The sequence below is a fragment of the Meles meles genome, chromosome 21, assembly GCF_922984935.1.
Source record: "Meles meles chromosome 21, mMelMel3.1 paternal haplotype, whole genome shotgun sequence".
In the NCBI taxonomy this organism is placed as follows: Eukaryota; Metazoa; Chordata; class Mammalia; order Carnivora; family Mustelidae; genus Meles; species Meles meles.
In genome coordinates this window covers 25313325-25456671 of record NC_060086.1, presented here as the reverse complement: position 1 = coordinate 25456671, position 143347 = coordinate 25313325, and the positions used below count along the sequence as shown (strand labels likewise).

At 44.3% G+C, this 143347-nt stretch overlaps 2 protein-coding genes and 1 pseudogene across 5 annotated transcripts in view; 2 read left to right on the top strand and 1 right to left on the bottom strand.

The window, feature by feature from the left end:
- The window catches only part of SCNN1G (sodium channel epithelial 1 subunit gamma), a 26307-nt gene extending 3887 nt beyond the window's left edge, over positions 1 to 22420 (bottom strand). The window contains exons 1-10 of the mRNA XM_045992403.1: positions 22326 to 22420; positions 18396 to 18743; positions 16349 to 16658; positions 14513 to 14703; positions 13219 to 13322; positions 9969 to 10132; positions 2461 to 2559; positions 745 to 862; positions 130 to 208; positions 1 to 41 (exon numbers count right to left, since the gene is read on the bottom strand). The exon at positions 1 to 41 is cut by the window's left edge and continues 17 nt beyond it. Coding sequence (XP_045848359.1) covers positions 1 to 41; positions 130 to 208; positions 745 to 862; positions 2461 to 2559; positions 9969 to 10132; positions 13219 to 13322; positions 14513 to 14703; positions 16349 to 16658; positions 18396 to 18712 — 1423 coding nt within the window. The 5' untranslated portion in view covers positions 18713 to 18743; positions 22326 to 22420. The remainder of the gene's footprint in view (positions 42 to 129; positions 209 to 744; positions 863 to 2460; positions 2560 to 9968; positions 10133 to 13218; positions 13323 to 14512; positions 14704 to 16348; positions 16659 to 18395; positions 18744 to 22325) is intronic.
- Positions 22421 to 47178: 24758 nt separating this feature from the next.
- Positions 47179 to 110302, top strand: USP31 (ubiquitin specific peptidase 31). Of its 4 annotated transcripts, XM_045993508.1 has the most exons (18): positions 47179 to 47956; positions 73613 to 73750; positions 75014 to 75102; positions 75194 to 75286; positions 75931 to 76066; positions 78393 to 78537; positions 84495 to 84672; positions 87028 to 87139; positions 87751 to 87845; positions 89070 to 89147; positions 89850 to 89979; positions 94666 to 94785; positions 97118 to 97343; positions 100677 to 100835; positions 102289 to 102441; positions 104739 to 106037; positions 107547 to 107687; positions 109319 to 110302. In XM_045993508.1, the coding sequence occupies exons 1-17, from the start codon at positions 47321 to 47323 to the stop codon at positions 107666 to 107668; spliced, it is 3909 nt and encodes a 1302-aa protein (XP_045849464.1). In that variant the 5' UTR covers positions 47179 to 47320; the 3' UTR covers positions 107669 to 107687; positions 109319 to 110302. The 4 variants fall into 4 exon arrangements, with proteins under 4 accessions (XP_045849464.1, XP_045849463.1, XP_045849465.1 ...); XM_045993507.1 differs by having other exon boundaries at positions 107547 to 110302; XM_045993509.1 differs by lacking the exons at positions 104739 to 106037; positions 107547 to 107687.
- LOC123934299 lies at positions 76861 to 76988 on the top strand (annotated as a pseudogene).
- Positions 110303 to 143347: the final 33045 nt, after the last annotated feature.

Genomic DNA, 143347 nt, shown 5'->3' with positions numbered 1-143347 from the left:
GCCACTGTGCCAGACTGGTGGTCAGTGTCCACTCCTTAAAGCTAAGGGGGAAGGGGCACAGAGTGAGTGCGGGCGGCCCGGCCCAGCCCAGCCCTGGGTGCTCCGTCCTGCCCTGCCGGGCCCACTCACCTGCAGGCTTCCCGGCACACGGCCTGACAGCCCAGCTCCTCCCGGACAAAGGCTTGGTGCAGCTCGTAATAGCAGTACACTGGGGGACAAGGCAGAGGGCAGTATGGGCTTCGCAGCCACCGCACTTTTCCAGGGGGGGGGGTCACCCATGGGGCCCTCAGAGTCTCCTTGTAGTGATTTCTCCTCCCCTTTGCTACAAACACTGGTTCTCTGGAGACAAACGCTGCTCTGTCATGTTGAGAGACAGAATACTGTGGAGGTTAAGGACGTATGTTGCCGGGTGGGCAGTACTGGCTTTGAGTCTCGCTCTGGTACTCCCTGGCTGTGTGACCTTGGACAAGTTGCTTAATCACCCTGAGCCTCAGTTGTCTGTTCCGTGAAAGGGTTCCATCTGGGGTTCCTGCCTCTTGGAGCTGACAGAGGTGGCCAGCCTCTCAGCACAGGCTGGGGTTCAACCTTTGGTCCTTAATCAGAGAGTGGAATTCAAGCCAGGCTTGAGGACAGGAGTAAAACCCTGCTTCTGATCTCTCTCTCAGTACCTCCCACCTGCAAACGGCCCTACACAGGCTGGTGCTGAGGCTGGGGGGCCCCCCTCCTGCGGCGGGTCTCACTCACTCCAGTTGGGGTGCTGCTGGTAGTTGCAGTAGTTGGCTGCTGGAGGCAGAGGCTGGTTGTACTGGGCGCACCCGCATTTCTCCACCATCTTCGTCTGGAAGCATGAGTGAAGGCAGATCTGAAAGACAAGACCCAGGGGGTTCCCTTCACCTCCTTGCACAGGGACGCCCGAGAGCTCCCTCCCTGCACAACCTGCATCCAGGGGGCCGGCTTCCCGCAGCCTCGGCGGACCGCATAATTGTGCCCCTTGTGGCACAGGGGACCAGGCCAGGGGTGGCCCCAAGGTAGATAAGTGAGCATTCAGATTAACCGAGAGGCAGAGAACAGGCTGAGCCAGGGCGGGGTCTGGGGTGGTCCTTTCTTAGTCACTTGAGTGCTGACACAAGGGAGTGGGGGACATCAGATCAGAGCAGATGCCAAGAAACAGAGAAACAGAGTCCCTAACTTTTCTGTTCTCAACCAGTCCTTCCACGCTGGATTCTTAGGGATCATAAGCTACCAGCGTGTCAACAAAGCTTATAGCATACAAGCTCGCGGGGAGGACTCCGCGGGCAGGCTACTCCTCTCCAAATCCCAGATTTGCCATACCCCAGCTGTGTGACCTCAGGCAAGTTCCTTAACTTCTCCAATGCTCTGGTCTCTTCACTGTTGAAGTAAGTATAGCAGTACCTACTTCGCGAGGTTGTTGTGAGCACGAAATGCATTGCCATATGTGAGGCGTTGGTACGTGGTGGCCTCTCACTAAATATTATCCAGGAGTGTCTTTCCAATGAGCTGACCTTTCCTTTTGGTCTTGAAGTCAGTTTGATTGTATTTCTAGTATAAGCAGACATTCTTTGACTAACAGTCTCTTCACTTAGCATTCCTACCACCTTTCAGCTCAGCTCCAATGTAAGCTAGAGGACTCAGGGCATAGAAATACCCACTCTTTTTTATTCTTCTGGGGTGATTTTCATGAACTGTCAGCAACCCAGGAGGAGGGGGACTGCAGACTCCCAGAATTGTAAGAGAAGGCATAATGGATGGTCGCACTCAGGGGTTGCAAACCCAAATGCTTTCAGGGGCCAGTGACAGGTAATACACTAGGGGCTGGTGGGGACTAGGGGGGATGAGAACACGTGCGCCCTTGAATGGGGCAGCTCCGCCCACTGTTTACACTGCAGGGCTATGGGCCCAATGTTGCCAGATCTTGTTTTGCAAGAGAAGCTGGAAATCTGCGTTTTCTTATGAAATTCCCTGACTTTTAGACACCATCCAGGCCAGAAGAAAACTAAGTGTGCGGCCTGGAAGGGGCCTGGGAGCTGCCAGTTCGCAGCCCCAGATCCAAACCTACCTCCCCTGGGTGATTGCTAACAATGACATCACTTGTCCGAGGACATCAGCGAGTGAGGGGCCCAGAAACCAGGCTCCTGACCTCTCAGCCAACACCTCTCCCAGACTGCTTCTCTCCCGTTCCTCACCTGCCAAGGCCTATTTAGGAAGCAGGCCTGTCTCCGCTGTACATTGTGTTCCACGCAAACCTCAATCAGTTCAGCTCTGGTTACGGACGGATTGAAGAGGACTGGAACCAACTGGTGTTGTTTGTTCTTGAGGTCTTTGGATGAACCCCAGGAATTATCACCAGAGTTCCTGGTCCCGGACACACCCCAGCCTATAGATAACTGTCTCCTGTGTCCAAGCCACAACCCAGGGCTGCGCGCCCCCTCTCACCCATACCTGGAGGGAATATGCCGCGTTGTAGATGTTACTGATGGGCACGTCGCTCCCGTCCTCCGTGCACTGGCTGTAGGGTTCGCTCAGCTTGAAGGACTCCGTCTGGAATCACAGCAGCACACGTTCAGTCTTACCCTGCCCCAGGACCTAGGCGGGGGGGTGGGGGTGGGGGGTGGGGGGGGGGGTGGGGGGGTGGGGGGGAACCCTTGGGAACCCCTGGGAGCTGAGCATTTAGTCATTCATTTAACAAGTATTTCTTGAGCACCTAAGAGGTGCCTGGGGCTATTCTAGGCACTGTGGACTCAACAATGATCATTAGAGACAAGCTCCCTGCTCTCACGGAGCTGACTTTCCAGTGGGGTAGACAGACAGCCAAAAGGCAAATAAATGCATAAGATAATTTTGGATAATTATGGCCAGTGATCGGTGGAACTGGGAAGAGGGACTGGAGGGCTTGGGGGGAGGACAGTCTTCCCCAGAGTGATTGAGGAAGACGCCTTTGAGAAAGGGACATGCTGGCTCAGCAAGGAATGGCAAGAAAGAGCTGGATTTGCTAGGAAGTGGAGGAGGGGGATAAGGCAGAAGCAACAGCAAAGGCTGACGGAGGGTAGGACCAGGGTGGCTGGAAGGCAGCACGAGAAAGATGAAGCCAGAGGGGGAGGCCAAGGCCAAGTCATGGCAGCCTCCTATGTCAGGCTGAGAAATCTGGATTTGGATTTGGATTTCAAAAAAAAGCCATTAGAGAATCCACTGGGAGGGCGCAGGAGAGGGAAAAAAAGACAGCAGTGGCTGTCGGCTTTGTGGTATTCTCCTCCTAGGGAAGGACCCATTTCCTATCCTCTTGTGTTCTGGTCCCAGAAGCTGACTTGGAGAAATTGACTTTCTCAGAGAGAGCCAAGGAACGCCCCATACAGTGGAATGACACCCTGATCAGAGGAGGTGAGAGAATCGTGACTCACAGTTCAAAAACCTTATGAAGGGCGCCTGGGTGGCTCAGTGGGTTAAGACTCTGCCTTTGGCTCAGGTCATGATCTCAGGGCCCTGGGATCGAGTCCCATATCGGGCTCTCTGCTTGGCAGGGAGCCTGCTTCCTCCTCTCTCTCTGCCTGCCTCTCTGCCTACTTGTGATCTCTGTCAAATAAATAAATCTTAAAAAAAAAACCAAAAACCTTATGAAACAATGTTTTAACTGTGGTTTACTAAATTTGGCTCTAGCTTAATATTTGTCACTGCAAATGAACAATCCAGACACACCAATTAAAAAAAAAAAGGAAGAATGTCTCCCAAGGGGCAATGCTAATTGAATATTAATTGTGACCAGTTTATAGTCACGTTCCTTGGTTTTTGTTTGTTTGTTTGTTTTTGTTTTGTTTTCTGAGAATGGGAGAAAAGGGGAAATTGATGGCAGATTTGTTGGAGGGAAGAAAATCTTCTTTTTTCTGCTCAAGAGTGACCAGATAGGCAGAAAGATAATGGGGGGCCGGGGGCGGGGAGGTGGAATCAGGAGTTTGAGCTAGGTGGAAAATGTAGACATCTCAAGTAGCTGTAATCTCCTTCTATTTGTATTGTAATCCATCTAGTGACCGTTAGTCTCCGTCAATTAACTGCAGGGACCTCAAGGGCGATGACCGGTGCCCATTTAAAAACATTTAAACAACAGAAGCAAAGGGGAAAGCAACTGTGTGGTCTCCTGTCTTTCCTAGGAGAGGAGTAGACCTGATCTCAGATACAGAGACAAGTGGACAGCCAGATACGTTCTCGTACATTCCCTTTGCCTTCTCACTAACAATAGAGGGAGTATCTTTCCTTGTCGGTACAAAAAAACAGACTTATTTCATTTCTCCACTAGCTGGATGGCTAACAAATTTAGAGTCGCTAGAACATGCCAGGGGTGTACATGCCTGGGGTACGAAAGTGCTGACTGTGGCTTCCCTGGAGGGCACTTCAACTCAGTGCCACCCTGAGCTTCCCCCGAGCTTCAGGCTCGCTGGGCAGATGTTCCTTCAAGCCCCCGAGTCTTGCCGAGCTGTCCCAGAGCCCAGTGTTCGGCGGTGACTACAGGCTCTACCTGCCTGGGGTGGGCATGGGGCAGGGAGTGCAAGACCCTGGCATCTAGGTGACAGGGTCTGTCTACTTGGAGAGGCCGCAGCCGGCAACGGTGGCCAGAGCTCTGTCTACTTTGAGGACCAGCCCATGGGCCGCTTGCAGAAAACTGATTGTGAGAAATCATCTTTTGACTTTTATGCTTTTGAGTCCACTGTAAGGAGCTTATTGAACTCAGAGCCCCTGGGGTATTCAGGTTGCTTCCTAAAGCACGAAGGGGGAGGGCGGGGTGGGGAAGGGAGGCGGGTGGGGCGGGCACTCCAGCCCTCCCTCTCTGGCTCATTCTCTGTCTCTCCCTCCCGCCCTCCTTCCCCTTCTCTCTCCCCTCCACCATCAGTTTTTCAGAATTGCTGATCTGTCCCTGACCCCTGGGGACACAGAAATGAGAATGGGTATATATGTATGTGAACGGATGCAAGTTTTGTGTACATATGTGTGAGCACACCTGTGTGTCGGTGCATACCTGTGTACGTGCGAGACGTGTGTGCGTGCGTGCACGCGTGGGTGTATGTAGGCATGATTAAGTCTGTGTGAGTATATGTGTGGGCAACAGGGCCCGTTTTTATCAAACCAGATCTTATCTGCTTCCTTCTTAGAATCCTGGGGGAGGCCAGCATTTGCACAGGAATCCTCAGCTTCTTAGATTTCATTAATTTATTTGAGAGAGAGAAAGAAAGAGAGCATGGGGGGGCGGGTGGCAGAGGGACAAGCAGACTCCCCGCTCAGCGAGTTCAATTCCGGGACCCTGAGATCATGACCTGAGCCAAAGTCAGACGCTTAACTGTCTGGGCCACCCAGGTGCCTCTCTGCTCACCTCTTTAAAGGTATGAACTGTGCCACGGAAAAGACCAGATGGCAGCATGGTGTCCTAGATGGAATTATGGGTGGTTTAACTCTCTTTTTGCTTCTGTTCTGTTTTTATATTGTAATAAATTTTAAGATTTATTTGTGCATGGCAGAGTTTATACTTTTTAATCAGTGGAGAAAAGAAAAATAATGACTCAATAGATGAAGTTAGGACTACTGTTGACTCTTTGGAGGAAGTAGTGAATTCTATCTCTGCTTCACATCCCGCAGAAAAAACAATCCAGTGGGTTAAAGTAGTAACTGAAATAATAAAATAACTAGAAGGTAACTCAGTTCAGTATCTGATCTCAAGGAAGAAAAAGCCGCAATAAGCATAAAGACTAAAGAAGAAGACAAAGATTTTTGACTATGTAAACATTTGAAATGTTTGCATGGGAAACAGGAGCATAAAGAAAAGCGAAAGGAAAACCCAAACTGGGAAAGATATTTGCAACACATACAGCAAACAGCTAGCACTTTTTCTGCATGTATGGAAGAAAGCAACGTCTCATAAAGGAGAAAAGTGTCACCAAGGATAAGAAAAACTTTCCTAACCACGCTTTTCGCTTCCAACTTATTTTTCCTTTCTGTCACATTTCTTTTCTTAAAAATAAAAAAAGTACAGTAACAGCCAGTATTTTTGGAACCCTTACTACATACGAAGCATTGTTCCAAGCGCTTCATGTGAACCAACTCATTGAATTTTCATGACCCTATAAAGTCACATTACTATTATCACCCCCATTTCACAGATGAGGTAACTAAGACATCGAGATGACACAACCATTGTACAAAGCTGGGCACTGAAGCCCTGTTATGCATGTGCTTGCGAAAAGAGGTGTGTGCGCGTTTAGAGATAAACACGAACAGTAGGGTTTGCAGTGGTAGGGAGGTCTGCGCTCTCTCCAAGACCTGGCCGCACACCACCCTGGGTGAGTTGTCTGCCCTTGGCCACTTCCTCATCTCCCATTCATGATCTGGCTCATTGTACTTTGGTTTCTGTTCCACTTCTGCTGCTGAAAACTGCTCTGGCAAAAACCGCCGGTGATCTCTTGGTTGCCAAACCCAGAAAGCACCTTTTGCCCTTTCTCTCGACTGACCTCTCAGCTGCATTTGGCACGTTGGTTCACACTTTCCTTGAAACTCTCTTCTTTGATTTATCTGGCACCCATTCTTTCTGGCTGCTGCTTCTCATTCTCTGCTTCTGTTTCTCCATTTTCTTTCTGCTCAGCCCTTACGCATTTGCATTCTGTCTTGGGTCTTGGGTGACAGCATTTATTTCCAAGTCTAGAGTTATGCTAGATGCCCGTCTCAACCCCCACCTCCATTTTTCTCCTGAGCTCCAGGTTCATAGCATTTCTGGACATTTTCACCCCGATTCCCCAAAGACACAACAACTTGGGTATGTCCCAAACGGAAGTGGTCATCTTCCCCCACAAACTTATCCCTTCTCTTGCATTCCATAATTCTGAGCCCGGCACCTCCGTCCCCTCCCACTGCCCAAGCCAAAACCTAAACAACATCAATCTAACTTCCGTCTTAGTGAGGCCTTTCCTCGCTGACCTTGGTTGTCAAGCCCTCTTGCCTCCATGCCTCCATTCATTTATGCTTGTCCCTATGGCCTTTGCCTCAGCTAAGGGCCTCACCACTTCTTTCTGGAATTATGTAAAGACGCTGCCTCCAGTACTTCGATTACTTTATCTCGACTACACTTCAACCGAAGAGATTTCTCGGAAATTCACTATTCAGCTTAAAATACTTCCTGTGACCCCTTTGCCACCGCTTTGCCCTTTGCTTTCATTAGCCCTTCCTGAAACTACTTGCCTGTCACTTGTCCTTCAAGAATCTATCAGCTAGGAAGCCGTCAGCTTCAGCGGCTCCCCACCCTCTGTACAACTATCCATCCATCCATCTACCCATCCAACAGTAGTTACTGAGCATCTACTATGTTCTAAGAACTGAGCTTGGAAACGAGACAGAATGTCTCTGTTCCCACGGAGCTGGTCACACTGTATTGCAAAGCCCTGTGGTCTTAAAGATAAGATCTCTAAAGGCAGGTATTCTTTTGTATTCATCTCTGAATTCCCAGTGCTTTGGACACACAGTCCCTCCCTAAGTGAAGGAAAATTTTTAACCAACTGATTGCGTCTACCAGCTTAACATGCCAATCGAGAAAAATAAGTAAACAGAAAATAAATAAGGAAGGAAGGAAGTCTCATTTGTTTGGACTTATTCTTAGTAACCCCGTGTTGACCTCTTAATAATCCCTAAGATTACTTTTTGTTGTTCCAAATGCTCGTAAATCAAAAGGAGAGCTGACTGACCCTGCTCTGTCACTTTGGTTTTCTACATCTCAAATTAGGTATAGCAGAAAACCCACCCTGTCTTTGTTTACCCACCGTTGTTTAAGAAAATGTTTGCTTAACAAAGTGGTGGGTGTTTCTAAGCTCGGAGAAGGAAATCAGAGAGCAGAATTCCTCAGTTCTTATACTTCTCCAGGCTCTTGATCCTCTCCCCAAGCCTGCAGACACTGTAAGGGGTGGAAAGGAAGGAGAGGGCAAAAGGATAGGTAGTAAAAATTTCTTAAAGGATAGGATGTACTGCAAATCCCAAGTCCTTGTTCAGGGTGCAGGTTAAACTGCCTGGGCAATGTTGGCTGAAAATGTTCACTATTCTGATTTGGGAGTTTTGCAATCTTGGTGAAGAGAACAATCAATGACCCAGATCCTTAAGTGGTACCCCAAAGTCTTTCCAAACCACAGTTTCATAGCTTGGGGCTCAGGATTATTTGTGGGGGGAGGAGCAATCTGTAGTCCCACAATCCAGGTTGGTACACAACACTTCCCGTGTTGAAACAAACTTCCCACATTGGGATGTGCCTCCCGAGAGCCCCCAGGTTCCAGGTAACCATCTTGATTGTTTCTCTTGTCCAGGATTGTCCCACTTGTTGGGGACACAGAAGCCACAGATTTCCTCTGGACTGTCACCATGTACTCAGTTCATCATCTCAGCTGTCTCAACTTAAATATTGCTTCCTTCGGAAAGCACTCCTTGAACTTGCCATTTCTCCCCACTGGAAGCCCTAGGTCAGCCAGCCCCACAATAGAGCCTGCATTTCTCCGTGGTAGCACAGATGATGACTATAATTCATCACTTGTGCAATTTTTTGTTTGTGATCGAACCTCTTTGCCAGACTCTAAGCTCCAACAAGGCGGCGACAGTGTCTTATGCTCTGATATGGTCCCAGCGTCCAGCACATAAAGACGCTCAGAGGGGTGCCTGGGTGGCTCCGTGGGTTAAGCCTCTGCCTTCAGCTTGGGTCATGGTCTCAGGGTCCTGGGATGGAGCCCCTCATCGGGCTCTCTGCTTGGCGGGGAGCCTGCTTCCTCCTCTCTCTGTCTGCCTGCCTCTCTGCCTACTTGTGATCTCTGCCAAATAAATAAATAAAATGTTTAAAAAAATAAAAATAAAAATAAAGACGCTCAGAAAATGCTTGTTGAGTGGATAAATGATGGATATATAAGCCCCGGTGCTCACTATATCACTTTATAACCCAGTACGAAGCCGTCATTTATGGCTGTGCTAAAGCTTTTCTCATTCTAGCTTTACCTTCCCTTAGGAAGACACACTTTGCTTCTCCTCTCATGTTGAACTACTCAGCTTTCTAAAGCTGAGGCTCCTGGGTTTTCTGCGTCTTGAATAGTCACTTGAACAATTGAAAATTGAACAATCAATTTTTAGGTAAAAACACAGAACCTGGGCTCGTCTCTCAGAGATTCTGATTCAGTGGATCTGAGTCCGACGATCGGTCATGTTTGGAAACCATGGCTCTGGAGAACAGATTTGCAAGGGATGAAGACAAAAGGTGGAGAGTTACTGGAGTAAAAAGACCTCAGTCCTTCAGACAGGAAGACTGCATTAGTGGAGTGTCCGGGGCACGCCCCTCGCCTTGCCCTTCTGTTCCTATTGGGTATTGTTGACTCAGGGATTCGAGTCTACAGCCCCGATGTGCTTCTGTTGACAGGTTATGAGTGTTCTTAGCACCTACTGAGGTCAGAGAAGGTCAAAGAGTTGAGGGAGAAAGAGGTTCTTGAGGAAAGAGGTGAACTTGATGGAAGTCTGATGGGCTAAACAGAGCTCCGATGGCCCAGTGACTTCCCATTAGCTGTTAAGGAGTGGTTTCCGTGCCTCATACACATTTAGGTGGCCCAGAAAGAAAGGTGTTCATCTGCTCTATTTATATTAGTGACAAATAGAGTGTCTGATGCTTTGCGCCCAGCAGTTTCCATAACTGCTAGTGTCTGTCTTTGCAACAAGCAAGGTTCCTTCAGTTCTTTCCCAGAATGGCATCCTGTGGCCTCATTAAGCATGCAGAAGATACAAAAACAGCCTTCAGGAGAACCGCTGGAATGATGACTGTGGGACCTATTAGCAAATCCAGGACTCTGCTTCCTCTTGAAACCAACATACTTTTCCGTAAGCTGTACCTGATTGGTTATCCTTGAAAAAAGAGATCTGTTCTCCTTGCCACCCCCACAGAAGTCAGAACATCATCCTCTTACCAGGTGCATCCCTATGGAAGTGGCCATGGCAGGCTCGATCTCTGTCCCCACGTCCTCGACAAAGGGGTACTCATCCTGTCGGTGGACAATCACCTTAGCCCCACTGGAGGACACCAGGAAGGGGTTGTACTCCTCTTCGTTTATGTACAAGATGACCTGAAGCCCTGGGAAGACAAAAGGCCACCGTGGTCAAAGGCTTGGTAAACATTCCCCAGCAGGAGCCTACCTCTCCAGCTGCTTCGGGAGGCTCCAAATCAAGACGCAGGCATTTTCGACGCACAGGAGGTACACAGCGCTAGACCGGAAGCTTCGTGGGGAAGACGGGGTGGAGGGCTGGTGCCCAACTTGCTCACTGCTGTGTCCCCCAAAACAGTGTCATTCCCACAGTTCTGCTGAGCAGTAAAGGAGCCGCGACCCTGCCCGATATGTGCAGCTCCTCGTGGTCCTTTGAGATGGGGCATTCTGCACAGTATCCAAAGGGACGTGCAGGGCTGTGGCTGCAGAAACCCTTATAGAAAAGCACTAATGGGCTATCTGATCACTGGTCTAACGTCTCTCCCTACTCTAACTCCTACCCTTGCACCTAGCAGCCAGAGGGATCTTGGGAAATTGGATGGCACAGTCAGTTGGGCATCTGACTCTTGGTTTCGGCTCAGGTCATGATCTCAGGGTCAGGAGATCGAGCCCAGCGTTGGGCTCTGAGCGCAGCATGGAGTCTGCTTGAGACTTTCCCTCTGCCCCTCTGCTTCTCTCTCTCTCAGACAGATAAATAAATCTTTTCAAAAATTTGAAAAAGTAAAATTGGAAATCAGATCAGGTCACTCCCTTGCCTGAAACCCTTCAGTGGCGTCTCATTGGATACATGGGAATCCACAGAATAAAATCCGTAAACCCGACTGTGGCTGTCACGCCTACAGTGATGCAGCCCTGCCTCTGTTTCCCTCCTTGTCCCCCTCGCTGCTCTCTCAAGAGGCTCCCGGCACACTGGACTTCTGCTCCTGGCGCACATCAAATTCATTTCCTTCTCAGGGTTTGCGTACTTGTTAGTGCCCCAAATGCTCTTCTATGGATCTTCTCACCCCTGACTAACTCTTGTCACACATGCCTCCTTATTTGAAATAAAACCCCCATCCTGACCCCAGCACCCCCTTCCCTTTCATTCCTTGATTTTCCTTATTGCCCTCATTAGGATTTATAAGCAGAAAATGTCTCTGTGTTTGTTCATTCATTTGTTCTTTGTCTCTCCCCACTGTAATTTAAGCTCCCTGGAAGCAGAGACACTGCAGTGTCTCTGACGCCTGGAAGAGGACTTAGCATACAGCAGGTACTCAATACATGTTTGTTGAATGACTGAGCAAATGAGCAGGGCCTATATGGATCGAAAATAGGAAACTTTGAGAGTTCAGGGGGTGCCTGGGTGGCTCAGTCGGTTAAGCGCCTGCCTTCAGCTCAGGTCATGATCTCAGGGTCCTGGAATCGAGCCCCACTTCGGGCTCCCTGCTCAGCGGGGAGCCTGCTTCTCCCTCTCCCTCTGCTGCTCCCCCTGCTTGTGCTCTCTCTCTCCCTCAAATGAATAAACAGAATCTTTTTAGATAAGCAAAATCTTAAAAAAAAAAAATAACGAAAGAAAAGAAAGGAAAAAGAAAATTTTGAGAGTTCATTCTGACTTCTTCCATTTGCAAATAAAGGAACTGAAGCCCAGAGCAGTCAAGTGATTTGCTCAAGGTCACACAGCACATAGGTAGCAGAGCCGGGACTCTGCAACTCCTAGCTCCCAGTTCCCAGACTCCTTCTTCCCACCAGAGTATGTGTCCTGAGTTACGGTTTCTTGCAGTCTTGGTAAGAATACAGACCACAGGGGCGCCTGGGTGGCTCAGTGGATTAAGCCGCTGCCTTCAGCTCAGGTCATGATCTCAGGGTCCTGGGATCGAGTCCCACATCGGGCTCCCTGCTCAGCAGAGAGCCTGCTTCCCTTCCTCTCTCTCTGCCTGCCTCTCTTGTGATTTCTCTCTGCCAAATAAATAAATAAAATCTTTAAAAAAAAAAAAAAAGAATACAGACCACACAGACTTTAAGGCCAGACGTCCACACACTGTTTTCCTCCATGACAAAGCCTTGCCTTTCCTTGTGGGAGTGCGTCTGTGTATCACATCATGTTTGATTTGCTTAGGACTTTGCAAAAATTCCTCTTGCGGGTAAGCCAGGCCCATTTGTTCCTGTCTGCCCTACAGCAGTCACAGTAGCTGAGCAGGGTTGGTGGCAGGGCTAGAGGTCATCATGGTATTACTGGGGCTGGTGGTAATAGTCATAACACTATCAACAGTAGGAATGACGATCACAGCCAGCATTTACTGTGTGTTTCATGTGTGTTCCCCTCCCTCTAAATCCATATGTTGAAATCCTATCCCGTAATGAGACAGAATGAGGGGTAGGGCCTTTAGGGAGGTAATTAAGTTTAAATGGAGTCATAAGGCGAGCCAGGATCCCATAGGACTAGTGTCCTTATGGGAATAGGAGGAGACACCAGCGCTACCCCTCTCTCTGCCACAGAGGAAAGGCCAGGTGAGGACACAGCAGGAAAGCAGCCATCTGCAAGCCAGGAAGAGAGCTCTCACCAGAAACCAGATTCACCAGCACCTTGACCCCGGGCCCCTCGCCTCCAGAACTGAGAGAACATGAATGTGTGCTTTTCAGGCCTCTCGGCCTGTGATATTTTGTTACGCAGCCTGGGCAGACTCATCCAGTGTGTGCCGGGACTTACTGGGAGCGCTACACACAGGAAGTCCTCCCAATAGCCTCAGAGCAGGTATGTTATTACGATGCCCACTTTGCAGACGACGTGTAGTCACTTGCATGGGGCCACACGGTGAGGCGCAGAACTGCGTTATCTCAACCAAGGTAAAGGTGTGTTTGCCTCCCTCATCTCCTGCTCCGCATATCTGGGTTCAGGTCCATCTGAAAGCTGCCTGCGCTGCATTACTCATTCCAGCTCCAAGCTCAAACCAGAGCGGTTTTACCGCAGTGATGTCACTGCTGCTCTCTCTCTCTCTCTCTCTCAAGTAAAGAGGAGACGTCAGAAAGGAAAATAGACACCGAGAAAGAAGAAGCCAGCACAGTCGTGGATGGAAACGCTGCAGCAAGGGGGGAAGTGCTGTCCCTGGTTTCTGGCCAGACGGAGCCTTTCTGGAAGACTCAGGCACCCCAGCTGTCCCGCTGCCGGTGTGCTCACCATTGGTGCAGATTTCCTTACCATATTCGCTGCCCCCCATGGACGTGCTGAGGATAGTCTCGTTCTCTCTGTTGTTGAACGTGTAGCAATTCCCATACATTGGATGGTGGAAAAGCGTGAAGTTCCTATGAGGAAAAATATGGGTCAGAAGGAGCTGTGGAGGGCCTCCCCTCGAGTGTCTGAGCTGAAGGCTGAATGGGCCGTGCTTATGGGGCCAGCTCTTTTCTATGGGCAATGAAAAATGTCTTACTTTCTGCACCTTTCGGTCTGATAAGCCACAGACAAAGCCCGTCACCCAGCCTGAGGCACACCTAAGTGGGACTATGCTCTGTTCTCCCTCTCAATCCTCTCATCTCTGTCTCCACCTCGAGGTGGCACTCCTTGCACCATTTGTCTGCTCTCGGATTCCTCGGCTTGTGAATTTCTCAGCCAACACTTGACAGTTTTTTTCCATTCCAGTACCCAGAAATGATCTCCGGAGAAGGAAACACATCACCCGTTGGCTTTAGAACCCAACCCTTAGGCGAACATGATTCCAATCACTCAGCTTCAAAAGGACCAATACATCTACTTACATATAGAAAGGCTTAGTGTTTACAAAGAATGAAGTAAGCCTTCTGGAAAGGCAGAAACACTCTAGAATGTCCCCGTCCCTACTCAGTCACCACCAGGGGTCTGAGTGTTAACTTCAAGGCAGAAAGCTGGGAGAGCTCACCCATCTGGACGTAGACCCTTCTTCCTCTCTCTTTGCCACCTTCCCTTCCTTCCTTTGTTTCTTCCTCTGTGCTAGTTCAGTGGTTCTCCATCACTGGTGTGTATGATGGGAGCATCCAAGGTTATACATAGACCATCAACCACTCTATTTTTATGAGTAATTTAAGGGTGCCTGGGTGGCTCAGTGGGTTAAGCCTCTGCCTTTGGCTCAGGTCATGATCCCAGGGTCCTGGGATCGAGCCCCGCATTGAGCCCCACGTCGGGCTCTCTGCTCAGCAGGGAGCCTGCTTCCCTTCCTCTCTCTCTGCCTGCTTCTCTGCCTACTTGTTATCTCTCTCTCTCTCTCTCTCTGTCAAATAAATAAATAAAAATTGTATAAAAAAATAAAAAATGTTTATGAGTAATTTAATGAGTTCAAGGATATTTTGACTTTGTGCCATCTCTATCTTCCTCACTGACTCTAGAGCCTGGCTCCCACATCAGCTGTTTCCCAAAGGGCAGGAACAGTGAGAAGAGCATCTTCCACTCCCAGGCCTTTCCCCGTGGAGCTGCAGGTGCAGGCCCGGGGCTCAAAGCCGAGGGAGCAGACCCCTCTCCTGACCTGGCGTCGCAAGACACCCCGTCAAAGAGGCAGGTGACCAGCAGCTCCTCGGCAGAGTAGCTCATGTTGATCTTCTTCTCCAGAGGGACCTGCGCCATGATGTTCATGTAGTGGAGCTTGTACCACTCCTGGATGGCATTGACGCCTGAGCTGAAGGTGTAGAGGGCACAGTGGGACGTGTCATTTGAGCACTGTGAAGAAGAGACGAGAGTAGACTGAAGCCATCGGCACTAGCACGGGCCTGCTGGAGGACGGTGAGGATGAGGAAGTGGGACTCCAGACCAGACCCTCGGGGCAAGTGGGCAGGGCACTTGAAGCAAGGATGGGCTTCCTCTTACTTCCAGGGGCTGAGAGAGATCGGCCTCAAGGACCAAGAAGGGGCTGAGAGGAGGACAGAGTCTCACGGTCACGACTTCCTGCGACTGCTTACCAGATAAGAAGAAAAACCAGTTTCTTTAGCATCTCCAGATAGCGAGGCCACGGCTGGTTATTGCTACTGACCTCCCACACACCTCTAGCCATTTCCTATTAGGTCAGCAGTCTAGAAATCTGGATGTTTGCCCGGACTCCAGCATGATTTCTCTGCAGGATCTTGGGCAAGGCGTTACGGCTCCATTATTGCACCTGCCAGAAGTTGGCTAAAACATCATCCTTGCCAACCTCAGAGAGTAGTTGGGAGGACCAACATTTGAAATATAAGATAATGAGAGCCTTAGAGGGAGACGGTAGTATGTTTCAGATGTTCTCGTCACACAGAGCTTGGAAACTCTCACATGCCTGATCTGGCTCTCAGGGATGACGGGGTGGGTATCTCAGGAAAATACCCAGGAAGACTTTGAAAAGGCTCAGTGATTAAGAGAAAGGGCCAGGGGTGTCTGGGTGGCTCAGCTGTTAAAGCGGCTGCCTTCAGCTCAGGTCATGATCCTCAGGGTCCTGGGATCAAGCCCCACATCAGGCTTCCTGTTCAGTGGGGGTTCTGCTTCTCCCTCTCCCACTCCCCCTGCTTGTGTTCCCTCTCTCGCTTTCTCTCTCTGTGTCAAATAAATAAAAATTTTAAAATCCTTAAAAAAAGAGAGAGAGAAAGGGCCATTTTTTCAGGATTGTAAGGTGCCCCTGGGTCTCACAATCGGCAAGCCTCTTCTCTAAGTTATGGAGGAGGTGTCTCATCCCACAGAGGAGTCTGGGGCATGGAGAGATAGGGTGATGGGTTGACTTTGCCCGGGACACTAATGGAATTTGATTTTGGTGAATGGCTGCTTCCTCAGGGCCCCTCACAAAGGCAAGTACTGCAGGGATCCTCGGCCATTTCTGCTCCTTGTTATCTATTTTGTTCCTTCAGGGGTCTGCACCCTAATTTTGTTTTGGTGGAATGTCCTTTCCCCTAATGGGTACAGTCTGATGAGACTGTCCACCATGATGCCTCACCCTCTGTTAGCCATTAGGCGACCCAAACTTGGCCAATCACGTAGTCCCAAGATGGGACTTGAATCGTCTTTATGGATGGGTTAGCAAAAAGCCTGAAAATAACAGAAGTTTATTTAACCCAGAGCCATATGTGAAATGACTCCAGCATTTCTTGCCACCTAGATCCCTGGATCTTTACTGCTTCCTGTCCTTTGAGAGGCTTCCATGAGCTACTGGTCCCTTTCTAAGACATTTTCTTTTTTTCCTGCTAGTATTGCCTGAGTCAGTTTCAGCTGCTTGCAGAAAATTCACCCTGAGCTGGTTGTATTTCTTTGGACAGGACCACAGAGACAGTGGCAAAGGAGAAAGCTTCCTGGACCCACCATCTCCGGCCACTCCCATGCCCCCCAGCTGTGAGGACGCGCATCTCACCAGTTGGAATCCCACCACCTCCTTAGACCCGTGGACATGCATGGCATCCGATGCCTTGTGAATGATGCGCCCGCTGAATTTCCGCTTCCGCCCCGTGACGAAGTCCCTGACCTCGCCGGTCTCATCCTGACTGAAAGCCATCAGTGGGACCAGTCTGAGGAATTTGGGCCGGGTGCCCTCCCAATCCGAATTCCAGGACTCTGCCTCTCGGCGTCTTCGAGACGTATTCTCCGGAAAGCCATACAGGGTCTTCAAGGCCACTCTGGTCTCCTGTTCCAGGTCAGCTAGAAGGTCCCGCACCACACTGTACCTGCCATGGTGGGGAGGAGGCTTCAGGGAAAGGGCAAGCTCCCCCGACAGAGTGCTGGCCCTTCTCCCCTCTGCTTCCCGTCAATGTGTGGCAGCCCTGGGCCCACTCCCTCCTGCCTCCTTGGCCAAGGAGACCAAGGCTTTTTCGATTTGCCCCATCCAAAGTGACTGTTGGCTTAAGTAAACGGTGACAGGCTCCCGGGTGACCCTTGCATGACTTCTTAGGGCTGCATTTCTGCCACTACCATCTGCTTGCTCTCAGGGTGTGTTGATGAGTTTGCCCCAACCAGCATTTCTGGAGTGGTGACTATCAGGTGCCTCCCATAAACCAGCCACGGGGAGGACAATTACAGTGCAGACAATACCTGCTAACCAGAAGTCTGTCCAGGGCACAGGCTCTGTCTCCACTGAGCTCACTTGGCCCTGCCCACGGATTCCCCTTGAATCAGTGCTGGCAGGGGGAAGAGGTAGAATCGTCACCTTGACAACCCCCAAGAACACAGAAGAATGACACAGGACATGACCGTGTGAAGCACAGCACCATCTTTAAATTTTCATAACACAGATAGTCCTGGTCTCCCTCCTAACTGCCCACATCTCTCCTCTCTCTACCCCTTGCTCTCTGACTTGGAGACACAGCATGGTGACCGAGTGTATGAACTCCAGAGCGAAACTACATGTGGTCCAGTTCCTCATCCTGGTCCTGGATCTGTGACCTTAGACCAGTTATTTTAGCCTCTTTGTGTCTCAGTTTTCTCATCTGTGAAATGGGAGTGTTGCCAAGATTCTGAGTTTATCCCGTGTGTGTGTGTGTATATGTGTGCGCACGCAAACATTCACTATTAAGTTTATTAGTGGAATTGTATTTGTTAATATTTCACTTCTCCACTACAACTCAGCTCCATTAGGACAAAGACTGTTGGGTTATTCAGGTCCATGGCCCCGACTCTAGCACACTGCATGGCCATTTGTCTGATTATGGAATAAGCGACAGATGGAAGAGAGGGAGGGACCAAAAGACTGTGAGGTGGAGAATGAGTCTTAGACCTGATTTCGATTTTGCCCAGTTGGTTTCCTTTGATACTCTTCCTCCTCTGCTCCTCCCTTCTCTCCACACCCACACCTGCTCGGACAAATTCTGCCAGATTCAGACCTGCCTCACAGATCAGTTTTCAATAATCCTGAGCAGGATTCCAGTGACCCATTTAAGAGCAGGCCCCGTGGCAGACAATAGGGCAGGACCAAGGGTTGATCCTGCGCAGAGCCTGGCGATCTCAATTAGTGGAGCTGGGTTCCCGCAGATGAGGGTTTGGGGCAGCTGAGATGCTTCCGGAAGTCATCTGGGTGTCACTTCTGAGTCAACCTCTTGCTCACATTTTGGGGGGATTGAGGTGTAAGCTTACAGGGCTCCTGGGAAATGGCTAAACGGGGCTGTGTGTGCTCCTGTGTGCCCATGCACTCAGGTGCTGAGGCTGGGGGACAGGCTAGCCCATTCCAGGCCCAACCTCCAACTGAAACTGACCCCTGCCGCCTCCCCCTGCTGTGCATCCGAGCTAGTCCCTCCTCAGGAGCAGCTGATAGAAAACTTGGTACAGATTTAGAACCCGGGAGAGGGAGTTCACCAAGGTTGACAACGAATTCAGATCTCTAAAAAGCGTGTCTGCGGCCTGGCTGGCGCCTGGTACCTTGGAGAGGGGCTGTCGCCCCCACCCCGAGGGCCCTGCTTCCTGCCTCTTACTTGTAAGGGTTGATGTTGCAGATGGTGACAGCGGGAAAATCCAGCTTCTGGAAGTGGACTTTGATGGAGACAGAGACGGTGTAAAAGGAGGCCACGAGGAGAGCACACTGCCAGAAGATAAGGGCCACGGCGGTGAGCGTGAACAGAATCCAAAGCAGGCGCCGCAGGCGGCCGCGGGACACCACGATGCGGCGACAGCCGTGGGTGTTGGTGTTCAGACAGTACCACCGCATCAGCTCTTTGATCGTAGGCGCCTGGGGCCCCCTCACCGGCAGATTCTTCTTGATTTTGGCTTTGATCTTCTCTCCAGGAGCCATGGCGAGAATGGGATGTGGAGGGGCAGGCACGCTGGAGGGGCGGAGAAGAAAAGCAGGTGAGCTCCCAGCTTCCGGCGCGATACCCTACCCCCCCCCCCCCCGCCTCCCCCTATGGGCGGGGCGGTGCCTGGAGGCCCAACTCTGGGTGACATGTGCCCTCCGAGGCCGCCCTTCTTTTTCCCTCCAGGGGCTGGACAAATCTGCATTCTGAGGTCCCAGGCTCCTTTTCCTGGGTATTTGTTTTTTTGGCCACTACCAAAGGGCTGCCTCCTCCTCTTGCAACCCCCTGTGGGGTCTGGGTGGGGTTTAACCCGAGAATCACCGGGCAGGTTTGAAGAACCTTTCCCCTGCGTGCCTGGAGCAGGAGCCCTCTGCACTGCACATGGGCCTCTGTACCACTCTCAGCAGCGCCGCTGTATTTAGAGCACGCCCCCCTCCCGCCCCCACCTTATCGCTTCCCTCAACCTGCCCCCTTGAGGGCAGCATTCCTGCCCCCGGTGCCTCCCTCAGCGTCTAGCAGAGCAAGCGCAGTGCACTCTCTTTGACAGATACTACCTGCCAAGAGAATGGCTCGGCAGCCAACTCAGATCCTGTTCCGTCGGCTCCCAGCTGTGTTTTCCAGGCTTTTCCCCGCTGCTTCCCCTGCGAGTGGAGTTTCTGTTTCATTTCTGTTTGACTTCTTCTCTTTACAGTCAAGCTTTTGGTGTTTCTAGAACACCTTCTAAACAATAGCCCACAGCTCTTGGCCACTTAATATTTGCCAGGCATCGTGCCATATTTCCTTGATTCTAAGATATCACTAATGAGGGGAACACGCTTTGATTCAATAACAGCTTTGTTTGGGGGAAAGTGATGGAAAGCAAATGACCACATTCATCAACGTCCACAACACACTGCAATTATAGAAACTTCACAACATGCAACCACATTCTTTCTAGAAATGAACTAATACACGTGTATTGTAGGATATATATATATATATATACATATATATATATATATATATACACACACACACACACACATATTGTCTATATATAGGGAGAGTCCTCTCATGGTTATCATATATAAACTCTCACTAGTCTCATAGCTATATACAGTCTCTCTCTATAAATAGACATAATCTACGCAGATTTCATTTTGTATTTCACAAGCTCAGAGAGGTGTAGTTCATACAAGGCCACACTGCTGGTAAGGGGAGGAACTGGATTAGAACCTTGCAGCCTTCTCCCCCACCATATATGCTTCTGAGGGGCCTGGCGTTGTGCCGGGCGCTGCCCCCTCCCCAAGGAAGAGGAAAAAAGAGGGGATCCTGGGCTATTTAATTTCCAAACTATGGACAGTCAGTGTAACTGCCTCCAGACAGCTGTGAGCACTGGTAAAGGGGGAGAGGGGGTTATACGGAAACTCTGCCTCCTGTGCCCGCCATTGTGACAGAGGCAAAGTAGAGTAGAGCTTAATTTGGAGTAGGATATGGAGGGTGGGCCCCATGCCCCCAGAGGGCCCGTGTCTGGGACAAGGACTCTTGCTCCATCAAGTTCTTCAGGCAGGGTTCTGGCCGGCACCAGTTACTTTTTCTCCACCCTGACCCCATGGGATAGTATCCAGATTTGGGAACTGGGGGCAAAGCTGGGAGGCTTCCAAGTTTATGATGTTAGTGGGTTTCAGGTTTATGGTGTAAAGGAAGTAAGAGTGCTGGGGGAGGGGGAGGCCAGGGAGAGATGTCCAGAGGCAGCTACCTCCCTCCAGCAGCGCCCCCTCCCAGATGCATAGGACCTTACTGGGATGGAGAAAACCTTCTCAACCCTCAAAATTATGCTGTTAGCCTCTTGGCAAGAGGAATGTGACTTATTTTATCATTGAAAATATTTCTCATCCCCACCTCTTTTCTCTCTACAATCCAAAAGCAAATAAGTTAACAAGTTTGTTTGTTTGTTTGTTTGTTTTAAAAACCTGGGTCCAGGGGTGCTTGGGTGGCTCAATTGGTTAAGCATCTGCCTTTGGCTAAGGTCATTACCTCGGGGTCCTGGGATTGAGCCGTGCCTTTGGCTCCATGCTCATCAGGGAGCTTGTCCTCCCTGCCTCCCCTCATTTGTACTCTCTCACACACAAAGAAATAAATAAAATCTTTTTAAAAATTAAAAATTAAAACCTGGATCCAGGTTTAATTTCCTGTTAAATAAGACTGCAACCCAGGGAAGGTTTTCTTCTGTGGGAATGTTTAGAATCACAGATTCTGGGTGCTCATGTCTCTAACTCTCCTCGCTGAAGACAATCCCTGGGGTCCCTCTGCCCCATCAGCTCCTTCTCCAGGACTGACCTTGACCCCAGTGGATCAGCGACCCATGTCAGTGAAACCACTGGCAAAAGAAGGGAACCCATCTGGCTCATCACAGAACAGATAAATGTTCACACAAACAGTGTTCCAACTTCAAAGCAAAGCAAGGTTGTGGTTACTATTATGTTGTGCTGCTTGATTAAACATAATGCCTTTGGGAAGAACCCATAGCTGACACCAAGCCTTCACTCTCTAAAGTACTTTACTTTAATTTTCAGTACTTTACTTTTCAGTTCATTTCCACAATAGATTTCTGAGGTAGGCATCCTCATTCTCCCCATTATACAAATGAAATGGAGACCCCGAGAAGTTTAGTTTGTCCAAGGTCACACTAGAAAGTGGCTGAGCTGGGATTTGAACTCAGGAGTCCACACTCAACTATTAGCTGTGCTGCTCCTCAAATAGTAACAATAATGACAACAACAGCAAGAATAGCGGCTGTTGTAGACGGAGCCTTTCCTTCTCCCAGCCATCCCACGCAGCTCTTTTAACACATTACCTATTTAATGCTCATAATTATATGAAGTAAAGTACTGTCCCCATTTCGCAGAGAGGGGAAACTGAGGTGCAGAGTGATTAGATACCTTGCCCAAAGACACACAGATAGCAAGATTCAAAGGATTTTTCTTTTTTCTTTTTTTTCCAAATTCCAGGGCCACTCTTGACGGCCATTCTCTACCTGCCCCACTGGCTCACCCCCGACCTCGCCTATCTCCCATGCCCCAGGAAGGGACTCCAAGCCTCAGATTCTAGGCGCGGGACCCGAGCTCCTCCCCCGCGACTCCACAGCCCCTGCCTACCCTGCACAGAGCGACCGCACACGGTGCTGTGGCAGACGTGAGTCTGCTGAAGCCGCTGGAGAGAACCTAACCTGATTCAAGTGTTGAAAACATTCCAGAAGGTAAAGGGAACAATCGCGGTCTAGTATCACCAAGGCCAGGAAAGGGGGCTGAACAGGAGCTGCGCGGAGAGACAAGGCAAGGCGCAGCCCGGGACTCCGGGAGTCCCCCGGATCTTGTTCCTGAGTAGCTCAGAAATGCTTATCGCCCCAGCTCCGTGTCCCAGGCCACGGCGTAGACGACGCCAGAGAGCTGGCTGGACCTGGATTGACCTGGGAAGGTGTCCCAGCATCCCGGCCACCGGGAGGCAACCCCGGGCTGATGCCAGCTCCGGCGCCAACTGCGGGGACCGTGTCCGAGAAGCCACCAGGCCCCGCGGCCGCTCCGGTGCCTGGGAGCCCCAAACTCGTGCGATCCGACCTGGCTCTAGGCTCACCTCGCTCAGTTCCGAAGAGTCTGGGGCTCGCGTGCGCGCGATCCGTGTGCGCTCTGTTCTGCTCCGTGTAGAGCGAGAGCATCCCGCCGCGGTCGCAACCTCGAGCTCTTGTGGGCCGGACCTGGGCCCCGCCCCTCCAGCCCCGCCCCCTCGGGGCCGCCCCCACCTGCCCAGGTGTATTCCCCAGGAGGCCCACGATCTGCCAGCCGCGACTCTGCAGCGCCTCCTGTCACTCTGAGGTCGCTCTGCGCCCGGGTGCGTCCAGCACTGTGTCTTTCGGTAGCGCGGCGCAGAGCCTGCTGCCTCCCTGAGGCCACCCAGCACCCTGCATTTTCTCTGGGTCTGGGCCCCACCCACCAGCACTTCACAGCGCCTCCTGCTGCCCTGTTGCTGCCCGACACCTTCCACTCCCGTCCAGCTGGGCTCACTTCCACCCTAGCACCAGGAGAAATCCCAGGCAGCCTACTGACTGACCTGGATCACGAAACTGCTTCAGGGCCAGCTGCCCCTGGCTGTGGGCAGCAGGGGCTTTGCAGGAAGGTCGCTCATCATTTGTTCTCTTCCACTGCCTTTTCAATAATGACTCACACACATAGTTGTAAGAAAGGAGCTTAGAAAATTGCAACTGGGGGCCGCCTGGGTGGCTCAGTCAGTTGGGTGTCTGCCTTTGGCCCCGTCATGATCTCAGGGTCTTGGGATTAAGCTCCGCATCAGGCTCCCTGCTCCCTAGGGAGTCTGCTTCTCTCTCTCTCTATCTCTCTTTCTCTTTCTCTCTTCTCCCCCACTCAAATATAGAAATAAAATCTTAAAAAAAGAAAGAAAGAGAAGAAAATTGCAAGTACAAGGGACCATAGGGACACCTCGGTCACAGCCCCTTAGAGTAGGGAAGAAACAGGCCCGGAGAAAGAAGGGTTCTGTTCGCATGCGGAACTTCTCAGACTTTAACGTGCATACAAGCACTGTGGATCGTGTTAAAATGCAGATTCTACCTCTATAGGCGTGGAGTGGGGCCTGAGAATCTGCATTTCTAACTTTCCAGGTGACACCTCTGTTGCTGGTCTGTCAACATGTCCCACCTGGATCATTGCCATATTCCCCTGCAAGCCCCTCTACAGCCTATGGTCAATATACCAGCCAAAGGGTTGCCATTAAATTAGAGTCAGATCATGTCACTCTGTTTAAACCTATTCAGTGGCTTTTTTCCTTCATCCTTAGCAAAAGCCCAAGCTCTGTGGTCACCTACAAGGTCCTCTGTGTCTGACCCCTGTTATCACCCTTTCTCATCTCCCACCACTCTGACGCATTCTGCTTCTTTCTCTTTGGCCTCTGTGTTGTTCCTTGGATATGATGACACACTCCTGCCTCAGGGTTTGTTACCACTGTTCAGTCTGCCAGCACCACTCTTCACACACACACACACACACACACACACACACACACACACACAGGTGCACCCAGATAATCACTTGAATCATCCCCTTGTCTCTTTCCAGTCTTTGCTTTATTGTTACTCTATCGGTTAGAACTCCCCTGGCTACCCTATCTAAAAGCTCAATGTTTCCTACCTTTCCAATACTTCTTATCCCCACGATCCCTTCTAGGTTATTTTCCTGTATAGCAAGACCAGTCAAGATAAGCAGAATTGCCTAGCCTCAGTGCTACTGGAATCCTGCAACCGGAATTAGTCTTGGTGAAGTCATTTGGTTTCAAGGAACAGAAACCAACTCAAATTAATGTAAGCAAAATCAAAACTTCTCTCAGCCTCAGTGGATCCCCAGGAAGAATTTCATTGACCATCAGATTGGTAATAATTAGCTTCTGTGGGTCAGGTGTCCTCATGCCTCATCCATTCAGGATGGAAACACATAAACAAATATGGCCGTAGAGGCCCACGCCTATAGGTGGATGGGCATTTCTCTAAGAATGTGGTGAGAGTGAGGGAGAAAGGAACCTTAAAAGGAGCCAACACATCCTTTTGTTGTCAACACTATCACTTCTAGGCAACTTAGGAAAAATCAGTATGAAATGAGTCTTGTGCTATCCCCTAAGTGTATAGACTTTTTGCCAAAAGCAATGTTGTTGCGGTCATGTTTTCTTTTCTTCTACCAACATCTGTTCCCTCTTTTTCTGGAGACATCTCTGAGTTTCCTTCGGAGAACAATTTGTCCACCTTTCTCAGTTCATGTGGTTTGAGTTGGGGTACTCCCACTTCTGGCTCTAGGTCCAGCCAATTAGTTTATCTCGTCACTCAGATCTCAGTGTTTTGTTCAGGAAAAAGTATGAGCCCCAGTGAAATCGAATGAAACTCAGGCCTACCCAGGATGTGTTCTGGGAGATTGTGAGGAGAATTCTCTTTTGGCAGGGGGGCTGCTAGCAGGAAGGACTGTGTGATCCGAGAGCTGTGGGGAACATCACATGGGGCTTGGGAGGGAAGCCAACACAGAGGAAAACAGAGCTGAGAGATGGAAAGGATTCCAGCCCTAATGATGAAATGTCTCTGGACCCAGCACTACCTTAAGCTGGGTGTACATCCCCACATTTTTAGTTATTTGGGCTAATAAATTTGTTATTGTGCTTATGACATTTTGAGTTCGATTTCTTTCACTAGAAGCCAAAAGACTCCCAAATAATATAGAGAATAAAAGTCCTATCTTCCCACTTGAATGGAGTGATGCCATTTTTGTTTCTTTTCTTTTTAAAGATGTATTTATTTATTTTAGATAGAGAGTCAGAGTGTGAGTGGGGCAGAGGGAGAGGGAGAAAAGCAGACGCCCCTCTGAGTGCAGAGCCTGACACAGGGTTTGATCCCACGACCCTAAGATCATGACCTGAGCCAAAATCAAGAGCTAGATGCTCAACCAACTGAGCCACCCAGGTGCTCTGCCATTTTTTTGTTTGTTTGTTTCTTTTTTTTTTTTTAAAGATTTTATTTATTTGACAGAGAAAGACACAGTGAGAGAGAGAGCACAAGCTAGGGGAACGGGAAAGGGAAAAGCAGGCCTCCCACTAAACAGGGAGCCCAGTGCGGGGCTCAATCCCAGGACCCTGGGATCATGACCTGAGTTGAATGTGGACACCCAGTGACTGAGCCACCTAGGCGCCCCAACCATTTTTGTTTCTTAAAGTGAGTGTATCCCGTATCCAGTCCCAGATGAAGGATCTACAAGTCTTCTGGGGAACATTTTCTGTGCTAAACAACACCAGTGAGAACCCTGTGCTACTAAAAGGGAAAGGGGGAAATTAAATTCTGACAAGAAAATACACTGTCCTTGATCCCAGACCTGTTAGCTACCGCAATAAGGCCCAAAGTTCATCAAATTACCTCCACAGAACCAACAGCATGATATGAATTAGACATAGAGTCAGTGGTACTCAAACTCCCAGGCTCATATGTATACTATGTAATAGGATGGTAGGATTCCAGGACTTCTCTGACTTGCTGGGCTAATGAAGAGGGGTAGCATAGTGCGAGATCATTCTTACTTATTGATCAGACCTTAGTTTCCAATGACCAAGGTAATATTTCTGTGTGTAGTCTTAGCCAGGAGCAATAACATCAATTGTTGCAATATTAGAGAAATGCAAATTTTGTTACCCCTATTTTCTAGGACAATTTCTTTCTCCAAAGGAACTCCACACTTTCTTTCCTGCTTTTGACAAAAGTTAGCATCATTTTCCTAGTGTAAAAAAAATTTTTTTTTCTTTCACGAGAATCAGATTCCTTAAAGTTCAAGAGACATAAACAGATAACCTATAATGATGGGGGAAGGGTGTTGGAAACACACAGATGACTATCACAGGGGAATAGTTGGTGAAATCTGTTTCTCTTGCCTACGTGGAATCTAGTCCACTTCCTACTGACAACAGAGCCTACATTTTCCTTTGGGGAAACATCAATTCCTACCTTAGCCTCTGTGATACCCATAGGAACTCTAACCTCAATACCAATCATAACATTTCTCTCTCGGTTCAGGGAAGGGCATGCTTTCCCAAGCCAGCCAATGAAAACCTTCCCCTGGAGAGAGTTTAGCCAACATTTTGGCTAACAAATGGAAAGTCCCGCGGGAAGCTGCCTTTGTATAATCAGCACCGCGGACAGCAGCACTTGTGTGTTCTCCCTTTATGCAGGAGGTCTCCACTGGGATGCTGCCCTCTCAAATCGGCTTGCAGCTTTGAGAGGGCTATAATAAGAAGAATGAAATAGTGAAAGTGACCTCCTTTAATCAGCTTATTCAGTTCGTATGGGTGAAAGATGTCACAGTCAGATTGCCTTTAAAACTAGAAATGTTCAATTTTTGATGCTTGTCCTTGCAATAGTTATGTTCTGTATAATTGCCACAAACACTGAATTAGCAGATATTGAAATATCACTCCTAAGCCAAATATAGAGTTAGCCAGCAAGTTTCTGCAAGTTTCTGATCATAATATACTCATCAACTGATCAATACATAACTTTTTAAAATGTGTGTTTCTGTTTAAAGATACCTTATTTAGGGCCTTCTGGGTGGCTCAGCTGGTTGAACATCTGACTCTTGATTTCAGCTCAGGTCATGATCTCAGGGTCATGGGATAGAGCCCTGTGATGGGCTCCTCGCTGAGCATATGCCTGCCTAAGATTCTCTCTCTCCCTCTCCTGCTGCCCCTCCCCCACTCACATGTGCTTGCATGCTCTCTCTCTAAGAAAAAAATTAAAAATTAAAAAAGATACTTTATTTAATATACATGATTGAATAATCAACATTGAACACCTAACGAATGGCACTATAACTCATGCATAAGTGAAACTTATCTAACATATATATTTTCTCTGAAAGGCATATCACAGCTTTTTTGTGCTTATGAAAACTGGACAGCTTGTCAACACTATGCTCAGATGCTGTTTTTGTGCTTTTTAGATTAACATATAATGTATTATTTGTTTCAGGGGTACAGGTCTGTGATTCATTAGTCTTACACAATTCACAACGTTCACCATAGCATACACCATCCCCCATGTCCATAACCCAGCCACGCCATCCCTCCCACCCCCTTCACTCCATCAACCCTCAGTTTATTTCCTGAGATTATGGGTCTTTTATGGTTTGTCTCCCTCTCTGCTTTCTTCTCGTTTCATTTTTTTCTCTCTTCCCCTATGATCCTCTGCCCTGTTTCTCAAATTCCTCATATCAGTGAGATCATATGATAAGTGTCTCTGACTGACTTATTTCGCTTAGCATAATACCCTCTAGTTTCACCCATGTTGTTGCATATGGTAAGATTTTATTTTTGATGGCTGTATAATATTCCATTGCAGATATACACCACATCTTCTTTATTCATTTATCTGTCGATGGACATCTTGGCTCTTTCCATAGTTTGGCTATTGTGGACATTGCTGCTGTAAACATTGGGGTGCATGTTCCCCTTTGGATCACTACATTTGTATGTTTGGTGTAAATACCCAGTAGTGCAATTGCTGGGTCATAGGGTTGCTCTGTTTTCAACTTTTTGAGGAACCTCCATGCTGTTCTCTAGAGTGGCTGCACCAGCTTTCATTCCCACCAACAGTGTAGGAGGGTTCCCCTTTCTCCACATCCTCGCCAGCATCTGTCATGTCCTGACTTGTTAATTTTAGCCATTCTGACTGGTGTGAGGTGGTATCTCATCGTGGTTTTGATTTGTATTTCCCTGATGCTGAGTGATGTTGATCACTTTTTCATGTGTCTGTTGGCCATGTGGATGTCTTTGCAGAAGTGTCTGTTCATGTCTCCTGCCCACATCTTGATTGGATTATTTGTTCCTTGAGTGTTGAGTTTGATAAGTTCTTTATAGATTTTTGGATACTAGCCCTTTATCTGATATGTCATTTGCGAATATCTTCTCCCATTCTGTCAGTTGTCTTTTGGTTTTGTTGACTGTTTCCTTTGCTGTACAAAGGCTTTTGATCTTGATGAAGTCCCAATAGTTCATTTTTGCCTTTGTTTCCCTTGCCTTTGGTGATGTGTCCAGGGAGAAGCTGCTATGGCCAAGGTTGAAGAGGTTGCTGCCTGTGTTCTCCTCAAGGATTTTGATGGATCCCTGTCTCACATTTAAGTCTTTCATCCATTTTGAGTCTATTTTTGTGTGTGGTGTAAGGAAATGGTCCAGTTTCACTCTTCTGCATGTGGCTGTCCAATATTCTCAACACCATTTGTTGAAGAGACTGTCTTTTTTCCATTGGACATTCTTTCCTGATTTGTGAAAGATTAGTTGACCATAGAGTTGAGAGTCTATTTCTGAGATCTCTATTCTGTTCCATTGACCTATGTGTCTGTTTTTGTGCCAGTACCATACTATCTTGATGATGACAGCTTTGTAATAGAGCTTGAAGTCCAGGATTGTGATGCCACCAGCTGTGGTTTTCTTTTTTTAACATTCCTCTGGCTCTTCAGGGTCTTTTCTGGTTCCATACAAATTTTAGGATTATTTGTTCCATTTATGTGAAAAAAGTTGATGGTATTTTGATAGGGATTGCTTTGAAATGTAGATTGCTTTAGGTAGCATAGACATGTTAATATTTGTTCTTCCAATCCATGAGCATGGAATGTTTTTCCATTTCTTTGTGTCTTCCTCAATTTCTTTCATGAGTACTTTATAGTTTTCTGAGTACAGATTCTTTGCCTCTTTGGTTAGACTTATTCCTAGGTATCTTATGGTTTAGGGTGCAGGTGTAAATGGGATTGACTCTTTAATTTCTCTTTCTTCTGTCTCGTTGTTGGTGTATAGAAATGCAACTGATTTCTGTGCATTGGTTTTTGTATCCTGTCACTTTACTGAATCCCTGTATGAGTTCTAGCAGTTTGGGGGTAGAGTCTTTTGGGTATTCCAAATAAAGTATCATATCATCAGCTGCTGTTTTAAATAGCAACATCACCAACGAAAAGCAAGAAAATGTGAAAAACAGGACACTAAATAGGCTGCAAAAAGAACACTTGTTTGCAGGGTTGGGAGCTCAAACAAGCAGGCAGAGAAAATGGACATCCCAGCTCAGGAAGAAGAAAGAAAATGTGCCCTTTCTCTGTCTTTTTCTTCTATTCTGGGTCTCAGTAGATTAGATGATGCCTACCCACACTAGTGAGGATGATCTTTACTCACTCCACCAATTCAAATGCTAATCTCTTCCAGAAATACCTTCACAGAAGTACTCAGAAATAATGTTTTCCCAGCTGTATGGGCATCCTTTACCCCAGTTAAGCTGACCCATAAAATTAACCATCATTCCAAGTCTCAGGATACAAGATACTCAGAGGTTATAGAAGCCAAATCCCATGTGGCCCTACACAATTCAGTTTGCTCTTCTTTTTCTTCTGTCTCAGGGTGGATGATTAGGTTATTGACTTAAGTCTTTTCTTCTTTCTTTATTCTTTTAATTAAGAAAAAAAAAACTCTTTTTAATACGCTCTGCACCCAGGCTGGAGCCTGACATAGGTCTTTAACTCATGACCCTGACATTGAGACCTGAGCTGAAATCAAGAGTCAGATGCTTAACTGACTAAGCCACCCAGGTGCCCCTCTTCTTTCTTAATATGGATATTTTCAGTTATAAATTTCCCTCTAGAAACTACTTGAGCTACATCCCACAAATTTTGATATGTTGTATCTTCACCTTCACTGATCTCAAAGTATTTTCTTTGCTTTTTTTTTTTCATCTCAAAATATTTTCTTATTTCCCTTGAGGTTTCTTCTTTAACCATTGGTTAGTTTGAGTATCTTCTTGAATGTTCACGTATTGGTGAATTTGCCACATTTCTTTCTGTTACTGATTTCTGATTTCCCTCAGCTGTGGTCAGAGAATGTATAGTGTATCATTTCAACCTTTTAAACATATTGGGAGTTGTTTTATGCCCTACCATGTGGTCTGTCCTAGAGCCCTATAGGACTGAGTGCCCCAGAACCAACTGCCACTCTAACCCTCATATCCTATACTTGTCCTTCACTTACTTGGCCCATGCTGGCCTCCTTGCTCTTTTTCAAACACTCCCAGGCATGTTCCCATCTCAAGGTCTTTGCATTGTGATTCCCTCTGCCTGGAACACTTTTTTCCCTAATTTTTGCCTAGTTCATTATTTTACCTCCTTCAGATCTTTACTCAAAAGTCGCCTTTCCAGCAAGACTTTGGTAATCATGCTATTTAATTTGCAGCCTCCAATGTTCTGTTCCTCTTTCCTGCTTTATTTTTCTCCATAGCACCAATTTTCATTGGTTACACTGTGTATGTTACTTGTTTATATCTTTCTCCATTAGGATGTAAGCCCGTAAAAGCAGGTATTTTTGCTTCATTTGTTTACTGGTTCATCTCTAGCACACAGAACAGTGGCTGGCACGTAGCAGAAGCTCAGTTTGTATTTTAGGAATAAATGAGTGAGTAAAATAATACAATATGTTCTAATATGGGGTTATGGTTGCCTCCCCTGCCTCTAGAAGGTTATGCCTGGGGGAAACCGGGTTGTTCCAGGCAGGGGAAATGCCCAGCTAACTGCAGGCCAGGTGGTTGAATGGGCCAGTAAGAGACAGTTAGGTCTGTTTACACTGGCCAAAATAGAAGAATGAGTGTTTAATGTTACTACTTTTTCAGCTTTTCTCTATGTTTGAAAATTTTCACAATAAAAGGTTTAGAAAATAAGAAGTAGTTAGTGATGTGCTCCTTGATATACTATGGACATGTTTTTTCATCTACCAATGAAATGGAGATCTTAGGGCACCTGGGTTGCTCAGTGGGTTGGGCGTTTTTGGCTCTTGGTCTCAGCTCAGGTCTTGATCTCAGGGTCATGGGTTCCGGCCTTTTGGATTAAGGGCCCACTGTAAATGACTTCATTTAAACTGAGTCACCTCTGGGGTGCCTGGGTGGCTTAGTGGGTTAAGTGTCTGCCTTTGGCTCAGGTCGTGATCCCAGAGTCCTGGGATTGAGCCCCACATCAGGCTCCCTGCTCAGCAGGGATCCTGCTTCTCCCTCTCTCTCTGCTGCTCCCCCTGTTTGTACTCTCTCAAATAAAATATTTTTAAAAATAGGGGTGCCTGGGTGGCTCAGTGGGTTAAGCCTCTGCTTTTGGCTCAGGTCATGATCCCGGGGTCCTAGCATCAAGCGCCACATCAGGCTCTCTGCTCAGCGGGGAACTGGCTTCGCCCTCTCTCTCTGCCTCTCTGCCTGCCTCTGCCTACCTGTGATTTCTCCCTCTGTCAAATTTTTTATTTCTTTAATAAAAAAAACTTATTTATTATTTATTTATTTTATTATTTATTATTATTTATTTATCATTATTATTTGTTTATATTATTATATTTTATTATATTTATTATATTATTATTTATTTAATATTTTATTTATTTATTATATTTTATATTATTTATTTATTTATTTTTAAGATTTTATTTATTTATTTGACACACAGAGAGAGATCACAAGTAGGCAGAGAGGCAGGCAGAGAGAGAGAGAGGAGGAAGCAGGCTTCCTGCTGAGCAGAGAGCCCGATGTGGGGCTCCATCCCAGGACCCTGAGATCACGACCTGAGCCGAAGGCAGCGGCTTAACCCACTGAGCCACCCAGGCGCCCCTATTTATTTATTTTTTTAAAATTTATTTATTTGAGAGAGTGAGTGGGGGAGGGGTAGAGGGAGAGAGAGAATCCTGTAGCAGACTTCCTGCTGAGCAGGGAGCACGACAACGTGCTGGGCTGGATCCTAGGACTATGAGATATTGACCTGAGCGGAAATCAAGAGTCGGAGGCACTGGAGCCACCCAGGCACTCCCTGTATCACCTCTTTAAACACCACCTCCAAACACAGTCACATTCTCAAGTCCCAGAGGGTTAGGATTTTACCATATGAATTTGGTGGGAGGGACAAAACCCAGCCCATAACACTGACGTCTTTGAGAAGCTACAAACTGGTTTGCTTGTTGTTTTCTTCCTCTCTGCAAATATTCGATATTGTATTTCTGAGTTCTGTTACTATCTTTACCCGATTTCCAGCTTTTGAAATTTCTTGACGTCTCTCTGCTGGATTAGCTGCTACTAACTTGACAGCATCACCTCCCTCTTCTGTAGTTCCCAGAGCATCACAGGGAGGAAGCCTAGCATTACACTTCTAAGAATCTCTTTCTTTGCATTTGCTAATGCCAGGAACACATAAAGAACCTGGGAGATAAAAGAGACTTTTTTTTTTTTTTTTTTTCTGCTTTCAGTTGTGGGCAGACAGAGGAGCAAACAGCGGGACCTGAAGTTCTCATTAGCTCCCAAGCATGCTACTACAAGTCACTTCTTTTAATGCTGTGGGTGGATAAGAAGACAGTGGGTCCTCCCAGAGCTCTTGAGCAGGGCTGGGATTTAGAGTGAGGTAAGTGAGTCAGGGTCTAAGGGCAAGGTCAGTGTCTTTTTTTATTTAAAAATTTGACATTTTGTTCAGCATAGATTTTTTTTTCCCATAAGTTCCCATAACTTTTTCTAGATGGTGCATTTAAGTATTTTTGATTCGGATAAGTGAATTGGGATGGTTTATTCATGTGTCAACTCGCCTGGGCTCTGGGATGCTCAGATAGCTGGGAAAACACTATTTCTGGATATGTCTGTGAGGGTGTTTCGGGAAGAGATTTGAACTGGCGGACTAAGTAAAGATCACCCTCACAAGTGCAGGCAGGCATCCTCCAATCCACTGAGAGCCTGAGTAGAATGACCTCACAGAGGAAGGGTGAATTTGATTTTTTTTTTTTTTAAACTTGAGCTGGGACATTCTTCTTTTTCTGGCCCTGGTCATTGGCGCCCTTGGTTCTTAGTCTTTCAGACTCAGACTGGGAGTGACACCATTGGCCCTGTGACTCTGAGGCCTTTGCACTGATTTATACCACCAGCTTTCCTGATTGTCTAGCTTGCAAACAGCAGATTGTGGGACTTCTCAGCCTCCATAACCATATAAGCCAATACCTAGAGTAAATCTCCTTTCATATCTATGTATCTCTATTCCATTGGTTTGTTTCTCTGGAGAACCCTAATACATAGTGGGCTGGTGCTCTCTTAAAGTTTATGTCCAAGGCGGCTGCCTCACTCGCCTTGCCCTATCCCTACCTGGTCTTGCCCCGGCCCTATCCCTGGTCTTGCCCTTGGGGAGTCTCAAGGCTTCCAGGTAGCTTCTGGAATTCACTCACTTTGGTGATGCAGGCTGAGATGGGCGATAGCGGCTTGCTTGCTCTGCATTTCCTAGCCTTCCAATGATGAAGTAAGCCTCAACGTCCCCCTTCCCACCCAAAATGCACAGAGTGGCTTCTGTTCTTCTGATGGAACCTTGATTCATACAACCTTTCCTCAACTGTATTCACTTTTTTTCTGATCCCATTTGTGGATTTACATCTGTTTTATTCTTTTACTCTCATCTGAGTAATGTTTTGGTATGGAGCAGAGGAAAATTTATATGTTAAATCTGCACATTTTTCTAAAAATCCCTCTATCCTCAAATTGCCAGAGTTCTGAATCATTTGAACAATTACTCATCATCCGTTGCATCATGTCAAATTATAACTGATCACGTCTTCTCCATTTTTGTGCAAAATTTAAATCTTCAGTACTCCTCATGCGTTATCTGACCTCATCCCCACCTCCTCAACCTTATCTTTGGCCAGTTTCTGCTTTGTTCAATTTGCTGCAGCCACCCTGACCTCCTGCTCTTCTTCAAACATGCCAACCTCATCCTCAATTCAAGAGTTTTTGCACTCCTCCTTCCCTCCAGAACAGTCTTCCCCAGATTTGTCCCCTTGCTTCATTCACTTCTCTGTTAAAATGTCCTTCCTCAGAGTGGCTTTCAATGCTCTATGTGACGGAGTCTCTCCCTTTACTCCCCATATCGTTCCTAGGTTTTAGTTTCCTTCAAAGCAATGACCAGTAGCTGAGATTATGTAAGATATTTGTTTATTTGCTCATTTTCCCTCTGGAATGGAAAACATTTTGTATTTTCACTGCTGCATCCCCAGAATCTTGAACAGGTGCCTACCTGCATGGTGAGCACTCCAATATATTTTTTAAAGGTTTTATTTATTGGGGTGTCTGGGTGGCTCAATCATTAGGCATCTGCCTTTGGCCCAGGTCATGGTCCCAGGGTCCTGGAATGGAGCCCCGTGTTGGGCTCCGTGCTCAATGGGGAGCCTGCTTCTCCCTCTCCCACTCCCTCTGCTTGTGTTCCCTCTCTCACTGTGTATCTCTCTGTCAAATAAATAAATAAGTCTTTTTTTAAAAGATTTTTTTTATTTATTTGAGAGAGAGAGAGCATGTGCACGAGTGGAGGGAGGGGCAGAGGAGAGCAAGAATCCCAACCAGACCTTGTGCTGAACGCAGAGCCCATTTGGGGCTCGATCCCACGACCCTGAAGTCATGACTCTAGCTGATACCAAGAGTCGGATGCTTAACTGACTGAGCCGCCCAGACACCCCACTCCAATATTTTTTGAGTGTTTACACTGGAATGGATCTCACAATCCTCTGATTTTGGAAAATAAGTTAAAGGTTTTATTTTTATTTATTTTTTCTTTTCCATGAGGTTCTGGTGTCACTCAGTCATCTGTAACTCTTCCAGGGTCTCCATTCCCTGTCCCTGACTCCTGTCTGAGATGGTCTTACAATTCCTGGGAGGATCTCTGGCCTCTGGCCTCTCTGCCACGTGAGTAAGGGTCACACTCACCCTCTGTTTGGACATGCCTGATCTCAGACACCTGGAAGCTGACAGCCCCTGTGGGAGCCCCTCTTACCAAGCAAGTTTATCAGTTGCCTCTTAAGATGCCCAGATGCAAACTCTCCCACAAAAGGATTCTGATTTCCTCTACCATTCTCAAGTCTTCCTTCCAAAAAATATTATTTTTAAAATCTACCCTCATTTTTAAACTTAAATGCATTTTAATACTTTTTTTTTATGTTGGAATAATTTAGATGTACAGAGAGTTGCAAAGAGAGTACAGAGTTCCTATATAAAATTACCCAGTGCCCTCCCCCCCAAGTTTGACAGCTCATGCAACCCTGGTACAATTGTTAAAACTAAGAAATTAGCATTGGTACAGATCAATGTCCAGGTTTTACCTGGATTTCGTCAGCCTTTCTGTGAAAACCCTTGTTATATGCCAGGATCCAATCCCAGATACCTTGCTACGTTTAGGCATCATATGTTGTTAGTCTTCTTTGGTTCCATCTTTAGTATATGTGCTGCCAAAGCGAGCACAGCCTTCTTTGGTCTTTGACAGTTTCTCAGTCTTTGATTTTCCTGACCATGGCATTTTCAGAGTACTGGTCAGTGATTTTGTAGAATGCCCCTAAAATTGGGTTTATATGAAGTGTTTCTTTATGATTCGGCCAGAGTTATGGGTTTGGTAAAGAATACCATAGGGGTGGGGCACCTGGGTGGCTCAGTGGGTTAAGCCGCTGCCTTTGGCTCAGGTCATGATCTCAGGGTCCTGGGATCGAGTCCCGCATCGGGCTCTCTGCTCAGCAGGGAGCCTTCTTCCCTCTCTCTCTCTCTCTGCCTGCCTCTCTGTCTACTTGTGATCTCTCTCTGTCAAATAAATAAATAAAATCTTAAAAAAAAAAAAAGAATACCATAGGGGTGAAGTGCCTTCTTCCTCACATTGTATCCTGGGGTTTGATGTTTAATTTTATATGTCAACTTGACTGGGTCATGGGGCATCCAAATATTTGATCAAACATTATTCTGGGTGTTTTTAATGAAAGTTACATTTAAATTGTTAGTCTGAGTAAAGCATATTGCTCTCCCCACTTTGGGTGGGCCTCGCCCAATCAGTTGAAGGCCTGCAGAGACCAAAAAGGTTGACCCTCCCTCAATCAAGAGGGAATTCCTCCTGCCTGACTGAATGAGCTGGGACATGGATTTTGTGTGTGTGTGTTTTGTTTTCCTGCATTTGGACCTGAACTGAAGCACTGGCTTTTCCAGCTGGCCTTTGGATGAGAAGTGGACCATTGGTTCTCTTAGGTTTCCAGCTTGATGACTTCAAATCTGGGGACTTGTCAACCTCCATAATGATGTGAGCCAATTGCTTATATTTCTCTTTCTGTCTTCCCCCCACAATCTCTGCCCCACCCCATCTCTTGTTCTCTCTCTCTCTCTCCATGTATGTATGTATACACACACACACACACACACGCGTGCGCACACACACACACACACACATCTTATTAGTTCTGTTTCTCTCGAGAACCCTGGTTATGAAAAAGGATTACTTAATATCAACCTGACTTATTCCTGGGTGATGTTAACTTGATCACTTGGTTAAGTTAGTAGCTGCTAGGTCTCTCCACTGTAAAGTTACTCCTTTTCCCTTTCCACACTTTGTTCTTTGGAACTGAGTCACTAAGTCCACATTCAATGAACAAATGTATTTTGAAACTTCATACCACTGTATCAAGGGAAAAATCAGTGTTGCTATAAATAGAGGGCAAATGTATAAATGAATAGAGGAAAACAAAACAATGTAATTAAAATCTATCTAGATACTTATTTGGTTATCCCATTATAAGTAACAAATTACCCCCACAGTAACAGGTTAAAACAATACAGTAAGTTATTTTGCCCATGAGTCTGCAACCTGGGCAGGGCTTGGCAGGGAAGGCTTGTCCCTACTGTAGCAACACCCACTGAGTGGATCGACCCACTTCCAGGATTGCCCCTTCACACAGCTGGCAAGTTGGTGCTGGTTGTCAGCCAGAGCTCAGCCAGGGCCCGGGGCTAAGGGCTTTGGGTTGCTTGGTTCTATGTGGGCCTCTTAGTGTGGCCTGGTCTCTCTCAGAGCATGGGTTCCAGGGCTGAATGTTCTAAGAGAGAGCAAGAGAAACAAATGAAAAGTACATCGTGTTTTATGATCTGGCCTTGGAAGTCACATAGTGTCACTTCTGTTGAATTCTGCTAGTCAAGATAGCTGTGAAAGCCCACCAAGCTTCCACAGGGAGGGAGCATAGACTCTAACTCTCACTGGGGAGTGGCAAGGTTCCCAAAGAGCATGTGGGGTATAAGCTCCAAACTATCACAATAGTGTTGCCTGCTGAAGGCTCTGACCTCAAGGCTGCTCCACTGGTATTTAAGAAGAGAGAGAGAAAGAAAGATACTAGCAAGTTTCAGAGCAATCTCCCGAATTGGCCAGCCCCATGCTGAGACTGTCGCTTTCAAAGGAAAATGAATGGAAAGGACATATTTTTCTTACCATGTACTTCTGAGTCTGTAGAGGTGCTTTGAACTTGAGCCTCCTTGACTTCCAAATCTTTTCATGCCCCTGCATCTTTACACAACTGAGTCTCTCTTCTTCAGTTTCCCTCACTCCCTTCTCTGCCTAGGAAACTCACTTTCACTCTTCCAAACCCAGCTCCTTCTCTGAGGCAAGAGCAACAACATCCTATTTATTCTAGCCCTTATTTATCCCTTGCGTTATAATTTCTCTGAGACCCATTTGGCTTCCCACATTCACTCACTACATTTTGAATTCCCAAGGCATAGGAACTACATGTTATTTGTAGTTAGAAATTTTTACCCACTTTACCTATTCTTGCCACACTGCACCCCCACATTCTACTTCCTACCTGGACAACTCCTATTCATCCTTAAAAACCCAAATTGAATAATACTTTCTAAATGAAAATATTCAATTGAACTATTAACTTCATCTTCTGTAATCTCTCAGGATCTCATCTGTATCCTTAGGACAATGTCTGGGTGTTCTGATGCATTTCTATAGATAGTGTACCAGTCTTTCAGGGCTGGGAATGAGTTACATTATCCTTGTCCTTGACCAGTTCCCCAGCACCAGACCCTGAGATGAGAATTCACGTGAAGCGATTTATCCAGGGAGAGCTCTTAGAAGAAACTCTGAAGGAGTAAGGAATGAGGGGAAAAGGTCATAGAAAAGGAAGAAGCCAAGCAAGGATGGGATGAGGGGCAAGAGTATCTTTAGCCTAATCCCGCAGGGATCTCTGGAATGATACACCTCACAATTTGTCATGACGGGAGGCAGGGAAGCTGGTTTCCATGCTCCGGCGCCCGACTATCATTGGCTAAGGGTTACTCCAGAAGACATAAACCCTAGGTATTTCCAGCTTTCTGTGTGAGCAGACAATACAGTGGAAATAGCCCAAAAGCAGCACCAGAAGCTATCACAAGTGCCACCATTTGTAGCAAAGCACACGGCTGGGGACAGGCACACAGAAAGGGCAAAAGGATCCCACAGGATCTGGGTAGGTTCCCAACAGTGTCAGCTACAATCCTGGATCTTAGTGAAATTCCTTGGAAAGAAGAAATGACTAGGAAACAGGGGAGGCCATGAGCACAGCGATGACATCAGAGTCACAAACTGAGGGATAGATTTAACTTGCATGCACGGCCCTGAGCTACAAATGAAAATAAAGCCCTAGGATAATTCTTTGTAAGATTTCGCTAGCAAACTGGAAAACATGGGTGACTTTCTGACGAGATAAAAATGGCTGAAATTAATTCAAGAGAAGAAAGAAAATTTAGACAGACCAGTATTCATGGGTAAAATTAATGGATGAAAAGTATTTCAAAGAACTGCCTGCTTTATCAGATCGAGAGAGTAAATTGGGTGAATTTCATAACCTTTGAAAACACGTCATTTCAATTGTTGCAGAGCTAAAGAAAATAGGGACACTTCACAGTTGTTTTTAAAAAGCTGATAAAACTGAAACCTGACAAGAATACTGAGCGCACATACAGCCTGCAAGCTGGCTTTCTTATAAAAATAGATGTGAAATTCTCTATGAAACATTAGCAAGTCGACCAAGCGATACATTTGACGCTATCGATATGGCGTACCACGTGGATAGGTTCCAGTAGTCATTTGTCATTTTGGGCTGCCTGGCATTCCGTGGTCCTTTCAGAGGGAATCGCATGAGAGATGGGAGGCAGCTCCGTCCCCCGTGAGGGAAGCTATAGGGAGATAAGGTCCTGTCCCTACATCCTAGCCGCTTGGGACCAGAGCTAGGATCTAGCCCAACCAATGGATGTTTCTACTTTGGGCTTAGGATTTTGAAGATGGACAGCAGAAGCTCAGGGATAATCAAGAAATTATTCAAGATTATTCAGAGTGGCTATGGCAGAACCAAGAGTCCAACAGTGTGGCTGACACTGTCAAATGGTGGTGTGGGTCTTGGTGGGAGTGGCATGTCTGGCTCCCAATGGTGCCATCTTAAGTAGCATTTTCCGGAGCAGGTCCCTGGCTGTGTACTTTCTTCTTTGATTTCCCAAGTCCGATTCTGAAGCTTTTCTGACAGTTCTGTGAGCTCCTCTCTATCCACTCTTCCAATAAGCTCCTTTTCTGCTTAAGTTAGCTAGAAGTAGTTTATGGTGTTTATTACCCAAAGCTCATATTGCGTATAGAGGTCAAAAGTAAAAATAATAATAATAATAATAATTTTAAAAAGCATATGCTCATCACTGTTGATGGCCAGAGGCATTTGATAAAATTCAAGATCCATTTCTGATAATAACCCTTTCTGAAGGAGGAATAAATGGATACCACTTTAATGCAATAAATAATATATGTCTCAAACCGAAAGCAAGCATCATGCTTAACAGCGAGCACTGGAAGCATTGCCGTGAATGTCAGGAACGATGCAAGCTTTCCTTCTCTCACTAATATTACTTAACGGAATTCTGGATGGGCAATTAGACAAGAAAAAAAATAATGGTGAAGTACCAGTATTATAAAGGAAGAGGCCAAGTTCTTATCTCATGCATCGATATGAGTTCCTGAAAAACCCAACAGCATCAACAGAAAATTATGAGAAAGAACTCAAGTATATCAAGGTGGCTGGTTACAAAAATAATTTTGTCCTAGAGACAAACAACAGAAAATACAATGGTATAAAAATATCCCATTTAGGGGTGCCTGGGTGGCTCAGTGGGTTAAATCCTCTGCCTTCGGCTCGGGTCATGATCCCGGGGTCCTGGGATCGAGCCCCACTTTGGGCTCTCTGCACAGCAGGGAATCTGCTTCCCTTCCTCTCTCTCTGCCTGCCTCTCTGCCTACTTGTGATCTCTGTCTGTCAAGTGAATAAATAAAATCTTTTAAAAAATCCTATTTATAATAGCAACAGAGAGGAACAAACATATTAATGTTACACAGAGCTATGGAAGGGAACTGTAGTAATTTTGAGAAGCATTAAAAATGCTTGTATAAGCGCCTGGGTGGCTCAGTCGGTTAAGTATCTGCCTTCCACTCAGGTCATGATTCCAGGGTCCTGGGATTGAGTCCCAGGTCTGGGCTCCCTGCTTATGTGGGGAGTCTGCTTCTCTCTCCTCCCTCTGCCCCTCCCCCTCCTTGTACTCTCTCTCTCTCAAATAAATAAGTAAAATCTTTTTAAAAACCTTCTTTTTTAAAAACTTTTAAAAGAAATACCTTATTCTCAGATAAGAGGGTAAATACTGTCATGATGTCAATTTTCCCTAAATTAACCTATATAAATTAATCCCCTTTAAGGATTAAACTCACCTGAGAGAAAAAGGAAGCAGCCAATCAAATACTAAGAGGTATTATCCTACCAAACACTGCAATATGTTCTAAACCTATATTGTCAGGGAATATAGAGACACATCCTTGAGACTGAACACAATGTTTAAGAACTTTAAATGTATGTGGCTTTTAATCTGTGATAAAATGTGACATTATAAAGCAGTGGGGAAAAGTTAGACAGTTTTTTTTGTAAATGGCACTGAGACAGCTGGCTAGCCATGTAAGGTGGTTAAAGGGAACATCCCTACCTCATCTCTCACAGAAAATAAATTCCAGATGGAGCCATCATTAAAAGTAAGACAAAAGGGGCTAACTGGGTGGCTTAGTTGTTAAGCATCTGCCTTCAGCTCAGGTCAGGGTCCCGGGATCAAGGCCCGCATCAGGCTCCCTGTTTTGAGGGAGGCCTGCTTTTCCCTCTCCCACTCCCCCTGTTTGTGTTCCTTCTCTCACTGTCTATCTCTCTGTTAAATAAAGAAATAAAATATTTTTTTAAAAAGGTAAGACAAAAGAAAAAAATTAGGAACCATAATAGCACTAAATGAAAACAAAGTAAGTATTCTTATGATTTTGGAAAGGGGAAAGCCCGTTTTCTTAATCATGTTTATAAAAAAAAATCAGAAACCTTTATGAAAAAAGACTGATCAACCTGACCATATAAAACAAGTATAATTTTCTATTTAATATCAATATTCTATTAATATCAAATATCTATTTAATTTTCTATTTAATATTATATTTAATATCAAATATGGTGAAAAATAATCAAATGGTATAGACCAAGGAATAATGTAATTCACATACAAAGTGCTTTTATTAGCAGACATTTATAAAAGGAACACATCAAAGAAAAACTGGGCAAATGATGTGGGCAGGTAAATCACACCAGTAAAAATACAAATTGCAAAAAAAAAAAAAGCATTACTAGTCATTTTCTTGCTTGCAAACAACAGAAACTGCACAGGTTAATTTCAGCAGTAAAGGAATTTATAGGAAGCCTATCAGGCTAGCTCACACAATAAACAGAGCCAGAGAAACAGGCTTGGGCAGAAACCCAGAAAGGCAGACACCAGTAAGAACTTGCCACTCGAGCAGCCAGCTGGACCCTCTCTGCCACCATCACTGGCTCTGCCCCCACTTCATCTCTGCTGAATACAGAGCCGCTAGAGTCACTAATTTGCTGTGTTTTCTCCAACTAGCCTTGCATCAAAACCTAGAGCCAAGGCCCAGGTGGGAGGATCTGATTGCCTTTACTGAGGTCACCTTCCTGGGCTCTGCTGTCCTGGGGTTGTAAAGGGAAGACCTGCTCCCCAGCTCCTGCCCATTTTTCACAGTGGAAGCTTGAACTGTCCTATCTAATTTGGGATCCTTTCCAAATAGAAAGTCTGTTTAGATGCCGGATAGCTGAAGACATAGCACACGATGTTCAATTTCATTTCTACAAATACGAGCACATAACATGACATCTTCTGTTCGTTGAATCTGCCAGCATAAAAAGAGTGAAAAGCTCAACACTGTCTTGGGATTGGAAAATATGTGTCCCCTCATTCACTGTTGGCAGGATCAAACCTTTCTGGAAGGCAGCTATGCTCACCACTATACCACCAACGCCGCACTGGATAAAGCCTTTCTGGAGGTCAGCTTGACGATAGGTGTCATGCACAAATATGACATGTGCATACACTTTCATCCGAGGTGTCCGTTTAAGGTAAGGAGATAGTTACTTGCAGGGATGGACCAAGTTTGGATCATGACGATTACTCACTGCATTGCTCTTTCTAATTTGTGTTTCTCTGGTGCAGTGGGGGTCAGGGATGGGTACAGAGAGGGACGGTGGAAGATTTACTGTAGAATGTTGTTTGGGGTAGGTCTTAAAAAAAGACCATCTGGGGGTGCCTGGGTGGCTCAGTGGGTTAAAGCCTCTGCCTTCGGCTCAGGTCATGATCCCAGGGTCCTGGGATCGAGCCCTGCATCCCTGCTCAGCGGGGAGCCTGCTTCCCTTTCTCTCTCTCTGCCTGCCTCTCTGCCTACTTGTGATCTCTGTCTGTCAAATAAATAAATAAAATCTTAAAAAAAAAAAAAAAAGACCATCTGGGTGCTCCAATTAGGAAATCTTTTCCAACCCTGCTCTGGCCAAACTGGGGTAGGTTGACTTTGGGGCCCATGGGGACCAATAAACATGGAATGGTGGGAGAGGCCAGATTGGGAGGGAGGTCATATGTCCCACTAAGGAGGTCCCATGTTGTTTAGATATATTGTTGCCAAATAATCAATATGCTATAATGATGGCTACCTTACTAGGTATCCAATAACAACAACAAAAAAAAAATGAGCCCCTGTTGGATTGAAGCCTACTCTTCAGGGCTGGGGACAGGTTGTGAGTTGACTTCCACTATGCTAACATTAGCATCACCTGACTGAGAGGTGCCAAGAGAGCCTGCAGAAGGGATGAAGAGGGGTTAGCTAAGTGAAGAGGCTTGAGGAAATGTGTTTGGGACAGAGGGAAGAGGTTGAGCAAAGGCCCAATTGTCTAGATTGCCCGAGGGTGTGGAGGGAAGACCAAACTTTCCATAGTGCTGGGGGCTGGAGGGCAACTCTACTGCGGAGCAGATTAGAGAGAATCATAGTTTAGCGGGCTCAGTGGAAACTACCTTTGGGATTACAGTTTAACTACACTGATTACGTTTTGAATTTCAGCTCCATGCTAGTGGGAAAAGAAGTGGCAACCGGGCGAGGGGAAGGGGCTATGTTCAATGGTGAGAAGCCTGAGCCTCTGTCTAGTGGTGCTAAGCCAAGGAAGTCAGATCTGCTGATGGGCTCAGCCCTAATTTCTCTGAAGCACATGATGAACTAGGATTCCATGTGGCTTGCTTAAACTAGAGAGGAGGGCTTAGGTATTGGGGTCATATTCAGGCTAACTCTCTAGTATAAAGAAGCAGCATGGTAAACTTCCACTGGTCTTTGACTTTCAGTTTAATAAATTTAAAAAAAGTGAGGTTTGTTAGCATCTGTTGTGTGCCAGCCACGTAGGACAGTAAAAGTAAAGAATGATATTCCGGAAAGCAGTCAGCAGGACAGTCACATGGACAAGTGCTGTTGGTAGATAAGATCAAAGATTATTTACAGCAGCTCGGAGAAAACCTGATCTTCATCAAATCAAATCCGGATCTGTCTTTGGTTAAATACCTGGTCCTAATTTAAGTGGCTCGGTATCTTAGTTTGGGTCGTCCTTAGACAGAGCCTACAACAAAGACCTGGGTGCAGGTAGTACATTTGGGAGGTGATCCGGAAAGCAGGAGTGAGGGAGTAGAGTAGGAAGAGGGAGACAGAGCAGTAGAGAAATCCAGAAAAAGGTACATTATTGAACTGGTTATGGAGGGCAAATGGGGCTGCATTCCTCTGGGGACTCTCTGAAGAGCCCCATTAGGTACACCTTAGAGTTGTCTGTCCAAAGGATGAGAGGCCTGGGAGCTATCCAGGGGCTGGTATCTCCCACTGGTTGAAGGTTGCCTCTGTTGGGGGAGAAGGCATTGTTAATTCAAACTTCCCTCTGACGAGAGAAAACCCTCAGGCAGAAAAGCACAAGGGGTAAGAGCAGGCATTTGAAGTGGGGGCTGGTCACAACAAACCCGCTTCCGCAGTTTATAGTGGTGGCAGGAATTGGAGATGGGCGCCAGGCATAAAACGTGTGGGGTGAAAAGATTTTCCTATGCTCAGTTTCCTTCTAAAGCCGTTTATTCATTCAACCAAACATTTATTTATTTATTTATTTTTTTAAAAGATTTTATTTATTTATTTGACAGACAGAGATTACAAGTAGGCAGAGAGGCGGGTAGAGAGAAAGGAGGAAGCAGGCTCTCCATGGAGCAGAGAGCCCGACGCGGGGCTCGATCCCAGGACCCTGGGATCATGACCTGAGCTGAAGGCAGACGCTTTAACCCACTGAGCCACCCAGGCGCCCCTCAACCAAACATTTATTAGAAACATGGTCAATGCTGGGCATCTAGGGTCAGCAAAACAGACCTAGTCTCTGCCTTAAGAACTGATGGTCTTTTACGGATTTGGAGCAAGTAGGATGGTGCTATGAACATCTACGTCCAAAATGGAGGAGTGCTAAAAATAAATAAGTAAATAAACAAATAAATAAATAAAAAGCAGCATGGGAAAACTAATGGAGGGCTAACTTCTTCTTCTTCTTTCTTTTTTTTAAAGATTTTACTTATTTATTTGACACACAGAGAAACATCGCAAGTAAGCAGAGAGATAGGCAGAGAGAGAGGGGGAAACAGGCTCCCTGCTGAGCAGAGAGCCCGATGTGGGACTCAATCCCAGGACCCTGAGACCATGACCCAAGCTGAAGACAGAGGCTTAACCCACTCAGCCACCCAGGCACCCTAATGGAGGGCTACCTTCTAAGTCCATTTGATATTTAGGGAGACCACAGCCCCAAGACCCTTCCTACCACCTAAAAACAAGCAAGCAAGCAAACTTGTTACATAATGGCTGGATAGTATGAGAAAAGTGTTGTCAAAGTTCCACTAAAAGCTATGCCTTTCTTTTGTCCCTCCCTCACCCATGATTTTCATATTTGAAAAAAACTCAGCTATGTCTGCAAAGATTGAGGGACATCGCATTCACACTAAAGTATGAATGATCAGATTGCTTTCTTCCTAGTGTCTAGATGAGTTCAAGACGAAGTGAAGAATGGGTATTTTTGACTAGGAGGTGGGAATGTAGGTGATTTGGAGGCCAGTGCAGAGCACCCTGCGTGGGGGTTGGAGGTGGTCACCACCAACTTGAGGTTGGAGGCTCTGGCAGAAACATTTACTCTGAAATGTGATATAAGGTGGGGTTTATGTTTTAAAAAGGTGAAGGGCTTTCCCCTCCCTGATTTCTCCCTTATGCAGTAACCAGGACTCAGGCTAAAGGTCAGCAAAGGGCAGTTGATTTCACAAACCAGTTGATTTTGAGATGAAGGCAGCCCAAAGATGTACCTTTTTTTTTTTTTTCTGTACTATTTCTTTTTTAATTGAACCAACATTTAAAAACAGGATTCCCAAGTTCTCTTTAATAAGTTAGAGGAGGGGCGCCTGGGTGGCTCAGTCGTTAAGCATCTGCCTTCGGCTCAGTTTATGATCCCGGGGTCCTGGGATCCAACCCCACATCAGGCTCCCTGCTCCATGGGAAGCCTGCTTCTCCCGCTCTCACTCTCCCCGCTTGTGTTCCCTCTCTCACTGTGTCTCTCTCTGTCAAATAAATAAAATTTAAAAAAAAAGATGATCTGGGCCCTCATTTTTGCATGGAAACAACTGGATCAGCTGAGTAGCAGCCACCTCCTTTACAAAGATGTTGATTTGCCGCTTGCCCCACCATTTCTTATAATCTCCCCAACAGAGTCAAGTCATTTGAAGTATTACTTGGTCAACACCATGACTGAAACACCATGATTCTTTACTTACTGATATGACCTGTCTTGGTCCCTCTGATATTTGTGGGTCTGTGACCTTTTGTTTAGAGGTCAAGTCTTGGGGCTTTGAAACAAACTTGGATTTGAAATGGATACATCTTAAAGGCACTGAATTGAAAATTAAAGGAAATATTGCATGCTTAGAGCAATACTTGAAACATAGCAGCTATTATCAGCATCTGCGTGTGGAAAATGCAAGAGGGCAGGCAAAACCCGTGTTAATTTCATTCTTTCCCAGCGCCTAGCAGTGCCTAGCATACAGGAGTAACTATTTGTTGAATGAATGAATGATGGTAGAGTTCAGCGGGGATTTAAAGGTAGGTCTGCAAAGGAAGGTAATTCTGAGTACACCGTTTCATTGCAAGTCCAAGGTGCCACCTGGAAGACAAGCCTGCCGGGATGTGCCAGACTGTGATGGCGTTCCGGTATGCACGCAAGTCGTCCGGGTCCCTCGGGAGCCTGGCAGGGTTGGGCTGCTCAGGACGGGTCAGGGTCATGTCCATCACTTTTTACAGGGTCTGGTAAGGGGCGGCAACCTGATCTCCGCACCTTCCCAAGGCCTTCGCCTTCAGATCAGAAGACGAAGACCCACCCACGGGGTCCATCCCCGGGCACGAGCCCAGCGCTGCCCGCCGCGCCAGGACCGTGCCCACACTAGACATGGCCTCTCTCGGACTTCACAAAGCCGGACCGCCCCGGAGCCGCCAGTCGTCTGGTCTGGCTGGAGGGGAACCTTTATTCCCACAGTCAACATGGCAGCCACCACGGCTTCAGCGCGGCTGGGCGGTGCCGAGAGGCGGGTCACGTGAGCGGCCCAGCTGGGCGGATCGCGCGCGCGCGCCCGCCCGCCCCGCCGGCAGCAGCTTGCTCGCTGGCTCTTTCGGCAGTGCTCTGTGGTGTGTGGGGCGTCGAGCCCCCGGCCCCCTGAGGCGCGGCGCGGCGGGATGCGGCGGCGGCCGTGGCGGGGCTGCGGGCCGGGCGGGCGGGCTCGGTGATGAGCGTCGGCGGCCGCCGCCATGTCCAAGGTAACGGCGCCCGGGCCCGGGCCGCCGCCACCGGCGGCGGCGGGCGGGAAGGAGAAGCGCTCCTTCAGCAAGCGGCTGTTCCGGAGCGGCCGCGCGGGCGGCGGCGGCGGCGGCGCGGGGGGCCCTGCCGGGCCCGGGCCGGCTGCGCCCGCCTCGCCCTCCTCGGCGCGCTCGGTGGGCAGCTTCATGAGCCGCGTCCTCAAGACGCTGTCCACGCTCTCGCACCTTAGCTCCGAGGGCGCCGCCCCGGACCGCGGCGGCCTCCGCAGCTGCTTCCCGCCCGGGCCGGCCGCCGCGCCCACGCCGCCGCCGTGCCCGCCGCCGCCCGCCTCGCCCGCGCCGCCCGCCTCCGCCGCCGAGCCGGTGCCCGGGGTGGCGGGGCTCCGGAACCACGGCAACACGTGCTTCATGAACGCCACGCTGCAGTGTCTCAGCAACACCGAGCTCTTCGCCGAGTACCTGGCGCTCGGCCAGTACCGGGCGGGGCGGCCCGAGCCCTCGCCTGACCCCGAGCAGCCTGTGGGCCGCGGCACGCAGGGCCAGGGCGAGGTCACCGAGCAGCTGGCGCACCTGGTGCGGGCCCTCTGGACTCTGGAGTACACCCCGCAGCACAGCCGCGACTTCAAGGTGAGCCCTGCCGCGTCCCCGCCCCCAGGAGGGGGCCCTACACCCCGCGTCCCTGGGGCACTGGCTCCCGAACGTCCCGCGTCCCTGGGGCACTGGCACTTGCATTCCTCCTTTCCTGGAGGTGCGGCGGGCTGACCAGCGCCCGGGTCTAAAAGGGTGTGGACCCGGAGTCTGGGACCTATGCCGCTGATTGTAAGGGAGACGCACCTGTTCATTCATCGTGTATTTATTAAGGGGTTACTATGCGCTTGGCCGTGAACAAGACCGGCTGTCTTCATGGAGCTTACATTCTTGGGGATGCGAGTGTTGAGCCTGGCTTTTGACCGTTTTTGACTTTCAGGTTGGCACTTTTAAAGGTTCAACCTGGTATGTCAATCACTTCCGTTGTACAAAGTACCATGTGTATTTGCCGCGTTTATTCTTATTATTGAAGATTTCAGAAAGGTAAGAAGGTGATATCAGATAGTGGTTCCAAGAAAGTAAAATCTAGTGATGTGATTGATGTGTGGGCAAGCTACTTTAAATGGGGAGGGGGCAGGGTTAGGGTGACCTCTTGGAAGCGGTGACATTTGAACTGAGGCTTGAGTAACCAGGGAGAACCAGCCTTGAGGAATCAGGGGGAATTGCTTCCCAGGTGTAAGGAAAGTGTGAAAGCACAAGAACCTGGTGCGCTTTAACAGTGTAGCTCTGGGATCTGCAAACTTTCTGTAAAGGGCATATAGTAAATGGTCAAGATGCAAAATCAAGGCTGTTATGTAGGTACCTATATAACAAGAGAAAACAAATTTCCACAAATTTCTCATTGACTAAAATAAAAATATGACTACAGTACTTTGTAATACAGGTCTAATGATAGAAATGGGATTCTTTTTTGGGAAGGAATAACATTTAGCTTAATTGGAGTTCAAAATTAGTTTTCCCTGTCATCAAATTGATTACAAATATTTGGAGCGCCTGGGTGGCTCAGTCATTAACATCTGCCTTCGGCTCTGGTTGTGATCCCAGGGTCCTGGGATCGAGCCCCGCATTGGGCTCCCCGCTTGGCAGGAAGCCTGCTTCTCCCTCTCACGCTTCCCCTGCTTGTTTTCCCTCTCTCCCTGTCTCTAGCAAATAAATAAAATCTTTAAAAAGAAAAACAAAAACAAAAATTTAGCTCTACAAACCGTTCTTAGCTCACAGGCCATACAGAAACAGGCAGTGGACTAGGTAACGGCCCTTGGGTCAGTGTTTGCTGTCTGCTGGTGCCCTTAGAGCTTAGACGAGAGCTTCTTGGCGGGCTGAGCCAATTTGTGTAGGACCATTTAGGCTGCGCTAGGGAAATGGGCTCTTATTCTGGGGAAAAAAGAAAAGATGATTTGAAATTGTATGAGGGATACTTTTAGATAGGACACGAATATGGTGTTAAATAGAATGAAATCACATGGTGAGGAAGTTAATTCCTTTTCCATTCTGTTCGTCCTGATTATGCCCACGAAAAGGTCTTAGCTTGGTGGTAGCCTGACTTTAACACCTCATGCTCACTCCCTACCTTTCTGTTTTCTTTTTTTTAACCAAACAATCTAAGTTTAGAGGCCTTGGCAGGTACCAGTAGCTAGGATTTAATAAGGTTGTGTTTTCATCGTGTTTGTTTTTACACTTGTCTTCTATTTGTGGCAAATGGTACTGGTTTTCCATAGAGCCTGTGAAGTATGTTTTTAAAATTTATTTAAGTTAAATGATTTTAGTAAAACACAAAATGATAATCTGAGGATTCAGCACTTGGTTGAGAACCCACCTTGTTGAGGAATAGTACTGCCCGAGGTACCTGCCCCCCCCCCTTTTTTAGAGTTCATTTATTTATTTGACAGACAGAGATCACAAGCAGGCAGAGAGAAAGGGGGAGGCAGGCTTCCCAGTGAGCAGAGAGCCCGATGCGGGGCTCGATCCCAGGACCCCGAGATCATGACCTGAGCCGAAGGCAGAGGCTTAACCCACTGAGCCACATAGGCACCCCTACCTGTCCCCTTTTAAGACATTTTACTTATATTAATGTTCTCTTTTTCTCAAAAAGAAAAAATGATTGCTGTTTGGTCTTGGAAATTTGAGTGAAAGTACTGAACTGGGATAGGGACTGGAAAAAAAAAAATGAGTTCTATGTCAGAGATCTCAAAATAAGAAAGTAGGAGAGAATGGCAACCAACCAGCTACTGTAAGTCTTTTTCCTTCTCTTATTTTTTTTCCTGCTTACAGTTGCCTGCCCATCAGTAGCCACAGCAGTTGCAAACTTTTCAAGGTCAGAGACCAGTGTTTTCAGTTTGTTTTTCTACACTTTCCAAAATGTAAAAATCAATTTCTACAGCATTTTTGTATGTGAACATTTCCATTGCATTTTAAGAGTTTTTTTTTTTTTAAATCCATTAAAAAGCTGTGAACAGAAATGGGTCAATAATTCTAGAAGTGCAGAGGCTGATTTATAAGCATGCTTTGGCAAAGTTCGACAGATTCTTCGAGTTCCTATTTTTAAAACATATAATCTTCTGAACCTGTAGTAGCTTTCACATTGCATTCATTCACTCACTTCCCATTTATTGACGGTTTACTCCATCAGTTAGGAATGCATGCAGCAAGAAAGAGGAAGCCCTAATGAAGATGTCTTAAGCAATAAAGATGTTGAATTGGCTTACACAGTATGTCTGGAGGTTCATGTTCTAATCTGGTACAATGGCTTAAAGGGCCTAACAGGGACTCAGACCATTTCTGTGTTTCCGCTCTGTTGTCCTTTGCTGTTTTGTCCCTATTACATCTTCGGCTCTTTAGCCTTAATATTTGTCAAGGCAGGAAGTCACTGGGAAAATAAAAGTTCTTCCGGAAGTGCCCCCTCAGCAGGCTTCTGCTGACATCTCAGTGACTTACCACCATGTCCGTTGGCCACCTCTGGCTGCCATGGAGGCTGGAAGGTGGATGTTTGTGTTTCCCTTCCTAAAGGAGAGATTTGCCTCAGAGGCGGCCTGCCAAAGTGTGAGGCACTTCGATTTTGGGGGGACACTGTACCTGCCTGTGAAGATCCAAGTCCAGTGAGACCTGGTATGTTCCCCAGGACATCGCTTCTTACAGTTTCATGTGCCCATATTCACGTGGGCGTCTTGTTACCAAGCTGTTTTGGAGTTGGTGGAGCTGGGGTCGAGTCTGAGATTCTGCATTTCTATCAGCTCCCAGGTGGTGCCGATGCTGCCCGTCTAGGGAACACTGTTGGTCTAGGGGACAAGTAAAGGGTCACAGTGCAGTGATGAATAGAAATTCGCCAGGCAGAGGAGGGGTGGCCTGTGATTTGGGGGGAACAGTGAGACATTTGGTGACTGGTTATGCCATGGAGAACAATGGGGGTGCAGAAAGTTTGGAAGAAGAGTGTTGTAAGTGGAGTGTGAATGGCTTTGTAGGCTGTGTTGGTTTGGACATTATCCTGCAGAAGCTGAGAATCCAGGGCTGATTCTTAAGCAGGAGAGTGATAGATCCGACTTCTTCATTTTTATCCTTTTTGCCCCTGAATTAGGTAAGTCTGGTGACACTGTGGAGGATTTACTTTTCCCCCCCAAAATATTTTATTACAGCGAAATTTGATGGGCATTATTTTGAGCATAAAGAAAGTTGAGTTCAACACCTATAAGGTGGATGTGAGGCATACCTGTTACCACGGCCCCTTGCCTGTTTGTGGTAGATACTCTTTTCCTGAGCTCACATTCAGCCTTAGAATCCTGCTCAGTTCTGGGCTTCAGTGAGCCGCTACCAGTTCATTGGAGTTGGCAGAGAAGATAAAACCAATTTGCCCTCTTGAAAGTTTGCCTTGAGGTTTGGAAAAGCACTTAGTATGTCTTTGAGTGTGCTTTTACTGTCTTAAAGTTACTAATGATTTTCTTTGTAAGTTTTTCTATTGGAATTCTTCCTTGATTTCTAACCACATTGATTTTTGTGAGATTTAGGAGCTTGCCAGGTAAACGGATTTTTGGTTTTGGACGAGCAAGATGGTTGTTAAGGTAGGACTTTAATTTCCCAGAATGAAATGGATTGACTGGCCCAACTTTGCTTTAAGAAATTTAAGAAATTTCTCTAGCTGTCACTTCTCTCTCTCTTTTTTTTTTTTAATATTTTATTTATTTATTTGACAGAGAGAGAGGTCACAAGTAGGCAGAGAGGCAGGCAGAAAGAGAGGGAGAAACAGGCTCCCCACTGAGCAGAGAGCCTGATGCGGGGCTCAATCCCAGGACCCTGAGATCATGACCTGAGCCGAAGGCAGAGACTTAAACCACTGAGCCACCCAGGCGCCCCAGCTGTCACTTCTCTTTTTAGGCAGGTATTTTTCTCCTCTTTGAGCAGGGTTTTCAATCAGGGCTGTTTTGCCTGGTTCCCCAACCCCTTTATTCCTGGGTACATTTGGCCTGTCTGGAGACATACTTGGTTGACACAACTGGGTTGGGGGTGCTATGGGCTCTACTCCCCTCAGTGAGGGGTTATCTAGCCCAAAATGTCAGTAAGGCTAAGATTGAGAAACTCTCTGTTGGAGGAATGTTTTGAGACTCCTTAGGGTGTTTTTCTTACTAACCCAGACTTTAGAAGGTTACCTTGTTACTTTTTCTCCTCTTTGTGTTTCACGTTTGCAGCAGCACTAAGATAAAACTTGGACTTCACTGGCAGGTCCTTGGATCACTGTCTTAGTAAAAACAATGAGAGAAATCATTCTGAAATCCAAATACGCAATAGGCTGTTTTTAGAGGAAATGAGCTTATATTCTTCACTAGTAGGATACTAGCGTGCACGCTTCCAGGTTCGTGTAGATGCTGATTTCTAGTGCTCAGTGCCCTTTTGCAGTCAGTAAAAAGATGGATGGTCATCTCAAGTAACAAAGAACGTTTTAGAGCAGCAGTTTTCAAACTGTGCTCCCAAAGAACAACTAGAACAAAGTGATCTACAGATAAAAGAACTATGGGGAATCCTTCCAAATTTGCAGTAAAACAAAAAATAATTGGTGAATAGAAATTTCTCCTCCATATTTTCCCCCTTGAACTGTGGTGCTCAGTGGTGCTTCTTTATTAGTGAGAGTTCTCAGGTTCCAAAGGGAAGGGAGGTATAAATGAGTAGTGGCGGACAAGCTAACAGTCAGGGTTATACTGGCTCCGTTTTCACACCTAAATTTTTCATAAACTCATGTTGTAGGCTCTGATTTTATGCTGCAGACTTGTGGTCTGGGTTTTCTTGGTTGGTGAGAAGATGTTTAGGATATTGGTATGTTCCAGTGGTTCCCAGGGAGTACTCAGACTTCAGGGGACCCCCTGAATTCATTTGAAAAGTAGAAAAAAAAATTGTGTAGGTCGCAATTAGCTTTGTGCCCGGGTATAGAATAGAAATTATGTCTCTTCCTGGTTGGTCAGTTCCCTTGTCCATCAAATGGTGTCACTTTTGTTTCAGTGAAGCTCTAAATCTTTGAAAGAGAAAGGAGGTAACAGAGTCATCAAATTTTAGACTTAGAAGGAGATGTGGGGAAGATGTGAGTGGCCTCACCTTTTTCTGGATGAAGAAACTAAGGTTCACCTGCTGGCTGGAGACTGAGGGAACAGAACCAGAGTTCTTTTTTTAATTACTGTTATTTCTTATTTTTCAGAGCGAGCGAGCACACATGAGCACGAGCTGGGGTGGGAGCAGAGAGAGAGGCAGGGAGCTTGATTGGTACTTGATTGATCCCAGGACCCTGGGACCATGACCCCAGTCGAAGGCAGATACCTAACCAGCTGAGCCACCCAGGCGCCCAGAACCAGAGTTCTGACTTCACTCTTTGTCACCCCTGCATTGCTGAGGCATGGTTGCCTTATCTTTGCAACCTCTGAAATGACAGTTCTCAACATAAAACATAAAGAAGTGGGGGGTGTGTTGAAATGTGTCGTGTTTTTTTCCTCTAAGATTGTGGTGCTGAATCTCTGAAAAGAAGGTTGGCTGTAGCTAGCTTTATGTATATGCCATTGCTTCTCAGACTTAGGCACTTTTGGAAGTCTGTCTTAAAAATAATCCTTTCAGACCACTTAAATGCACATATAAACATGTGTATACATCTTTTACATCAAAGGGCACATGCTCCGCCTGTAGTTCTGTAACTTGTTTTCCCCATCCCCGTTCCCCATGGGTAGCATGACTTGCTTTGGTTTTTTGTTTATACATCTAAGCCCACCTCATTCTTTTTAACAGTTGTATAGAAGTCCAATGAAGGGTGTTTAGGTTGTATAAAGTTTTTAATGATGATAGCCAATCCTTCAACATGTATCAAGTCTCCTTTTCTAAAGATTGAGTCTTAGAAGTGGCACTTCTGAGTCAAAGGGAAGGTGCATTTAAAATGTGGCTACACGTTGCCGGATTGCCCAGCCAAGAGCCATAGAGGGCAAGATTCTCCGTCCCATCCGTGGTGCATGCTAGTGCCTGCCCCGGACATGTGCTTCCTCCTACAAGACTGCCTTTGTTCATCATTTTTTAAACTTAAAATTGTTTCCTTTCATAGGGTCAGTTTTGTTTGTTTTGTTGGGGATTGTCCTGACATGTCATCACGTTTAGGGTCGTCCCTGCCCTCTACCCACTGGATGTTGACAGTACCCCTCTCCCTACCCTTTTTTTTTTTAGTTGTATTTGTTAAATGTTGTCATATATCAGGTACTGTGCAAAGTGAATCGTTTGGATTTTTGGTGACCCATGTAGAAAGCAGCTGCTCTCATAATTCTCTCTTAAGTCCCGATACAGATGTAATAATACAGGTGCTTGGCCTGACTTACAGATGCTTATCCTGAATTAGTTCTTTTTTTTGGTCTCCCTTTGTGTGGCCTAAAGTTTTTAGTTTGACTCTGCCTCTTTTGTTTTGTTATTAGAGTGTGGTTGATGGATTTTTCCTCTCCCCTTCTATACACTTGTCACAGTGAGGGGCTACTAAATAGGGCAGTGTTCACTGTTTGTGTAGTTCTCCACAGCTGTTTCCTATAGTAAAGACTCTGCAAAACAATGACCTCATGGTTTCCACAAAAAAACCTTTTATATATAATAGTGGAAAAGAAATAATTGAAAGCTGAGTGATTTAAAGTTCTGTCCTCTGCAGCTTTTTCCCTCAAAAATATTCTTGTTTGCTCTGCTAATTAATCATTTGTTGGCTGTTCCTCAAATGACCTTTTATGTTTAACAAACAACGTTTTTGCAGTTGAGCACATCGAGATATCTTGTCTTTCATCTGACTGTGATCTTTCTCCATTTGGAAATCATTGTTTGATGCCATGGACTGCGGCAGTTCCTAGAGGAATTGGCCAGTCACTGAACATCTGTTGCTTCTTCCCTCCGGTTGTTGAGCTTGGATGGTAGCAAACAGTGTGTCCACAAACAAACAGTTCACCCGTTAGAAGATTTCATGGGACTGGTCAGGAAATGCCTTTGTTGCTTCTACTGTAAGGAACCTTTGTAATCGCATCACCAGCTCAGTAAATTCTTTTAATTCTTTGTATTCTTACCTTTCTTCCCTCCTTCCTTCCTCTCTTTCTTCCTTCTTTCCTTCCTTCCTAAGTCTGTTTGTTTGTTTATTAGTAACTTTATACCCAACATGGGGCTCAAACTCAACAACCATGAGATCAAGAGTCACGTGCTTTTCTAACTGAGCCAGCCAAGTGCCCTTGGTATTCTAATCTTTATTTATTTACTGTTTGAAAAAGATTTTATTTTTCAGAGAGCACAAGCACAGCGAGTGGCAGGCAGAGGGAGAAGCAAGTTCTCGCTGAGCAAGGAGCCTGATGCGGGGTGTGATCCCAGGACTCTGGGCTTGTGACCTGAATCAGAGGTAGATGCTTAACTAGCTGAGCCACCCAGGCATCCCAGTATTCTAATCTTTTTTTTTTTTTTTAATGATTTTATTTATTTATTTGACAGAGAGAAATCACAAGAGAGGCAGGCAGAGAGAGAGGAAGGGAAGCAGGCTCTCCGCTGAGCAGAGAGCCCGATGTGGGACTCAATCCCAGGACCCTGAGATCATGACCTGAGCTGAAGGCAGCGGCTTAACCCACTGAGCCACCCAGGCGCCCCCAGTATTCTAATCTTTAAAAGCAAGGCAGGGCTGTCTGATTCTCAGGAGATTTAAGAAACAATAATCATAATAAAATGCCATTTATTTGTGCAGAACCAGTTCATTTACAAAGTCCCTTTGATTCTTGAACAACACTTGTTTGAACTGTGCATGTCCACTTATATGTGAAATTTAAAAAATATATATATATGAATTTTTTTTGGAGGTTTGTGGCAGTTAAGAGAAACTTGCGAATGAACTGTGTGCCTAGAAATATAAAAAAACTTAAGTGGAAGTTAGGTATGTCATGAATGTATGAAATATATGTAGATACTAGTCTGTTAATATCTACTACCATAAAATATATACAAACCTATTATAAAAAATTAAAATTTATCAAACTTAAGCTCACACAGACTGTACATGGCATGATTTATAGTCAAATGTAAACAAGCATGGAGATGCAGTATTAAATCATAACTGTATAAAATTCACTGTAGTTTATACTGTGCTACTGTGGTATTTTCATGGCCACCTTGTGTTGCTCGTGCGGCAAGCTCGAGTGATGTCAACATCCACTTATAATGCCAAGTGATGCAAATCATGTTTGGGTGAGCAGTTCATCTGTCCAATAAATTGTATTTTGCAATAAGCGATCACTTGTGGCTGTCACTATTAGTTGTTAAGTTTTGGGGAGTCCAAAGTTACACACAGATTTTCGACTGCATGGAGGTCAGTGCCCCTAACTGACGCATTGTTCAAGGGTCAACTGTACATTCATTTAATTTTTTTCATTAAATTTTCACTGCAGTGCCTCTGAAAGAGGCATTATTATTCCATTTTTGAAATTAGGATATTGAGTTCAGTGCTAGTAAGTAGGAGAGCCTTACGTGATTTTTAGGAGGATTAAGTAAAAAGATATAATTAAAGGTTTACTATAGAAACTTAGTAACTATTCAGTAAATAACAGGTGGTGAAAATGAAGACAGTCATTTTAAGTCTGTGGCCTTCAAGTACCCTTCCCCATTTCTAAACTCTGTCTCTTCCAATGAGCAGTTTTTATTGCTGCCATGTCAGTCTTAAAGTTTACCAGTGATTACATTATTTCTCTTCTTAAAAATTGCTTTTACTGTTTCTTTTATATACAATATACAGTATAAATTTCTTAGTTTGGCATTTAATAAGCTTTTCCAGAAAAATGAAGTAAAAAGCATACATAAAACCAGCCCCGTTAAAATTTAGACTCAGTAGACATAAAACTATTGTTAATTTGCTCTAAATGTTTCTAAATGCCTGCTCTCAATTTCTGTATTTACCTGGTCATGGGCTGGAGACAAAAACTTCACAGACGGGCACCGGTCCGTGGATCACATTTTGAAGAGCATTGCTATAGTGCTTTCCAGAGTCTGATTTTGCCTGTTGTATTCCTGTAGTTTCAATTTAAAAAAAGTTATGTTCCCAGGGTGCCTGGGTGGCTCAGTCAGTTAAGCTGCTGCCTTTGGCTCAGGTCATGATCCCAGCATGTCAGGCTCCCTGCTCAGCAGGAAGCCGGCTTCTCCCTCTCCCTCTGCCTGCCGCTCTGCCTATTTGGGCTCTCTCTTGATCCCTGTCAAATAAGTACATAAAGTTTAAAAAAAATGTTCTGTTCCCATATTTCCTGTAAAATGATAGATTTGAAGGCTTAGTGAGTTTTAGGGTTGAGGTGTTTTGTTTTTTATTTCCCATTCTATTTTTGGTAGTGTTGTAAACTTTAATCAGGAAGCCTATTAATGTCTGGTTGTGTGTCTTACTATGTTAGTAGACATTGATGATTATTCCATGATCCATTAGTTCATTAAGGATCGAAAATGGTGTTATAACTTTAACGTCTCATTAGTTGGAATACTTCTGTAGAGGCTCTTGCCCTCATGAGTTATTTGGTTACCCTAAAGTAAATTTGGAGAAGAAAGGTAACATAAATGCTTGAGGGTTTTTTCCCCTTAATTTTTGGTTTTCAGAATAATTTTTTAAAAAGATTTTATTTATTTACTTGACAGAGGGAGAGACAGCGAGAGAGGGAACACAAGCAGGGGGAGTGGGAGAGGGAGAAGCAGGCTTCCTGTTGAGTAGGGAGCCCGATGTGGGGCTTGATTCCAGGACCCTGAGATCATGACCTGAGCTGAAGGCAGGTGCTTAATGACTGAGCCATTTGAGGCGACCAGAGTGACTGCTTTTTAAAATTTAATTTTGTTTCATAATTATGTAAAAAATAAAATACATGGTGGAAGTCAGATGTACAATGTAAGATCTATTCAAGGAAGTTTAGTTTGTCTTTGATCCTGACACCTACTTTCTCTCTAGATTTTATGATTTATTCTTTCGTTGTTTTAATACAAGCAAATTAGTTTTCTCTTGCTTTATATGTGTGTGTGTATTGTGTATGTATTCATATTTTCTCTTATTTAGATAAATAGTAGTACATTGTATGGAATTTTCTCCATCTTGCTTTTTCCCATAGCTGACATATGAGTGCTTACCACATGGCCTACATAGTGGATTATTTTATTTATTTCTTATAACAGTGTAAAGTAAATACATGAATTATTTCTGTCTTACAGATGAAGAAACCAAGACATTTCTGCAGACTTTTAATTCTGTGAATCTCTAAATTTCCCATAATAACTGGTCCTGTTCTTTGTATGCATGTTTATGAGTGAATGAATGGACAGGGACCTAACTTCTCTATCTGCTTTGCTTTGAGCAATGAGGGAGGTGAGAAAGGCTTGTATTTAAACTCTAAGGAAGGAGATTCATCCTTTTATTTGAGGTCCAGAGCTCTCTATAGCTGGAGAATAATAAAGAACTTTTCCTGACCAGAGGTGCTCCCAGTAATTATAAAGATACATTAACTTAGAACATTCTTTAATCTTATCCTAAAATAAGAGTTCCTTTTTAATAGTTTAGTGACAACTTGGTAAATCTCCCTCATTTTAGAACCTTTATTCCATGAGAGTTAGAATAAACTAGAAATGCTAAAGGGAAGTCAAACGCCTTTAAAAGCAGTAGCTCATGGGAAATAGGTACTAGTGACAGGAATGAAGGAAAGTAGCTTCATTTCCCTGCAGATAGGTGGAGAGAGGAGCATTGGTAGCTTGTTATCATCTGTCCAGCAGGAGGAAGGGTAGGTTAGGTTGGAGACCTGTTGGTCATTACCCTTTGAGGCTCTGTGGTGATGCCAGGCAGCTGAGTAGGCTGTTGTAACTGCCCACACCCGCTTCCTGGTGATACCCGCTTCTGTCTCAGGCTGTCAGCATCAGAGGATCCTGCCGGGGGAGGGGGAGGGTACCTGGGGTGCAGGTCTGCTTCTTCCCTTTTGAAAATCTGAACCCATGAGTTTTTAATTTAGTGAGCTGGTCACTGAGCCTCAGTTTCTTTATTTTCCTTTTCATTGCCACTTGAGACCAGCTTCACAGATCAGTGTTTGACAGCCATTGGTTCCCTTAGTGATGGGAACATCTTAGCTGGAAAACCAACCAGCTGTCTCACACATCCACCAGCCCAGCTTGTAAGAGTAAGCCTGGGACACAGGAAAGGGACCTTGGTAGGAAGAAGACATGGAGGGTCCTGCAGAAGGCCACGGTAGTCAAGTGCTGAAGAGAAACGTGTTCTGCTGCAGAATTTTCTCCAGAGTCTGGCCTTGCAACTCTAATTGTTCTGTAGCTCACCTTTGATGCATGTGTGCTCCAGGTTTTGACCCTTGGATTGTAGACCCTTTTTGAAGGGGTGGTATTTAAATTTCCTGTGTTGGAGAGCTAGGTGGCTCAGCTGAGGCCTCTGTCTCCCGGAGAGTATTTTTCAGGATGATTCACTCTGTGCTCTTGTTTTGTCAGTTTATGATCTTTTTGAGTAACACAGTATTAACCATTCATCTGCCCTTTTGAAGGAATAAGTCTTTCATGTAAGTTATTTCCCAGATAATTATTTGTTCTTCATGGTCCTTATTTTTCTCTTGCTTTATCCAGTTTTGCTTTTTTTCTGGAGAGCCTGTACCTCCTGATACCTCATTCCTGTCTTTTGCCGTTTTTAATCTGCTTCTAGTTAAGTAACCAGATAAATACAGTCAGCTCTAAATAAGACTAAATAAACTGAGTTATGGCCTCAGAGTCTGGCTAAATTAAGAAACATCTGTGTTCGTCCTTTTTGAAGTCAGCTAATTTTTAAAACTTTTTAAAAATGATTTTATTTATGGGGCTTTTGGGTGGCTCAGTCTGTTAGGCATCTGCCTTTGGCTCGTCAGGATCTCAGGGTCCTGGGATTGAGTCCTATATTGGGCTCCCTGATCAGTGGGGAGCCTCCTTCTCCCTTTGTGCCCCTACCCCCTGCTCATGCTTCTCTCTCTCTCTCAAATAAATCTTTTTAAAAATAAATACAATATTTTCATTAATTTAAGAGACGGAGAGAGAATGAGTGGGGGCAAAGGGACAAGCAGACTCTCCACTGAGCAGGGTGCCCAGTGCAGGACTTGATCCCAGGACCCTGAGATCATGACCTAAGCTGAAGTCAGATGCTCAACTGACTGAGCTATCCAGGCCCCACTAATTTTTTCAAACTTTTTAGTGAAATACAGCGTACATACAGAAAAATGCATACAGCGTTAGTGTACGGCTTGGCTAATTATCCTAAAGTGATAATGTGTCAACTAGATCACAAAGTAGAACGTCACTGGCACTCCAGAAGCTCCTTTGATGGCCGCCCTCTCCCAAATTCTACCCTCCCCCTCCTCCCCAAGGGAACCATTCTTTTGACTTCTAACACCTTTAACAGACTTTGCCTGTTGATGAGTTTTATTGTGGGTAAAATAGTAAAAACACCTTTATTGGGATGCCTGACTGGCTCAGTCAATAGAGCATTCAACTCTTGATCTCAGCATCATGAGTTCGAACCCCATATTAGTTATGGAGCCTACTTTAAAAAAAAAAAAAAAGCTTTACTGAGATATAACTTCCATATCATATAATTCACCCAAAGTGTACGATTCACTAGTTTTTAATATAGGCACAGAATTGTGCAAATATAGCCACAATCAATTTTAGAACATTTTTATTACCCCCCAAAGAAACCCCATTCCCTAATGGCAGTCACTCTTCTATTTCCCCCCAGCCTCCCAGCAGTGGGTGTCTTTCTGTTTTTCTAGATTTGCCTTTTGTTTAAATGGAATCCTGCAAAATGTGGTTTTTTGCACCTGGCTTCTTTCACTTAGCATCTGTTTTCAAGGTTCATCATTATACTTCATTCCCTTTTATGGTTGAAAAGTACTCCATTGCATGAATATACCGTGTTTTGTTTATCCATTCACACATTAATGAATATTTGGGTTGTTTCTACTTTTTGACTGTTAAAAATAATGCTTCTGTGAACTTTCATGAACACATTTTTGTGTGGACTTATGTTTTCATTTCTTTTGGGTACATGCCTAGGAGTGGAATTGCTGGGTCACATTGTGACTCCATGTTTAACTTTTAAGCAGTTGCCCAGCTGTTTTGCCCAGTGGCTGCACCATTATGTATTCCCGTCAGCAATGCATGAAGTTTCCAGTTTCTCTGCATTCTTGTCAGCACTTGTTATTGTCTCTTTTATTAAAGCCATCCTAGCGGGTATGAAGTGGTAACTCATTGTGGTTTGTTTTTTTAAGTGGCATCTTTTAAGTAAACTCTACCCCGGACATGGGCTTGAAATGACAGCCCCTGAGATGAGTCATATGCTCTGCTTACGGAGCCAGCCAGGCACCCCTCATTGTGGTTTTGATTTGCATTAAGTATACATTCTTCTGTGTCTGGATTCTTTTGCTAAAGTTCATTATGAGGTAAAATCTATTTTGATAAGAATATTATCTAAGTTATTGTGGAAAACTTAGAAAGTATGTAAAAGTTGAAAGAGAAAAATAAAAAATGTAGAAGTTGTTTGGTATATTACTTTCCTGGTATCAAACTGTATATATACAGTTTTATATGATGTGATTTTCATTTCATATTGTATTATTAATTTTTGCCACAAAAACTCTTCTGATCATTGTATGAAGGGATATGATGATCTATTTGGGGGTGGTTTCTGGTTGTGATGAATTTTTTTATATATATGTTTCACCTTTTTTTAGGAGCAGAAAATGGTTATTCATTACATGTATGAATTCCTAAAATTTGTAAGAAAACTAGTTACTTTTGATTATTTCTTTAGGATACATAGAAATGAAATTCCTGGTTCAGTGGCTCTCTATTTTGAAGATCCTTGAGTCACCTTGTTACCCTTATTTTATAGGATTGTGCCATTAGCAATGTGCAAGAATGTCTCTTGTACCCTACTGTTGCAAAATAGAAATCTTTATGCCCCTAAGTGGGAAGTAGCATTTTACTGTTCTAATTTGCATTCTTTGATAGTGAGGTAGGACAGCTTCATCTGTTCTTTACAGTGGAAATATACCCATATGATGGTAACATTTTGATAGCTGAGGGAATTACCCTTTTTGATTTCACAGACTTGCCTTTGTTTTCTGTGTATGCGCACACTCTTCCGTTTAGCCTTCACCTTCTACAGGCAGATGACCAAGGCCTGAACCAACTAGAATTGGTTGGGTCAGACCAGGCTGAGGCTGGGAAAGTTTTAAATTGTAGTTTGCTAGGAAAAGCCTGGAGCCAGGACTAGGGCCTTGTGCTGGTTTTTATCTGATCTGATTTTCAAGGTGAGGGCGGAAAGATCTGGTTGAGGCCTGACTGATTTGGAGACCATACCCATGTGCAGCTCAGGAGTCAGCCGTCTTGACTGTCCGGCACACGGTGTTGGGTGTGGAGAAGCGATATGGCAGGCCCATGACTTGAAAGCATCTTTAGCCAGCTAAGATTTATTGGGTTTATGGCACTCCAGGTTTTTGGCAATAGGAACACATCATTTGTAGTAAAACTTGCTGGATCTGCTTATGAATGCTACCTCTTGGTTACTACTAGTTGATGTTTCAGTTATCAAAATGCAGTAGCAATAATGCTTCAAAGCAAGATTGTTTCCAGAATATTTTGGATCCCTTTATAAATTTGTCTGTTTGGTCAAAAACGTTTTAGATCTGTTGATTGTCAAATACCAACATATTCAGAATCAGGAGGATGCGTACTTTGTCTCTTTGTGTCACACACACACACACACATGCACACACACACACACACAGATTATAGAAGAAATATTTGCATGTTTGGCTTTGGGATAGTTCAAGGTTTGACCTTATGCATCCCCCACTGCTTGTCTTTCTCAACCTGTTCTACCTCCAAGGGTGTATAGGTCACTTCACTTCCACCCCAAAGAGCAGTACCACTCAACCAAGTACTTTGGCTGCTGTGCCAACGAGTAATGCCATGTGCTGACTTCCAAGGCTGTGTTTCTCCTGTGGTATGGTTCCCTTGATCAGGAAGCTGACCCTGGGTTTTTTACTCTTCCTAGGCCTGAGCTTTTACCTCCTACATGGCAAGACAGGGTGGCTTAAAAAGGCCCCTGGTAGGTGTCTGTAAACATAAATTCTTTTTTTCTGTCTCTCCCCCATTTTTCTTTGATGCTAGCTGCAGTCCCTTTTTTCCTCCAGTGATAAGATTCAAAGATTGGTGTAAGTTTGGGTTTAGGATTACTATAGGCAGAAAACTTTGATCTGAGTTCCTTAGGTCTGTCTAGCAGAGGAAAAAGAAATTCTCAGCATTGTGCAGTCCGACTCTCTAGGATTTGGGGCCAGAAATAAGGTACATTTGTTTTGCCAGCCCCATCTTCTGTGCAGAAGGTTTTGGTTCCCTGGCCAGGATAGTAGGTGGTGTGCTCTCGTAAGATCTCCTTAAGTACCACCTGGTCATTGTTACAACAAATTCATTTTAGAAAATGTGGGAAATACGGAAATGTATAAAGAAGAAAGGGATAACTCACCTAAAACTTGCCACTCTGAGGCAATGACTGTTAGTGTTTCAGTGTATATTTAGAAGGATAAAAGACAAAAAAGTCTCTTAAAAAAAGTATGAAATTGTGTCCATATGTAGTTTTGCATCTTCTTTTCACTTAATTGTATTGTGTATTTCTCCATGTTTTCTAAAACTTAAACATTTGTTCCATGGTAGGAATATATAATAATTTTTTAGATATATCTATATCAATCAGTTTATTTATTTTTTAAAGATTTTATTTGTCAGAGAAAGAGAGGATGAGCACAAGCAGGAGGAGAGGCAGGCAGAGGGAGAAACAGGCTCCCTGCTGAGCAAGGAACCTGACTTGTATCTCGATCCCGGGACCCCAGGATCATGACCCCAGGATCATGATCAAAGGCAGACACTTAACCAGCTGAGCCACCCAGACATCCCTAATTTTGTAGATATTTAGATGGTTTTTCTAGTTTTTCTGTTTTGACTTTAAGCAAAAAATGAAAGCTCCTTATTAAATAATAATTCATGAATCAAGCAGCATCCCATCTAGCAAATAGAGGGGACTCCAAGATCTCTGTTTTGACTTTTGACTGTTGAAGATTATTACACTCCCAATGAGGCTTTTCAGCTAAATCAGAACCGGACGTTTGCTTTTTTGGACCGTGTTGGTCAGATTTTTCTCCTTTAAAAAAAATTTTTTTTAAAACTAATTTTGTTATAGTTGGGAAGAATCTTAGATGTGTTGGATAATGACAGACTGAAAAAAGAAGATACTCTTGAGTTACTTAAGTCACTTGATTAGATACGTAAACACATTTTAGTGCCCTGAGCTGACTTTAACCTCAGAGTCAGCGAGGCTTGGCCATGTAGGGTGTGCTGGGAGGGATGGACAGGCTGGGAATTCAGTGCCACCAGCGGAGCAGCCCGAGCACTGTAAGGTGAAGAGCACCCCCTTTACATTTGCTGATGAGGGACAGATGTAGTTCTCCAGAGCCAGATTGTTGTCTCTCTTGTTTGCTTTCTGCAGCATCCTGGGACTCTCAGGCGGGACATAGTTCTCCTTCACATAACGGCAACTTGATCTTCTGGTATTGTCCAAGTTCCTCCTTACTCCTCAAATAATAACATCTCAATTAGATAGACTCCATTTTTTTTTTGTTTCTGGGCCATATTTCAGTCATAGGAAAAAATGCAAATTACAACAAAGCACTCATTAACAAGGATTTCTTTAAAAGGAAATAAGCTCCCAGAAGCCTCAGGCGTCTCTAACACGTGTTCTACGTCCACATCAAGAAGTGACATTCCAAATGATCAAGCCCTATATGATCCTGAGTCATGTAAGGGAAAAAAAAAAATCATTTATTGAAGGATTTTGGACAAAAAGTTTTTAAGGCTGTTTTAGTCAGACGAGGTTGAAGAATAGTGGTAACTTCGGACAAGTTATTTGACTTTTCTAAGCCCAAGTTTTTTTGTCTGTAAATAATAATGATAATACTTAACAACATAGGGAACTTCTGAGGGTTAATTTTATAGGAAATAACACCTGTAAAAAATTAGTATAATGTCTGGTATATTATGAACATTCAATTATTAGTTGTCATTATTGTTACTGTTTGTCTCACGTATTGTTTTTGCTAAGTGTTGGGGAAATAATATTGAATGAGACATTCCAAATCACTAATGGCGGAGGCAGATATGAGGTTATGTGTTCTGGTGATATGAGTAAGATAGAGTGTAAGAAACAACACAGTACAGTTATGATAAAAGACCCACCCTTGAGTTTTAGTGCTTTTGGAAGTGAAACCTCAGAGCTTTTCCAGCGTGGCCATTTTCTTTCTGTCTTGGCTTCACATTACAAAGAGAATTTTTTTTTTTTTTTAATTACACTTGAGAAAGGTTAAAATGATCAGGTCCCACTCTAGATAATTAAATCATCATCTCTGGGCTGCTCCCAGTTTGTGGTTTTTGTTTCTGTTTCTGTTTTTTTAATTTCCCTAGATGATTCTTTTTTTTTTTTTTTTTTTAAAGATTTTATTTATTTATTTGATAGACAGAAATCACAAGCAGGCAGAGAGGCAGGCAGTGAGAGATGGGGGGGAAGCAGGCTCCCCGCGGAGCAGAGAGCCCGATGCGGGGCTCGATCCCAGGACCCTGAGATCATGACCCGAGCCGAAGGCAGAGGCTTTAACCCACTGAGCCACCCAGGCGCCCCCCCTAGATGATTCTAATGTGCAACCAAGAGACAATGCTTTAGATATTTTTGCTTTCTCTGTGACATTTTCCAGAATTATATAGGATAATTCCTTTCTTTTTTCTTGACTTTTGAAACCTAAATAATACAAGCTGTGTAGAATTTTAGAATTTTTAAAATGCTTTTATAAAAAATTTTTTTATGAAAATGCTTTTATAGAGTTTGTAAACTAAATCTGATTAAAGCTTCATAAAGCTCCACAGTAGTTCTTTTAGAAAAGTGTTCTCATCCCCATTTTATAGAAAAGATAGTGATGCTCAGAGCAAACACACATGAAGAAAAAGGGGGTAGAAAGAGGATTTGAATCCAGTTATTCAGAATCCAGTCTTTCTGTTTCTGTTGCCTTTCTAGTAGAAACTTCCAACCACTGTTTATGTATTTGATGGTCTTCTCTTGCTGCTGTATTTTCTACCTATGTAGCTTTATGATCTGTTGTAAACTCGTTGCTCATTGTTCATCTGGCTGAACCACTTGGGGTATGTTCCTTTTTATATTTCTCTCTTTCATCCTGGCTCTAATGCTTTTGACCCTACTTCCACCTTAGTTGTAGTTTTTTGGAATGCAGTCACTATTTCTCAACACTCTTACTAAAGCTTTCTCTTTTAGATAAGATATATACCCTTTCCTAGTCTCTCTTTCAGCAATGAGTCCCTGCCACCAAGTCTTTTGGGTATATGCAAGTTTGTTTAATATCCAAATCTATCTGCTCTTTGAATGCAAATATCCCTTGCTAGCCAAATCTGTTTAGTTCCTGAGTTTGGATCATGAGAACCTGGATTCAAGGGACACCTCTACTTAAATTACTCATGTTAGGTCCTTCTGTTATAAATCTCTTTCCCCTGTGGCCAAATGGGAACACATGAATAGGCTCTCTTTGGCAGTCTTTACTTATTCTCATTGAGTTGTCTTTCCATCTTGGATGGAAGCTCCTTTCCTGTTGTCTCCTTTCTCTTCTCTCTCCTCTCCCACCCAGCTTCCAGCTCCATTCTAACAAGGAAGGGGAGTAAGAGCATGCATTTGAGGGTTGGGAATGGAGGGCATTCCAGTCCTGGGGCAAGTATATGTGAAAGTCTGGAAGCATTACAGTCTCTTTCAAGGGCCCGTTGCTGCCACAGCTGGCAAATAACAAGGGTGCCTCAGCCTAACTTGTGTTATGTGAAGACTTCCTCACCAGAAGTGAAGCTGAGGAGGCAAGAGTGGATAAAGGACTCAGAGAGTCCTGTTAGAGCATGGCTGCTTTCTGTACCCTGGTATGGAACACTGTTGAGTGGACTCTTCCGGGTCTATCACTATTTTGTCCTTTATGTTTTAGTTAAGTATTCTTCATCAACTTAGTAGCTGTCCATAAAGTCAGATTCAAAAGATGAAACTTTTCTCAAGACAAGTGTTACTATTCTGTTCTTTCCAATGCAGTCCAGAAACCAAATTTCACTTTTAGATGCCATCTGTGAACTCAGCTGTTCACAATGCATCTTTCTCTCAAAATGTAAGTGCTCTTGTCCTCCCAAGTTCTCCTTCTTACCCAGAATCACTGGAACTAAATTCTGCATTTCTTCTGGCACAGAATCAAGGAAAGTGGGTAATAATTTGGTGAGTTTTGGCAAGCTACTTTTTCCCAAAAGAATAACCCAGCTCCTAATCAAATCAGTACCACCATGTCCATTCCCTGTAGGAGGAGATCCTTAATAGCCATTGCTTTGTCGTCTTCTTCCTGGGATTGGGTCAAGAGTGTCTAGAGCCAGTTTCTGTCTTTTCCCTTGAGCCCAGGATTCTGCTGCTGCTGTACTAGGGTGCTATGGAAAGAAAACCTCATGTCTAATATTACCGTGCCAATTGGATAGACTTCATTCTTTTTCTTTTCCGGGCCATGCTTCCAACCTCCCCCCTTTTTTTTCCTTTTTCCTTCATAAGGGGAAAAAAGTTCGTTTTCTTTTCTTTTTTTTTTTTTAAGATTTTACTTATTTATTTGACAGAGAGAGATCACAAGCAGATAGAGAGGCAGGCAGAGAGAGAGAGAGGGAAGCAGGCTCCCTGCTGAGCAGAGAGCCCGATGTGGGACTCGATCCCAGGACCCTGAGATCATGACCCGAGCCGAAGGCAGTGGCTTAACCCACTGAGCCACCCAGGCGCCCCGGGAAAAAAGTTTTCTGTAGAGCTAGGCCTTAAGATTTTATTTGAAGGGTAAAGAGAAGTTTTATTATAAAATTCAAAAGCTTTATAGATTTGTTTGACTTTCACTTTATTGTTAAGTAACCGGATGTTAAGGATCATCGGAAAATTGGAATGGTAGTCAAATGCATTTATAGTAGGATGTGTAGGATTTAAACCAATAGGTTAGTTAATTTTCCAAATACCACACCCGCATTCTAGAAAATGGATATTTTAAGAAGGCTCATATTCTATTTTTCATAGAAGTGACAGATTTTTTTTTATAATATCTTTTTTTAAAAGATTTTATTTATTTATTTGAGAGAGAGAGAAAGAGAGCATGAGAGGGGAGAGGTCAGCGGGAGAAGCAGACAACCTGCAGAGCAGGGAGCTTGATGTGGGACTTGATCCTGGGACTCCAGGATCATGACCTGGGCCGAAGGCAGTTGCTTAACCAAATGAGCCACCCAGGTGCCCAGAAGTGACAGATATAAATAATTTCTCAGATTGTAGCAATGCTCCTATTTATAGATGACATATTCCAGTGATAATTAACTTTTTTAAAACTGCAAAAATACAGAGGGATTGATTTTAAGACATAAATAAAAATAAACTAAGGTTTAATTATGCAAAAAGTTATAAAAGGCAAACCAAAGCAATATCAGATGAGGCCCAAAGCGGGGTGCCTGGGTGGCTCAGTGGTTTAAGCCTCTGCCTTTGGCTCAGGTCACGATCTCAGGGTCCTGGGATCGAGCCCAGCATAGGGCTTTCTGCTTATCAGGGAGCCTCCTTCCCCCCCCCCTCTGCCTGCCTCTCTGCCTACTTGTGATCTCTGTCTATCAAGTAAATAAATAAAATCTTAAAAAAAATGAGGCCCAAAGCAAAAGTCAAATCACTTGTTGGGACTCTAGGGGAAGAGGTTAGGGGAAGATTTGGGATGCTAGGAGTGTCACTGATGTCCAACTCAACTGCTTTGCTTTATAAACCAGAAAGCACAGGTTCCATGAGTTACCTGAGATGACCTGTTTATGGTTTGTGGCAGAGCCAAAGATTGGGCCCGGTTTCTTGATTCCCACTGTTTTTTCCTTCTTGACTCCCACTGTTTTTCTTTCTTCTGTAACATGTGCTACAAGGTAATTACTAGATTATTCTATGTTTTGTCTTGTTTTTGTAAGAAGTAAAACAGATAGTCCCTTGGGTCTCTGCAGTGGGAAAAAGTCACCATTGTAAAGGAGGAAGAAGGGTCAGAAAAAGGAGCCTTTGTGTTTGTGTGTGTACAGGGAGGTTTCCTGTAAAACGTCCTTCGGTTTGTGATGTAGTGATTTAGGGTGGGGTTGACCCGGAGCAGTTTCTGCCCTAGTTACGGGGGTTGTGGAAGTCCTCTTGCCTGTTGAGTCGTGCCCAACAAAAATCTGGTTGAGCAGCCTCTGCACAGCACTTTGTACACAGCGACTGGGGAATAAGTGCTTAGCTGAGTTGAAGCAATAGTGGCAGGAATCATAAATCAGATTTGATGCAGTCCTGATAAAGAAGTGTGTATTGTCTCCACTGTGACATTTGACGGATACTGTGCTTGAACTGTCTGCTGTGACATGTAACGAGGAGCTTGATTTCAGCTAACTCGGTTCTCAGGAATGTGTGTGTGGAGGGCTCCCCCCCGCCCCGGGAGTAAATCCGAGAGAGGGTTCCTAGACCAGACACTTGCCGTGCTTCAGGCAGTTGGTGTGCCCTGTCTGTAGTCCAGGAGATTTGTCATTAGCCTTGCTAGCCCTGAGACTGCCTCTTGGCAGCTGTCGTGTGGTTCTTCCCCAAAAGGAACAACCCAAAACAACTAACAAAAATGTAGGTTCCCTGCCTGCCTGTCTATAACTTCTGTATCCGTAACTATCTTTACGTCCTTCTCTCCTGTCTCTCCCACCTCCTGTTTAAGGCACTCTCTACCTCTTTTCTGAATCCCCCCCCCCTTGCCCCTCACTGAAGAATGCTCCTTCTGCAAGTGTCTCCCTTCCGTGAGCTCCTTCCCCTCAGTGTGCAAGTCCCTCTTCACTGTAAGCTTCCCACCAGGCAGAGCATCTCTCCTTCCTTCCTTCTATGGCTGAGTCTCTTGGGTACGAAGGGTGGTATGCTTGAGGTCATTCAATTTCCTTACTTTTCCTCTCTCTCACCCTCTCTGGTCAGTATTATGCTTCACTGAGACGGCACTGTCAGTTATTAACTTGCTGTTCCAGAGGACCGCCTCTGTGCCTGTCTTACCTGACTTTTCTGCCGTCATTTACCTCTCTGCTTCCTGAACTCTCTGGCTCTTCGGGCTTCTTCTCTTATCTTCTTTGGCTTCTTCATTGTGACTTATCCCTTCTGTGCCATTCTTACTCAAGAATCTAGCTGCCTCCTTTTCTCACTATGTGTTTCCAAGGTTTTTTCCTCTGTGTTTGTTCCTCTACGGTAAGAGAGTGCTGCTCTGATTTAACTTTCCAGCTCAGATTTCTTTCCTGAACCCCAGACTTCACCTCACTGGGGATCCTACAGGTCCCTCAGATTCAGCATATTGAAATCTCTACTGTCCCTCAGTCACTTCCTCTGTTTCCGATTTCATTATCCATCTAAATCAGATACTGGAAACCTTGGTGTCATCCCTCATTTCTTCTTTGTATCCCTTAATATAGTATCACCGTCACTTGTCACTTGCTTCTTTTCCATCCTGAGTTGGCCACAGTCAGTGGTGCTGCTAGTGCTGATGGCTTTTATTGGTCTTTTTTTCTTTATGGGAAAAACTTTTCTTTCTTCTGTAGCTCACATTTTCCCACTGTCTACACCAAATGTCTCTGTTTTTGATTCTCCTAAATGAGTACATAAGGCTGTCAAGTCAGACTATTTCTAGATGAAGTACGGTGTCAGGTATAAACTGCTGTAGGGAGATTAAGGAAGGTGAAACCCAAGGAAGAAAATCCTGGATTTGATGATTGGGGTGGTGTCTGGCCCTGGGGGAAGTTTTGTAGCGTAGTGAAGACTCCCCACACCATTTCTCCTTTGGTGTACCTTTGTCTGAGATAGCATTCAAGTGGCGTCCTTCTAGTCACTGAAACTTTGTTGTCAGGGTCCTTCTACTCCTCCGCTCACTTTATCCAGTTAGTAGATTTTGCCAGTTGAGACCTCAGTGTTCTCTTATTTGTGTCCCTTTGATTTTTTTCCTCTTTGAATTTGAATCTTCGTCAGTCATCTTTTTGTTATCATTCACATTTAATTGATCATCAGGTTATGATGGTTCATAATCAAGTTGTAAATCTGTCCCTTCTTTTCTTTTTTTAAAGATCTTTTTTAAAGATCTGTTTATTTTAGAGAGCATGAGGGAGTGAGTGGGTAGAGGAGCAGAGGAAGAAAATCTTCAAGCAGACTCTCTGCTGAGCGTGGAGTCTGATGCGGGGCTCGATCCCACTGCGTATGAGATTATGGGCTGAGCCAAAACCAGGACTTGGAACTTAACCAACTAAGCCACCCAGATGCCCCTTAATATTTTATTTTTATGTGATCTTTAGATCTAATGTGAGACTCAGACCCACAACCCTGAGATCAAAAGTTACACACTTCACCGATTGAGCCAGCCAGGCACTCCCCTATTATCATCTTAAATGGAAAATTCAGTAGACAATTTTTAGTTCTTTGTCCTATTTTATCATTCTTAACACCATTGATCATTGTCTCCTTCATAACCCTCTTCTCTTGACTCTTGAGACTCTGTTCTGCTTTTCTTTCTTTTTTTTTTTTTTTAATTTTGTTTATTTATTTGACAGATCACAAATAGGCAGAGAGGCAGGTGGGCGGTGGGGGGGGGAGCGAGCAGAGAGCCCCCATGCGGGACTCGATCCCAGGACCCTGAGATCATGACCTGAGCCAAAGGCAGACTCTTAACCCACTGAGCCACCAAGCACCCCGTTCTCCTGCTTTTCATACCATATCTTTGGTGGTCTTTTCTTGTTCTCCTTTGAGGGCCCCCAAATATATTTGTCCTCTGGCTTGATCTCTCCTGGCCATGTCTGGGCAATCTCATTTATACTCATGATTTCGGCTACCACTCATCTGTTGACTCCCAAATCTTTTTCCTCAGGGCACGCTCTTCCACTGAACCCCAGATCTGTATTCCTCATTTGTTTACCAGATACTTCCACTTGGAGGTTCCACAGAACTTTAAATGCAGTGGGTTTGAAAAGGGAACTCATTGTCATCTTCCCCAGACTTCTTCCTTTTTCATTTTGCCTTGATGAAGGGTACCATCAGTTGCCCATCACCCAGATATGACACCTTGGGGACATTAATGCCTCCCTTCTCACTGTCCCTATTCATTTGGTCACAAATCCTATTGAGTCTACTGCCTAAATTCCTAAATCTCTCAGGTCTGCTTTCATGTTTCTGTCCTCACTGCCTTAACTTGGATCCTCAGTATTTTCTTGCCTCATCAACGCCTTTGTCTCCTCACTGCCCACAAGTGCAGTTGTGTCTCCTTCTCCCTCTTACTTCCAAATCCCACACTCAGCTGAAATTTGAGTTCTTCTTATATCTTACTTACATGTGAAATGTTGTGCATGCATTCTTACTTAACCACCACATTAAATCACCATTCTTTTACTTCGGAAGAGAGTAGGCCCTGGTCTCACAAATACAAGTGGTAGGAGAGAAATTTGAACCCAGGCTGTATGCTCCAGAGCCATGAATTTCATTAACCAGTTGATTGAGCACCTTTCACTGGCCACCCCTCTTTCCATATTGTAATCTTTGGAAGCATGTCATTGGTCAAGGTAGTTAAGGTCCAACTCCTGAGAGGAACTATTGATGTTAATTATTTGGAATTCTATGAGGAAGATTTATTTCTTCCCCTTATTCATTTACTTAATCATTTATGTGTTGTAGATGTATTTATTTTATACTTGGGTTTATAATTCAATACTATGTTACTTATTTAACCAGCTCTCATTTTTAAGATGTTCACGTTATTACCAACTTTTTGCTATTATAAAGCCTGACAAACAAATATTTTCTTAGAAGTCTTGGCTTGCTGTTTTGTTGGTTTCTTTAGAGATACTCCTCAAAGTAGGATTGTTCGGTAGGTGCATTTAAGCCTTCTGTACATGTTTCTCGGGGTGGGTTTTTACCTTAAGCATCTGTTTTTATGTTGCTGTCTTTCTAGGAAGTGCTCTTAACACCCTTGAGATTTTGCGTCCCTCTTTGGGATTATGAATAGTTCATCTTTAAAACCCGGAACTCAACTATTCATGCTGATTTATTTACCTGTGTAGAGTATCGTGTCAAAGAACGCACTGCAATATCGGGGAAATTCCCAGCATGACGCCCAAGAGTTTCTGCTGTGGCTTCTGGACCGAGTTCATGAAGACCTCAATCACGCTGTGAAGCAGAGCGGCCAGCCTCCTCTGAAGGTGAGGGTGCGTGCCCTGCTGGGGCAGCCAGGGAGCTGGAAGCAGGGGGCTCCGGGGTGGTTTAGTGAGTGGAGTGAATGTAGATTCTTCTCTCAAACCTCCACTGAGGAGTTGTTGCGGTTTGCATTTAGTTAATATAGTGAAATAAACTAAGCTCTGGGTGAGTATAAAATTCAGGGGTACTTAGAGGATTTTCCTTGCTGGCAGCACAAGAGAGATGCTGTGTCTAAGGAACTCAGAGTCTAGGGAGAGAGGACATATTTGCATGTGTGGCTAGCTTTAGACTACAGTCAAGTGATTCCAGGTCACTAAGCTGTTTTTAAAGCAGAAATTGCTTTCTTTTCCAGTGAGACACATAGACTTACAGATTACTGAAATGAATACACACTGAAAAAGGAAATGAATGGATGTCTTTGCTATTACAATTGGATTTGAGTGTAGGAACTGAACCCCTAGAATATTCTCTAAAATATAGTGATTCTTCCTCAGTTTTTATGCATGCAGCCTTAATATGATTGGTGAAATGTTTTATATAATGGAAATAATTAAGACCAGAGAGTTGCTATTCTCTTGCCATTTTTAAAGATTTTGATAATTCTGCACTGTATCTCAAAATTTCAGTCTGTGATTTTGGTAAGGTGTTAAGTAATTCTGGTTCAAGGTCCCTCTGTGCCCATACACTCTGTACTGTCATAGGACCATGTGATTGTGGCTAGCTCTCCCACCAGACTGAGGTGTACTCAAGGTCAGGCACTGTGTCTTGCTTATCTTCGTGTCCTTGTACCCTTTGTGGGGCTCTCTGTACATGCTAGCAGGTGTTCAGTGACTAACTGTCAGGTGGATGGACGTGAAAAGGCCAATTAAACATGCAGTAGAGTGGCTGGGCACCAATTGAGCAGCACAGCTGGCAGGGGCTCGAGCGGGTGGGCACCGTGGTGGGGGTTATTTCCTGGAAGAGCCCAGAGGGAGACCTTCAGAGCTGGAGGGAAATGAGAGCACCCTATGGAAGGACTGCCGGGCTGCCTGGGTGGGGCGGAGAGACCAGCACAGGCACAGTCTCTGGAACAGCCTGTGACATGCATCCTCGTGACCCCCATCCTGGCCACTGCTTTCTGATGCCTTCAGCACATTCTTTTCACTGGAACATCTGGACGTGATGCACAGCTTGTAGAGGAAGTCAGGACATTTGTGACTGTTTCAGGTTTATCTTCCATCAAAAATTGGTACTTCTAATGTGTGAAATTGTACTTGCCCTTTTTTTAGCCACCATCAGAGACTGATATGATGCCTGAGGGACCATCTTTTCCTGTCTGTAGCACTTTTGTACAAGAACTTTTTCAAGCCCAGTACAGGTATGAGCATATCAAATTGTCTCTTCTGTGGTCTGCTTGACATAGCTCTAGATGATCTTACTGTGTGTGTCTCTCATTTTTGTCTCTGAAGATCTTCTTTGACATGTCCTCACTGTCAGAAGCAGAGCAACACCTTTGACCCCTTCCTCTGCATTTCTTTGCCAATTCCTCTACCCCACACAAGGTAAGAAGAGCAGGTTTCATAAAATTAAGACTGTACATTCCTGTGTATTCCTTTTCTCTCTAGGCTCCTGTTCGGTCTCCTTACTTACTTAGACAGGTAACGAGATTAGTGATAAATTGAATACAGGCATTGTAAAAACCTCTCAGAAGTCTGTAACTCCCAGTCTGAATTTGCAAGGTGAGCAGGCACATGGGGCAAGCAAGTCTTTTTACAGTCCCCGTGGTTGTCGACTGTTCAGTTGCTTGTCCACTGATAGTGTGGGGCAGGGGGAGGGTTGTGGAGGGTCTTCTAGATTTTCTAGAGACTATATGTTGCACTTTTTTTTTTATATGTTGCACTTTAAATTAGTTACTTTATTTGAATTGTTTTTTCAAAATTTCTGAGAGGCTGTTGTAAAGAACATACAAAGCACAGAATCAAGTGTTGATATGTTATATTTTGTTCGACTGCCTTTTCCAAAGGTGTCTTGATTATGGTTTTCTGGTTCCACTTAGATCCAGATGAATTCCCTCCCTCACTTTGGCTTCCAAATAAAGGTGTGGGTTAGCTTCAGTTTTGTGTTAATTTCAGATCAGGTTTGTTTTGCTTCTGTATTTTAGTTGAAAAAAATGCCTAATGAGAAGATTTGACTTTGATCTGCACAGGCCTCTCTATGTTACCGTAGTGTATCAGGGGAAATGTTCTCACTGCATGAGGATTGGTGTGGCCGTGCCTCTGTCTGGGACTGTCGCCAGGCTTCGGGAAGCAGTGTCTATGGAAACAAAGATCCCCACTGATCAGGTAATAAGCCTGCTCAGGCTGATTACACATGAGCCATAAAAGTGTTGCTTTCTGTTTTCCTGGAATTTTCTAACAGTCCTCTACCAAGTATGGTTAGATAGAAATGCAAAACCAGTTGTGTCTGTGTTAAGGAAAGAAAAATCAAAACCCAAAGAAGGAAAATGTACATCAAAACTTTTCATGCTTCATTTAATTATACATATATTTTAAAAAGGAAAGCTGTGACTTGACACCAAGACCTTCTTTTAGCTTTGTTTATAAAGCATAATTACTCAGCCTTTCTTAAACTATCCTTATGGATGCTTATGTGGGCAATTGAAAGAGCATCCCTATGCTATTTGAAGGTCAGGGAGGCTTGGAAAACTCCACTAGTGGCTCTTGAAAATCCCTTTCCATTATGGTGATAAGGATGGATATCTTCTTGCTAGTGTAGTACACACAGATGCTCCATATGGTTCGCTTCCTGCTTAAAGCTGGGTCAGAGACTCACTTCATTTAGATACGAGAAAGGAACGTTGTGCCCCTTCTGCCGCCTTTTTTGGGGGGTGTGTGTGTGTATGTGTGTAAATTTTTGATAAGTCGTTATATTTAAATTGACCCAAAATACTTTTGGTTTGTTTGTGACTTGACATTTTTGCATACAGTTTTTACTCAATTCACTATTACTATTTTAGTTAGAAAAACATTTCCGATTTTAGATTTACTAAGAAAGATGATCCTGTGGTAGAATAACTTTTCCTTAGATAGCTTCTGGAAGCTGCTGTGTAATCATGTGATTAATAAAGGTGTTTTGTAGCTTTGCGCAGTGGCAGTATCATAGCCAATGAGGTTTATCCGAGGCGCGATTATTGCTAATAAAGGTGTTTGAAGCCTCATGTTGCTTTATTTGGGAAGTTACAGTAAAACAAATACAACCAATGGTGTTGCCTTAATATAGCAACTATCTCATATTTTCATAGGCCAAGTACTGGCGTGTTGATAAGATGTTCATATTCTTCCTTACTTTCAAGTGCTTTTTGATTCTTTTTTCCCTTCAGGGTGAGGGGAAAGACTGGAAGAGGGAGGCAGGCTGAGGTGTGTGTTTCTGGGCAGATCTGGTTGTATCTTTAAAGCTTCAGTGCTCTCTGGCTCTTTTTGCATGTGGTTTAAATGGCTGATAGAATTACAAGTTTGTTTTTGACCTTAGCTTGCTGGAGAAAGTAAATTATCTTGCATGTTCACCTGCAGAAAAACAGTGTGGTTATTAAACTCATCAGAAGAAAAATATGCTAGGGATATTTTTCTTGGACTATATGTGGAATGTGCCACCAGCCTCTTAAACCTCACAAACTCGTAGTATGTTTGTGTTAGCTGAGGGGATTTTAGGGGTCCCTTCCAAGCTCCTCATTTGAAGGAGGCCCAGAGAAACCCTGTGACTTGTTCAAGAGCATAGGGTTGGTTGGTGGCAGGATGGGACTGGAACCTCTTCATGCCCAGTCCAGTGCTTTTTCTCTAGACAGTGCTGCTGAGCGTGTAGTGAGCATTTAAATGTTTCCATTGTGTTCCCCCCCTTTGTTTTATTGTGAAATACTCAACCATTTTAGAAACAAGACTTAGAAAGTTAGAAGTATCTTGTTCTAAGTATCTTAGAAGTCAGAGTTACTGACTCTAATACTGTGTTGTATATTCACCCCTATTTTTTCCGGTGCATGTACTACATTTGTTATTTTATAAAGAATGGAATCATTTACACAAATTATTCTTTATGTCACTTCTTATTTAACTAGATCTTCCCATGTTAGTGCACGTATGTGTGGCTCATTCTTTGTAATTACAGTAGGACTATGTAATATACTTAACTAGTTCCTTTTGTTGGACATTTGGGTTGATTTCTTTTTTTTTGTTTGTTTTACAAAATCTGTGGTTGTATGACATTTTTAACCTGAAACAAAGAAAAGTTATTGAGGTAGGAGAAAGTCTCGGAGTTAGATGTGATCTCTGCTTGTCTTGTTGACAAGTCTCCCACCTCTCTTCAGTTTCTCCCCCTTGTAAGACAAGGGGCTTATACTTTATCATTTTCTGGGGACTCTTCTTCACAAAAACTTAGAGGAACTCTGGATTCAGTGACACAGCATTCTGAAATGAGGGTATGTTACACGTTTACAGAGCATATCGTGCTTCTATGATTCTCTCACTGAAGGCAAACACTGTGGGCCCTGTGACATGTTTCAGTCCCTCTCACATCCCCACAAGCCCTGACAGACTGGAGAAGCTCATGGTAGAATCGGGAGATCAATTCGTATTGACTTTCCAGTTACCCAACTGTTTACATTTTTCCCATTTTTAGATTGTGTTAACGGAAATGTACTATGATGGGTTCCATCGTTCCTTTTGTGACACAGACGACCTGGAAACAGTCCATGAAAGCGACTGCATTTTTGCCTTTGAGACTCCAGAAATATTTAGGCCTGAAGGAATTCTCAGTCAAAGAGGTAAATGAGCATCTGTTTCCATAAGGGTTTTCAGGTTTCACAACTATCTGCCCTTTGAGATGTCTATTCTATAATGGCATACTTTTTTTTTAACTATGGTAAAATACCCATAACTTATTTTTATGATGGTATAAATTTTATGGTAACATTTCTCTGGAACAAGGCAGTTCTCACTCTTTTAGGCGAAGATATTTCCTTAGTTTCTAATCTTTCCTGCCTGCAGTTGGAGCAGCCCCTATCTGAGGCTCAGAACTGACTGAATCCTCCCTCCTTTTTGGTTAAGTGGCTTCTTAAGCATCTTATGACAGCATTTGGGAAGATGTATGATGCCATAGCTGCCTTTTTTTTTTTTTTTTTTTTTTTTTTTGCCTTTTGTTACCTGCTTTGATGCTTAATTTCTAAGTTCTAACTCTGTTATAAAATGTTTGCTTAATACCTTGCTTTTAAGAAATTTGCATTAATAAGCAGCAAAAGGAAGTCTAGCTCTGGACAGTGCTGTTGCTTTTCCTGTGGTTTGGAACTTAGCCTGTCTCTCTACTGTAGTTGGAGGATTTGGGGGCTATTTCTGATTTTGAATGTTGCTAGGCAACTCAAACTTTGTTCCTGGCATTAGTGTTCTTCATGATTCTGGGGCTTCTGTTCTTTTTCTTTACTTTACTCCAGTGATTATTAAAGTATGAAAGGCACCTGGGAACTGGTTAGAAATGCAGATTCCCGGAACCTACTGCAGACATACTGAACAAGAAGCTCTGGGGCTGGGGCCCAGCCTGCGGTTTTTCACAGGTGATTCCAGTGCACACCAAAGTGGGAGAAGGGCTGAACTGAGAACCTAGTCGGAGCAGGGTCTTTCTCCTGACATATTTTTTAGAACTGAACCTCCCCGTTATCCTCTTTTCTTCTGCTTCCATACCCTGACTTCTAACTCTCCCTCAGAATCTCTGCTTAGAAGTCCTTCATCGTCTTAACACTCAGCATTTCTTGGACTGGATCCTCCTGCATTTCTTCTCTGGAATCATGGTACCACCATCCTTCTTTTCACCCAGGGTGGATCCAAGCACTTCTCCCTCAGAATTCACGTAGAAATGATTAAACACTATGCCGTTTTCTTCCTCATCCTCTTGCCACTGGTACGGCTCAGACCAATCTCAGCTGGGCTCTTCTAGTAACTTCTCTCCTAACTGTCTTTACCCCTCGACTTTCTTCTCTTAAGTATTTTTTCATGGTGCCACCAGACTTTTTTGGATATACATTTCTGATCATATTATATGCTTATTGACTTGCCAGTGTTTCCCCTTTGAGATTAAATCTGAACACCTTGGAAGAATCCATGGTTGGTCCTTGCCTTTCTTTCTAGCCTCTTTACCATATTCCATCTCCTTCATGTACCCTATCTAGGTTACTCTGTATTTCTGGAATATGTCATGTTCTTTTATACTTTTCGTCTGTTGAGAATTCATTTCTCTAGCTCTTTTATCAACTCCTACATTATCTCCCCTACACGTGCCTCCCTGCAGTCCACTCATCTCACCCAGCCCTAAGCAACCACTGTTCTACTCTCATCTCTGTAGATTTCCCTAGTTTAGACGTTCATGTGAACAGAAACATATAACGTGTGGCCTTTTGTGACTTGCTTCTTTCACTTAGCATAGTGTTTTAGGGTTCATCCATGTTGTAGCATGTCCTTCTTATCGCTGAAGAGTATTCCATTGTATGTATATGCCACATTTTGTTTATTCATTTATCTGTTGATGGACATTTGGGTTGTTTCCACATTATGAAATAGTGCTGTTATGACCATTCATGTACAAGTATTTGTTTGAATATCTGTTTTCAGTTTTTTGGGGGATACACACACCTATACACGCACCCCTAGGAGTGGAAACACTGGATCATGGTCATTCTGTGTTTAACCTTCTGAGGTATTGTCAGACTGTTTATTTCAACAGGTGAATCATTTTTCATCCCACCAATGTATGAGGGTCATAATTTATCCACATTCTTGCCAACATTTATTATTGTCCATCTTTTTGATTATAACCATCCTAGTGGGTGTGGTGTGTTAATGTGTTTGTATTTGCATGATAAATGATGCCGATCATGTTTTCATGTGCTTTGGACATTGGTTTACCTTCTTTAGAAAAATGTCTATTCAGATTTTTAAATGGGGTTGTTTGTTTATTTTTGTTATTGAGTTGTAGGAGTTCTTTATATATGCTATATATAAATATACCTATGCTGGATGCTAGACCCTTATCAGATATATGACTTCCAAATATTTTCTCCCATTCTATAGACTGCCTTTTCACTTTCCTGATAGTGTCTTTTCATGCACAAAAGTTCTTAGTTTTGATGAAGCCTAATGTTTTCTTTTTTTGTGGCTTATGCTTTTTGTTGCTTTATCTTAAGATTCCATTCTTAAATCCAGGACCATGAAGTTTACCCCCGTGTTTACTTCTAGGAGTTTTAGCTCTTACACTTAGATCTTTGCACCCTTTTGAGTTTTAGCTCTTACATTTTAGCTCTTACATTTAGATCTTTGTACCCTTTTGAGTTATTTTTTGTATATGGTTTGTGGCGGGTATTCAGCTGCATTCTTCTGTTCCACATAAAGAGTAATCCTAGCACCATTTGTCAGAGATACTATTCTTTCCACATTGAATGATCTTGGTGCCCTTGTTGAATGTCCTTATTTTAGTTCCTCCTTTCCTTCACCACCTATTTCCAGAGGTGCCTCGAGTTTCTGAACCTTTTGGTAATTCTGTACATTGGGTTGGTCAACTTTCTCTGCTGCCAGTCTAGGATTCCATTATCTCTGGTATACCCATATTTACATATTATTATTTTCTAGGTAGTCTTTTGTTTCAGTTTTTAATTTTTCTTTGACCTGATAGCTTCTTTTTCTTTTCAAATGGCATTTTCATGTGTGTGCTTTGCTCAAGTTGTTTTCTACTTTTAATTATATTACAGTAAAAGAATACTCAAGTTATCACCTTTTCCAGAAAGCTTTTCCTCACCACTTACCCTACCCCCCTCCGAACCCCTCCTCCCAAGCTGGATGACTTCCTCCTCTTCCTTGCTCCAGTCACATCTTCTGCTAATCTCTGACACCAGCATGTTGTATGCAGATGATCTTTTTTCTCCTCTGTCCTTCCACGGCACTATGAAATTCTCTGCAGTTGGGGCTGTGTTTTGTTTTCTCTTTCTGTATCCAGCAGTTGAGTATAGTTCCTCATGCACAACAAGAGCCCAATTAAGGTTTGTTAACTGAAAATTTGCTAAAATCCCCTTTCACACCTTCATTGCTAAGGGTTAACACTAAGTTTCTGTTTTTAAGTGAATTTGGTGAGGTCCAGGGTTATCATCTACTAACCAGAGAGTGCCTCTGTTGGAAGACCAGACCACTTACTGAGTATGTGTTAGCCTCTATTAAAGCCTTGTAAATAACTTATTTGAGATGTATGAATCTGTTCCCTTCCTGCTTTGCAAATAAGAGAGTGAAGTCTTGGGGAGGTTGAGTAACCATCCCAGTCATGCATCTGCTAGCAAGTGGGGGTGCTTCTTGACCACAGAGCTTGATTTCTGTGCAGTTGAGTGGTGCCCCCTCGTCTTATTAGGGACCCTCATCACTTTGGCACAGGTCTTCCCAGCCTTCTGCAAAGAGCTGGGAAATGAGATCATTCATTGTCTCAAATTCAAACTTATTTTTATTTTCTCATACCAAAGTTTAAAATAACTATAAAGTGAAATCTGTTCTTCCTTTTGTGATTTCTTTTTGGTGTTTAAGCTTAAAAAGTCTTCCTCTCTCTAATAACTTGATGAAGATTCTATTTTTTCTTCTAATTTCTATATACTTTTTTTTTTTAAACTCTAATTCACCTGGAATTTATTTTGATTAACCACACACTGGTCCTTTTAAATTGCTGTAATCCTGATGTCCCTTAATAGGTTTGGCAAGTCTCATATTGCTGGATATTTAGGTTGTTGCTAAAATGCTGCTATGAATACTTTTGTATAACCACTTTTTGTTTTAGTCTCCTTTTGGTGGCGGGCTTGTTTGTGTGTTTGTGCATGTGGTGGTTGTGGTGGTGGTGGTAGAGGGCTTTCCTTCCCCTCTCCTTTTTTAAAAAAGATTTTTATTTAAGAGAGAGTGAGAGAGACCATGGGGAATGGGGAGAGGCAGAGGGAGTGGGAGAAGCAGACTCTCTCCTGATCAGGGAGCCTGACGTGAGGCTTGATCCCAGGACCCTGAGATCATGACCTGACTTAAGACAGATACTGAACCAACTGAGCCACCAAGGCAACCCAGAGTGCTTTCTTTTCTTTACAGGTTTCCTTAGGCTGTACTTCCAGAGGATTAAAGAAAGGAACAACTAATTTTATTTTTTTATTGAGGTATAATTGACATGTAACATGTTAGTTTCAGAGGGTACAATATAATGATTCAGTGTTTGTATATACTGCAAAATGATCATTACAGGAAGTCTAGTTAACACCCATCTCCATATAGTTAACAATAATTTTTTATTATGATGAGAACTTTTCAGATCTACTCTCTTAGCAACTTTCAAATATGTATAGTACAGTATTAACTGTAGTCACCATGCTGTACAGTACATCCCATTACTTATTTATTTTATAGCTGGAAGTTTGTACCTTTTGATCCCCTTTCACTGATTTTGCCTGACACCACCTCACCCTCTGCAACCACTAATCTCTTCTCTGTATGTGTGAGCTTGGTTTTGTTGATCCTGTCTTATATTCCACATATAATGAGATCATATGATATTTCTCTTTCTCTGACTTCTTTCATTTAGCATAATGCCCTTAACGTCCATCCATGTTGTTGTAAATGGCAAGAGTTCTTCTTTTTTATGGCTGAATAGTATTCCATGGACATGAGCCATTGTTTAATCAAGCACTTGAGTTTCTGCTAAATACAGGGCATTGTACTAGGTGCTGAGTTGCTGAGTGGCTCTGATAACTCTGTTTTCACCTGATTTTCAGCAACCTGTATCATGCCCATCAAACATATATTTTTGTTCACTTAAATGTAGGTCCGTCTAGTGTGGTTGATTATATTAAAGTTGCCATGTCTTATAATGGCTGTGGATCTGGTAAGTGAGGTTTATCTTCTGTTTCTCATAACTCTGGCTCTTTAATTAGGGAGAAGAAACTGCAATTAGAATATTCAAGTTCATTCCACATTTACTAGTCTTAATTTTTTTTTCCAATTTATTTGGTTGCTGGTTGCGTAGTCTTACCTTAAATTTGTCTTGGTGGATCATCTCTGCGAACTTGCTCTTCTAAAACTATATCCAGTATTTGCTCAAGTGAAGAGGACTTTTTGTTGTTGTTGTTGTTTAAGATTTATTTATTTGAGAGAGAGAGAGTGCATGAGCAGGGGGAGGAGCAGAGGAAGAGAGAGAGACCTCTCAAGTAGATTCCCCACCAAGTATGGAGCCTGGTATGGGGCTCGATCTGAGGACCCCGAGATCATTACCTGAGCTGAAATCAAGAGTCAGATGCTCAGCTGACTGAACCACCCAGGTGACCTCAAGTGAAGAGTTTTAAATTTCAGTTTTCAAGATACATAAAGCTAGTTTAAAGAAAATGATGGATACTTACATTATTTTAATGGTGGGGCGCCTGGGTTGCTCAGTTGGTTAAGCCTCTGACTCTGGATTTCAGCTCAGATTCTTGATCTCAGGGTTGTGAGTTCAAGCCCCACTTGGGCTCCACGCTGGATATGGAGCCTACTTAAAAAAAAGAAAGAGAAAAAGAAAAAATTATTTTAATGGCTAGAGAAGTTATCTCAAAGTAGATCATTGTTTTTTTAAATTGTAGTTTAAATTACGTAATGCAGTTTCTTAATTTCTCTTTTGCATGAATTTCTTTGTAATGAATAAAAGGAATTTTGAATTGATAAGGTTCTTTTTTATTTTTTATTTTTTTTCCAGGAATCCACTTAAACAACAATCTAAACCACTTGAAATTTGGCTTGGATCACCGACTATCTTCTCCTACACAGGCAGCAGCAAAGCAAGGGAAAACAGACTTGCCCCCAACAAGAGCAGGAAACGACAAGATTGTTCTATTAGTGTGTAACCGAGCGTGCACTGGGCAGCAAGGGAAAAGGTAAAAACCAGCTCACTAATAAGTGCTGAAACTTTAAAAGTTCAGTATTTTCAAACATTTTAAAAAGTAAGGATGAAAAACCCTTACTTTCATTAATTTTTGATTCGGATATTTAGAAAGAATATGTGTATTAGTCGACCTGATTTGAGGGCTTAGGAGGGGGAGAATATAAAATCCGGATGATAGAATCAGAATTAGCAAGGCTCTGCAAGCTCATCTAGCTGTTAAAGGCTTGGTTCATGTGTTTCTTTTTAGTTCAGGTTCCTCAAGGGGCCTGTAGGCCTACATCCAGCTACTTTCTTAACAGCTTTTTTTTCCCTTTTAAAAAAATTCTTAACATATCTACTTGAATGGTACATGCATCTCAGTCTTATGTTCCAAACTGAACTGATTCTCTCTATAAATCTGGCCCTCCAGTATTTTCTGTCTCAGCAAATGGCAGCACTATTCATTGAGCAGCTTAAGTCAGAAAATCGGGAGTTGCAAATCTCTCTCAAATCTGTTTCCTGCTAAGAATTTATAGGAGTTTTAGACTATCTTTTAAGGCAGCTCTATCATAGTAGTACTGTAACCTGAGTAATAACAAAATATGAATATGTTTCATGGGCAAAGGACTCTCTTTCTGCTGTTTGTCAGAATAGCATTTTATTAGTCTTTTAAAATGTTGCTTCAAAATAACTTCCTTATTTAATAATGGTTAATGTAAGTACGAAATGTGTTGATTTGTGTATTTATGATATTCGTTAACAAATACTTCAGTGTTTACAGTGTGTTGGGCACTGTTCCAGCACTGGGGATGGGGCAATGAACGAGACAGACTGTGTTCTTGTGGAGCTTAGATCCCAGTGACGACAGACCCACTGTAAACAAGTAAACACAGGTCACTTCAGACAGTCTTCACCACTTAGAAGATATTAAAGAGGGCTGGGGTGGTAGAGTTAGCTGGTCGGGGGGGCGGCCAGACCCCTCTAGAGAGGGGGACAGGGAGGTCCACCTGGTGAAGGAACATGGAGCTGAGGAGACCGTGTAAGTGATGTGAGCCTCCAGAGAGAAGGCTCCATGGGGAGAGAACATGAGTACAAAAACCCTGAGCCTAAGGGGAACTTGGCATGTTTAAGGGGCAGAAAGAAAGGAAGCTCAGTGTGTTGATATAAAATAAAATACCTGTGGAGTCCCTTTTGTGATGCTCTTCTCTTACAAGTGAGGACAACGACCATGTGAAAAATAGGAGTGGCTGATTTACATGTGCCTGTAAGTTCTTTCACGCCACAGTGCTGTTTGTGGATACTGCTCTGTGTAGACTGAGGCTGTTAGGAATGGCTTTCTTGATCTGAGTGCATCTTCTTCAGCCTGAGTCAGGGTTTATCTCTTGGCTCCTTCGTTCATTCATTAAGCTCGTTTGGATTTCTGGGCGTTGGCTGTTTGGGTCACTGTGATAAATAAATCACAGTTCCTGCTGTCAGATAACTGTCTACTGGTGGAGGCAGGAAGATAGACAGTATTTGTAGCATGGTGGAGTTAGGGCTGTGGCCCAGACAGCACAGGGAACAAATCAACAGGGTGCTTCCTAGAGAGGAATCCCTCTACTGGGTCTTGATGTGAGTGAGTAGGAGGTGGCCTAGAGGAAGGATGGAGGGGTGTTCGAGGGAGGGAGTTGACTGCACAGAGAATGAGTAAGACACATGTAGGGCACAAATAGGTCTGAGTGGCCAGGCTTGGGTGAGAGAGCCCCTGGGGCAGGGATCCTCAGCTCTGGTTGCATATCAGAACTACCTGGGCGTTCCTCAGTAAACCTCTGTGCTTGGCCCCTGTACCAGAGTGATTACAGCAGAATCTTGGGGGTGTAATTAAAAAAAAAAAAATCCCCGGGGACTGCAGCATGGGCAGGGGCACATGGTTTCTACCATAGGCTAGAAGCTGACTTTCAGGGTCACTGGCTTGCCAGCAACTTCCTTGTCAGACAACCAGGCTATGACCACCTGCCTGCTAGACCTTCTAGTCCTATCTGTCCCTGCAGCACACAGCCCCTTATATGTGGACCCATGCTGTTTGCCAGACCATGTCCTCAACCGTCCCCTTTCCTCACCATATCCGTTGATCCTGTCCGCTTGCTATCTAGTACCCCTGAGAAGCCATTTTGGCACATGAACTGTTAAATTTCATCTAGAAACCTAAGCTTCTCTGCTGACTTTTTCATCCACTTATGGGAGTAACTATTAAATTTCCGGTTTTATTTTGAGAACTGTCCTAAACCCAATAATGTAGTCATTCCATTTTAAGAGACCATGAATGAAGAATTACGCATTAAAGGGATTGCCATACTTTTAAGGTGCTTGCAATATTTATGTGTGTTAGATTTGGACTGCCTTTTGTGCTGCACTTAGAGAAGACAATAGCGTGGGACCTTTTGCAGAAGGAAATCTTGGAGAAGATGAAGTATTTCCTGAGGCCCACAGTTTGCGTCCAGGTGAGTAAGCATTTTGACACTCCAGCACAGCATGCGTGTGTACCCAAGTGAAGAAACAGTCACTGTGGTGAAACTTGAATTTCAGACCTCTGCCCTTAGGGAAGACCAGGTGCTGAGCTGGGATGTTGAGGAGCCCTGGTGGAAAGCTGTTCGGTAAAGTCAGCTGTGTTCACGTTTTCAAGACTGAGAATTTACCCCTCAGTTCCTGGCCACTGCAAGAATTTCTTTGAATTGCTAGGTATTTCTTTATAATATATATTTATCTAACAAAGGTTAGTACATGGCCAGCTTGGAGAGATTTTGTAGAACAGCTATCTGTCTATTTTCAAAACTAGGATTACTGTATGAAGGTATCCCTGAAGGACTTACATTCAGTTAAGGTTCAGCCTAAAGCAACATATTACTTGTCTTGCATAACATACTTGCTATGTAAATTGCATTTAGGTACATCATCTTTAAAGTGTGTAAGAGTGGCTGAACAGCCTAACAACATCAGAGAAGCATTTTGCAAAACCGTTTGTTGTCCGTCTCATCTGTTTTGGAAATGCCACTGTGACGCACATGCCCTTGAAGAGCAGTTCAGCCACATTTTCCTTTATTGTTTGACGCAGGTGTGTCCCTTCAGTTTGCGTGTTGTCAGTGTTGTGGGCATAACATACTTGTTGCCCCAGGAGGAGCAGCCGCTGTGCCACCCAACAGTAGAAAGGTAAAAATCAATCAGTCACCTTGTAGAATTTTATTAACGCTCCTGTATAATTTCTAGTGATGTCTGGTATAATTTCTACCTCAGTGTGGTAGGCTCTTTAGGCTTGTTTAGAAATTAAGTCTATTTATTTTACTTTTCATTCATACTTGATCTTTTCATTCATGCTCTGATCTTTTTTGAAATCAGAGAAGTTTGGAGTAGTCCTGTCAGGAAATCAAATTATTGTATGTCCCAGGACTACAGCTAAATTATACTTTAATATTCAGTCAGGATGGAACTTATCCAAAGTAGAATTCTCATCATGCCACTCTCCTCCTGGAAATCTTAAATGGAAACCTATAGCCTAAAAGATAAAGTCCGACTTCCGCGGTGTATGAAGCTTTACACAGTTTGAACCCTGCTACTTCCCACTTGTCAGGCCCCGCTCTTCTCCTCCGCCCATCTTAGACTTTCAGTAGTATCAGAGCACGAGGATGGCTGGAACGCGTGGCACAGCTTCGTGTGTGCCTTTGCATGTGTGATGCCTTCTGTTGATCATTCCATTCCTTTGAGCCTTCCTTCTGTCCCTCCTCTCCCTCAGTAGACTTGGTCATTTCATTCTGCTACCTCTGTGCTTGGTTTATGGGGGAGGAGGAGAGATGCAGGAGCAGACTTTGTTTCCAGAGGAAATATTATCTGGTCTCTATCTGGGTTGGCGAGAAATGAGACAAAAAATTAGGAAGGTCATAAAGAATATAAAGTGATTGTGGACAGCCTTATAACAGGAGACTAATTTCTTCCGATCTCTTTATTTCTATACTGGACTTTTTTTTTTTAAGATTTTTAAAAATTTATTTATTTGACAGAGAGATCACAAGTAAGAAGAGAGCAGGCAGAGAGAGAGGGGGTAAGCAGGCTCCCTGCTGAGCAGAGAGTCCGATGTGGGGCTCAATCCCACGACCCTGAGATCACGACCTGAGCCGAAGGCAGAGGCTTAACCCACCAAGCCACCCAGGCGCCCCTTTACTGGACATTTTAATTTAAGGATTTTTCAGTCCAATTGTAACCTAGTTATTCTAGATACGAGGTCATAATGGTCTCACTAGAAACTTTTTCTGATAAGGAACGATGACGAAGATTTTCAGTAATCGCAATTTATGATATCGAATTTCAAATAGGACATAATCACATAAGTAAAATCATTTCTTTAGAACACAATATGTGACTTCCATCTCCGTGCTCTAGGGCATTAAAATCTTGTGGACCAGGTGGCACCGCTCATGTGAAGTTAGTGGTAGAATGGGACAAGGAAACAAAAGATTTGTGAGTATTTTTTTTTTTACCTAGTGCTTATAGACTCATTGTTTTAATGATCATTTTAATAGCATCCCTTTGATCTTTCAGATTAGCTAAAACAAATCCCTCTTTAAGTATCCAAGTGGGCTGCTAATCCTTTATTTAACCAGCTGTCTGGATCTCAAAAACCTCAGAGTATTTGTTGGATGCTGATCAGACAGAACTATTTATTCATTACTCTACAGGGCCAATTACTTTTTTAAAAACTTTTAGAGAGAGCACGCTCAAGGAGGGGTAGGGGAGGGGAGGAGAGGAAGAGAGAAAGAGAGAATCTTAATCCATGCTGGGCAAGGAGCCTAACTCAGGACTTAATCCCACAACCCAGAGATCATGACCTGAGCTGAAATCAAGAGTGGGATGCTTAACTAACTACGCCACCCAGCTGCCCCTTTTATTTTTACTATAGGCCCATTAACTCTTGTAAATCATGACCTGAGCCGAAGGCAGCGGCTTAAACCACTGAGCCACCCAGGCGCCCCTAGATACAGAACTTTTCAAGCGTATTTTGAAACATAGAGAAGTTGGATGACCAGTTGGGTAACCTGTTTGCTTTCATTATACATTGGTTCTTTTTGGTTATAAATTTACAGTCACATTGTGAAGCTGCAGTTTTGAGGTCAGTTCTGCAAGACATTCTCTAATAAACACCCACCCCCTCCCTCATTGCAGCCTGTTTGTAAATACTGAAGATGAATATATTCCTGATGCAGAAAGTGTCCGTCTGCAGAGGGAGCGTCATCATCAGCCTCAGACTTGCACTTTATCCCAGTGTTTCCAGCTCTACACCAAAGAGGAGCGGGTAAGCGCCTGGCAGTGCTTCTTGGGTGGGGGGGAGTGGGGGTGATGGGGCAGGATGACACGAGAGAAGCAGATGATGCCCCAGAAAAGTCCCCAGACATTCTGTACTCATGTAAGTTCTGCACACTTGATGGGCATCTAAGTGCTGTCTCTTTTAGGACTTTAACAAAAAGTAGTTTAGATTACTAGAAAATTTTGACTGATTGAAATGCTCTAGAAGTGAACCTTCATAGTTAATATTTTTCCCTTTTTAACAATAATACATTTTTTGGTTTCGATTTAGAGATTTTGTCTATTTATTTTTAAGACTTTATTGAGAGCGAGAGAGAGCATACTCATGAGAGAGTGAGCACAAGTGGGTGGGGGGCACAGGGAGAGGGAGAGGCAGACTATCCACTGAGCAGGGAGCCCGACGCAGGACTCAATCCCAGGACCATGGGATCATGACCTGAGGCGAAGGCAGACATTTAACCAACTGAGCCACCCAGGTTCCCCTCGATTTAGAGATTTTTAAATCATTTGCCCTAGTAACCAGAATAGTGATTCTTAATTTTTTGGTGCTGAGAACATAGGTGCTAGAACCTATTTAAATTTAAACTAAATTAATGAAAACGAAGTAAAGTTAAAAATTCAGTTCCTTAGCTGCAGCAGGTATACACGGAAAGTTCTATCAAACAGCATGCTTTGGACCGCTCAACACAGTGCTTGGCAGATAGAGGGGACTCAGTAAATATTTGAATGGGAGAGTGGACAGATCATGGATAAATAAGTCTCTGTGGATGGGGCCAAGGCCTGTGTGGTTTAAACTCTTTAGGTTGGGGCGCCTGAGTGGCTCAGTGGGTTAAAGCCTCTGCCTTCAGCTCAGGTCATGATCCCAGGGTCTTGGGATCAAGCCCCGCATCAGGCTCTCTGCTCAGCGGGGAGCCTGCTTCCTCCTCCCTCCCTCTCTCTCTGCCTGCCTCTCTGCCTACTTATGATCTCTATCTGTCAAATAAATAAATAAAATCTTTAAAAAAAAAAACTCTTTAGGTTTATGCACCTTGATGAGAGTACTTGGCGTTCATCTAATCTTGAGTTGATGTTTAGGATCATAATTTTGACTAATTGTTACTGCTCACTCTTGTATGTAGTGAACCCTGAAATTTCAGGGTCAGAGGGGACTTTAAAACTCCTTTACTCTAAAGGTTGAGTTCTTCTACCTAATTGCGAATAGATGATTGTCCAGCCACTGTTTGCATACCTTAGTTATGAGGCATTAGTCTCTACTCAAAAGACATACCATTTCCTCTCTAGATGTCTCTGATGGTCACGGAGGCTGCCCTGAAATGGGCCCCAGGTGACTGCAGCCAACAGGTGTTCTCTCTCCTGAGTTTGTTAAGGCTATTTGAGGACAAGTCTTACTTTTCTTCCACTTGTCTATCCTTTAAATATTTGAGAATACTTCTAATATTCTCGCAGAGTCTTTTTCCCCCAAGCTGTTCATAGCTAGTTCCTTTAATAATGTTTTTTTTTTTTTATAAGACCCATTTTTTTCTTTTTCAGTATGGGGCCTAATTATAAAATAGTTGGCTTTATTTTTTTATTTTTTAAAGCATTTTTTAGATTTTACATATTTATTTGAGAGAGAGAACACAGCAGGGAGGAGAGGAGTGGGAGAAGCAGGCCCCCTTCTGAGCAGGGAGCCTGAGGTGGGGTTTGATCCCAGCACCCAGAGATCATGACCTGAGTTGAAGGCAGATGCTTAACTGACTGAGCCACCCAGGCACCCCAGTTAGTTGGCTTTAAAATGGGTTGATGGTAGACTCTGGAACTTTGTCCTATTTGGGTTTTTTTTTTTCCCCTTCTTTTTCTTTTTAATTTTGGAGATGTTTGAGATTGGCACAGAGCTTAAAACTGATCAGATCTTCTAGATGACAACATTGGTATTCCACAAAACATCTCACTGATCTAGAAGGATGAGTTCAAGCTAGCAAGATACATTTTAGTAGAGATTCATTCATTCAATAAATGTTTACTGAGTACATACTACGTCTTAGGTACTACGCATGGTACTGGGGATATAATAGGGACCAGGCCAGGTGGTGTTTCTGCCTTTGGGCTGTTTATAGTCTAGTGGGGATAAATAAGTAAATCAAGGAAGCAACTGGATGTGGTTGAGAAACAAGAATGAGGCCAGTGTGGCTGGAACACAGGCCTGAGGAAGAGAGTTGTGGGAATCTGTCCTAGCATAACCTCGCTAGCATCTGTATATCCGTAGCATCTATAAGCAGTGTCTGGCACAGAGAAAGCATTTGATAAGTACATAAGAATGAACGAATAAATGAGTATAACTGGGACAGTTCCGTTATTGGGTCCAAAAATAACAGTACAGGTACAGAGGAGGAGATAAGGAGACTTAGCAGCAGGCCATGAGGCGGTAACTTTGTGTGTAGTTTTCTGGAAGCTCAGTATTGATTCTCACTGTCATGTGTCAGCCACAGTCAGCTGCCTTAAGGATACTTTATTTTTTTAAAGATTTTATTTATTTATTTGACAGAGAGAGACACAGTGAGAGAGGGAACACAAGCAAGGAGAGTGGGAGTGGGAGAAGCAGGCCTCCCGCCAAGCAGGGAGCCAGATGTGGGGCCCGATCCCAGCACCCTGGGATCATGACCTGAGCTGAAGGCAGATGCCGAACGACTGAGCCACCCAGGCGCCCCATGAATACTTTCAAACCTGTGCCCAGAACTCAGATGGTGATAGCACTGCTCTTTTCATTACCTTAAAATGTTCATGGTTAAAAGAATGATGAACTGGGGCTTGAGAGAGTGGGTAGGAGATGGTGCATCTGGAAACCATGATGCGCTGAATATCTTTTGACAGAGGCAGACTTAAGTGGGGACCTGATAGTTATTTTTAGGCACTTCAAGGACTGTCTGTGGATGAGGGATTGGACTGAATTCTATCTAAAAAGCAGAACTTAAAGATTGGAAACACAAGGGAGAATGCATTTGTCTTAATATGAGAAAGAACTCTCTGACCATCTGAAAACGAAACAGCTGCCTGCTGAGATGGCTGGCCTTCGTTTGCTGGGCAGAGTTAGCTAGCCCAGTGGTGCTCCAAATATGATCTGCAGGGCCAGGAGCTCTTTGTAGCAGTTTGCAAGAAGAAAAGTGCAGAAATCAGAGACATTTTAGAAAATGTCATAGCTGTTAGACATTGTCAGGACATTCCTACTGTATCTTATGTAAGTATCTATATTAGAAGTTAACAAAACAAATAAACAACAACTTGTCCCTTTACCACAAGGCCTGGGCTGGATGCCCATATTTGGAGACTATTACTATGTCACAGAGAGGTGCAGACTTACTGGATGACAGTGTAGATCCCTGCAAGTCTAAGTGTCTGAGCCACTTCCATCCACCCAGACTTCTATTTCTCCCCATGTTTCCTACAAACATGATTGGGTCATGAAAAAAAAACATCCCCTCAATTCTGTTTCCCTTTCCAGTGACCGGGCCCGCCTTTCTCCTCCTCCTTTCTCCTCCTTTCTGCTTCATTACCCTTTAGTGTTTTCAGCTTTCCCTCCCTGTATCTGACTTGCGCTTCTGACACTGTCCTCTCAAACTCTCGGTGGCCCCTGGTTTGCCCAGTTCTGTGGCCTTTGTTCCATCTCCATCTGATCTCTCCAGGATCTTGCCATTCTCTCTCCTTGGCGTGCACAAAAAAGAACGCTTCTGGTTTGCCTATTTTCCTGACTGTACATCCTCAGGCTCTGGTGGTTTCTCAGCTTTAGTATTTCGTTTAAACAGAGGCATTTCCCCAAGATTCTGTTCTTGACTTCTGTCTGTTCCATCTCGGCGGGCACTCTCATCCATACCGTGGTTTCTTTACCTCATCACTCTCATGGCCCTCAATCCCATGCATCTTCTGAACTTGGGAGGGGATTGAAATCTCTCACCAGACATGCGGCATGGGCACCTCTAACTGAATGTGTCCGCATCCCGCAAGCCTCGCCTGGAGAGATGACACACGTGGACTTGGAGCCTCAGAAAGACCTTGTTGCTAGCAGGAAGTGGGGGCATTCTTCAGAGCTTTTCAGTGTTTGGGGGGAGAGAGCGCTTAGGAGACTTGCAGAGGTCCAGGTAAGAGCAGGGGTGAGGATTTGGAATTAAGGCCATCTCCGTGGGAATGGAGTAGAGGAGGCAGGTGTGAGCTATGGCGGGTGAGCTGTGGCGGGGACAATTACTTTGGGTAGATGTGGAACCAGAGGAAGAGCGAAGGGTTTGAAGGCTTGCGATCCCCACCCCCACCCCTGCGCGTGGGTGCTAACTTTGGTGGGTGGTAGTGGTGGTTGCTGAGGTAGGACATAGAGGGGGAGGAAGTGTGTTGATGGAAAGGCAACAGGTTCATTTTGGGAGTTTGTGGAATTTGAGGTTCTTCTGTGACATTGAACGTCCTCGGTGGAATATTTACCTGTTCAGTCATCCCTTTTTGAGAGATAATGTATTCAGCAAATCTTCGGGGGCCACCTCTGGCCAGGTGCCTCTTGCGATTGTGCTTTTCCATTGACTCCCCATCATACGTGGTTTCCAGTGAGATTCTGAATCACACCTGCCCTGACCAGGAAGGAGTGCCGCGGTCTCCTCTAGAAAGTCTCGCCTTAAGTGGTGCTTAACGGAAGTCGTTTTGTGCTGCTTGTTTTCAGCTCGCCCCAGATGATGCCTGGCGTTGCCCGCACTGTAAGCAGCTGCAGCAGGGGAGCATTACGTTAAGCCTCTGGACTCTGCCTGATGTGCTTATTGTACATCTCAAGAGATTTCGACAGGTAGGTAAATCCTCTGTCCTAGTGAGAAAAGCTGTGATGGCGTTTCTTATGGTGGGCTGCGTGGGGATTCTTCAGGTGTCCCTGTTTGATGTAGTGTGTCTGTCCGTGGTGTTACAGACACATCTGCCCCCTGTTTCTTTTTACCAAAGTTGCTTCTTACCCAAAGCAAAATTGGAGCATCCTGTAACCCTTTAATTTCTAAACATTTTAGTTCATACTACAGATATTTTACTATGTTTTTGAGGACTTGCTTTAGATTTATTTGTCAATGTTGTGTTTTAAATCTGGTAAGTGTACTTTGGGATTGAAAAAAAAATAGAGCTCCTTTCTGGGGTGGGTAGAATTCTCTTTGTACCTAAAGTAATAATGGGTGTCATTCTGCTCCCAGGGAGCTGTCATATAGTTGGGAAGATGAGTCATAAATATATACAAAGAAAAGCTGCTTTGAACTGAATTACTCTGAGTCAGTTTTTCAAAAAAAGGTTGTCTATTCACGGAGGCCCTGTTGTAGGAGAGGTAAAGAGGAAGTAAATGTTTACAGAGTGCCTGAGGCCTAGCTTTAAGGTTAGTATCTTAAAGATTAGGAGGAGGCATCTCCCAGGTGAGGTGGCAGCAGGGTTGCGGGGCGCACCGGGGCAGAGGGAGCCGTGTGCGCTGAGCCCTAGGCACCGATAGCACGTGCCAGAGACTGAAAGCAGGCCAGTTTGGCTGGAGCGCCAGAGGGTGGGGGAAGCTGTGAGTTGAGGTCAAAGGGGTGGGCAGGAACTGGCCAAGCAGACCCTTGCAGGCAGAGTGGGATTCTGATAAAGGGTTATAACCAGAGAAGCAACATGACCAAATTTGTGATTTGAAGAGACCATTCTGGCTGCTATGCGGAGAATGTGAGGCTGTACCCGTGAAGCTAGGGCGATCTGAAAGGAGCCATGGCAGCTGCCCAGGGGAGGATGCTGCTGGCTTGTATGGAGGAGTGGCAATGGAGATAAGACCGGAATAGAATTAGAAGATGTTGAGGACTTGCTGATGCAGTGGAGGTGTCTGGGGTGACATGCACAGTATCCCTAGGGCTGAGCTTTCACTCAAAGGTTTGGGGTTTGGCTCCTATAATAGTAAGGAGTGTTCCAACTGCATGCTTCCATTGGGATCCACAGGTAGAAAGCTGGTGATGTTCAGAGCCCAGACTTCTCTGGCCCCTCACACACACACAGACACAGACACACAGACACACACACACACACACACACACACACACACACTAACTTCCTTCACTTTCTCTTTCTTTAGAAGGCATGTCCTCACACTGCCCACACCTCATTTCAAAACTGCAGTGTTGCTTTTGACTTCTTTCTTGGCCCTCCCCTATAGCCAGTCACCTCTTGAGCTTGGCTGAGCCTCCGCATGGTCTCCTGAGTGTGTCCCCTTCTCCCCATTCGTGCTGTCAGCCTGCCCTGCAGACCTGTGAGACTGCCCAGCTGGTTGCAGTCACATTGTCTTCTACTTGATTTCCTAACCTAAGCTGCTCCTTCATGTCACGTCCTGTGCACTGCTCACACAGCTCTGATGATGTCCCCTCCTCCCTCAAGCCTCAGTGCTTGACTGCAGAACAAGGTCCAGATTCTTTAGTCTGACCTTCCTGACCATCTGGGGTGCATCCTGCCTTTCTCTTATGAACACTTTCCTTCTCTTAATAGATCCTTGGTTCCTTGGGGTGAGTGTTAGCTGTGCCTGGTTAATTTCTTAAAGCTCCCATAGATAGGAAACATTTAGAAAACAGCCATTGAGCTAATGGTTGGAATTCAGAGGATTCCCCAGTGGCCTCAATAGAAAGTACAGATTACCCAAGATTATCACCTAAATGAATATATTAAGTCAGTGTTAGGCAGTAACGTGCTTGTTGGAGGAGGTGGGGAGGAAGAGGGCACACTGCTTATCCAGCGCTCTTCTGTGCCAGCATTGTGCGCCATCTCTCACGTACATGATCACTCTGTCGCTTGTTCATGCCTCCGTGACAGAGGTATCAGGATGAACCGCCTGATAATGTCATTCTGTAAGTCAAAATCCTAAAAACCCTGTATCAGATAAGGAAATGGAGACTCAGAGGTTCATGACCCCTTATATATAGGTCATTGCTTTTTCTACTTTTAGTGGTATTACAACCTGTTCCTCCAGGTAGTTCAGACTGTTAGTGAGTTTCCCTATTTTGTATGTGCCTTGGGAAACATCAGATAGGTAACTCAAACCACTCTAGCTGATAGGGTCCACATTCCACACAAAACTGATCTCCCATCTACTTGCATGAAAATATCATCAGAACTTGTTTTTCTTCTTGCAACAGGAAGGAGACAGGCGTGTGAAACTTCAGAACATGGTCAAGTTCCCCTTGACTGGCCTGGATATGACACCTCATGTGGTTAAGAGAAGTCAGAGCAGCTGGAGTTTGCCATCCCATTGGTCTCCATGGAGACGGCCCTATGGACTCGGGAGGGACCCTGAGGACTACGTCTATGACCTGTATGCTGTGTGCAATCATCATGGCACCATGCAAGGGGGGCACTACACAGGTCTGCAGTGCGAGAGGCCGGGTGTCTATGCTGACCCTTCCTTCAGACAGCTTTTGCTTTTGACAGGGTTACTTTTGCTTTAGAACTTCCCTTTCTCTTCCAGTAGGCAGTGTGCAACTTTGAGGGCAGTTTCATCCTCTGGATCGCTATCCAAGAGCAAATAAATGAAAATTCTTCCTTTTCCTGAGTTGGATCCCCCAGTAATTGTCTGACCTGACTGGGGAGCGGTGCGTGCAGACAGCACTGTCTGGGCCACCGAGAGCTCACTGTGGTTACCTCCCCTGCGCTCCACATTTAAGGTTTCACTCCGCCTCCTTGAAATTCTAGCTTCTTGCTTATTTGAAGTGATTATATGAACCAGCTTCATAGAGTCTTTAAAGTGACTTGGAAGAGTTTTTTTTTTGTTTCAAGGCTAAATTTATTCTGCATTTTTTAGAAGTGACTTTGTTCATTATCTGAAATTTATAGACGAGAGAGAGGGAGAGAAAGAACACTATCATCATCCATGGGCTCATCACTCAAAAATAACCGTTGGTAACATTTTTAAAAGTAGCGATAAATGTACATATCAAAATTGACCATTCGAACCACGTTTGAAGTGTGCAGCGTATTGGCATTAAGTACATTTACGTTGTTGTGCGGCCCTCACCACCACCCGTCTCCAGACGTTTTCTTCTTTCCGAACGGAAACATTAAACAGCAACTCTCCTCTGCCTTCTTCCCCCCATCTCCTGGCTACCACCAGTCTTCCTGTCTCTCTGAATCTGATTACTCCTGGAACCTTCTGTAAGTGGAACCATATAGTAGTTGTCCTTTTGTGTCCAGCTTAGTTCATGCAGCATAATGTCTGTAAGATTCACCCATGTTCTAAATGTGTCAGAATCTCCTTCCTTTTAAGGCTGAATGATAGTATCCCTTGTATGTAGGTAATATTTCTTCCAGTGTTTTTCTGTAAGTTTTGGCCATTATTTTACACTGTCGTGATTGTACTGGTAGGTTCTATTTACGTAAACATTCATGGACCACATCCTACATAGCTTGCCATGGGCTCACAGCAGAGACGCATCAGAAATGAGCAGGCCTTAATTCTGTCTTCCAGGAGTGTAATCAGGTAGGGGGATATAGGGCCGGATGATACATAAGATCAGTAATGTGTCGTAGGTTCCGTGGTGGAAATGTGCATAGCGGGTGCGGCAGGGGGGCATGAGAATGTGGTCAGAGTGCTGGAGGCACAGGAGAAACTGGGGATAGTAACCTGCTGTCGGTAGAGAATGTGTCTTCCATTGATAATATTGTTTCTCAGGAAAATGCACTTTCTAGCAAGAAATTGTTGAGAAAAAGTAAGACAGAACTGGATTTTATCCTGTTTTGTTCCTCTTTATATAGAGTGGGCTTTGGAAAAATACCTGAAAACACGCAGGTACTTTGGAGGTTCTATAGTTTAGAGACAGGAACATGGTCTAGAAGCTAGACACCTCTTCCACGTTCTGTGACCTATGGCATGTGACCTCACATGACTTGGTGACTATGCCAGTTAGCTAGAAGGGTACAGGCCTGCCTCTCGGGACCTGTTGTTACCTAGGAAGAGCTTAGGCACTTTCTGCATTTTTTCCCCTTTGTGATCCTAGGTCATACCACTGCTTTTCTGATTGATATATAAAAGTTTACAGTTTTAGTTTAGAGAACATTTTAAATGCCTTAGTGTTGAATCCAAGATAACATGTTTTTAAGTTTTTATTTGGAATTTTATTTGGCACTAGTTCTAGCTATAATCACATAGTATGTGTATGGCTAACTCGTGTATGAATTCTAGATCAGACTTCCTTGATGAAGAACCTGACTTTTTTCTTTTTTAAAATTTCCAATTTTTCATGAAACAGCCTTTGTAAAAATATAGTAAGAATATCACAACAGCGTCAGATTGTTATTTAATGCTAATCTGTTTGGGTGCTTATCTTGTTGTGGACCGAGACTAGTCTATGAACCACAATTTGAGTAGCACTTGTCTAGAGAACAATTGAGAAGCTAGTGCCAGGAAAAAAAGCAAGCAGAATTATTTGTAAATACACTGAAACCATTAGTGATTTGCCTTGCTGCCTTAGTTGCCTTACTGTGACTGAGAACAGACCACCCTGAAGAGAAACGCTGCGGCATAAGTGCTGGGCTGCTCTGTAACCGTGTCTTGGGTGTGTGTCCCACTCTAGATGAACAGCCGCCTCGCCAGCCGGGTCATTTCTATATCAAGTCTGACCTGACACCACTGGCCAGTTGCTGTTTTACCAGCTCCTGTGCTGCCTCTCTCCACTTCTCTCCCCTCCTGGTTCTAGGAGTTCATAGCTATCCATGACTTCCCTCCCCACGATCAAAGATTCTTATTCTGCTCTTCTTTTCAGGGATGTGTCCAGTGTAGCCCCTCCTCACCTGGGTCCCTTTCATTTCTTAAGGTTCCGTACTGACGAACAAGGCTGTTGCCTACAAGGGAGTCACTCTTTGGCGCCCTGGAGAGAAACATGCATGCCTTTATGAGCTCAAATGTTCTTAGTTTGGCAGGGGACTTCTGGATCTTTGTTTGTGCTACCCCTGAGAGAGGCAGGGTGGGGTGGTTTAAGTGTAAGCTCAGGTTCTAGATTCATCTGTTGTGAGCTGGGCGCTGCCCTTCACCAGCTGCTTGACCTTGGGCAAACCAGTTAATCTTTTTGAGCTTCTGTAAAATGGGAATAATAATAGAACAAATGTCATAGGATTAGCTGAGAAGTTTGGCACATAATAAGTGCTAAACAAATATTAGCTGCTGGTAGTAGTAGTATCCTTATTTCTAGTTCTGTTTTCTATCTCTAATAAACATTAAAATGTGATAACATGCTTATATCAGGGTTTCCCAGCCTTAGCACTCTTGATAGTTTGGTGGATAATTCTTGCGGTGGTGACTGTCCTGGACATTTGTAGAATGTTGAGCAGGATCCCCAGTCACCCACTCAATGCCAGTAGCACCCTACCCTCTAGTGTGACAGTTAAAAATGTCTCCATTCATTGCCAGATGTCCCTAGGGGAGCAGAATTGTCTCAGGTTGAGACCCACTGGTTTAAATAAATGAGTATATTGTGTTTTCTAAGATTAAAGAGAGTTTTGTCCATCTGGAATAGTTTAGAATTCCCTGAAACGTTTTTACCTGAGTGCGATAGACAATTTGAATTTTTTTTTTTTAACCATATTACATGCAGCCTTAAAAAGCTCTTGAATTAATGATGCGAGCCAAAACACAAGTGTCTTTGGGCAGAGTGGAGTGGCTAGCGCCCTCCTCCCCGGTACTGATGACAGGCTCTTTTTTGGCAGCGTACTGTAAGAACTCTGTGGACGGCCTGTGGTACTGCTTTGATGACAGCGATGTGCAGCAGCTGTCGGAAGATGAGGTCTGCACACAGACTGCGTACATCCTTTTCTACCAGAGGCGGACGGCTATTCCGTCATGGTCGGCCAACAGCTCAGTGGCAGGTAAGGCCACCTTATTCTGTGGCAGGTTTTTCTAGAACAGAAGATTGTAGTGAATGGTCCAGAGAACTCCACAAGGTCTCATGACTCCGTGGGATTGATCAGATAAATCGTCACCTTTACATTTAATCCAGAAACCAAAATGATTGCAGTCAAGAAAACAGGGATGCAACGTGTGAACCAGCAGAGTTCACGTGGAAGCGGGTAGAGCCTGTCTCAAAGTGAGCTCACCATGTTTGCTTGTGGTATGAGCGAATGAATAAATGAATGAATGGATGAATGGAAAAGCAGTATGGCATGCTATTCTAAAAGAGAGAATGAGTCTTGGCTTTGCCGTGTTTTGGTTGAATCATCATCTTGGAGCATATCCCATCTAAGCCACATATTTAATCACCTATAATCTGGGAATACTAATAATACCTGCCTTACGGGGTCATTGTGTGCATCACATTAGGTAAATGAACGTTAGAGCCTTTTAGAAAAGTTAAAGCGCCATTAGAAATAGTTATTTTTCCCTGTGAGGTTGGCCTGTTCTGTTAGAAGGGTTGAAGGCTATAGTCATATTAGATGGGCTGAATTTAGCTGGATGGGATCTAGTCTGGATACAGCCACACAGTCCAAACAAGATGAAGCATGCTTCTTCATGCAGAGTTTAAGAGACTATGGCTGAGGACTGGGACATGGTAACCTGGGATCACGTTAGGGAGTATTAGCCCCGGACTGAAGCTTGCAAGAGGTAAGTTCGAAGCCTCTGGAAGGAGGCACAGCTGAAGCAGCGTGAGCCCCTGCTAGAGTCAAGCCCCACTCAGTATACCCGCCTCTCTGTAGGCACTCACTCCATTAAGAGAGTGGGAACTCCAGTACTCTAGTCCTTTCCCCCAGTGCTTTCCACAGCCTGAGGTATGCTTGGAAACTACATCCTCTTGAAGTCTATTAAAGACATGTTCTTAATTTCAAGAGCAGTATCTGTTGCTCTGGAGTATATTTTAGGGCATCCCTGGGAATGGACAGTAAGAGACTGACACGCAGCCTGGGTATGTGCGTATGTGTGTGTGTTTGTATATTAACATCGTGAAAATAACTATTCCACAAAGCAGTGAGGCTAAGTAGATAACGGAGCATGCCACTTTTATTTGCTGTGTGGGAATTTTTTCCGTGTGCTTAGAACAGTGCCCGGCAGTAGGTGCTTAATAAAATATTTGTAGAATGAGTATGAATGATTCCATTGCCAGCACTTAAGACCTGCACTTTGCATTATGAAGTGTCCATGCCTACACTTGCATTTCACTACTATGAACATGTGCGAGCCTGCCCTCCTTCTCATCTTAATGGAATAGGCAAGCAGCATGGGCTCCGCCAGCTTCCAACTCCGGCAGCCGCACTTCTGTGCAGGTGTGCACCGAGCCGCCAGCCCGGGATTCTGACCTAACCTCAGTGCCCGCTTCCTTTACTGCAGGCTCCACAAGTTCTTCCTTGTGTGAACACTGGGTGAGCCGACTCCCAGGGAGCAAGCAAGCCAGCGTGACCTCTGCAGCTTCCTCCAGACGTACCTCCCTGGCCTCGTTGTCCGAGTCGGTGGAGATGGCTGGGGAGAGGAGTGAAGATGATGGTGGGTATGGGTTTTGTGACACATTGCATGATGGTGTCTCATAGACATGCACAGCGTACCTCATGCTTAGGAACTAAGGCCCAAGAAGACTGGGAGAAGGTAAAAGGGCTGTGTAGCTGTAGGTTACAGTCTTAAGTGCCATTTTCTATAAACTTGGTCATTCGCTTTTCCTCTGTAACCTTTAGGATGACTTTCTTCTCCCACTTCATTATTTTCCACTTCTAAGGTCTAGCGTGGAGGCTGGAGCTTTAACTCTGTACCATAATATATACATTTCTTTCAAAGTGCTCTTCAGAGTCCTTAAAATAAGCTGTAAGGGGACTCTGCAAAGTGGTGATTTGCCCCGGGCCTCTTGGCAAGGAGGAGTCACGGTGCTGGCTCCAGTGAGGGCTACCCGACCCTTGACTTCTCCCCTTTCTACCTCCGTTTTCCTTTAGAGGAATTTGTGGCATGTTCTTTTAAGTATAGAAGCATCTAGAGCAAAAACTCTTGCCTTTGCATAAAGGTAGTTTTTAAGAATTCTGAAGATGGTCACAATACAAAATCTTGGGAAGTATAATACAAATGGACCTCCCCCTTTTTTTTAACCTTCACTGACTGCTTGAGTAATGGCAGCAGAACCCTCAGTTCTGACAGGAACCCCGGGTGGTGCGGGAAGGATCAGGCAGCCCAGGCACTGAGGCTGGGAGGAGGTGAGAGTGAGCTCAGCTTCTCTAATGAGGACGGTGACTCATCTCCCAGCAAGTCTCCTTCTGCGGCCAGCCGGTGGCCGCCAGCTGGTGGCTGTAATCTGCGTCTTGCTATGGGTAATTGTGAGAACTGAGAAGTGGAGGGAAGCAGCAGGAGGCTGGCAGGGGAGGTCTGCATCATTGCGACTCCAGCCCCGCTCCCTCTTCTGGCTTGTTACCTCTTTATTTGTAAAGTAATAGTACTTAACTGGAATCGCTAAACTCCTGACATTTTATGGAAAACAAGCCAGTGGACCTTAGCTTGTTTCGGTAGGTTTTTCTCAATGCAGCCTTTAAATTTAGAATTCACTGTTGTTTTAACAGTAAGCTAGTTTGCCCTCGGTCAGTTTTTTTTTTTTTTTTTTAAAGATTTTTTTTATTTATTTATTTGACAGAGAGAGAGATCACAAGTAGGCAGAGAGGCAGGCAGAGAGAGAGGAGGAAGCAGGCTCCCCGCGGAGCAGAGAACCCGATGCGGGGCTCGATCCCAGGACCCCGAGACCACGACCCGAGCCGAAGGCAGCGGCCCAATCCACTGAGCCACCCAGGCGCCCCCCTCGGTCAGTTTTTAAACAGTGTAGTTGGTGAAATCAGTATCCTCTTAAGCATCATCATCAGGCCGGGTGGTGCCCACAGAGCAGAGCCTATCTCTGGGGATCTTATCTGGAAGGTTTTATAAACACCACAGCTACAGTACCCAATATGCACAGAGTCTGATTTAGAATATTTTCTTTGGAAGGAAGTTTTAAGGCACTCAAAATAGAAGTGTGTAGTTCTAATTATGATACTTTTTCTTCAGAAGTTTGAGATCACTCAGGAGTATATTGTTCTGATTATGGATATTGCCTTCAGAAGTTTGAAGTCACTCAGGCTAGGAGTGTATTGTCTCTTTTTTTCCACGGATCTGCTGTTACAGTCAATAATCACAAGTCAGACTGCATGTGGCGTTGAGTCAGGGGCAAGGGTTTGTGGTTCTGGTGTTTGCTCTGCCTCTGACTCTGTAATCTTGAGCAGTGACTTGACTTCTGTGGGTCCTGGTTGTCCTTAGATGAAGAAGCTGCATCAGTAGCTCATGTTTACTGAGCGTCTGCGAAGTGCCAGGTGGGCATAAGACTTTCAGGATTTTATTTAGTTCTTATAGTAATCCTGTGAGTTAGAGCAGACCGCCTATGGGCGAAATATGGCCCCTGTCTTTATTTGTAAATAAAGCTGCACCCATTGGTTTATGTGTCTTCTGTGGTGGTTTTGACAGAACTGAGTGGTTGGCCCACAAACCGTAGAGCATGAACTGTCTGCGCCTTTAAGTCTCTTGACCCCCGACATACAACAAGAAGTAAAGAGACCCTTCACTGATTTTTGAGTTAGAATGTCCCTATTTTGTACATAGGGGAATTGAGCTTACAAAAGTTGGAAGTCACATGGCTGCCTTTGTGACCCCAGACATGCTGGCTGTGACAGTCACACTCCTGTCATTCCACCAGGCTTGCCTGCCTTCCATCTTCAGTATCTTAAGGTGTTGCTGGGACGTGTTTTCGGTTTAGGTAATGCTGTTCTCTCTGCTGCATTCAGGGGGTTTCTCAACTCGACCATTCGTGAGAAGTGTCCAGCGTCAGAGCTTGTCATCCAGATCTTCTGTCACCAGCCCCTTGGCCGTTAACGACAATTGCATTAGACCTTCTTGGTCCCTGTCCGCCAAGCTGCAGATGCGCTCCAGTTCTCCCTCCCGGTTCTCAGGGGACTCTCCGATCCACACCTCTGCCTCCACCTTGGAGAAGATCGGGGAGGCAGCGGATGACAAGGTCTCTATCTCTTGCTTTGGCAGCTTGAGGAACCTTGCCAGCAGTTACCAGGAATCAAATGATACTCACAGCCGACGTGAGCACAAGGCTGTGGGTCGGGCCCCTCTGGCTGTCATGGAAGGTGTGTTCAGAGACGAATCAGACACCCGCAAATTGAACTCCAGTGTTTTAGACACACAGAGCAAAAACTCAGCACAAGGGGATCATGTGCCCCCCGTCTCTGATCCATTTGATAACAATAACCAGATCGCTTATGTGGATCAGAGCGATTCTGTAGACAGCTCTCCAGTCAAAGAAGTGAAACCCACAAGCCACCCGGGCTCCCTCACAAAGAAACCAGACGGCACAGCCAAGAGATCCCCCAGCTCCAAAGGCACTTCTGAGCCAGAGAGAAGCTTGCGGAAGGGGAGACCAGTCTTGGCAAGCCAGGAATCCTCTCTTTCAAGTACATCCCCTTCTTCTCCTGTTCCTGTAAAAGTTTCTATAAAGCCCTCCCGCTCCCGAAGCAAAGCAGATTCTTCTTCCAGGGCCAGTGGACGGCATTCCTCCCCTGCCCCTGGCCAATCCAGAAAGGAGTCCTCCTCCAAACCCCAGGACTTCACGTCATCTCCTTCACCCCAGAGGCAGAAATCATCTTCCTCCCTCACTTACACTGCTTCCTCCACATCTGCCAAAAAATCCTCGGGCCCTGCTGCAAGGGGCCCCTTCCCTCCTGGGAAGAGCAGGACTTCAGACCGGAGCTTGAGTAGAGAGGGCTCCAGGCAAAGCCTGGCTTCGGACAGAGCCAGCGTCACCTCCAGCTCTAAACCCAACTCCCCTCGGGTGAGCCAGGCCAGGGCGGGGGAGGGCCGAGGGGACGGAAAGCATGTCAGGAGCTCCTCCATGGCCAGTCTGCGTTCCCCCAACGCAAACATGAAGTCTGGGCTGAAGAGGGACAGCAAGTCAGAGGACAAGGGGCTGTCCTTCTTCAAGTCAGCCTTGAGACAGAAGGAAACCCGGCGGTCGACTGACCTTGGCAAAACAACCTTGCTCTCCAAGAAGGCTGGTGGGAGCTCTGTCAAGTCGGCTGGTAAGAATGCCGTGGATGACAAGACGGAGAAAGGCTACCAGCCTCCAGGTTCCCAGCAGCCAAATGCAAGTGCAGCTGGAAAAGAGCAGCTTGTCTCCAAGGACCCTGCTTCTGCTAAACATTCCCTGCTGTCTGCTCGCAAATCCAAGTCTTCCCAGCTAGATTCTGGAGTGCCGGCATCTCCTGGTGGCAGGCAGTCTGCTGAGAAATCCTCAAAAAAGTTATCTTCTAGCATGCAAACCTCTGCACGGCCTTCTCCAAAACCTCAGTGATATTTCTGCAATCTAAGTGTTTTATCTGTAAAGATGTTTATTTATTTAGGACCCTTCCCTCCCACCAAAGCCCTCTATGCTTTTGTATGTTTTGGGTCACATGCCTGGTGTGCGTGCTTGTGTGTGTGTGTGTGCGTGCGCGCGTGTGAATGTGTGTATACGCGTGTGTAGAATTCAACTGCAAATTGTTAAAAGCGTCGCCTTATTCTGCCATTGAACCAAATAACAGCCGTAGGCAAAGCGTTGATACCAAGCTAACTGGAAGAATTGTAGATGAGACCCTGGGTGGTCCCTTTAGCAATTGTACATATTTCTTTCTAGAGAACTCTCATGACTTCCGTTGGACACTAGGGTTTGGAAACCTCTGAACCAGTTAAGCTGTCATTAGCGTGTGCTGTAGAAGGATTGGTTGTTTGACTTGGGTTTCATCTGAGCAGGATTTGTCCTCACAGCTGATTGTTGTATGGCACCAGGAGCTCTAAAAACTGTGACGCTAACAATGAACAAACTGAGAGAAGACTTGCTTTCTGCACTTTGGCCCCATCTACCAGTCTCTGTAAAGGGCAATATTTTCACACTAATGTTTCTCAGGTATATACTCAGCCAGTTTAGGGTGGATGCACATCAGTAAAAGGGTTGACGAAGAAGGTGGCCTGTGAGTGACTGTCGCTTCTCCAGCTGCCGCAGATAGAAATTTCTAGAGGCAGAACTGAAGTCTTTCAGACCTTCATGTCTACAAAGATGTGTGTACTATAAGCTGTCTTGATTCCTAAGATATGTCCTAAGAGGTGACACATAGGACAGTCAGAGAGCCAGTCACTAATTAATTTTGTTTTCCTTCTAAATTTGCTAGCTATGGCCATTGGCATTTTGAAATGTAGTAGAGCAGTTAACACCTTTGAAAAGTGTTTCAAACACACTTTGAAAGAGTCCTGGAAAAATATGGATTCTGACCTGGATGCATGAATCTGTACCATTTTCCTTCTCTGCTGTTGCTTTTTTCTGTGTTGGAAGCTGAAAGCTCGATGCTACCCTGTGTGCGTGTGCCCATGTTTCTTATAACTTGGAGAGGAAAGAAGATGCCTAAAGCCAAAAGTCAGTCGATGGTGTGTTGAAGCAGTGTGTGATGAAGTATTATGTGTGCGCTTCTGATGCTGCCTGTCAGTGTCAGTTGTAGACTGCTTTTCAGTAGGTCGTTTATTTCTTCTCTGTGCTTAAGACTTCATCTCTTACCCAGAACTCAGAAGCAGGATTGGAGCATGTTCCATCTGGTGTTGTCTGTGCGAATTGCGAATTGCATTTCTTGTTCAGAAAACAAGGGAACCTCACCAAAATCTCACCGATAAGCAAGATACATAGTTCTTCAAGATTTCTGGAGGTATCCTGGCAATTTTTAGCTTTTCTTTTTTTTTTTTTCCATTTTTCTATTTTTTTTTAAATGTCAAAAGAGTCATGACCCTGATTCTCTTTGCATAGCATTTGTCGCTTTACTATGAAGTACAGCATTCTAAGTTTTTATGGTTTAAAATACTAACTTGTAAAAAAAATTGTAAACCCTTCCAGTTCTTTCTGAACTCTTGGTGCACAAATCCATTTATAACCTCCCTTTTCAGTATTGCTGTGTGTGAAGTGATTAGAATACATACACATGCATAGCTATGAATTCTGCACTGCCTTTTTTTTTTTCCCTCCCCATCCTGCCCTCCCCCATGAATACCTCTTGGGATATATTTCCAGTAGGTTTCTAACTTTATTTTGCTGCTACTTTGAGCATTAGCAGGTAACTTGCAAGTCTGGAGGCCACTGATGTTGAGGGTAGCTGGAATTTTAGACCCTTGCAATTTTTAAGACTTAGCTACTCCGCCTTGTGGAAGTTACTACCATAGTGCTCCGTGAAGTTCATTGAACATGAGCCTGTTGCCCAGTGCACTCAGTCCTGTACTCACCCCTTCACTAGGTGTCCCCATTGCACTGCACCAGCTTCTGGTGCACCAGCAGCGCTCCTCTCCTCTCTGTTGTAGTGTGACCGTCGACGACAGGCTGCCCTCAGTGTTGTCACTGCTTCCTCGGGCACACTGGCAGCCCTCTCAGTGTTTAGCCACTGCTGGTTTTTCTGCGTCACTTTTATTTCCCGGAAAGGATGCACCAAGTATGGGATCATCAATCAGGCGTTGAAAGTTTGTCTGATTTGAGCCTCTTGTCTTTCTTTGAAATAGGTAGATGTCATTTGAAATCTCCTATCTGAAGCTCTGAAACAGCCTTAGAATTATAGTCTGACTGCCCAGGGTTTTAATAACACCTTTTTCTGTGGCTATTATCAGTTAAGCATTAGTAGAATCTAGTTTAATTTTCATGGTGGCAAATGTTTTTATTCTCGAGACCTTCGGGAATGGATTTTCCATTATATCTACTGTTTTCCAAAAAACTCCCCAAAACACCAAACTAAAGAACAACTCTGCAGACTTCTTTTTAACTTTCCATGGGAACTAGAAAAAAAATTCAGTATCTGTAAACTATAAGTCTATAGGGTTTAGTCTTCTTTTTTCATATTTGAATGAAAAAAAAGTCAGGAAGCCTTGTGGCATTGTCTGGGCGTCTTTAAGCTGTTCTGTTTTTGTGCTTGATAAACAATGAAAATCTCATCCATAATGACTAGGAACCATCTTTAAGCCACAGAAGAGGATATTTGCCCAAAAGTTTGGACGTGGTCTTTGAGGTGTGAAAGATCTTATGGAAAAATTATTACTTGGTTCATTTCAGTTGTTCGATAGCTTAGGGACATGGCATTTGCTTTCTTTGATCTTTGGCGCATTGAGCATATCTGTGCTTTGGGGTTAGAAATGATCTGTCAAGGATGGTGGGCCTGAGTTTCTGGTTGATAACCAGGTGGGCCAGAGCAGTTATTTCCTGGTAGGCACAGAGTAATCCCTGACAGGAGTGTGGCTTTTTAATGTTTTTTGCTTTTAAAAAAACTTTTTATTTTTGATTTCTTTTCCTGTGAACATCCAGTGCACTGAGGCTATATCATTCCTTTGCAATCCCTTGTATAATGTGGAAGCACAACGAAACGTTTGAGCTCACGTCATTTCAAGATCAACTCCCAGCCCTGATGTTTTCCCATCCTAAAAGCAGCCGAACTGAAAGGAAGTAATACCTCGCTGGACCAATGGCAATGGATGTGGGAGTATTTGTGGTCTGGTAAAATATTGTAGTTCTCTGTGAAGCTGCCCTAAATCCTTGTAATCATTCTTTCCCCATTCATTCATTCATTCATTCTGCAAGCATTTGTTGAGGGCCTGCTTTGCTCCTAAAAGCAAGCGGAAAGCATCAGGAATTCGCTGTAGCCGAGGAGCCCTGGGAGCCCAGCCGATAAGCCAGGGGATGCCAGTGATACCCTAAATGGAGTGACGGTCCCCCCGAACAAAGAGAGCAAGTGGATTCTGGTGAACTGGCCAAGGCCTGTGGTCCTTTTGAGCAAGTCTCTCCTGTTCCAGAAACCAAAAGTGCCCTTCTTCATCTTCAGAGACATTTTACTCTTAACATCCACTTTTTCAGACTGAGCTGTCTCTACTACTTAGGGGTTGAAAATCCATTACAAAGTCACTTTCCATTAGAATTTGGTCATCCACGTGTGTATGAAAGTAGATGTGGGGATTGGGGGCCGGGGACAAATTGCCATCGCTCTGAAGTAACTGTCGCGGAAAAAACTAGGGACAGTATGTCAAGGAGGCAGTAGTGTCAGCCTTTAGGAAGAATGGAGCAAAGAAGAGCTGTGCAGCAGAGCTCACTACTTCAAATAAACGCGTTTTTAAAAAATAGCTTGACATCTGACGTTACATTTCATTCTGACAAAAAACCAAACAGCCAAAGCTGTTGTTTCCTATGTAGGTTATCGGAATTATTGGATGGCAAGATAATTAGTGTTTCTGGGTTGGATTTTTGAGATAGTATGCAAATCATAAGCACAGTTTCAATAAAACACATATTCTGTGAGGCGTGTTGAACTTGAATTATTTGGAATCGAGAAGAGCAAACTTCGCTGACAAACCAGTGCCTATATCATAAACAGAGTAGCTGCTGCTGTGCAGACTGTCGGTCTTTACTTTCATAAAGGAAATGTTACTGTTAAACCTGACTACATTTTTGGGGGGGAAATCCTATGCTTTCTTTAAATGAACACTTAGTGTTTCACACTGCCTTTTGATCAACTCTCAAAGTGTTTGTTTTGCAGCTGCCATTTGAGCATGACAAGTCATTTTTTTCCCCCAAGTAATGAAAACAGTTTTGCATGGCCTCCATCTAACCCAGAAAGCATGTTCTTACCACCTATGCAAATAACTAATAAAATGTAGACTACCCTAAATGTAAATTTTTTAAAAAGGCAATTCTTGGATTATGGAGCTCTATTTTTGAATTTGTAATTTTTTACATGTGGCTTAATCATCACTACAGAAGAGCATGAATGTGTTTTCTTGTTTTGCTTGCACATGTTTCTCTTTGCTGCTTGCTTTTTTTTTTTTTTTTTGTATCGGCAAGATTGTATGTAAAATGGTATTTTGCAAGCAGGAGTGGAATTGGATATGTTGAACACACACAGGTTTATATACTCTATTTAGCATGAACACTTTCCTAAAGTATTTTGTTCTAAAAAAATAACCTGCCATTTTCTATAGATTTTAATTTTTTATATCTTCTAAGGTTCTATTGTGGTCACAAGGAGAGAATGTGGCTTCTAATAGTGCTAACAATTTTAAAATGCTTTTGTAGAGACGTAGAGCTGTTTTGGAAAGCTTCAGAGCTTCCCAGCCACTAGTCACAATAAGACTAAGCTCATGGAATTTATGGTAGCATTCTACAGTGGGTTAGTTTCTAGATCAATCTCACAAGCATTCAAAACAAGTGTTTCCCAATTTTGGAAGGAAGGGAGGTCCACTGCAGGCTTGGGAGGCTTTTTCAAATCTCATACAAGTACTCTCCTGAAGATTCTGTTAAACCTCTTCTGAATGACTTGTCTGAGATTCTGATGCTCAGCACTCACTAGAATCATCTAGAGAACTTTTAGAAATGCCTGGATCCCACTCCCAAGATTTTGATCTAACTAGTGAAGGGGCAAGGTCCCAGGAATTGCCATATATTTTAAAGCTCCTGGGGGTTTCTAATTTGCAGTCAGAATTGAGAACCACTGTGCTAAGCACCATCCCTGTGGTGAGAATCACTGCCATGTGAAGCATCAGGAGTGACTCAGACTGTTTCATTGGAGAGGAAAGGAAGAAAAAAGAGAACCACCGATTTAACATCCTGTTTGAAATAAGGGAGCCTCTCTGATTTGAGACCCTATTTGGGTGCTTGGAGCGTTTGGTGGGTGGCTCAACACTTGAGTCTAGTGGGATTCAGTGGTCTTCAGTTTGCCAGAGCAGACAGTCCCCTGGGGGGGTATGCATCCTTCCCAGAGCCTTTTCCCTGGATGCCACCACAGGGCCAGATCCACAGGGGAGCTGGGAAGGTACTCTGAGTTAGAAAATGCTGAAGTAAAGCACTCATGGCCTTGGAAAGCCTGTTCCTGATTTTGATAGAATGACTGTCTCTGTAGTAATTACAGTAGCAAACTCCACACCGTTACCTGATTTCCTAGTCAGTTCATTCTCTACTTCTCCGCAGTGTCATTTCAGGAGTTCTTTTCGGTTTAAAAATGAATGTGAAGCATTTTATTTGGAGTCCTTTTTTGGTAACCCTCTGTGTTTTTTCATGTAATTACAAAAAGTCAAATAATACTCATCCAAAAATTTGGCAGTATGTTACCTAGAGAGGCGAATGAAATCGAGTTTTAATCTGTGGTGAGCTGAAGGCACGTACAATATCTTCAGAGTAGTCTGCTGTGCTTCTCAGGTGGTTTTACCCCGTCGAGCAGGATGCTGCCTACAAAAAAAAGAAAAGAAAAGGAACACAACTTACCTGGTATTTCCACCATTTCGAGGGAACGAAGATCTAAGTGAAAATCCAAGTTGGAAATCCCCCTGTAGAAAAGCCCCTTGAAGCAGAGGGGCCTGTTGTGGGGGTGATTCTGCAGTGCGAAGCTGCCTGTAGGTGCTATTCTCAGTGACCCGGCGTCCTCGTACCAGATGGGAAGACAGTTCCAGGGTTTTCTGAAGCTCCCGTCCTCTGCCGGCCTTTCCAGTAAAACGCGTCTGTTCCCTCTCGGTTTGCCCACCAACTGTGCCTCTCACCACTGGTTAAAATCGAATTCAAGCCCCATTACAAAAACAGTTTCTTCCCTGAACGCTTCAGTGCTACACTGGAATTTCTGTAGTTGTCTTAAAAGCTGCATGTCCCTGTCACTGTACTCAGAATGCCTTGATATTGTTCGTGCACCGTTCATAGTGATTTCTGTATCATTTCCTTCTTTAGCTGTACAGTAATACGGCAGGCAGGATGGCTTTTCTTGAGGCTGGAAGAAAAGTGTACCATACATTTTTAAATTATTTTAGAAACAACTGCATGAGATGTGTCACTGACTTCTGTTATTTATTTGTATGTTTTATTATTCAAGGTGTATGCACTTTTAAGAAGCAAAATTTATATTTTTATGTTTAAAAACGTTTTATTTCTGAAACAGCAGTTGATTATATAGTATACAGTTGGAATTAAGAGAAAAGTGGAAAATGTAACAAAATATAATAAATTTATTACATGATGCCCTCCTTAAGCCATATTCCTCTTTCTCCCCTTGCCAACCTATATCTTTTTGGTGTTGACTAGCCGTGGAAATGAAGCAGGAATTCTCTTTGTACCACACTGATCTCTGCAAAACACTTTAAAACCATAGTGGTAAGTGAAAAAAAGCAAATTACAGAAGAATACAGACAGGTACTCTATATGTGAAATTTTAAAACAAAAATCACATCTATGCTTATTTTAATTTTCACGATCGGGGATTATTATTCCCACTTCCTCTAAGAGGTTGTGTGTCCTGGGCCTTGGGGCTTGGCAGTAACTCACTGTCTGACTTAGGTCCAGCAAGGGAGCCATTCTTTTCCGGACCCTCTCTCGCCCCAGATACCCTCATTTTTAACCATGTGTTGTGTAAAACATTTCCCCCAGTCTTCACCTTCCCTCAGGACAGGTCTCCCTGTTGAGATGGCACATTACTTATGACCACTTGGGGGCACCAAAGATCGCCATTGGCAAACGTAATTTAAAAGTCCAGTGTGTTCTCTGTTGACCTGCTTACTCATTATGAGTGCAGTTCATTTTCAGCGAAGCAGGGGTTTCGATTTAGACGAGTACCACCAGCCATCGTTTTACTTGGAAACTATTAACTGCAGGCCATAGAGCAGATCTTGTTTTTTCTAAAGCACAGCCTGGTGGTTTATAGGATTGGGACAGGGAAACGGTTCCTAACCAAGGACAGGTATGAGCCACATGCCTGAAACCCAGGTATGGCACTTAAACAAACCTGTCTAATTTTAAATAGTGAGGTTTTATTTTAGGTTCCATAAAAACTAGCCATGTAGTACACTGATCGTTCAAGAGGCTTCATTATGCCTGAAAATATTAGCGTGTCATAAATTACATAGACTTAATAGTTACGGAGATGTTTACAGATCATTTTGTCTGTCTCCGTAGAATTTGGAAGATTATTTTCAAATATCTGAATGATCAATATCTCCCTGTATGCCTTTCTGTCCTCTGTCAGTCTTCCTGGAGAAAGCAAAGGCATGATAAAGCTCCTGGTCCAGGACACATGTTCCTCTGGGCCCAGGGAGTGATTCTAGACCACTGTGACTTCCTCGGATGGGGCTTTGGCCTGTTCCCCACCCTCAGTGGCCCCTTTCTCGTTCTGAATCCTGCTCCTAAGTTTTTACAGGTGGCGGTTTTGGTTTTCCTTTTTGCGGACCTGAGTCTCAAACATCTCCACGCAGGTCATCTGGTAGGTCTCACCTCTCTGGGTGGGTTGGGTCTACGTCATGTAGAACCCTCTAGAATTCAGTCTTGATTTGGTCTGGTCTTAGCCAAGTTTCTCACCCCCTGTCAACATTGGCTACAGAGAAAGGACAAGGGCTCTCTCCTCGAGTGATAGGTTTTTGCATCACACCATATAGCCTGATGGCCTTGCACTTCATTTCTTTAAGAATTCAGGGCTGTGACATTAATCTGACTTGTACTTTGTATTTATAATAGTTCGGTTTTTCTTCAAGTGGGAAGGTGATGTGAATAAAACCAGGGTTATAGTCAGAATCAGGCCGCCCCGCCACTGGCAGTCTCTCTTGCGCCCTTCCTTTGCTTCAGAAGAATTCATAGAGGCTCACCATATAGTGATCCAGTTCCTGCAACTTGGATGGTATCAGACTCGTAGGAAGGCACGGGTGGGGATGGTGCGGTGTGGCTGAGCACAGGCGGCGCTGGCTTCAGGGCTCCCAATCCATGAAATGTGGCAGTGGAGAAAGTGCCCCTTTGCTGTTGCACTCAAGATCGAGGTCCAGATTCCTTTGTTTTCCTGTATGTCCGAATGCTGGGGATATGATCACGTCCTGAGGAGCTCATGGTCTGGCTGGGGTCAGGTTGGTTCATAGGTAATTAACATTTCAGTGCTTCCCCCGTACTATTTACTCATTGCTCTTCCCTCAAGGCATCGCCTCGTTCCCATCCTTCTTCCAGCCAACTTCCTGGAATTTTGCTCAGGAGGCTTGTCTCTGGGGTACCCACATGGCCATCCCATCCTCTCCTTCATGCCTTTCCTAAGATGTTGCCTTCTCAGCAAGGCCCTCCCTGACCATCCTTTTAAAACACTGCCACCTGCTTCATGACCCCCCCCCCCACTTTATTATATTCTTCATGTAACTTGTCAACTACCACAGTCTATATGCAACATAGAATGTATGCAATATATTTGCAACATTTGGTCTATATGCAGTAATAGATACGCTACATCCATTTAAAGCGATACATACGCAGCATGGAGCCTGTATGCGATACAGATGCGACAGGGAGTCTGTATGCACGCGTAGCACATACGCTCACTCCTGTAGCTTGCCCACCTGTTCTGTTCACTGCTCTTAACCCAGTACCTCAGAGAGGGCCAGGCCTCTTAGTACCTAGTAAAAAATCGACTACCTGAATTAGTGGATTTGCTTGAGTAATCCACTTAACCATTCTGAGTCCCCTTCCTGTCCAGAAGATGAAGAAGGGCAAGACTTGCATCGTGGAGTTGTGAAGGTTAAATAGGAAGGATGCCCATAAAGCATGCAGCTCAGTATCTGGCACAGAAAAAGCGCAGAGGGAATGGTGCCATTCCTAATCATAACGGTAGGGATGGAGCTGGCGCTGACCCTCATGGGAGCTTTACAGAGGAGGGACCATTGAAGCAGAGCGCACACCTTTCTGGCTGAAAGTGCTGCTTGCACTTTCTGGAAATCCCAGGAATCCAGCTTTCCTGGAATGTAGGGCAGGAAGCAGTAGATGGAGGGGCAAGGAAGGCCAGCAGAGGCCTCATCTAGAAGGACCTCCCCTGACTTAGGTCTGTCCTGAAGTAAATGAGAATCCAGGAAGAAATTTTAATTTAGGGGAGAGAGGAGATCTACTTTGTGCCTTAGCATGGTCACCATGGCAACAATGGGGCACCAGTGAGCCCGGGTTAAGGAGCTTGTTGCAGGAGTCTGCGTGCAGTCTGGAACACTGACCTAAGTAGTGTTGGGTGGACAGAGACAAGGGGAGCCCCTGGAAGGGTTACATGCTCTGGTCCCGGAGGCGGGCTGCTGGTTCGAGTTCTGGTACGACGACTTCCTAGCTGGACAGCCTTTGGCAGATTACTTCACTTCTCTGTACCTCAAACTCTTCACCTGTAAAATGGGGCTGATAGTGTGTCTACAGGATCATAGGGAGGCTTAATTGGGGTGGTTCGTTTGTCTACTTTTTAAAAATTTTTTTAATTTTTAAAATTTTTTTTAGATTTTATTTTTTCATTTGACAGAGATCACAAGTAGGCAGAGAGAGAGAGAGAGAAGGAAGCAGGCTCCTGGCCAAGCAGAGAGCCGGACGTGGGGCTTGATTCCAGGACCCTGGGATCATGACCCAAGCCAAAGGCAGAGGATTTAACCCACTGAGCCACGCAGGTGCCCCAGTTCTACATTTAATATATTACATTAACTGTAAGTGTATTTGATTTTATCTCCTATCTTACTATTCCTTTTGTATTTGTCCCACCTGTTTTCTGTTTTTTTCTCTTCCTTCTCGCCTTTCGTTTAGATCAGTCCAGCATTTTTAAAATTCCAGTTTTTCACCTCTGTTAGCTTATTATTCACCCTCTTACTCTTCTATTTTATTTTATTTATTTTTTTCAGCCTCTTACTCTTTTTTTAGTGGCTGTCCTTATGGTATCAGCATGCATGTCTGATTTAGAAGAGTCTAAGAAAATTTAGTAATTTTTGCCCTCTCAGGGTCTTAGAACACTTTGATTCCATTTTACCCTTTCCACCATTTGTTACTGGTTGCTGTGCATTCCAATTTCCTGTGTATTTAACGTGTGTAGACACATAACACACATAACTAACATAACTACGAGTGTCGAAAGCCAGTTTTCACTTAGATGTACCAGTACACTCCCCTTCTGTCGCTTGTTCTCCCCTCCTGCATTCCAGTGGGTCCCCTACAATCCTTTCCCTTCTGCCTGAAGAATTCCTTTTAATCTTTTTTTTTTTCAGCCTGTGCTAATGATGCACTCTCTTAGCTTCTGATTGATGGGAAAGGTCTTTATTTTACCTTTACTTTTGGAGGTTATTTTCACTGGGAATAGAATTCTAGGTTGCAAGTTATTTTCTTTCCTTTTCATTCTGTGGTCTTCTGCCATTATTATTTCTGTTGATAAGTCAGCTATTAATCTCATGGTTGTTCCTTTAAAGGTGTGTTGCTGGGTTTCTTTCTTTCTTTCTTTTTTTTTTTTTCCTAAATGCTTTGAAGATGCTTCTCTTTGTTTTTCATTAGTTTCACTTTTAAATGTGTTTTTAATCCTGTACTTTATGAATCAGACCTGGAAACGTTTTTAGCCATTATCTCTTTAAGTGTTGCTTCCGCTCCATCCTCCCAGACCATTCCAGGACTCAGTAAATGGCATCACTGTCCAGCTCAGCTGCTCCGTTCAGACCAGGAGTCCATCCTTGACTCTGGTCTTTCCCTCAGCCCCCATCCTTACATTGGATCCATTCACAAGCCCTGTCTAGATCCATTTCCACAACTGGGTCCTAAATCTGCTCTCTTCTCCAGCCCTATTTTATATCATCCTCCTTCACTTTCAAGCCCAGAAGCCACCTCTTAGTGCCTTGACCAGAGGATCTTATTTCCATTTTATGCAAATATAGACTGAGACTCAGAGAGAGTAAAAAACTTACCCAAGATCACACAGGTAATGAGTGATAGATCTTGGATGTGAATTAGGCCTAATACTATAAGTCTTGTGTTTTTTCACATTATTACTCCCAGTTCCCTATGTGATAGTAAATAAGGGAATTAAATCATCAACATATAGAACTGTGTTTAGCTATGTAGTTACTAGAAGGAGAATCTAGATTATATAGAGTCCTTTTCTTTGTAATCTCTGAGTAATTTCTGTTATAGCAAATTCAGGAAGTGAGGAAATTTCTGCTTTTTGGTTACAGAATTTAGGAGAACCTCCTTGGCTCAATTTTTTTAAAAACTAAAAGGTAATAATAATTTTAGGCTCAGAAAAGTTATAAAAATAGTTCAGAGAATTCCCATATACTCTTCACCCAGCTTCCCCAAATGTCAGCATATTGTGTAACTGTAGTACAATGTTCAAAACCAGAAACTAACATTGGTACAATACCATTAACTAAACTACAGACTTTTATCCGGATTGCACAAGTTTTTCCACATCTGTCCAGTCTTAGGTCCCACACTGCATTTACTTGTCATTTCTCCTTAGTCCCTCCAAGCAGTGATAACACTTAGTCTTTTTTGATCTTGACAGTTTTGAAGAGTACTGGCCAGTTGTGTAGAATGTCCCTTGTTTGAGTTTGTCTTATGCATTGTCCCAATTAGATTGAGGTTTTGCATTTTTTGGCAAGAATATCACAAAAGCAATATGCCCTTCTCAGTGCATAGGGAGTACATGATATGTCCTATTCCTGGTGACATAAGAATCTTGGTCCCTTGGTTAACGTGATGTTTTTTGGTTTCTCCACTGTAAAATTACTATTTTTCCCTTCATACTTAATAAATGTCTTGGGAGAGGTACTATTAGACTATGCAAATGTCTCCTCAGACTTTGGCCAACTCCTCAAGTTTTAGGATCTGTGACAATTTTTACTACTGTGGTCTAACGGCAAAAAGAAAGACATTTTAATAAGTTGATTTCATAAGTCCAGAAGCAGAGCAGATGCAGGGGTTGGATCGGCGCCTCATCAGGGTCACGAGGACCATGGTTCTCTCTGCCATTCTCAGCATGGTAGCCTTTGTCCCTAGAGTCAGCCTTCAGTAGCAACTGCCACAGTTGCATAAACTTGACAATGTCCAGTTGAAGAATGTGGGATCTGTCTCTGCCCAGGTCTCTCGACCAGTAAGAGAATATTTCCCAGAGCTCATCCCCAGCCTCCTCTAATAAATCCTTCCCTCTTGTTGACCAGGGTCTTGGTTACCTGCTTATGACCGAGTTGCAAGAAAATCGAAGGAAGTATGACATTTCCCAATGGTGTTCTGGATGGTAGAAGGGTGGTGGGCTCTGTCAGAGAAGAGGACTGGGGGAGTGAGTTTGGGGAGACAGCGCAGCTCCTGAGGCAGTGCCTTGCAATGAAATCTTTATAAATCTCAGTAAATCTTTGCAGAACGAATGAGGTTCTTTGTCTCTTGTATAGAGACATAATTGGCCATTAACATGGAAACGTTAGAGCTCTTGATTGTGGAATCAGAGAAGAGAGTGACTTAGTGGATCGGGGAACAGTGAGGACATCTTGGCAAGGATGGAAGAATGGCGAACACGGGTCCCTGGTGGGAGAGCTCCCAGCTCTGTGACACCCTTAAGCTTCATTGTACTTTGGTCTCCCCAAGGATGATGCACCTCTGGCCCGGTTGTTCCTTCTCCAAAACCTGGAGAGACCTTACAGGTGCATTTTTGAAGGAAGACAGAGAAACTTGTCTGTTAGACTCAATTGCCTCCCCTTAAAAGGCTCTCTAGTGGCAAAGGGGTGCTGAGAGGCGGTCCTTTCTCCATATACTCAGGCTTCTGGCTCTGGGGGCCTTGGGCACAGCCTGGTAGCTTGTTTGGTAAATAATGACATTGTTATAAATATTTAATAAGTCTAGGGACTGCAGCACATGCAAAATTGATGAGGTCCCTGTGTGGGAAATGCAGGCTTTTCTCTGTATGTGTGCTCTGAAGGAGGCAGTTAGAGGCTGACGTCTGCTGGGGCTGACACCTGTATTTGTGCTAGGGCTGATGAATGGCCGGAGGACTATCCGCCATATTTAGGAAGCATCAATCCATCATGCTGGAGTTTAGGCTGAGGGAGGAATTCACGGCCATCAATATCCTCCGTGTTTATTAAGCACCGCGTGCTGCAAGAGACAGTGAGTCCTGCACCGGTCCTGGGAGCAGTGCCTCCAGAAAGGGCACGGTGGCTCCTTGACGAATGACTTTAATAAGAAGCAGCTTGGAAGTACCTTCAAGTAAGAAACTAATAACAATAATTAGATGTTTCTTAATCATTTATATATTTTATAATTTATGCCCTGCCTGCTTCCGGAAAAGGAATGGATGTGGCTTGCAATTAAAACACATCTACCCAGGATGGTTTAAATGAAGATAAACATGAGATCAGAAACGGTACCGAGGGAGTGAATTTTTCTTAATCCACTTGGCCGCTCCCCGCCGAAAATATCGTATTCCCTCCGCACAGCAGTCACCTTTTGCTCCACGGAGCCACGGGATGTGGCCGATGTAAAGCGGCGGCTGGAGGTGTCGTGGGGACGGGAGGATGAGGCAGGAGCACGATGTGACCTGTGGTCTCAGCATCTCAGCACCGGGCTCCCAGCCACATTTGCATTTCATTTATCATCGCTCCAAACAAATCTGTTTGTCTACGGCAGGGTGGCATGAAAAATTAATGCCCCTGTGTCAGGCAGAGCTTGTCAGAGTGACAGTGCAGAAAGGGGATAACAAAGGGGCGACATGCATGGCACTTTCTACTTAATAACCACTCTCGTGTTCCCTGAACACCTTCTCCCAAGCCTGTGTGTTGACCGAATGGGGCTTTAGCAGCCGTAGCCTGCCTGGGAGCTCAGCACAGAAAGCCTGTCTCTGTGTAGTAGCTCAGTCCCTGTGTCTGGCGTGTGCTGTCCAGAACAGAAGTGGCCGCAGTTAGAGCTGGGTGACCCGTGTCCAAGTCTTTGCGGAGCCATCCTGGGCTCAGAGGAGCAGAAGGAAGGCAGCCCCTCCAGAGGGTTCTCAGAGAGCAGGCCAGGGCAGAGACATGTTAGAGAGGCTCCAGGATGGGATTACCTGGGGAACAGGTGCGTGAGAGGACAGGGAGGGGAGGTTCGTTCGAGTGTCCGGCACCTCAGAACCTCCGTGAGACTAGTGCTTTTTCCTGCACACTTTGATGCTCCACAGATGTTTGCTCAGTCAGAACCTTGTACTGGCTTCTTTCTGACCTGTGGTCCTGTCGGTGGGAAGAGCCACCTCCTTCCAGCAGCAGGGATGGTCTAATGGAGCAGTTTTGAAATCATGGATCCTGGAGTCATGACTGTCTAGGTTCAACTTCCAGCTTGACCGCTTCCTAGCTTTGTGACCTTGGGTAAATTTTTGAAAATATTTTTGTGCCTCAGTGTCACAGATGTATTCAGACAAATGTCTGGTGCTTGGTGTTAATTGGGTGAGTGATTATTATTTCCTTGACCTTCATCCAAGGTGAGTGGATGAGGAAGGCCATGGAACTCAGTGAGCGAGCCTTGAGCCACATCAGAAAGGTGGTGTGGCCAGAGCTGTGTCGCAAGAGTTAGGGGCTTGTTGACTTGCTGAACGGCCTTGGGAAAGTAGACATGCTCTTCTGTCTGGTTGACCCACTGAAAAAAAGAAGTCCCTCTTGCTTCCGTTCCCCGCCAAGCCTGAGTATAAATACGATGTTAGCTTTCTGAGATGAACCACTCTGACCCAAGCCAGGGCTGAGCAAGGCTCTCTCCTCTTCTGAAGGGGAGAGGAACACAGTTTTCCTGCCCTGTGTGGAAATTTAGTAGTAATCTTCAGGCACTGGATCACTTCCCTCATTGCACATTAGAATACCCTAGGGAGTTAAAAAAAAAAATTCCTGATGTCTAGAACCCTCACCTAGAGATTCTGATTGGCCTAAGGTGAAGCCCAGGTAGCAGTGTGTTTTTATGGTTCCCTCCATGTTAATTCTACAGGTGGTGAAGAGTGAGTCCAGAGAACCTGCAGGACGGGTGCAGGACGGACGATAAGAAGGTCAGGAGGCGTGTGTGCCTCTGGTATAAGGGCTGCGGCTTGATTTCATACAGGACCTGGGTGATGGATAATGGCAAAAATTACGAAGGTGGTTCTAAAATATCTGGAGTTTGGAAAAACTCTGGGGTAGATCATCCACTATGGTTTGGGGCTGTGGGGGTTTCCTGCTCTAGCTCTCAAAACAGGAACTTTGGCCAACACTTAGGCAAGTGTTTAGAGGTGTTGAGAAGTGAGTTTGTGTCCGGGGGTCAGTGATTTCGTCCTCTGCAGTACAAAGTGACAATTGTCCTCCATTTTCCGTTCATCGCGCCCCTGCCAGCAGCTGCATTTCCAATCCCCCCTGCAGGTGGGGTGGTCCTCTGGCCAGGAGGGTATAAGGGGAATGGGTGCATGCCACTGGTGGGTCCCATCTCTGTAAAGGAAGCAGGTTGACCTCCACTTTCTCTCGTTCCTCTTCCTGCTGGCTGGGCTGTGGTGGCGCCTGCAAGCAGAAGTGAAGCCAACTGCCAGGGAGGGCAAGGCAGCCCCGCAGCTCTGGACTATGGTGAGACAAAAAAGAAGAGCCTGTTATTTTACCAAAGTCACCACGTTGTTAAGTCTTTGTTTCAATAGGACAGCCTGCACTCTAATACGTGATTCCTTTGGCACCAACGTTGGCACACTCGAGAATTCTAGGAAGAGGGCAGGGAAGAGTAGGAAGAGGAGGGGAGAAGGAGGATTTCCCTGTCCCTTCGCCACCTAGGTGATCGGGTGGTGGGTGTTACTCTCTTCTCAGGTACCAGAGAAGTCTTCCTGACTCTGTCATCAGGTCCATCTCCTCCCACACCACCACCAAAAGCCTCCCGCATTTACAGCATTTATCACAGCTGTGATTTTGATACCCCCTTTGGCTCCTGTTTCACCTTCAGGTTTGCTCTCAGCTGGCTCAGGTTCTTGGTTTGTTGCCAGAGCAGGGGGATGTTATTCCTTGACCCCCTTGTCCCCCTGCCATTTGGAAGCAGTGACCGGGAGTCAGACTCTGTGCTTCTTTCTCAGATCAAAACATGGTCCAGATGGAGCCCTTCATTTTTTTTTGTAGATTCCATTTGGCGACCTAGCATTTTGTTGAAGTTTGGCTCGTTCACTGAACACCTATTTATTGAATGCCTCCTGCGTGTCAGCCATAGTATGCCAGATGCTGGGGGGAAGAGTGTTGAGCAAAATCAACATGCTCTTTGCCTTCATGTGGCTTAGAGTCGAATGGAAAGAAAATATGAACAGAATAACTTCACGTGACCCACATTATCCACAGACAAACTTTTGCGTTTTTCTACTTTGCTCATGCCTATCAGAAAAATAAGAGCAATATTAGCCATCAATGGTTTTTTCCCCTGGAAATGAGGAGAACTCTAGTGTGATTTGGGTCTTTATGATTTTAGATTTTTTCCTCTGATGAGATAGCAAGGAAACAAGCTAAAGAAAAGGATTTTTACAGACCAGATAACAATTCAAAGCTATGCGTCTGACCCTTTCTCTCTTCCAGTATCTTACCGAAGTGTCCTTGCTTAAACCAAAGAGAAAGCCCTAAGGCCACGCCTACAAACAAAAGTAGCATCCCTCAGAAGGCTTCTGTGGAGAGCTCAGTGTGAGAGAAGGGGGGGCCTGCTCAAACCCGTGACCTTGAGAAAATATTGCCAAAAAAGTGATGGAAGGATTCCCCCACTCCCAACCTCCCTAAACCCTACAGCGTCCGTGGAATGTACAGATGCTATAGTGAAAGGGTAGGGGAGAGGACCAGTGAGTACGAAAGAATGCAAGGGACAAGTCTTGCTCTCTAAGGAGAAGGGGTTCTACAGCAATGCCTTGGAGCTTTCACTCACGGCCTGTAAGGGGAGAGGGGGGATACTGTTGTGTGTGATCAGTACCTGCCAGGTAGCCCCTTGTGGGGGGCGGTTATCGAGGGGGCAAGGAGAATAACTAAATACATGCATGAATAAGAGAAAGAACATATTTCATGAAAGAAGGCTTTTCACAGACTGAATATAATAATATGCCACAAACCAAGGGGGTATGTTTACCTCAACTTTCTGCAACTGAGGTCAGTTAGGCAAACAATCTAATGATCAGACAAAGTAGAATTTCCTTCTCCTTTTGTTCTCACAACCCATCAACATGAGGAGTCATTAATGAAGCTCACTCTCAGCTACTGGCATTGAACTATCTTCACCTATTTCTGAGGGAATTCTCTGGACACGCGAAGGACCTCATCGAAGTGAAAGAGAAGAAGTACCCTGAAGACTCAGAACAAGGGCACAACAAGAAGCCACACTGCTGCCACGAGATTTAGAGGGCAAGGCAATGACGGAAGCACATGCGGGATCCTATGGAAAGGTATCCTCAGAGAAGCAAAAGGAATTTTGGAGATACAAAGAATAGTTTCAAAAATGGAATAACATAATCAAATGGATAAATTAAAAGCCTTTATCAAGAAATGCCTTTAAAATTTGTTTAAAAAAGACAAAAATCATAAAAGACAAGATATGAAACTAGATCAAATTATTCAACACTTATGTAAAAGGAGTTCCAAAAATACATAATGAAGTAGATGGAGGGGAAGAAATAATCAAAGAAAAAAAAATTTGCTTGACCTGAATACTTAAATTTTTATGTCAAAAGGGCCTCCTGATTTATGCTTTTAGGATTAATTGGAAAAAAAAAAGTTCTGCATTGGAGATGTTTTGTGGGTTTTTATAAATTCTAAGCATAAAAAGAAGATACTAAAATTAGCTAGGGGAAGATAAGAACAATTTAAACCTAAGGCATGCTGAAGGAAATAATAAAGATTATAGCAGAAATTAGTAAAATAGAGACTAGAAAAATCATAAAGTCAACAAAACCAAAAGTTGGTATTTTGAATGAGTCATCAAAATTGGCAAATCTTTAGCCAGACTGATTAAAAAAAAAAAAAAAAGGCTCAACTTACTGAAATCAAGAATGAAAAAGAACATTTGTAATATTGTGATTGGTAAGAAACATGTATTAGATCTTCATCCTGGTTCTTGGCATAGACCTCCAAAAACCTTTGCAATTTCCTGAAAGGAACCATAAATGTGAAAGGAGTGTCTTCTGTTTTTCATAAGAAGCCCCTTTAGCCCCACCTGAGTTTGTTATTGAGGTATATTGAGGTCACTTTGGGAAAGCCCCTAAGGAGGAAGTGGGTGCTGGTTGCCAGGGGAACCACCTTTGTGCTTAGAGGGTTGGAAATTTCAGCCTCACCTCCCAACTTTCAGAGAGGCGAGAGGGGCTAGAGGTTGAGTGAATCACCAATGGTCAGTGATTTAATCATTCATGCCTTTGAAGGGAAGCCTCCATAAAAATCCTTGAAGTACAGGGTTTGGAGAGCTTGTAGGAGGGTGAAGACAGAGGTGCTCGGAGGCCAGGGAAGCTCCTCACCCTTTCCCACACAACTTGCCCTACCCATCTCTGCCATCGGCTGTTGCTGAGTTGTATCCTTTTGTAATAGATTGGTAGTCTAGTAAGAAAACTGTTGACAGAGCTCTGTGAACCATTCCAGCAAACTGTCAGACCTTAGGAAGAGGTTGTGGAATCTCTGGTTTGTAGCCAATTGGCCAGAAGAACAGGTAACAACATGGACTTGGGGCTGCTGTCTGAAGTGGAAGGGTAGGGGCAGCCTTAACTCTGTGATCTATACTAACCCCAGGCAGACAGTGTCAGAGCTATGAAGTCATAGGGCATTCGGTTGGCATCTGCAAAGAACTGGAGAATTGCTTGGTGTGGGAAAACCCTCCCATACTTGGGTGTTAGATGTGAAGTATTGAGAGTAGTAATAGAGATTTGAGGAGAGAAACAGTGACTTTTTCCTTCTGACAATATTACTACCGACCTTATAGAAATAAAAAGGATTATAAGGCAATAATACTGTGAACACTGTAGCCCAGGAATTAGCTTAAACAAATCGGACAAGTTCCTAGGAAGATAGAAAGTAGCCAAGAAGCAGTAAAACGTTTGAATAGACACTGAACAAGTAGAGATTGAGTTAGTAAAATGAAACCAAAAAACTACCCACGAAGAAAAGCCCAGGCCAAGATGTCATTGGTGAATTCTACCAGTTATTTTTTTTCTTCTACCAAACATTTAAAGAAGAATTAATACCAGACCATTCCAAAACAGAGAACAGTTTGCAATTCATTCTATGAGGCTGGTATTACCCTGATAGTCAAACGAGTTAAAGACATCACAAGTAAAGAAAACCAGAGTCTAGTATCTCATAACTATGGATACAAAAATCCTCAACAAAAACTACTGAACCAAATCCAACAATATATAAAAGGGATTATACACCAGGACCAAGCAGGACTTATCCCAGCAATGCAAAGTTGGTTTCATATTTCAAAGTCAATTAATTTAATGTACCATGTGAATAGAATAAAGGCAAAAGCACATGATCATTTCAATTGATGCAGAAAGGTATTTGACACTAATATCCCTGCATTATAAAAATACTCAACAAACTAGAAATAGCAGGGAACTTCCTCCCTGATAAAGGACATCTATGAAAATTCTACAGCTGTCCTCATATTTAGTGGTGAAAGCCTCAATGTTTTCTCCCTAAGTTCAGGAATAAGAAGGATGTCTGCTCTCACCACTCCTATTCAGCACTGTACTGGAGGTTGTAGCCAGGGCAATCAGCTAGAAAATGGAATAAAAGGCATCCAAATCAGAAGGAAGAAGTCAAATTACCTCTAAGTGCAGATGACGTGGTCTTGTATGTAGAAATCATAAAAAGCCACTAAAAATGATTAGGACTAATAAATGAGTTCAGTGAGCTTGCAGCATAGAAGATCAATATACAAATATCAAGTGTATTTCTATACACCAGTAATGAACAAACTGAAAGTTAAATTAAAACAATTGTATTTCCAAGGGCATCAAAAAATAAAATAGTAAGTAATACACTTAACAAGAGAGATTCAGAACTTGTACACTACAACTACAAAACATTATTGAAAGAAATTAAACAAGATTTAAGTAAACAGGCTCATACATTGGAAGACAGTATTGTTAAGATTGGCAGTACTCCCAAAATTGACCTACAGATTCAATGAAATCTTTATCCAAACCTCAGCTGGCTTCTTTGCAGAAATTGACAGGTTGATGTTCAAAATCATATGGAAATACATGGAACCCAGAATAACCAAAAAGAAATTTTGAAAGAGAAGGACAAAGTTGGAGGGCTCACATTTCCTGATTTCAAAACTTATTAGGAAGCTACAATAAGGGGTCCCTGGGTGGCTCAGTGGGTTAAAGCCTCTGCCTTCAGCTTAGGTCATGATCCCAGGGGCCTGAGATTGAGCCCCACAACAGGCTCTCTGCTCAGTTGGGAGTCTTCTCCCCGCCTCCCCCCACCCCCACCTGCCTACTTGTAATCTCTGTCTGTCAAATAAACAAACAAAATCTTAAAAAAAAAGCTACAATAATCAAGACAGTGTGGTATTGGCATAAGGACAGACGTAGGGATCAATGGAATAGAATTGAGAATGTAGAAACAGACCCTCATATTTGCAGTCAATTAATTTTCAACAAAGGCATTAAGACAACCTAGTGGGTGAAAGTATAGCCTTTTCAACAAATTCAGGGATAACTGGATCTCACATGCAAAAGAATGAAGTTGAATTTCTGCCTCACACCATGCACAAAAATTAACTCACAATGGATCAAAGCCCTAAATGTTAAGAACCAAAACCATTAGATTCTTAGAAGAAAACTTAGATCTAAATCTTTGTAGCCTTGGCACCAAAAACACAAACAGAAGGAAAAAAAAATAGGTAATTGACATCAAAATTAAAAATTCTTATGGTTTAAAAGACATCATTGAAAAGTGTAAAGATAGCCATAGAATGGGAGATGTAAATTTTGCAAATCATATTTCTGATAAGGAACTTGTACTAATACAGATAAAGAACTCTTACAATCCCAAGATACAAAGAAAATAACTCAAAGAATGGGCCAAAAAATCTTAGTAGTTCCCCAAAGAAGATATACACATGTCCAATAAACATGTCAGCATCATTAGTTATCAGGGAAATGCAAATCAAACCCACAATGAGATGCCACTTTCCACACACAAGAATGGCTAAAATAAGAAGGATGGATGATAACAAGGGTCGGAGAGGGTAGGAGAGTTGGAACCCTCATACACCGTTGGTAGGAATGTAAAATGGTGCAACCACTTTGGAAAACAGCCTGGACGTTCCTCAAAAAATTAATCCAGTAATTCGACTCACAAAGAATCAAAGTTAATTTGGTGCAACCACTTTGGAAAACAGCTTGGAAGTCCCTCAAAAAGTTAATCCAGTAATTCCATTCACAAAAAAATTTAAAAAACAAAAATAAAAACAAGTGTTCAAACAAAAACTTGCACATGAATATTCATAACAGCATTATTCATAATAAAAAAGGAAATAAGTGAAATGTCCATCTTCCAGTGAATGGATGAAAAAAATGCAGTATAGTCATACAATGGAATAATCAGGAACGAAAAGAAGTGAAGTACTGATATGTGCTACAACATGGATGAGCTGTGAAAACATGCTAAGTGGAAGAAGCTGAACTTAAAAAACCACTTTATGTATTGTCCCAGTTATATGACATGTCCAAAATAGGCAAATTCACGGAAGTAGAAAACAGATTAGTCGTTGCCTAAGGCTGTGGGCAGAAGTGAGATGGAGGAGGGGTAAGAGGGGTCGGGGGAGTTTGGATGAAATAGGGAGTACTTCTAAGGGGCAGAGAGCGTCTTGTTGTGGTGATGGTTGCACAGCTTTGAATATACTAAAAACCACGTCCATTTAAAATTGGTGAATTCTATGGTGTGTGATTATAGTTTCAATTAATATTTTTTATAAAAATAACAGTGGTGAATCACTGATATCAGTGAAAATTAGAGTTGGCTAAGCAATTGTTAGTGCGGTTGCTAAGGCTATTATAATTGAGAAAAATGTTTTATTGGGAAAACATTCTTTGTGGAACAATTATCAACATTTTGATACTCTTATTTCATCTCATAATATATTTTTAAAGATCAGTGATTATCTGGGACCATATAAATTACAAGGGTTTGGGGAGTTCTGTGCAGGAACTGGGGACAGAGACCAACATATCTCTTTTCTATTACTCACAACAGAAAAAACACCAGGACTGAGGAGAATCGTCTATTTTGTTTATATACTGAATACTTTATGACTCAGAAATGCTTTCAGATGCAAGTAACAATAAACCCAACCACAGTGGCTTATACAAACACGAAGCTCCCTTTTTCTTCATATGAGAAATCCAAAAGAGGGCAGCTGCTGATATTGGTTCAGATGCTCAACAATGTCAAAGCAAATATTTCTGGGGTTCTCTTGGTATATCTCAACATTAGCAGTCAAGACAGGAAGAAGGAGGAAGACAGGACAACACCAACATCAGAAAAGTAAAAGCTGACAAAAAGAAAAAAAAAATCTTTCCTGGGAACCCCGCCAACTTCCACTTACCTCTGGGTCACATGGCCACCTCTGGTTGGAAAGCGGATGGGAAAAGGAGGGTAAGGGATGAGAATAAGAAGCAGGACATCAACCAACAATATCTGCTGGGATCCCAATGTCTTTAACAATTTTGATATATAGTAGGAGTTATCTCCATAGATAAATATCTGTCAAATGCATGTAGTAGAATATTTATTCACAAATATTCAGCCCTCTTCCGTTGAGAGGATAAGATGTCCATGCTCTGTTGAATTCGGGTATCTGAACATTCTTCAGCCAATGAAATGGACACAGAAGTGGCTTTAAGAGCCAGACCCTCTTTTCTCTGCCCCTGTGATCATGGAAGCATGTGTCAAAATGGAGCTTCTATCAGCTCAGGTCCCTGAATGAGCATGACGAGAAGAACGCCCAGCTTACCCATGCTATTTAAGCCACTGGGAATTTTTAGTTGTTACTACGGCTTAACCTAACCCATCCTGACTGATATAATGTATGTACCCAGGCAAAGAAATCCACAACAAATCCCCAAATTAAAATTTTACAAACTGTATTTCCTGATCACATTAATAGAAAGACTATGCCTAAATTAAGATAACTGGTAGCCATATGGAAATTAAAATAAAAAATAGCCCTTCTGTCAAAGTGGAAATCGATACTGAAAAAACAGGCTACACATTAAAGATGATGGAGAACACTGTATAAAAATACATATGGGGGTGTGACTAAAGTTATTCTTAGTAAAATCCATAATCCAAAGCTGTGATTACTAAAATAAATATGCTTAAACATTGAAGATTGAGAATAATTGGATTAAGAATTCAAAATAAAACGCTAGAAAATGAACAGCAAAATAAAAGCAAGAGGAAGAAATTAATAAAGGTAAGAGCCTACATTAATCACAAAGCAAAAAGTCAGTGGAATTGATTAATCAAATCAAGGACCAGGAACTTTGAAAGGATAAATCAAATAGACAAATCTCTGAGAAGTGTGATTTCCCTCAAAGCAGGTAGAAACATAAACAGATATTCAATGTAAGACATGAGAAAAGGACAGTATAAATTGCTACAAGATTTCTGGTGGGCGGATTGACACAACTGTCAAAATGTAAAATGTGCATACCTTGAAAACTTGATGAATAAATAAATGTTAGGTTGAACTGAATGAGGTTCTGAAATGTTGAAGTCTTCATGGAAAAATACTACCCTTCCGTAAGAAGTTTGGAACCTAGACTTGTTGAGAAGTGGATAAAGTGGAACCATCTCCATCAGCCTTTGGAGACCGATGTGTCTCCATCATTTTGGTCCTGGAGATGGGTCATATGACCGTGGCTCATGGTTCTGTGAATCAGTCCTGTACAAAGGGGGTGATCCCAGCTATCTTACTTCCCTTCCTGCTTCCCTTTTGGAAATTTTTCCTGGATTGACAGACAAAATCATCCCCAGTCTCCCAGAACTTCCCCAGACTTGATGGGTGTTCACTGTAATGCCTTCTCCACTCACTGAACTGTCCTTGTCTGATGCCTCCAGGGAATATCCTTAAGTCATCTTACCCCTTCTCATGCTACGAACCAGGGCCTTTTTGAACTCAGCTTCACATCACCTCCTCTTTCACCATGTTGCCCTAGGCTTTAATCAGCACTTATAGGTGGAGGACTGGAGCTCATTCTGAGCTCTGGACCTCACTCTGTCCTTAGCATCTTCATCACCCATGGGAAGATTTCTTTAATGCCCAGAATCCTAGAATGCAAAGTGCAGATACCTCCATGCATCTGGCCTAGAGTAGTCCCTGGCCATTGGGATTCATGGCCAGAAATGAATGATAGACTATTCATTCACTTATGAATGTTTGCATTTATTCGTTTGCTCATCACTCAAAAAGATTTATTTGCATACCGGATTCAACAGTGAAACCAACAGGAAAATCCTTACCCTCCTGAAGCTAACATTCTAGTAGGGTGGATCAACAATAAAAAAAAAAAATAAGTAGGTGAATTATAGTATACATCAGTAGTAAAATCTATGGAGGATAAGGGCAGAGGCCACACTGAGAGATGACATTTGGATAAATGTGTGAAGGATTGAAGGCTGGAACTTTCCAGGAGAGACATATTCCATTCAGAGGGAATGGCAAGTGCAAAGCCCTGAAGGGAAGCCTGTGAAGAGTATCTGGGGAGACAGCAGGGAGGTCAGTGGTGCTGGAGCTGAAGGAGCAAAGGGATGGGCAGTAGGAGGTGAGGCCAGAGGGAACAGCAGGCTGAAGGCCATTGTCAAAACTGTGGCTTTCTTCTGAGTGGGCTGGAGCCACTGGAGGACCCTCAGATGGGGAAGGACATGGGAGGACTCCAGCTGCTCTGTGGCAAACACACTGTCGTGAAGCTGGATAAACACAGGAGGCCAGTCAAGAGGCTTCTGTAACAATCTGGTGACAGGTGATGGTGGTATGGACCTAGGTGATGGCACAGAGGTGAGAAGGGGGTTGTGAAGAAAGGTGACAGTGATGACTCCAATGCCAGCGCTGAACACCCAGGACACACACCTCCTGTAGAAATCCCTGCAGGGTAGCATGGGATCTCGTGGCTCATCTTCTAACCCCTTTCTCTCTGAGGACCTGCATGAGGTCATTTCTGAAAGCTGTTCCCTAGAACGCTGTGCTTCTCCCTCCAGAGGGCTCTGTTCCCCACTGTTGGATGAAAAATGAATAAGATGAGAACACCAAGTGAGCTCGGTCTCATCTGAATTCTGCCTCAGCCCCCTTGCTCTCTTCAGTGACAGGAAAAAAACATCGCCATGTAAGTTGCTCAGTGAAAAACAATATTTAATTAGGGCTGAGAGAGTTAGACAAGCAAACAATTAAATGTTCTATTACAATCAGTCTTTAGCCATTTAAGCTTCAGTTCAATAAGGAATCATTACAAAGGTCTAATAGAAATGAAAATATAAATAGGGTAGTTTTGTGTTGCATTTCAACCATTGCCTCAGCCTTGCAGATCTAAAATCGGTTTGACCATGGCAGATGAAGGTGCCCAGCAACAAGGGGACTTAGGACGCAGACAGGAAGGGGTAGAAGGCAGGCATGTCCACCAGCTGACTGGCGTGCAAGCAGGAGCCTCTCAGCTAAGCCTGTTTCATCCTGCACAACAGGGGCTTTTTCATTTCATTTTTAATGTCTGAGAAGCAACACGAGAATTGGGCCTGGGAGGCAGGAGAAGTAGCTTAAAAGAAGCTTCTAGATGTCTTGTGAGATGCTGGATTATAGAATAAATATGTCTAATAAAATCCCCCTGGTTACCCAGCTTTGAGGATTTGGAAATAATTTTAAGACTGTTTCTTGAAGGATTTGCTTCACTGCAACTGGAAAACTACCTGCTCAGGGCACCACAATCACAGATGAGGGCTTTTGGATAAAGATATCATCCATCACCGAGGTCTGAGTCTCTGCAGCCAGGACGCCTGTGCAGCCTTCTGGGGATGTAGAGAGGCAAGTCCAGTCATCTCTTCTTTGCATCCTTTCAATACCTTTTTCCTCTCAAGGAGTTCCCGTCTCTCCTCAGGAATATCCAGTGTGTCATAGGCTTTGGTCGGATGTCCTAAGCTAAGTTGGGTCTTTGCAATGGCAAGTGATAGAAAATCCCACTCAAATTTGTTTAGGCAAAATGGAGAAACTGTTGGCTTGTGTAACTGAAGAGTCTGGCACTGGATTGAGCTTTGGACATGACTGGTTCCAGATACTGAAACGAAGTCCATGGGAATGTGTCTCCCTCAGCCTTGTCTCTGCTTTCCTGGGTGTTGGCGTCATTCACAGATAAGCTTTCCTTGTGTAATGGCAAGAGGACTTCTGGAAACACCAGGTTTCCCTATCAGTCTTTCAGCAACGGTAGTGGAGAAATGACTTCTCCTAATACTTCTAGTCAAAGACAGTTTGGGTTATGTGGCCAATTGCAATCTGATTTTGGTGGCTCGAGGAGTGGAACACTCAGATTGGCCAGACTAAGGTTACATGCCCATCCTTGGATCCAGAGATGGGGTGATCACTTGATTATGAATGGGAGAAGGGTGGTTTCCCAGAGGAAAATCAGAGGATGGTTTCCAAAAGTAGATGTTTGCTAGGTAATAGTAACAGATTACCCCACATCCTCGCCTGCTAGTTTTCACAGTCATGATCAGAAACCTGTAAGTCTCTATAAGCTTAGACACACTGGGCATGGTAAGATGGCTGCTGTGGCTTCATCACAAAGGCAGTGGCCAGTGAGGGGAGACAGTCTGGACACCATGAGATGACAGAGATCCTGCCCTTGATCTTCCAATATCTTTTAGGCTCTGAACTGTAGACTTGTAGTTTCCTTACGTACTTTAGGGTCTTGTTCAAGACCAGTCAAGAGCCAGGGAAATACACACATAAAATGAGGCACAGAATGATTGTCTCAGGCTCATGGATCCAGGCCTTGAAAAAAGATCCTCTTTTTTCATTGCATTAGTCTTTGCTTGCCATCAGAACTATCATATCTAGAGCAAAAGTTTGCAAACTTTTTGTAAAGGGCCTCAGATATTAAGTATTTGAGGTTTTGCAGGTCTTCGTGGCCACTACTCAACCCTGCCATTAGAGTACAAAAGCACCCATAGACAAAAGTAAACAATAGGTTTGTCTTTGTGTCAATAAAACTTTATTTACAAAAGCAGGCCACAGGCCAGTATTGGGCCATGGACCATAATTTGCTGGCCTCTGATTCAGAGCAGGTTGGGCTCCTTGGAACACCACAGTGGAGAGAGAGTACAAAAGGTTTTTCCAAGTAATACCTGTAAAGAAAACGGGAAAAGGCAAGATGGGGCCCAAGAAGCCCTGAGACAACATTGCAGATCTCATGAGGTCTCTGCCAGCCCAGGGGGAGCTTCGGCGCCCAGCCCAGGCTGATCTTTAGAGAAGTCCTGCATTGGCAGAAATGACCAGGCCCTAGTACCACCACCTTGGTCAGTCATTGGCCAGTGGCCAACCACGAAGAGCGTTACTTTGGTTCAAACGCTGAAGGAGGTCCCTGAAGGAGCTGCCAGATGGTGGCTGTCAGTTATTCATACTGCTTGCCCCTGGGCAGCTGGCTTCTCTTGAAGGCGGACTTGAGTGGTGTATCTCTGGGTCTTCCTCAAGCCTCCAGATCAAGCAGTAAATGTGGGGGAAGAGTTTAGGGAGGAAAAGTAGGACTTTGGCCTGCCTCCAGGACAGGCCAAAAGGTTTAGATTTGGGACAGAAGCCCTTCAGTACAAAGTGTGATTTCACCTGCAGCATTCTTTGTCTTGAGAACCTGCGATAGCATTCAGAGGGCTGTCTCCTGGCCAGACTCATCATGGCCACCACATCTGAGAGTACTCAAACTCATTTTTTTCCATTGGCAAACTTTTGGTTATAGTTTGGCTTCCCATGTGGCTTTCTTTACAGTAAAGACTGTGCCGGCCATTGGGCTTAAGCGAACAGTTGTATTTCTCATTGTAAAGGGAGACTTTGAAATTACACCTTACCTACCAGCCTCTGTTTCCAATAAGTCTGCCTCACAGAAATGGGTCCACTGCCAGAGTCTGGACAACATTTCAGCCTCATAAACTGAGAACTGGACTGTGACCCACCAAAGCAAATGCCACCCTGAAGGGTTTCTGGAACTTAAGGAGGCCACCTTCCTCAGAAACTCCCCTGATGTGTCAAGTTCTTCTTTGGACCTTCTACGTGACAAATATTTGAGAAGGTTTTTTGAGTGGATGACAACCGCCAAATCTTATAAGATGTAGAAGGCCCCACCATTCACCAAAACCTATTTAACCATGAGACCAGTGCCGGGATTAATAATCATAAGCAGAATTCAAACCCTCCTGCTGTGGGTCTGAAAGACATATGGCTCTCGGGCAAAGGCTGCACTTTCCTGCCTCCCTTGCAGCTGGCTAAGCGTGGCTGTGGATCTAAGTTCTAGCCAGTGGGCTGTGGAGATAAACCACAGGTACGTCTTGAGTTATGCTCTTCCAGGAAAAAGGGGCACACCTTCCCCACTTTCTCTTCCCTTTTCTGCTGTCTGGGATATGGATGTGATGGTTAGAGGAGTCCTCTTGGTGTGCAAGATAGAAGCCATGCAATGCAGGATGCAGAGCAATGAGCTAGAAGGATCCTCGTATCTGGATGATTATGCAGACATCATATCAAACACTGACTGCCTAGCTAGATTTTTTTTCTTAAGATTTTATTTGCTTATTTGACAGAAAGACACACTGAGAGAGGGAACACAAGCAGGGGGAGTGTGAGAGGGAGAAACAGAACCCCACTGAGCAGGGAGTCCAATGTGGGGCTCAATCCTAGGACCCTGGGATCATGACCTGAGCCGAAGGCAGATGCTTAATGACTGAGCCACCCAGGTGCCCCTATCTAGGCTTTTTAATGACAGAGAAATTAATTCCTAACTTTTAAAGCCACTATTATTTGGGCCCCTCTCTTATAAACAGCTGCACTGATATCCTAATGAATTCAGGCCTTTTCTTCCTCACGTATGCAGTGAGAGAGGATCAGCAGAAAAATGCAGGCTCTTGAAGAATGTCTAAGAGGATACAGTGTGGGCAAAGGAGCTGTGAGCTGAGGGTTAAGAAACAGTGGCCAAAGGCTGGTCGAGGAGATGGATAGCTCTGGCCCCAGTGCCAAGGTCTTAACTGGGGAAGAGAGAGAAAGTGATCAGGAAACTCCGGAGAACACTGTGGGGTGTTTGCTGTGTTCCAGGCAATATGTCAGCCCTTACGTATTACCCAATCCATGGGCCAATAAGTCTCAGGAATGTGAGAACTTTATAGTGGTTGGCCACTCTCTCCCCAGGGCTTAGAACAGTGCCTGGCTCATAGTAGGCCCTCAATAAATATTTGAGGAATGAATGGATAAATTATCTGACAGTAATTCAGTCAATGAGATCGGTAGTACTAGCCTGATTTTAGCCAATGAAGAAAGCAAGATTCAGAAACATTATGTAATTTGCCCACGATTGCACAGGTGGTAAGCCGCTGGACCAGGATTCAAAACCAGGTGGGTCTGTCACAAAGCTTTGGCTCTTTTCTCTGCTTGGATATCATTTCTTCTGGGAGTACAGAGTTTTATGCTTATATGGTCAGAGAAGCAGTATTTCTACATGGATCAGTGTTATCCAAACAACTAGTCTTAAATTCTGCTTTGGTGAAGTAGCATAGAATCCCTTCAGGATATCTGTGTCTTTACAAGCAACAGGGAGGCTGAAACCACTGTGTGAGTCCAGGGTGCAGGGGTCCACTGGGGGTAGAGGAAAAGAAAAATCTGAAAGGAGCCCAGGTTAGCATGAAACTTATTCCTGTGCCTAGCTCCAAGATGGTTGTCCTGTGTGGGAAAACCCCATCAGACACATTACTGTGACTATGAATGTTTTTCGCACATGTGCAATAACCAGAGGGCCTGTTGGTGATGAAGATTAACCAAAATAGTGTCCTTGGATACAAAAGCTGGATTTCACCAGAGAGCTGAGAGCACAGACCCAGTTGCAAATGATTTGTGTTGTCTCGGAGGACAACACAAGTTTTAAAGAGATTTAAAGAATTTGATAGCATTTTTAAAACGGGGAGAGTGCATTTGAAAATCTAAGGCTTGAGCAGCATCTGCCTTCTTTAAATGGGGCCCAGGTCACCACTCACTGGCGTCCCCCTAGATAGCAGCCCTTGTTTATATCCCCAGTCTGGCTCTTGGTTTCGTCTGCATTTGTAATTCTCCATTTTACAGAGCAGAGCCATGGAACTTCCAGAGGCCAGAAGTGGGCATGGGTCTTCCCCAAGTCCTCACAGTCGAGGGTAGATCACAAGTAGGACTTGGATGGGCAACCCGGAGCCCCGGGTCGACGGGGTCCTCACGCCCTCGGGGAGAGCAAAGCAGCACTTGTGGCACCATGACCTGAGCCAGAGGCCACACAAGGCCATAGGAGTGACACCTTCCTGAGGAGTGGAGAGTGGCTCCCTCCCCCTCCAGAGCTGCAGAATGTCTCATCATCATGCTAGGCATGGGGAGGTGGGCCACTGGCATGTAGGGCTCTAAAGCAGGTGGATGGATGAATGTGTGCGTGGGGTCTGTGTGTAGAGCACTTTCCCCAGGTGGTCTCCGGGCGAGCGGTGTGCATGCCAAGGGAGAGGGGATTTGTATCTGCTGGCATCTGAGGGAGTGCGCACGTCGCGTCTGTGTGACCATGACAGATGAGGAGCCTGTGCCGTGAACAGAGGGTGGGAAGCATGTGTGCAGCATCTGAATGAATGTGCTTAATTGTTACCATCACACAGCTCTTTTATCAGCATGTTGTTTTCTAATTGATAGCCGTTCTCCCTCCTCCAGCATAATTCATTCGGATTTCACATTGAGAACAGAACTAAGTGCCATCCATCCTCGTTTTGCAGCATGTTTGGGACTGATCTTTTGGTTCTGGTTTGTCTGTCTGGTTAGTTGGTTAGCTGGCTAGTTGAATGGTTGTACTTTAACCTGAGTGAGTTTCCTGTCTTTTTTTCGGAGCTACATCTTTGGCTTGTTCAATGGAGTCTTCAAACCCCAGTTCTCTCTGCAGCTCATTGCCACAGAATTTTTTTCTTTCTTTTTTCCCCTTTTTTAAAAAAATTTTAATGAGTTTAAATCATCTCAGAATATATTAGGTTATCCTCTCCCTTATGTTGGATATTCACAGGGATGGAAGTCATCTTTTCTTCTCTTAATTGAACAGGGGCTGACTGCTGGGAGGTTTGGTATGCTGCCCAAATGTCCCTGAACATCCACAGCTGGGCGTCTGTCAGCTCTGTAAACAGCAAGGCCAGGCCAGGGCGGAGGTACTCCAGCATTTAAAGCTGGACCCTCGGCGTGTGAACAAAACCTGTTCAAGATACCCATTTGAAGGCCTCCTGAATCCACGATGGCTGAGTCCTCCCTTAATTGGCAACCATCTGCCTCATACAGTAATTCACAGGGACATCAGGTCAGCATTTAGGCAGCTTCCTGTTTTGCAAATGATTTGTGATTCATTATGAACAAAAGATTGCTCTTCAGATGACCTGTCAGGTAAGGGGCTGGGGTCCATAGGACTCTGTCCTCTGAGTTCTGAGGGGTAGAAGAGATCCAAGGGACCATGGTAGTGCAGGGGTGATGCAGGGCAGGCTTGCTGCTAGCTTATACAGTGCCTTTGTGTGGATTTGCAAGGTGTCCCCCTCTGGGCTGACACAGTGCCATGGCCACACTGTCAAGGGGAGGGCTCCTTCTTAGGGAGAAAATGTGCCTCTTTCCCCTGGCACATTCAGCCCTGTGCCAGAGAGTGTATTTTAGTAAGGAGAGTGTGGACTGCATTTCAGGGCCCACTTGACCCCTTGGCCAGGTGCTTTAGTGCAGAGCCCTGAAGCAGATGCCACTCATTCTCTTGTGGAAGCTGGGCGAGCCTCTCCTGGCACCAGTTCTTCCTACCTTGACAGTATTAAAAACAAGACAACAGACCCCAAATTAGAGTCACTTATGCTAGGTTCCACTTCACCAAACCAAGGCTTACCTTAGTTACAGTTTTCGCTCTCCCAGAAATGGAACCTTAAACCATGAGTCAGATAATCTGCCTGATAAACCCCTTTCATCCCCTAAAGGAAATTAACCAACCCCCCTCTTTTTTGCTCCCTTTTTCCTGTTCCCTTCTGCCTATAGAATCTCTTGCCTTATGTACCTCTTCAGAGCTCCTTTCTATCTGCTAGACTGGATGTTGCCCACTTCATGAGTTGTGGAATATAGCAAGTAAGATCTTTAAAATACACTCAGTTAAATTTTTCTTTTTTAGCAAAAGAAAGACAATCTATCCTTTTGCCTTCTCTTTCTCATGTCTTCTTCATATCTCAACCATTCTGTTACGATGCTGGTATTATTGGTTCCATTTTAGAGATGAGAAAACTGAGGATCAGAGAGATTTTCCAAGGCTATGAAACTTGCAAGCAATTGAATTGGGATGATGAGAACCCAGGCCCATCCACTCTAAAGCCCATGGCTTTTCAACTACATTTCCTTGTAAAAAATCGCTGGATGGATTTGGATTTTCTGTGATCGGGATACTGCAGTGTTGGGTCTCTTCGCCTCAGTCCTGTGATAATGCCTTAATGTAACTCTAGCTACCAACTCTTTGCCAGGCTCTGTGATTAATGTTGGGTCTAAGAGGTATATGAGCAAGAGGAGGTTCCTGTCGGAGTGATTGCTAAGTCCTGTTGCCCATCTACCTTGCGTCCATTTCTGTGTCTCCATGAGAGGTACCTAGGAGAGGAGAAGGAGTTGGAGATCAAGGGTCTGGGAGCCTTGCCTCAGGTTGGCTGATGATTTGCTCTGTGATGCCGTGAGCAACTCACTCTGCAAGGTGACCAACTCATTCAGTCTGTTTTGCTGGGGACTTTCCTGGTTTTACCACTGAAAGTCCTATCCTGGGAATCTCCCACACCTCTCCACAAACCACCACATTTGGTCACCCTATACTCAACCCTAAAATTCCTGTCAGGCTCCTTCAGGAGATTGCAAAGCGCTTTTCAGAAGAGGAACATTTTCTTTTGTTTTTTTTGTTATATAAGTCATGCATGTTGATGGCTGGAAATTGAGATAACAAAAATAAGTATTATGCTAAAATGGTTAATAAACATAAGAAAAGATGCTCAATTTCACTCTTAAAGAAATGCAAATCAAAACAAGAAAGATATCACTTTCACCTCTCAGATTGGAAAAAAATTGAAAACACATAGTTTAAGCTGGAGAGACTGTGGAGGAGGCATGCCCTTCCATTTTCCATGGTGGGAATGCAAATTGGTGCAATTTTTAGGTCCATTTGGCATATCTATTAGCATCTGAAGGTGTACATCCTTTGTCCTAGCAAATCCATTTTTAAGATTTGGGCCTGCAAAAGTACTTGCGTGAGTCTATCAGGATGTATACAAAATACTGTTCAGTGCAAACTTTTTATTGTTGTAAGACAAAATTGGAACTAATGTAGGATTCCACCAACTGGGATGAACAACAGAAAAATTGAACATGGTAGAAATTTTAGACATCCTCTTCCTGTGATTCCTATAGACAGGGGTTCTCAAATGTCAGTGTGCATCAGAATTTTCTGGAGGGCATGTTTAAACAGATTGCTGAGACTCATTCCCAGAGTTGTTGTTTTCGTAGTCTGGGGTCGAGTCCAAGAATTTGCATTTAAAATAAGCTCCCAAGTGATGCTACTGGTCCCAGGACCAGGCTCTGAGAACCACTGATACAGAGAGAAAAGAAAAACTTTTTCAAGTGTGACCTTGTCCAGATCTGGGAGGAGCACAGTCAAAGACAGAAGGCCTGGGAAGGGAACCAGGAGGGAGATGGGATGTACCCTCTGATTTCCCTTCCACTGGCCCGAAGCCTTCACTTGATCACTCAGAGCCATAAGCCAGGTAAAATAGTGGGCAAACAGGAAGGAGGAATGCCTGGGATTCCTACAGAGCAAGTCTCAGCCATGGGCAGAAGGAAGGGAGCAGCTTGAGGGTTGGCCTTGCTAGCAAAGGTTCAGGGTAGGGAGGAGGAGAGAGGGCCATCTGGGTGACTTCTGCCAGCTGTGTTTGTTGGTGTCTCTGCTCCTCCCTGGGAAGCTGGCATTCTAGTTTCAAGGACAACATCAGATGCTTGGGGAATAGAGAAGCAGGTGTTCTCTGGAACCAGAGCTTGCAAATGAATTAACAGGTGCTGATGGTTGCCAGGCTGAGGTGTGTTATGTGTGGATATTGTTTTGTCTTCTTCTCCCTTGAATTCCAGGCTGAAACCAGCCACCTCACCCCTCAGCTAGAGGGCTGCTCTTGAACTCTCTCCATGTGCATACTGTGACTTAATTTGGGACTTTTCCTTAGGTATACAGTTTTACTGTCTTCCCTAGCTAGAGCAATGGTTGTGGCATGATGAAGAGTATGAGAAAGGAGTATGGAAACACCCTTTTCTTGCCTCCTTTTTGGAAACTCCCACAATCCACATTATGACCATCTTTGCTACAATTTTTCTCAATGTCCCAGGAAAGGTCAATGGAAGGAGGGAAAAGGGAAATAAATCATTGTTACTGCACTGCTCCTCACCCACCCATCTGGGCTCTGGTCCATTGTTAATCTCTGTTCTTTCCATGTGCTATCTTTTGTTTCCACCAGACTTGTCCAGGTCCTTTAAAATGCTATACCTTTAGGGGCGCCTTGGGCAGCTCAGTCGGTTAAGTGTCCTACTCTTGATTTCAACTCAGGTCATGATCTCAGGGTGCTAAAGTTGAGCCTCATGTCAGGCTCTGTGCTGAGCATGGAGTCTGCTTAGGATTCTCTCTCTCCCCCTCTTAAAAAAAATAAAAAGATTTAAAAATAATAAAATGCTCTTCCTTCTACCACACACTCCGCATCATATAGAAAGGGTATTCTGGTACCCACTCACTATTCATGGTCTTATTCTTGAACCACTTTGATCCATTCATCATACCTCACTTCATTCTGGACTTGACTTTTCTGGCCATTGAATTTGTTACACATTCTCTCACTTGTCTCTGTTCCTCATCCTTCAGACTCATACCAACTTGGCTCTTCTCAAAAACTCTTTTAGTTCTCCACCCAAGCCTCACTGTCCTACGTTACCGTGGGTAACTCCTACTCTTAGTTCTCCCTGCTAGCTTTTCTCTCACTCTTCCAGTTCCAGTGCCCTGCCCTCAGACAGAGTAGCCCCCAAAGAAAAAGACGGAATTTCCTCTAGGGGAATCCCTGCCTTCAACTAGAGAAGAGAAATATGAACTTGAAAGCAGACGTTGAAGGCCAGAGCCGTAAGACTCCAGCCTAACGTGGAGTCAGGTGTAGAGCTCTTGGGAAATCTTTGATGAGCTATGAGAAGACAGGAAAGGAGAGGTCAGTGAATGGGACTCTGTGATAAGCTGCCTTAGCAGCATCTCTGCTGTCCATGGTGCTGACCCCGCCAACCTGTTGTCTCTAGAAGACGAATACGGTGGAACACTCCACAGGAAGGACATTAAAACCGACTGTCCTGGAAACAAAGCTCCACCAGGAAGATGTGTCCCACTCCATTAATGTCTAGTTAAACTGTAGTTATTTCAGGTCATCTGGTTGGGCTTCAGGTCCACTGACTAAGGAGAGCAGAAATAACATTGAACAGCTGGCCAGGCATTGTGCCTGACACCTTGGCTACACCATTTATCTTAATCTTTAAAATAGCTGGCAGGGGTAGGAAGGATAATTTTCATTTTACTGATAAGGAAATTGAGGCACAGAAAAGGTGCTCACACCTTGGCCAAGCTCCTTCAGCTATGAACTGGTAGAGTCAGGGTTCAGACACAGAGGGGCCCATTCCCAAGCTGGAACTGCTGATATTAGACTCATGTGGCCTAAGCCTGGTGCCGACGGCCTTTGTTAGGCAGCTACTTAAGAGCCGCTGACATTTGGGCAGGTCACCAAGTCATACGTTTTCTCCCTGGGACATTTCAAATTTCAAATCTTTGAGACTCTGAAACCATTTCAAAAGCCCTCACTGTCCTCAAAAAACACACACCACACCCACACAAATGAACAAGCTTCATTTATTTTCTCATTTATGGGAAAGGGATGTGAATATAAGCAAGACATTCAAATTAAAATTGACTGTTTTATTTTAATTGACCTTTGATTTCCAGCTCACTATCTCCCTCCTGTCCCCGCTCTGGCCCCTTCCATCCCTCGCTGTGCTCTGTGAGTCATGAGGCCTGAGGCTCAGCAGCTGTAATTGGTTTGTAACTTCCTGGAATGTCAAAGCCAAGATGGAAATTTTACGTATCACTCCACCAATTCCGTCCTGGGTTTAATAATAAGTTGGCAGAAGGGAAGGCAGATTTACAGCGGGAGAGAAATGTAATCAAATTTGGAGGTGAAATGCAATAAGTACAAATGCTAGTTTTCATTTGGAAGCTCCTTAGATAAATGTGATCTCCCCCAGCTTGCCAGCCAAATCTGTTGTTTCTTCTCCTGGAGCGGTGGAGAACCCTGGTGTAGT

Excerpts from the sequence above, each read along its gene's own strand:
- USP31 (XM_045993506.1), top strand. The coding sequence starts at position 47,321 with ATGTCCAAGGTAACGGCGCCCGGGCCCGGGCCGCCGCCACCGGCGGCG. Across the intron at positions 47,957-73,612 it reads AGCACAGCCGCGACTTCAAG|AGTATCGTGTCAAAGAACGC; the intron begins GTGAGCCCTGCC and ends TTACCTGTGTAG. Across the intron at positions 75,103-75,193 it reads CTTTTTCAAGCCCAGTACAG|ATCTTCTTTGACATGTCCTC; the intron begins GTATGAGCATAT and ends TTGTCTCTGAAG.